At 45.5% G+C, this 103,926-nt stretch overlaps 1 protein-coding gene across 1 annotated transcript; it reads left to right on the forward strand.

The window, feature by feature from the left end:
* The first annotated feature begins 14,673 nt into the window (after positions 1-14,673).
* Positions 14,674-67,618, forward strand: RPIA (ribose 5-phosphate isomerase A). Its single transcript, XM_066372231.1, has 9 exons — positions 14,674-14,994; positions 41,143-41,203; positions 43,567-43,622; positions 50,084-50,143; positions 51,508-51,572; positions 56,053-56,121; positions 56,740-56,881; positions 58,406-58,505; positions 67,295-67,618. The coding sequence occupies exons 1-9, from the start codon at positions 14,710-14,712 to the stop codon at positions 67,420-67,422; spliced, it is 966 nt and encodes a 321-aa protein (XP_066228328.1). The 5' UTR covers positions 14,674-14,709; the 3' UTR covers positions 67,423-67,618.
* Positions 67,619-103,926: the final 36,308 nt, after the last annotated feature.

The raw sequence follows: 103,926 nt of genomic DNA on the forward strand, positions 1-103,926 counted from the left end.
CTAGGGTATTTCTTCCAAGTAGCAGGTAAACTGATCTCATTTCTTATGGACACAAGGGCTACTTACTATGTCTTGTCTGAATATTTGGGTTTTTATTCATCCCTCGAAGATCTCTCTTGTGGGTGTTGATAGTCCTATTTTCTGCTGCTTTATATCCTTTATTCCTCTTGCCTCAATGCCCCATGCCTATTTTAGGCTGGGACCTGCTCCTAATTTAGACAAATTTACCTCTGCCACTCCACTTAGTATATCCCAAGGTTCTCTTCACCATGCTACGGTTGCAGAGCTCCAGGGAAAAGCACCCTGATCTTATCTCTCCAGGCTGAGGAGACTAGAAACTCCATCTCCACACATGCATGTAGATGGCTTTTCCAGTCTACCTGAATCGTTACCAGCTAGAAGCAGTGGCTATTGGGACTTGGACACGAGCTGCAAGTATAGAAATGTGACAATTCTAGTGCCATGTGAACTTTTCCTGGACTCCTGCTCCTTGTGACAGCTCTTAATGGACTGAACTGGGGTTGGGTTGCATTTGCAGGGAATGCAGAATGATGATGTGTCAGCGTGGACTTGGTGAACATGTTAAGGACATTCAAAACAGCAAAGACTTTTATATATCCTGTTATATTGGCTAACAATTTACTTAAAGGTTTTAATTCCTGTAATGTATTAGAATAGTTGTTTGGGTATCTGTTAGCATTGGCTATACTAATTTTGTGTTTATTCTGTATTTTTTGAGTCTGCCTCCAAATTAGAATCTGGGAAACTAGGAAATCAGATGAGTGCAAATCTCAGCACACAAATTAAAAATAAAAAAGAAATGGGGGATATGTTTTAGACTGCAAGTGGCAAAAAGCCATTGTAGATTCGAGGCTTACCAAAAGGCTAAGTTCTCCCCCCTCCACCTCCATATTGGCTATGATGTTGAATATTTGCACCCACTTCACTTGCTTGCTTAAGTTGCTGGAAACAATTTACATGCCCTTCCTCTCACTCTTTGTTTGTTCAGATGTTGGTTGATTTTGCTTATGCATGGTGGGGGGGATTCCTGTTTTTTCCTTGGGAGAGTTCCTGTTTTAGCCTCAGATGTGTAACTTTGTATCAAGGACTTCCTTGATTTGCATATGGCTATATAATAAAGCAAACTGGGGCTATGAGGCACTCAGATATTGCCATATGGCATTGAGGAGGCCTCCTGATCCCATCCTTTTTTCTTAAGTCTGTTTTCTTAATTCCGCACCATTCTCACTCAAGACCCAGAATTATGAACTGCACTGGTCTGTGGCAGATGAGAGACTCCCGGGGCTGGGCTGGGGTTAGGCAGCAGCCATTGTCACAAAACTGGTGTTGGCAGCATCACAAAGGCAGCCTTTTCCATTTGGGATCTGGCTGCAGCTGTTCAGGTTTTACAGGCGCCTGTCTTTCCACCAGCAGTAGGTGTCTGTCTTCAGCTGGGAGCTAAGTATTGTGATGTGAATGGTGTCACCCAGACTCCATGACTCTGGAAACCCTGGAACTCAAGTGTGCCTCTACTCGAGTTTTAGTCTTTTTTTTTTTTAATTTTTATACACGGACAGAGAGAGAGAGAGAGAGTCAGAGAGAGGGATAGATAGGGACCAGACAGGAACAGAGAGAGATGAGAAGCATCAATCATCAGTTTTTTGTTGTGACACCTTAGTTGTTCATTGATTGCTTTCTCATATGTGCCTTGACCACGGGCCTTCAGCAGACCGAGTAACCCCTTGCTTGAGTCAGCGACCTTGGGTCCAAGCTGGTGAGCTTTTTGCTCAAACCAGATGAGCCTGTACTCAAGCTGGTGACCTCAGGGTCTCAAACCTGGGTCCTCTGCATCCCAGTCTGATGCTCTATATCCACTGTGCCACCACCTGGTTAGGCATTGCGTTTTAGTCTTTAAGCAAGGAGTTGAGGTGAAGTGAATGCAGGGGTTTGGGTCTTAATCCAGAATGACCAGTGGTTTTAGAAGAGGAGGGGAGGACACGGGGAAGCACAGAGAGGAGTCCACCGGACAAAAGATAGAAGCCAACCATCCACGAGCCAAGAAGAGACCCATCAGAAGGAACCAGCCCCACTGACACCCTCCTCTTTGACTCATAGCCTCTGGAATTGTGAGGAAATCCACGTCTGCAGTTGATACCGTCCAGCCTGCTTCTATGTGATAGTGACCCAGGCACACACGTGCGTTCCATCGTGCACACTTAAAGAGCCCTGGCAGTATGGCTGACATGGCACCTGAACTGACTTAGGCCAACGTCCAGCAGTGCCTAGTGGCTGCGTTGGTATGGCAAACGACCTCTGTCCTTGGACGTCTGCAAGGACAGTGGACCTGACTGCTCCTCAGGACACCTGGGCCAGGTAGTTAAAACTAAAAAGGCAGGAAAGCATGAGTGTCCTCGTGGTCTACTGGAAGGTGAGAGAGCCTATTTCTGTTTGTCTTTAACATTCCTACAAATAATGTGAGGAGTGTCTTTCTATCGCCCCACGTAGCAAGAGGGAGGGGTCAGGTCTGCATCTGTTTGTGTGTGCTTGGGACTCTGTGACCTCTAAGGGGAAAGCCCCGGAACGGCCCCCGGGGGAGAACCCAGATTTGAATTTAGGTTCTTGGCCCTTCCTGGCGCGCTTGGTGTCTTGCGTGTGGAGACCCCCCCCCCCCCCCCCGGGCCAGCTCTCACCTCGGCCTGGCCCTGGATGGTGCTGTTGGCCTGGTGCACCTGCACCCTGACCCAGTAAACAATGTGGTCCAGCACGTGGAACAGCTCTCCAATGTGTCCTCATGGGAGCTCTGCAAAGATGGAACCGGGGACTGAGCGAGTAGCATCAGGGACTCCCCCCGCCCCACCTGCACTCCTGTGTTGTGACAGACCTAGCACACTCATGCAGGCTGATAGCACACAGTGGGGACGCTCCTGTCACCCTGCTGAAAGGGCAGCAGAACTGAATCATGTCAGGTTGCAAGAGCAGCGAAGGGGCGCATCACTGAAGGAAATGACCTCCTCACGGGACTCTGTGGAGAGGAATACGGCCAGAGCGCTAGACCTGGACGGCCTGCAGTGGTTTCCCGAGCTCTGTGAGGGGACAGGTTACACAGACATTTGTCCAATACCTTCATCTCCCCCCACTCCTTCTTGTGTTGCTGTTTGTTTCAAACCAGCCTCTCTAGTGTGGTGAGAAGGTCGGCACGGACAGTAGAGCTGGGAGCTCCACAAGGTAACTGGGCAGGTGGATACACAATAGAAAGTAGCCAAATGCACGGACAGCAAGAATTTTTTTCCTTTCTGTACAGTTCCAACAAACATGTGAAGACTGTATTTCTACCAGAGCGGGAACCTGGGCAGGTGGATTGGAGGTTCAGATTTCTTTGGGAGGATGACCCACCCACAATGACCCACCCCAGTCATTGTGGTCCTGGGTCTGGCCAGCCTTACCTCAGACTGGCCCTGGACGATGCTCCTGGTCTGATGCACTGGTCCCTTGTTCCGGCTGAGGGTATAAGTGAACCTGTCAGCCAGCTCCTCTACGCTGTCCTTAAAGAACCTCTGTAGAGACAGAGCCCAGTACCAGGTCAGGAAGCATCAGTGACCTGCCTGGGCATCGCCGCTGGGGGTGATGCCCACAACACCTTCTGCTCCCCAGATCATGCACAGACAGGCACCTGCAATGACCTCCAGCCAGGGGGAGAACGGGAAGACGCCTTCCAGCTCCTGATGTATAAATGGGTAGGGAAGCTCGGTCCCCAGCACTCACCTTTTCTTCCTGCGAGCCATGACCAGGGCTATGAACATGACAGACCTGCTTACTTCCAACCCTTCACAACCCACTCCTGCCCAGGACGAGCCCCCTAGTATGTGTGGTGCTGCCCAGATCAGGTGCCTGGTAGGGCCTGGACCAGATGGACCTGCACACGGCTGCCTTCAGTCACCTGAGGCTGCCTTGTGCCAGAGGGGGCGAGGGGTCGGCAGTGGTGCTTGTGCCAAGGTTGTCAGCAACAGAAATTTCTCTTGCTCTGGGCTTCCTTCAGTCCAGAGACTCAAAAAGACAGGAAGCAAACGAGAAACATCCTACTCTCCTGACTGTCTGCAGTCAAGTGAGCCTGACTGGACACTGTCTCTGGAATGTAGGTGCTTGGTTACCAGACTTCTAGTTTCTGTTGGGGGACTGTCACCAAGGAATTGAGGTCACCCCTTCAAGGTTCTGTGACCTGGGTTCTTTCCTCCAATCAGGGCCACCCAGAACCTTCTCTGGGCTGATGACTGTTCACCCTCCTTCCCCATGTCATCTCAATGATTACTTTTTATTATTTAGTTTTCTGTTGTCTACATGTCTATGACCTCTGTTAGCCCACATCAGTGACTCTGTAATATAACATTAGAACTTATGAAACTACCCATTTGTTCTTGAGAGCTAAGAAAACTATTTTTTTGTGTGTGTGTGTGTGTGACAGGGACAGAGAGAAAGAGAGACGGACAGATAGGAAGGGAGAGAGATGAGAAGCATCAGTTCTTTGTTGTGGCACCTTAGTTGTTCAATGATTGCTTTCTTATATGTGCCTTGTCCATGGAGCTACAGCAGACCGAGTAACCCCTTGCTCAAGCCAGCGACTTGGGCTTCAAGCTGGTTGAGCCTGAGCTCAAGCTAGTGATCTCAGGGTTTTGAACCTGGGTCCTTCACGTCCCAGTCCAATGTTCTATCCACTGTGCCACCACCTGGTCAGGCTTAAATTTATGACATATTACTCTCTTTCTTAATAGTATGTTCTAAAAATGTGTTTAGATTTTTAAAATGAGATAAATTAATTCCACTTAAATTCCTTCAAAGTAGTCACTTCAAAATGGTACTGGCGAAGTAACAGTATTGGTGCATTTTCATCTTAGATGACAAATTGAAAATAGCTATACTTTACTGTTTTCAAGTTACTAAAGCTCCATAAAAGTTTAACTGGCACACTTAAAAAATGTAAACTTTAAAAGAAAAATGACTACATCCAGAGGACTGTAAAAATCTAACACGTAAGTAAGAGTTAAAGTATTAATTTTCAAGAAACAAGAGTGGTCATTTGTGACATACTTCTGAGCTCAAAGGCAGTGAGTTCTCTATCTGTGCACCTTATCATTTCTTACAACTTCTGAAAGACCTAGATTCTGAAACTTACCTTCACTTAAACTAAAACAAATTTTTTTACCCGTTATAGTTATTTGCTAATTTAAAGATAATATCTTATGTAACTCTAAAGCTCGAAACTGTTATCACACTGCTTACATGAAAAAGTGATTATCTAGCGTGCGGAGGACCCGGGTTCGATTCCCGGCCAGGGCACATGGGAGAAGCGCCCATTTGCTTCTCCACCCCTCTGCCGCGCTTTCCTCTCTGTCTCTCTCTTCCCCTCCCGCAGCCAAGGCTCCATTGGAGCAGAGATGGCCCGGGCGCTGGGCATGGCTCTGTGGCCTCTGCCTCAGGCGCTAGAGTGGCTCTGGTCGCAATATGGCGACGCCCAGGATGGGCAGAGCATCACCCCCTGGGGGGCAGAGCACCGCCCCTGGTGGGCGTGCCGGGTGGATCCCGGTCGGGTGCATGCGGGAGTCTGTCTGACTGTCTCTCCCTGTTTCCAACTTCAGAAAAATGAAAAAAAAAAAAAAAAAAAAAGTGATTATCATCAGAACTATCTGTTCAGGTCCTCTGCCCATTCTTAATTAATTAATTTTTTTGGTACTGAGCTGCATGAATTCTTTATATATTTTGAACATTAACCCCTTGTCAGAGGTGTTGTTTAGAAATATCTTCTCCCATTCAGTTAGTTGTCTTTTTGTTGGCAGTTTCTTCTGCTGTGCAGAACCTTGTTAGTTTGATATAGTCCTGTTCATTTATTTTTGCCTTTACTTCCCTTGCTTTTGGGATTAAATTCATAAAATCTTTTCTAAGATCAAGGACTAAATGTTTTAATAACTATGTTTTCTTCTATGTGATTTACTGTTTCAGATATTATAGACATACAAATGGCCAACAGATATGTAAAAAGAAGTTCAGCCCTGGCTGGTTGGCTCAGTGGTAGAGCATCGGCCCAGTGTGTGTATGTCCTGGGTTCAATTCCCAGTCAGGGCACACAAGAGAAGCACCCATCTGCTTCTCCACTCTTCTCCCTCTCGCTTCTCTCTGTCTTTCTGTCGCTTCCGTCTGTCTCTCTCCTCTTCCCCTCCTGCAGCCAAGGCTCGACTGGAGCGAGTTGGCCCCTGGGCACTAAGGATGGTTCCATGGCTTCCACATTAGGTGCTATAAAATGGCTCTGGTTGCAACAAAGCAAGAGCTTCAGATGGGCAGAGCATTGAGCCCTAGTGGGTTTGCTGAGTGGATCCCGGTCGGGGTGCATACACATGTGGGAGTCTGTCTCTCTGCCTCCCCTCCTCTTACTGAATAAAAAAAGAAAAAATAAAGCTCAATTTCACTAGCTACTAAGGGAAATGCAAATAGAAACTACAATGAGATACCACCTCACACCTGTTAGAAGGGCTATTTTCAATAAGGTAGGGAATTACACGTGTTGGGGAGGACGTGGAGAAAAATGAACCCTTATTCAGTGCCGGTAGGTATGTAAACTTGAACAGTCATTATGGAAAACAGTAGGGAGGTTCCTCAAAAAATTAAGAATAGGCCCTGGCCGATTAGCTCAGTGGTAGAGCATCTGCCTGGCGTGCGGGAGTCCCGGGTTCGATTCCCGGCCAGGGCACACAGGAGAAGCGTCCATCTGCTTCTCTACCCCTCCCCCTCTCCTTCCTCTCTGTCTCTCTCTTCCCCTCCCGCAGCCAAGGCTCCATTGGAGCAAAGTTTGCCCGGGCGCTGAGGATGGCTCTGTGGCTTCTGCCTCAGGCGCTAGAATGGCTCTGATTGCGGCAGAGCGACGCCCCAGATGGGCAGAGCATCGCCCCCTGGTGGGCGTGCCGGATGGATCCCGGTCGGGCGCATGCGGGAGTCTGTCTGACTGCCTCCCCATTTCCAACTTCAGAAAAATACAAAAACAAAACAAAACAAAAAAATTAAGAATAGAACTACCATATGAACCATCAAACCCTCTTCCAGGTATCTACCTGAAAAATTTGAAAACATGTACTCTTAAAGATATATGCACCTCTATGTTCATTACAGCATTGTTCACAGTGGCCAAGACAAGGAAACAACTGAAGTGCCCCTTAATAGAGGATTGGATAGAAGAGATGTGGTACATATATACAATGGAATACTTCTCAGCCATAAGGAAGATGAAATACTGCCATTTGCAATGACATGGATGCATCTTGAGAACATTATGCTAAGAAAAATTAATCAGAAAATGTAAAGAACCATATGATTTCACTCACATGTGGGACCGAAAATGGAAAGCAACAAATGAACAAACAAACACAAGCTCACAGACACAGATAGAAGGCAGGGTAATAGATAAAGGGGTCAAATAGAATAGAATAAGTTACAGCTTTCAAGGGTCCATGGTTGCTCAGAAAGAAGCTGGAGAGCTCTGATTAACCTGAAACTTCATTAGTCTATTCATCACTGAAAGCTCCAAAAGAATGCCAAAAGAATGCTAACCTCCAAGCCCATGGAGAAAAAGAGAAAAAACTGAGAACAAAGGAAGTCAATCATCTGAGTGGAAGAGAGAAGATAAAAGAAGCAAAGAAAAAGAATGGAAAATAGAATACATAAAAGAAGATAGTAAGCATAAACTCAACTACATTGAATTCAAGTGGTATCACTGCAATAAGGTTTTTAAAACATATGAAAATACTCTGCATAATTTATGAACAGAGACACAGGTGGCATAAATAGAAAAACATGAACAGGATGCAGACCACATGTCGTAGAGGGTTACCCACTGTAGAAGTAGAAAGGAGAATAGTTTGTGAGGGGCATTTTAAGTATATCTACAATTTATTTTCTTCTTTAAAAACCTCTTAAATACAGCAAAATGCTAACGTTTCTCAGGAAGACACAGTAGCTGTTATAGTCCTCTGTGTTTTCTGGTTTCAGAATTTAAAGAAATTAACAGACCAGTAATATTCAAATACATGACAATCTCATTACTACAAAAATACAAAGTTCTGACCTGCCTTCTAATTATACAGATTTCAGAAAACTCACCTCCATTTTAGAATAAATTATTTTACAAATGGATGACTCTCACCTAAGTTCTCAAAATAGTAAAAAGTGTTAAAAGTCTTATAATCGATTCAAAGTCAAGATCAGTTCAAATCCAAATGCCTGATATATTTTTAGAATTGTCCTTAGACTAAGAAACTAGTTATATGTTGTAAAGCCAGTAGCCAGGGCTGCCATTACAGCAGCCTGGCCCATGCAGGTTCGCATTGGATTCGGACAGTCGGTAAAGAAACAACAGAGCCAAAAACTGGTGGGCCATCATCTTTAATCCTAGTTTGCACCAGGTGGGCAAGTAAAAACACACACTGGGCTCCAAAACCCACTCACATTCAGTGCTCACAAAGCTACTGACTTTTCCAAGTATCTTAGAATCAAAGGTTTCTAGCTCACCAGACTTATTCACCTCTGTTCCCCATCTCCTTCCTTCTCCCTGCACAAACTCTGCACAAACTGGCCTCTCACGCAACACTCCGCCATCTTGGCTGCTTCTCCTGGCCTCCTCCATGTGGCCTCTCTCCCCTCTCCTCTCTGCTCTCTCCTCTAATGATAATCTCAGGAACCGAGAGCAAGCTCCTGTTCTGCCCCCATTTTATAGTGTAGAAATCAAAACCTTTAATCCAATATACAAAATAGGGAAGTCTCTAATACAAAGTCACTTATCTGGGACATGATGGGGTTGTACCACCCCACATCAAAAAGGGTGGGAAAGGCTTAATCCCAAAACCAAGCCCCAGGCTACAAGGATCCTGCCTGCCCACAGCTCGCCCCCAACACACATTAATATCACCTGGGTGACGGCCTCCACGTGGGCAGTGCCATCTTTAACAAAGTGAGCATAATATATTTTATCTGCCCAACATATGTCTGCTAACAGCAACATTTTTAAAGTGCTTCTAGCCTACTGAGACAATAGGAGGTAAAAATCTAGCTTCAGAGTAATTTCCATGATGGTGAGATGAAACAAGACTTCACTAATACAATAACAAAAAAGGCTTTGTTCCCTTCACCCCTTCCCTTGAGTATAAAACCTAGTGTTTTCAACAGAGTATTTAGAAATAATTGCTGTTATGGGTATACAGTACTTGTTAAGTCCTTTGCCGAGTCGGAATGGTTTCTGAGACAGTGTCTACAAATTTGATACATTCTAGGCATATGGGTGCATAGATGTCATTAAATCTGATAAAATATAAAGGCTCAGTGATCTTTAAAATCTGTTGGGGACTGAACAGCCAACTGGGTACTTTGCAGTTTGGATTTTGTGGGGAGCTGGCTGCTGCCCAAACCCCCACCTCACTAAGTTGCAAAGGGCTGTGCTTCAGTACTCCTCCCGCCCTGTGATCCTCTATGATCCTTGGAGGGACTAGAAGGAAGTTACTTCTTTGTGTAAACTTAAGATGGCAGGGGTTTTCTTGTGTTGCCTTGGAAACGTAACTGATTTGCTAATGGCCCACCTTGCCCTATAAATAAAGGAACATGCAGTTTCTGGGGCGGCCATCTTTTCCTGCTAGAGCGATTAATCTCTGCTAGTAGGAACTGTAAAGCCCTCTCGAAACCCATCTTTTATATGTCTTTAATTCTTTGTCTATTTTTGATTAATTCCATACTGTTCCCTCTTGAGACCTGAATAAATTTGTCGTGGATGACCCGCGGCAAAAATTAGATGAACAGATATGTGTATGATCTGCACTTAATTTATATCTATTTCTCTACTTAAAAGAAAAAATAAGTTATGTAGAATTATTCAAAGTGGAGCCAAATTAGTTTAACAAAATTTTTGATATACTGTATATGTATGAGGAGGGGTGGGATTCAGCCAGTTCACACCGGTTCAGCAGAACTGATACCTAATTTTTTGTTGAGTTCAGCGAACCAGTTGTTAAAATGGCACTTGTAATCAGGGCTCTCTCTAAGGTGGGCGCTTGGGCAATTGCCCAATGTAGAAACCACAAATTCACATTCCTTATAAGGAGCCACTGAGCCACTTCACCTGCAGGTGTTGTAAAGTACTAAAACTACAGAATTAATATTAATATTTTAAGAGGCTTGGAGAACATTTTATTAATTTGGGTTAAGGTGTGCAGAGAAATTGTGAGAATAGTCTCTGTACTGTGTGATTGGCATTGTATTGTAAATGCAAAGGGGAGGAAAACATGGATCCCCAGACATTCCACCACGCCTGTGGGGAAAAGGGTGAATGGCTAGCCAGGTACAGGGAGAGAAAAGCCAAAATAAACCTTTTCTTATAGCAATGAGCCATTTGTGGACATTTGTCCCCACAGAAACTACCTCTCCTATGTAAATGCATGTGGTTAACACGTGTGACTCTAGACAGAGAAATAGCAGATAAACACTAGATAATATAGGAAAGCCTTTTAATATGTAAAGAGACATCTTTCTACCAATGTGTTGATTTGTAAATTTTGTTTTCTCCAAAAGGATGTATGGCTTGCAAATTGAACATGGTCCTATCATGTTAAAGGACATATGACTATAACCAATAGTGGTAAGGGGCTCCTAATTACAATTTTTGTTGTGTACTTCCCACTTACAAAACTATAAAAACTAAGTAGAACAAAGGGCGGGTGCGCTATCCCTCAGATTCCTGTTGGAGTCCCCGCCGCTTAGCCAAGCTAGACAATAAAGCTTTGGTGTGTAATCGACGGACCTTGTTCATGTCTTCAATGTTTCGTGTCCCTCCGGATTAGGATTAACACTCTTTTTTAACATTCATCTGCGCAAGTGTATTCTAAGTGCCCATAGTAATGTTCATTCCATCCATAGGTGAAAAAATTTGATGGAACTATGCTTATTCACTTCAGAAAAGTAATTATACCTTTGATGAAACACTACACTTTAATTCCTTCATGTTTGTTACTTCAGTAAACAAAGGTATGGCGTAAAGAGAAAAAGTGCCAAGCAACCAGGGGGTGAGAAACTGTCATTGAAAATATCTTAAATAACAGTTTTGTTTTTTGTCAGGTGTTATTTCATTAATATTATAAAGCTGTTTCTTATAATCTAGTTTTGTGTACCTCTTTTATTGTTCTTATTTAAGTATTAAATGCATGAAATAATAAACTACCTTTTGGTATATATATTTTTATACTTAAAATGGTCATTAGGGCAGAGAACTGGTTGTTAAATTATTTGAAACCCAGCCTGACCTGTGGTGGCGCAGTGGATGAAGCATCGACCTGGAACACTGAGGTCGCCGGTTAGAAACCTTGTCTGGTCAAGGCACATATGGGAGTTGATGCTTCCTGCTCCTCCCCCCTTTCTCTCTCTCTCACTCTCTCTCCTCTCTAAAATGAATAAATTGGAAAAATAAATAAATAAATAAATTATTTGAAACCCATCACTGTGTAGAAGTGCTTTGGAACGTCTATATTAAACTAAGACAATATCCTGTGAAAACTATGTACTTTTAAACATTTTTTATTTTTCAATTACAGTTTACACTTAATATTATTTAGTATTAGTTTCTGATGTATATGCATAGTGGTTAGAGTCTACTTGAGCCCTGGCTGGTCAGCTCAGTGGTAGAGCATCAACCCAGCATGTGGATGTCCCCGGTTTGATCCCCAGGCAGGGCACACAGGAAAAGCGACCATCTGCTTCTTCACCCCACTCCCTAGTCTTCTATCTCTCTTTCTCTCTCTCTAACTCTCTCGCTCTCATGCAGCCATGACTTGACTAGTTCCAGCTTATCACCCCGGGTACTGAGGAGGGTTCCATGGAGCATCCAACTCAGGCACTAAAAATAGCTTGGTTGGGAGCATGGCCTCAGATGGGCAGAACATTGGTTCCAGATGGGGGCTGCTAGGTGGATCCTGGTCAGAGCACATGCAGGAGTCTCTCTCTCTCTCTCCCACCTCCTCTCACTTGGAAAAGAAGAAAAAATACCCACATAAAAGACTCCTGCACATCTGTGGTCTGTCTGACTCAGTTCCTCCCATGGGTGATGTGAGGCCAGGGCAGGAGAGGACCTTTCCAAGGCCTTCCACAGTATCATTCATTCATCCACTTTTAAGGATGAGAGGAGTTGGTCACTATTGTGAATGAAACTTGTGAGTACACAAGATAGCAGAAAACACACAATCAGGGCAGAAAAACAAAAGAATTTTTAAAAATGAGGATAGTTTAAGAGTCCTATGGAACAACATTAAGTGTAACAACATCCACATCATAGAGGTACCAGAAAAAGAGAGTGAGCAATGGATCGAGAAGCTACTTTTAAAAATTGACTGAAAACTTCCCTAACTTGGTGAAGGAAAACAAAATACAAGTCCAGCAAGCCAAGACGGTCCCAAACAAGATAAACGCAAAGAAGCCCACACTAAAAGACACATCATAATTAAAATGGCAAAAGTTAAGGACAAAGAGAGAATCTTAAAAGCAACAAGAGAAAAGCAGTTACAAGGGAGTTCCCATAAGACTGTTAGTTGAGTTCTCAGCAGAAGAAACTGGCAAGAAATATTCAAAGTGATGAAAAGCAAGGACCACCTGGGCAGTGGTGGCGCAGTGGATAGTGCGTTGACCTAGGATGCTGAGGACCCAGGTTTGAAACCTTGAGGTTTCCAGCTTGAATATGGGCTCACCTGGCTTGAGCACAGGCTCATCAGTGTGGGGTTGCCAGGTTGAGCCCAAGGTTGCTGGCTTGAGGAAAGGGTCACTGGCTCTGCTGGAGCCCTCCTGTCAAGGCACATATGAGAAGCAATCCATGAACTAAAGTGCTGCAACTATAAGTTGATGCTTCTCATCTCTTTCCTTTCCTGTCTGCCTGTCTCTTGCTAAAAAAGAGAAAACCAAGGACCAACAATCAAGATTAGTCTACTTTGCAAGGCTATCACTTAAAACTAAAGGAGCAATAAAGAGCTTCCAAGCTAAGGAAGTTCATCACTGCTAAACCATTCATTACAAGAAATGTTGGCCCTGGGCAGTTTGCTTAGTGAATAGAGTCTCAACCTGGTATATGGATGTCCTGGTGAATGGGTTTGATTCCTGGTCAGGGCATACATGAGAAGTGACCATCTGCTTCTCTCCCTCTTCCCTTCCTGCAGCCAGTGGCTGGATTGGTTCCAGTGTGGCCCAGGGCACTGAGGATAGCTGTCAAAGTCCTGGCAGCCTCAGGCGGTAAAAAAGGCTGGGTACTCTTGAGCATCAGCCCAAGACAGGGTTGCCAGGTGGATCCTGGTTGGGGAATAGGTGGGAGTCTGCCTCACTATTTCTCCTCCTTTCACTATAAGAGAGAGAGAGAGAGAGAGAGAGAGAAAGGAAGGAGGAAAGGAAGAAAGAAACAATGGGTAAAGTGGTAAGAAGATGGGTGGATCGAAACCCAATTCGGATAAAGTGATTAGGAAGACTGAGGAGGTAGCATTTCAGCTGAGTGAAGGATAAGGTTAAGCTGGCAGTGCAGAGATGGGCAGAACATTCACTATGGTCAGAAGCACAGTGAAGGGTAAAGCAGAGATTGGCTACTAACAGTTGCTCCAACTTCTAGGTAGTGAGTACTGAGGAGCCTGAATGGGGGAAACTGTCCCCCAGGAAATGCAGACAACGTCACAAGTTTGACTTAGCCAGCCTTCAAAGGTGCACAGAAGAACAATAGTGGTGGTGGTCCCAAATGTTGTCCTGCATCTTGGCCAGAAATTGGTGCTAATTTCCAAATTCTGCCTAAAACCTAGGATTCAAAAATCACCTCAAATAACTTATCTTCTTTAAACTAATGTGGAGACGTCGAGGGGCTACCAGCCTCAGTGGGCACAGCAGAGAGAATCAGATACGAGGGTTAAAACAGCGGCCCATACTGGTGCTTTGCATACCGGAGAGGAAGAGGGCCGGGAGTTTAAAGACAACTGCGTAAGCAGACAGGGAATTCCACCAACACGCGAGAGAAGCACAAAGGCTGCGTGCTTTGTAAGGTCCTCCAAGTAGCTTTCTCGCCTGGAAAACAGGAGCGATAAAAAAGTTTCCACTCCTTACTACTCTCTACAAGACACCTTGCAGACAGAGAAGAAAAGAGAACGCCTTTAAGTTCAGTGAAAGTCCTTGTTAGTCAACCAGAACAGCAGGGTCTCTGCAGGGCACACCTGTAGGTGCAGAACCAGGCTCTATCCCAGGGCCTTCGGAGGTCGAGAAGACTTCAGCGGGTCCCACGTGAGTTTCTCTTGGGAGGAGTCATCATCAGAAGAGCGACTACCCTGCCCTAAAATCTCGTCCACAGTCCCATTCTTACTGCTGGGAAAAACAACCGGGGCAGATCTAACCAGCACCGCAAAACTGAGGAGACAGAAAAACCTCTAGGATTCAACCAACCTCGGTTACTCCCGTCTCAGGGGCAAGGCACCAAAGCCGGTCGGGGACAATTTGCGTAGCCGGATCGCGGGGCATTCTGGGCTGGTAGTCCAGGCTGGGGCGCGGCTTCGGGCTACGGAAGCCATAGAACTACATGTCCCAGGAAGCCCCGCGCAGGCGCCGGCCGTGTGCGTAACGACAAGCCTTCCGGAAGAAGCCGGGGCGGGACTGTGGCTGAGGCTGGAGTCAGGCTTCGGGATGCAGCGACCTGGGCCCTTCAGCACCCTCTACGGGCGGGTTCTGGCCCCGCTGCCCGGGCGGGCCGGGGGCGCGGCCTCTGGAGGAGGCGGGAACAGTTGGGGCGTCCCGGGTTCCCACGTGCAGCCACCGGGGTGTGTGCAGCCCGGGATTCACGGCGGCGCGGTCCGAAGAAGCACCAACGGCGGGGAAGCCAAGAGCGTCTCCCTGGTCCCGTCCACGATGTCCAAGGCCGAGGAGGCCAAGAAGCTTGCGGGCCGCGTGGCAGTGGAGAATCACGTGAGGGTGAGCAGCTTCAGGCTGGGGCGATGGGCTCGTGCTGCGCGATCTGGGTTCTGCTGGGGATCTAGTTCCTGAAATGGCGTGGGCTGCGCGCGTGGGGAGAGGGTGCATATTCCACCCAGGTTGGTTCGTTCTCTGTCCCTTAAAGGCCGTTTTTATGTGAGTTCTACGAGGGGCAAGCACTGTAAGTTGGGTTTCTAAAGACTCCCGTATGGCCGGGCAGCGGTTTTGCAGTGGAGCCGGGTGGTGCCTGATGTTTGGGTGGGGCTCGAAGGGACTTGCCTGTGGGTTTCCTTATCAAGAGACGAGAACCGGTGAGTGCTGGGGCTGCCTCGAGCTCTTCTCTTCACTTTCCCGGGAAGCCGGCGGTGAGCTGGCTTGAAAATTGCCGGGAAATTTTACTCCAAGTAGGTTTTATCTTGGCGCGCGCGGGCTCTAGAGTGTTCTCGCCAGAGGGAAGGGGAGACAGAGTCAGAGGGGGAGGACAGAGTTTTAAACGTCTCTCGGACAAAGCCAAGTGGATACTTGAAGCCTGGAGAATGCTGTTCGGAAGGTGTTTAACTGCTATGTGGTGAGGTCGAAGTCGAGGCCCCCCATTTGTTTGTCAAGCAGCGGGTGTGATGCTGTAAGTGGAGTCTTTTGAGCTGAATTGGTTTTGCCAGTCAAGTCAACTATCTTTATAGAATTTTGGGAAGTGGTTATCTCTGCCCTTAGGTACAATTTCTTTGACTTTATTGGCTTTTTGGCTTTTCTGCTTAGAAAATGGTAATCTTCTAATGATAGTTCTTTATACTTGAGAATACATTAGCTGACAAAGTTACTTTGCATAGATAGATGATGTTTGATCCCCAGTCTGTTTAAGTGGGAGGGGCTAATGTGGTGGTGAACTGTATGTAGCTCAGCATATTCTGTAGAAGGAATGGCTGAGGATCCTCCAGAACCAAAAGCCGATGACTCCTGTTCCCAACCCCTCCTGCCAGTTCCAGGGCTGCCCTGTCCTGTTGTAATTTGCCACAAGTCTGGTTAGCATTATGATTTTCTGTGAGAATTCACAGGGTTAATGTAAAATGTACCTCTGACTCTATTTGGGGGATTTAGGAATTCAGTTGCAAAATTGGGGCAATAGGCTGAGATTTCAAATGCCTGGAAAAAGTGAATAGCTAATGGGCAGGTAAATGAAAGCGATACAATTAAAAAAGCTCATTTATCAGTGTTCCTGTTAACCTATTTACACTAATATTTGCTTCCACCATGTGTCCCTGACCCTTGTTTTATAATTATGTATTTGCTTAAATAAAAATCTGCAAGCTCCCACCTCGTACTAGAGCTGCAAAACACTGGATTGGCCCAGTCTCAGTGTCACCCACTTTTCCTACCAATATTCTTTCCTGAGATGCCAGCACCACTTGAATTTTGTATTTTTGCTCTTTACTGTGGATTTCATTTGTTTGACAGGTGTTTGTTGAGTGCCTAGCAGTCAGATAGTTGATGTGGTCCCAGGAATGTGGGACCCATTCCCTACCCCAGGAATTTTGCTAGAGGGTGGAGGAGGAGTGTCTAGTCCTGGATACTTTGCAAGTGGGATAACTAATTCAAATCTACACATTTATTGAGCATATTTATGTACTTAATTGTCATGTATTCAGTTGCTCTCTCCAGGGGGAATCCTTTCCTTCACCTAAAGCCATGTTTTCCTCTAGCACTTTGTGACTTGTGTAAGATTGTCAGGGTAGGTTATATGCTAAATCCTGTTGGTTCCTTCTTGGGAATGTTCTCAATAGCTGACCCTTCCCTTTGATCTACCAGCTTGCCCAGTTTAGGCATGCCCCAGGGCCAGAGGGTAGCACTTGCCCTTATCTTGTTCCCTCTATTGACCTCTCAGGTGGTGGTACATTATCATCTTCTGAAGCTCTAGTCTGCTCTTGTCTCAGTGACCCTCACATGGCTTCATCCTGACCTCCATGTGACACATCTGGAGCATCTGTTATAAGCTAGATATTCAACCAGGTGGGGAGGATCCAAAGACAAGAGATTCTGGTCCTTGTCCTCAAGTCCACCATCTTGTTTTCTGCTATGCTCCCTTTTCCTCATGTACCAGAACATTGGAAAAGTCAGACTACTGGCATATACAGTAGCGTGTGTTTTAACATCATTACCCTCAACCTAGAAAAGGGGTCCCCAAACTTTTTACACAGGGGGCCAGTTCACTGTCCCTCAGACCGTTGGAGGGCCGGACTATAAAAAAAACTATGAACAAATCCCTATGCACACTGCACAGATCTTATTTTAAAGTAAAAAAACAAAACGGGAACAAATACAATATTTAAAATAAAGAACAAGTAATTTTAAATCAACAAACTGACCAGTATTTCAATGGGAACTATGCTCCTCTCACTGACCACCAATGAAAGAGGTGCCCCTTCCAGAAGTACGGTGGGGGCCGGATAAATGACCTCAGGGGGCTGCATGCGGCCCGCGGGCCGTAGTTTGGGGACCCCTGACCTAGAATGCTCTTTTTTATCCTTTGCCTTTATGTTAAAATCATATGTCCTTCAGGATTTGGTTCAAAGGCAACTTCTTCCTTAGCCTCATGAGGGGATTGTGACCTCTCTTCTCTTAGATTTTGTGGTCCTTCATAACTCTTAGGCACCTTATGCAGGTGTCTTATGTTCTAGTTATCTCTGTGTTTGTCTCTCAGTCTGGTAAAGGCTAAGCTCCTGGAGAGTAGTTAACCGTATCTTCATTCAGTATTGGTCCCAGTGGGCCCTGCCTGGTGAATGTTCAAAGAATCGTGTGAAGTGTGGACATAAATACGGAGTTTGTTGGAGTATTGGTGGAATCTCTGGGTTGTAGGTCCACTTCCCTAGCCCATTGGTTTTCCAGTGTGAAAACCACCTCCACATATGGGTGGATGGAGAACTTGGAGAGTTGTCAACCGAAACCTTTGGGTAGCCACTGAACTCAGATGTGCCTGTTTCTGGGAGTATAGGCACCTGGGATGGCTTACCCTCCAGGACCCTGCTCTTTTGAAGGTCCACAGCCCTCTTTGTTCTCTCTTAGTATAAAGAAATTGTTGGGCAGTGGCTCCAGTTGGTTAACAGGAACATTTCCAGGGTTACCCTACTGAACAAGGCGAGTGAAGTTCTGATTTTGCACATATGACCTGTGGTTTAATATTGCCCATTAGCAGGGGCCTACTCCTCCACAGAACCTGTTTGGCAGCTTTCTGCTGTTGGGCCACTCCCTAGTCAGCCTTTGGCCAACTCTGTTTGGCTTTGGCTTGGACACTAATCCTGGGCCAGTCATTTAATTCCAGGACCTCATCACATGGTTGAAGAGCTTTGGGCCTGGCAACCTTCTGAAATTCCTGGCTCTCTCCAAAAGCTAAGGAGGAAGGAGCTTCGCACAGAGCTTGTCACCTTAGTTCATCAGCGTGCCACCTGCCTGCTTGGTGACATGCATGTATGGCTGAGTGTGGTAACAAGGAATCTGGTAGTTGAATTTCTGTATAGCTAGAGGTCTCAGCTACAGGTGATTTTGAGTCTTCCAAGGCATTAATAAGTCAAGGTATTTATTTTCTCATTAGTTGAAGATCTTTACATGTTCTACTGTTCAACTCCTTTGCATGTTTTTGTGTTGGTACGCTTCATTTACTTGTCTTGAAGACTTTGCTGTTGCAGTTAGCTGAGGTAGCTAAATGATTATTGGGTGCATTGCCTTCTTGAGGGCATCATCGCAGGTGGAATCCTGACCGGGCAGGAGCTCTGTTTAAAGGCCCCTTGGTATTTTTGGTGACTTGGGAATGATGAGCTAGTAATTTTCATCAGGTCAGGAGTACAAAGTTGATGGATAAAGCCATCTATTGGAAGGAGAGGCTTAGCTGTAAGCTGAGACATTATCATTTGATTTCTTTTTTGTAACTTCAGTCTTTTCTAGTTTGAGGTATCATCTCTCATTGTAGGGGGAGGGACACAGGGGCTGGATTTGAGTGTTCCTCTGGCCATGGTCCTGTGGGGAGTGAGGGGTGTTGGCTACAGTGCTCATTTTGTTCTGAGGGACCTTCAGAACTTGTTTTCTTTCTACAAATCAAGTTTCACTATGGGCTTCCCTTGCCAAATGAGTTAATTGTTAATCAGTTGCTGAACTCTTAAGACATTTGAAATGAAATGATACTTCAGCAAATTGAACTTCCTGAAGTTGCTTATTCAAAGTGAGGTTGTGAAGGGGGGTTATTGATATTGTTAAGAGATGACTTTTTTAAAAGGTAAAATCATAAAAAAGGGTAAAATCATCTTTATTATATGCGGCTTAAGTGACTGTCGCCGATAGCTTATTGGTTGCTTGCGTAACTGTACTAGCCAATGGGGTGAAGTTGCCATGGCATTCAAATAGTCCCGCCGTCTGGCGTGCCGCCTCACAAATTGAGGTTAAAGATTGGAGCAATTATTATGCTGTTAAGAAATCTTAACACCAGAAGGGGTCTTTGCAATGGTACAAGACTAGAGGTTCTCCAATTGAAAAATAATGTCATAATAGCTAAGTCTTTGGCTCCTCTAAAGGTGAAATACATGTCATTCCAAGAATTGATTTGGCTCCATCTTAAACAGGGTTGCCGTTTCAATTGAGACATAAACAATTTCCTGTAAAACTTGCCTTTGCTATGACCATTAATAAGTCTCAGGGCCAAACGCTTAAGCGTGTTGGCATTTTTTTACCTGAGCCTGCATTTGGACATGGTCAACTTTATGTTGCCTGTTCAAGAGTTCGTGAAAGAACGGACATAAAATTAAAAATAATTGATGGTCCTCTGCAAGACGAGCTTAAAAATGATGGAAAGATCTGCACAAGAAATGTTGTGTACAAAGAGATCTTTGACATGTGAGTTAACATTTTATTATTTAAATCACCTTTATTTATTGAGCTAGCGGTGTGGCTCTTAAGAAATGTACCGCCAGTGGTTTCCTTTATTGCACTCTACTTTAAGCAATTAAGCAAGTAGAAGGGGGAAACCCCGTGGGGCAGTAAGCAAAGGGGCGTCCTCGCCGCCTGCCCTGGGTAATTCAGTTTGAATTAGCAGACATCTTTGCACAAATCATTTTAATTACAATTTATAATATCTAGAACAGCGGTCAATTCTTATGACTGCCGGGCTTTCTAGTGATTCTTATACATATATAAACATATACAAAAGATTTTAACTTATTCATTAAATTAAAGAGGGAACTGGAAAAGATGTTAAAATCTGTTGGCAGAAAAGACTAAAGCCTGACCAGGCGGTGGCTCAGTGGATAGAGCGTCGGACTGGGACGCAGAGGACCCATGTTTGAGACCCCAAGGTCGCCAGCTTGAGCGTGGGCTCACCTGGTTTCAGCAAAAGCTCACCAGCTTGGACTCAAGGTTGCTGGCTCGAGCAAGGGGTTACTCGGTCTGCTGAAGGCCCGCGGTCAAGGCACATATGAGAAAGCAATCAATGAACAACTAAGGTGTTGCAATGCACAACGAAAAACTAATGATTGATGCTTCTCATCTCTCCGTTCCTGTCTGTCTGTCCCTGTCTATCCCTCTCTCTGACTCTCTCTGTTTCTGAAAAAATAAAAAATAAAAAAAGAAAAGACTAAAGAACCATAAATATTTTTCTTTTTAAATTATAGTTGACATATAATATATTAGTTTCAGGTTTACAATCCTGCGATTAGACACTTTTATAACTTATGAAGTGATCACCCTTGTAAATCTAGTACACATCTCACATTATATAGAGTTACTACAAAATTCTTTAGTGTATTCCCTATGCTCTACTTTACATCCCTGTAACTGTTCTTTAACTACCAGTTTGTACTTCTGAATTCTTTCCCTTTATTCACTTATCCCCTAACTACCCTGCCATTAGGCAGCCATCACAATGTTCTCTGTATCTGTGGTTCTGTTTCTGTTCTGCTTGTCCAGTTAGTTTCTTCTTTTTTTTTTTAGAATGCACATTGAAGTGAAGTCATCCAGCATTTGTCTTTGTCTGACTTATTTCATTTAGCACAGTGGTTTTTAACTACCAGTCAACGGACGGGTGCCTGTCTGCCAGAAATTTTGTGCCAGTCCACAAAAGAGATAATAACTACCATGATGTTCTATGAAGATATCAGGGTGGTTAACTCTTTCCCAGACTGGCACAGGTGGCAGTTGAAAGCCACGGACTTAGCATAATGCCCTTTAAGTCTACCCATGCTGTTGCAAGTAGCAAGATTTCATTCTTCTTTGTGGTTGAATCATATTTCATTGTACGTATGCTCTATGTCTTCTTTATTTATTCACCTATTGATGGACACCTAGGTTGCTTAAATATCTTGGCTATTGTAAATGTTGCAATATGGAGATATAACGTAAAGTGGATGTGTGTGTGTAGATCTAGATATAAATATAGATATGTATTATCATTCTGAGTTTCTTCGGATACATACTCTGAAGTGGAGTTACTGAGTCCTTCTTAGTCTCCTGTTACAGCCTTTTGCTTTAAAGTCTATTTTATCAGAAATTAGAATTGCTTCCCCAGCTTTTTGTTTTCTTTTCATTTTCATGAGCTATTCTTTTCATCCCTTTTCTTTCAGTCTGTGTGTTTTGGTCTGAAGTGAGTCTCTTGTAGACAGCATATATATATATGGGTCTTGTTTTGTGATCAGTTCTGTCACTTTGTGTTTTATGATTGGAGCATTTAGTCCATTTGCATTAAAAGTACAATAGTTGTTGAGCTTGACCGGGCGGTGGCGCTAGGATGCGGAGGACCCAGGTTGGAGACCCCGAGGTTGCCAGTTTGAGCGCAGGCTCATCTGGTTTGAGCAAAGCTCACCAGCTTGGACCCAAGGTTGCTGGCTCGAGCAAGGGGTTACTTGGTTGGCTCAAGGCCCATGGTCAAGGCACATATGAGAAAGCAGTCAATGAACAACTAAGGTGTTGCGACGAAAAACTGATGATTGATGCTTCTCATCTCTCTTTGTTCCTGCCTGTCTGTCCCTATCTGTCCCTCCCTCTGACTCTCTCTCTCTGTAAAAAAAAAAAAAAAAAAAAAAGTAGTTGTTGAAGGAGATCAAAGATGACCACGGAGTAGGCAGATGTTTCATTCTTCTCCTTCCAGGACCAAACTGGAGTTATCACTGTTGGAATCCATGAGAGTCCAAAAGACCAGAGTAACAGGCTTTATTGAAAGGAAGAAAGGAACCCTGCCGGGCACTCCTCCGGGGGAGATGGGGAGAAGAGCACCGGTTACAGATTAGGGCGAATTATATAGCATTTGGGAGAGCCTGAGGGGATACTGAGGCAAAAGTTCTGGTATGTTCCCTTTTACGGTTTTAGGATTTCAGCTTTCTGAAATGCTCCTTCTTGGGGCAGGTTGACCAGCTTCTTGGAATTCCTCTGTCCCAGGGGCCATAGTCCAGTAAGGGTGAAGTCTGACAGATAAGCGGAACATCAAGAGGGCAGTTTGGAATTCACGTATCTATCAATAACAAAATTTAAGAACAATCATCCTGAAAAACCCACTCAAGACTAAATGAAGAGGAGTCTTATAACCAAAGATTCATAGAAGCCACATCGAGACTGGTGGGGAGGGTGGAGATGTGGAAAGGGCTGACCTTGCTCCCGCAACTGGTGGCTGAAGTTCCACCTTGAGAGGTGAGCATCCCATTCCCCAGGCTGGGTTCCACAGCCTAGAGTGCCAGAGCTTAGAAGAGGCACCCACACAGCATTTGGCAGTGAAAAGAGGTGAGGTTTCTGTCTGCCAGAAAGAGATGGGAGCTCTCAGAGACACGGGTGCCTTCTTAAATAGGGCCTATGTAGAAAATAATCTCATTCACAGCCGTTTACCCTGGGCTCCGGCAGAGGGAGGGCTGAGCAGACTAGAGTCTTGTGAAGTGAGTCTGAGATGTGCAGCCCTAGGGAGAGACAAGGTGGGGGTACAGCTACCAGGACTCCTGTACAGTCATTCTACAATACCACAGTCACCATTATTCTTGGGTTGAGCACTCCCCATTTTGAGGCATCAGCCTGAGGGAAAGCAACTGCCTCTTTCTCAGGAATCTCTCTTCCTCATATGGAGATTAGTCCCTGCTGAGAGTAAGCAGACTTGGCAAGGGAGCATAGGGCAGAACAGAATTGTAGTTAACTAAATGCTTTTCTCTTGCTACTTTAAAAGTTCTCTCTTGGCCCTGGCCAGTTGGCTCAGCAGTAGAGTATTGACTCAGCATGTAGAAATCCTGGGTTTGATTCCCTGTCAAAGCACAGAGGAGAGGTGACCATCTGTTTCTTTACTCCCTCCCTTCCGCCTTTCTCTCTCTCTTTCCTTCCCTTCCTCTCCCCCTCTCTCCCTCTCTCCCACAGCCATGGCTCAAATGGTTCAAGCAAAGTTGGCCCCTGGTGCTGAGGATGGCTTCATTGCCTCACCTCAGGAGCTAAAATAGCTTGGTTGCTGAGCAATGAGGCAGCGACCCTGCGGGGTTGCTGGGTGGATCCCAGTTGGAGCACTTGTGGGAGTCTGTCTCTGCTCCCCTTGTCTCTTGCCCAAAGTTGTCTTGTTATTGTTGTAAAATACCGTACCCCAGATTCTTAAAGTACCGTACCTCACTTCTGTAAGAATGAGATGGCACTCGAACTCCAGGTGTGCAGGCTTTATTAGAGGAGAAAGACCTGCCTTGCGCTTCTCCGAAAGAAGAGCCCCCAAAACAGACTGAGGCAAAATTTTATAGGGTTGGGGATAGCCCCGAGCAAGGGTGTGATGGTATGTTCGACTTTCTGGAATACTCTTCCTTGGGGTGATTGACCAGCTTCCTGGAACCCCTCTGTCCCAGGGGCGATTGTCTGGTAATTAAGGGTGGGGTCAGGCAGCCAAGCAGAATGGCAAAAGGGCAGTTGTAATTCCTGGAAAATTCATGTATCTATCATTTCTCAACTCTGTGGTTACATATAAAAGAAAGGCAGTTATTAATTTCATAATATACAGGTGAGGGGTGACGAGGAGAAAGAGGGGGGGAAAATGGGAAATTATTGTTTCTTCTGAAGAGAACTCAAGAAGAAAACCTTGCCAAACCAATTTCCTCGTCCAGTTAAGGAGGTCGTCAATTTCAATGCTGTAAGGTCTGAACCATGCGATGTCTTAAAAAACCTGAGTGAGGAAGTAAAAAAATCTTGCGAGGTAATAATTGTTAGTTGCTTGCTGTGAGTGCCAATTGAACAGTGATACATGGTCTCCTGGATGAGCCTCATGAAACGTGCTGGTCTGGTTCCTCTCGAATGGGAGGACATGTGGAGATTTTTAGAGACAGGGAACCTGTTGGTGTAAGTTTTAGAAAGACTGAATATGTGTGGTTTAAAAGGAAGAGGGTTTGGAGAACATTCAGATGGGAACTTCTCGGGCTGAGGGGCGGCTTCTTCCTGCTGTCATCCCTACCTATTTGATATTTCCCTCGTGAAGTTCTCCTTGGGGTATTGGGGAATAGGAGTGTAGGAGCATTTGATTGTACGTAATTCCAGAGATTTCTCTCATCTGGGCCTGTAGGAACTTGATAAAGAAGGGGGCAAGCATTAAAATTAGGCACAGAATTAGGACTGGCCCTATAATTGGTGCTAGCATGGAGAACAAGGGGTTTTTCCACTGTTCAGAGTAGGGGTAGTACAGGCCTGGCCAGACTCGTTGATGTAGTAGCAACACTGTTGCTGTAAAAAGAGACAAGTATCGCCCTTCTCTGCTGTTAGTAGATCTAAAGCCCTCCGGTTTTGTAGGGCGACCTGAGCTAGAGAGGTCAGTTGTCTCTGGAGGGAGGCTAGAGAGGTGGCTGAATTATCAAGGGCCTGTTCCAGGTCTGCCTTTAGTTGGTTAGTAGCTGTAAAGCCAGTGGCCAGGGCCACCATCACAGCAGCCTCCTGGCCCATGCAGGTTCGCATTGGATTCGGACAGTCGGTAAAGAAACAACGGAGCCACAAACTGGTGGACCATAGTCTTTAATCCTAGCTTGCACCCGGCGGGCAAGTAAAAACATACACTGGGCTCCAAAACCCACTCACATTCAGTGCTCACAAAGCCACTGACTTATCCGAGTTTCCTAGAATCAAAGGTTTCTAGCTCACCAGACTTATTCTCCTCAGTTCCCCATCTCCTTCCTTATCCCAGATACAAACTCTGTACAAACTGGCATCTCACTCAGCACTCCGCCATCTTGGCCGCTTCTCCTGGCCACATGGCCTCTTTCTGCTCTCTGCTCTGCTCTCTCTGCTCTCTCCTCTAATCATCCCAGGAACCAAGAGCGCAAGCTCCCGCTCCGTCCCCATTTTATAGTGTAGAAATCCAAACCCTTAATCCAATATACAAAATAGGGAAGTCTCTACTACAAAGTCACTTCTCTGAGGCATGATTGGATTGTACCGCCCCACATCAAAAATGGGTGGGAAAGGCTTAATCCCAAAACCAAGCCCCAGGCTACAAGGATTCTCAACACACATTAATATCACCTGGGCAACGGCCTCTTTAACAAAGTGAGCATAATACATTTTATCTGCCCAACAGTAGCCCATATACTATGGCCTAAGCCAGCCCTGCCTATCCCTATAGCCGTTATAGAGGTGGCAAGGGTAAGGCCAAGGAGGACTGGGAGGAAGGCAGCCCATTTATTCCTGCTTGTTCCTAGCTGGTTTGAAAATTCTTCCTCTCCATAATATGTTAGTTGTGGTGCAACTATTATCAGGACTCAAGGGAGGGGGGAAGAGGTGTTTAAGGTTTTTAAAATGATTCCATTGCACCAGAAATGAGTTCCGTTAGGGCTAGTTAGAGAAGTTTTGATTGGGATAGTCTTATTACATAACGAGGTAGGCCGATTGGTGTAGTAAATTGAGAGGGTCTTTTTGGAAGAGAGGAACTCCAGAGAGAGAAAAAGGATCTGGATTTTTGGTGGTGTTGAGTGGGTATGGTAAAGGAACTGCAGTGATGGGAGGCTTGTTTAAAAAGGCACAGAGAAAGCAGTGAGAAGTGTTGTATACAGAATTGAGGTTGAGAACTTGGATGCCCTGCTTGATGAGTCCTAACCATGAGAAAGGTCGGGAGTAGGGGTGTATTTATAGGGTTCCAGATTTTTCTGTTTCGCAAAGGGCAAGTTTCAGGGTTGGTGTGTAGAGTTAGGAAGATTTTTCAATTTTATGATTGGCGAAGGTCTGCATGTGGTTCTGTAAGAAACTAGTGAACAAACGTAAGAGGCAGTCCATGTAAGTTGCTGGGCTGCATTAGTGTCTGGGCTAGTCCAGGTCAATGCAAACAGAAAGTAAGAGTCAGGGTGTAGAGGAATGGTAAAGAGGGCATCCTTGAGGTCTAGGACTGTGAAGTGAGTGGTGTTTGAGGGAATGTGTGACAGTAACCTGTAGAGATTAGGGACTACTGGATGGAGGGGAACTACCGCCTCACTGATTAGGTGTAAGTCTTGTACAAGGCGATAACCCCCTGAAGGTTTTCGAACAGGGAGGGTGGTGATATTGCAGGGAGAGTCATGAGGATGAGTAAGCCTGGTTTAAGAGGTGGGTAATTATTGGTTTAAGGCCTTGGAAACAGACACACATTAAACAAAGATTTTACATATAAATTATGAATTAAGGAATTTAAATGAACACGCTTTACTGGTTTCAATTAAAATTATACTAGAGATATTTTCTGACAAAGAGACAAGATGGACTACTCACATAGATTAATAAACAATTCTGCTTTTTTAAGTTTTTTGAGATGGCAGGGAGTTGCCAGTATAGAGGGAAGAGACAGTGTGAGCAGATGGATGGAAAAGAAGGAGGGTCAGAATCTGCAGGAGGAGGGAAAGGAGGTTAAAGTGTGGGTGGTGGTGCCACATGGTCAGAGGAGTCAAAAAGATTTAAGCTCTGCCTGACCAGGCGGTGGCGCAGTGGATTGAACATCGGACTGGGATGCGGAGGACCCAGGTTCGAGACTCCAAGGTTGCCAGCTTGGGCGTGGGCTCATCTGGCTTGAGCAAAAAGCTCACCAGCTTGGACCCAAGGTCACTGGCTTGAGCAAGGGGTTACTCAGTCTGCTGAAGGCCCACGGTCAAGGCACATATGAGAAAGCAATCAATGAACAACTAAGGTGTTGCAACGAAAAACTGATTATTGATGCTTCTCATCTTTCTCCCTTCCTGTCTGTCCCTATCTATCTCTCTATCTGACTCTCTGTCCCTGTAAAAATTAGTTAATTTTAAAAAAAGGTTTAAAAGATTTAGAGCTCTGAGTAGAGGGGAGGGGGCGAGGAGGAAAAAGGCACACAGTTTGTAAGGAGGGAGGAGGGGTAGGAGAGGAGAGAGGCAGGTCCTGTGAAGAGGGGGGAGGGGACCAAGGAGACAGACTGAGCGGCAGCCTGTGGGGGAGGGGGGGAGGGAGGTTTAAGAACACAGTGGAGAAGGGAGAGGCCCCTGGCCAGCAAGGGAGGAGAAAGAGAGACTGGTATTTGCAAGTGAATGAGAAACAGGGTTTTGCGAAGGGAGGGGGCTTTCTGGAGGGAAGAAACTCAAGTGGAAGAGATTTGCAGAGGTACCAGAGAGGGGTCCCGAGAGAGGAGTGCCCCCGGGGGTCAGGCAGTGGGGAGAGTTGGGAGTCCGCGGAGAAGGAAAGATTAGGAGCGATGCTTTAAGTGAGGTTTCTTTGGCCAAAAACGACCTGCATGTAGAACAAGCGGCACAGAAATTAAGGACAGGAGAAAAGGGAGAAGAAAGGTCTGCATGTAAGGAATTTCTGATGCCCTCCCCGTCAGGTGGCAGAGATTGTCAAGATCTCTTACAATATTGTAATGGTAGTAGAAAGCAACCTGGCTAGGTGCTTAGACTTTGAAGGAAGTCCGTAGAAGCAGGCCACTCAGAGTAGAAACCTCCAAACTGTTAACCCCAGAGAGTAGAGTGAGCATCTCGCAGGAGTAGAGGAGTCCCGAAGGGGTAGAGGAGTCCTGAAGGAGTAGAGGAGCCCCGAAGGGGTAGAGGAGCCCCGAGGAGTAGAGGAGTAGTCTCTGAGGCCTGAGATTGGGAGGAACCCATGTTCCAAGGGGAGCCTGGCTGGACGGTGTGGACTGGGAGGAGCCCACAGTAGAGGAGACTGGTGAGAAAAGGGGGTGTCCCCACCTTCAGTCACAGTTCCGAGAGGAGAAAATCTGTGTAGAAAGAGAGTCTCAGACAAGAGGTCGTCACCCCAAGGCTGAGATCCCGGGACGTAGGAGAGGGGCCTGGCTATGTGCGCCTAGACTTTCATAGAAGTCCATAAAGGAGTAGAGGCAGACCACTCGTAGATATGGGGTCCAAAGTCAAAACTGTCCGACCAGGAAGGGATGTTTTTGGAGAGAAATTTGGAGGCCAGCCGGGGAAGTGAGGAGGGAGAATCTCCTTACCTTCCTGGTCTGTTAGGGTTCAGGACAGGGTTGGACTGCCGGTCGCTCAACTGTGCTCACACAGCTGAACAGAATCAGGGAGTTAGCCTGGACGAGCTGCCGCTGTCCACAGCTTCCCTGGTTGTAAGTTCGGCCAGCAAGGGGATCGTCCAGGCAGCTGGTGCCCCATCCCGGGTGTAAGGCCAGGAGGCGCCATCGTGGCCATTCACATGCAGGTTCCCATTGGATTCGGGCAGACGATAAAGAAATGGCGGAGTCAGAGGATGGGGGGCCATCCTATTTATTGGTGTCTCACCAAGACAGGCAAACCACAAAAGAAGACAAGGGAAAAGCAGAAAACCAGCTCTTCCCATGAAGGGCAAGGGATCAGGGAAGCCCCTGCAATTGCGATAGCAGGAACTGTGTGTCCAAGCTCCTGGTCTGTCCCACTTTATAGTGTAGAAAACCAAAATCCCTTAATCCAATATACAAACAAGGAAGTCTCCGATACAAAGTCACCCATCCAAGGCATAATTGGATTCCTCATGAGAGTGCACCACCCAGATAATACAATCATTCAAGGGTGTGGGGAAAAGCTTAGTCCCAAAACCAAGCCCCAGGCTACAACGACCTGGCCTGCTTATAGCCTGTCCCCCACACCCAATATAAGTCACAAGCGAGCAAACATATATATCACATTTACAAACTTATTTGACCAACATTCCACCCCTTTTGCTCGCTTTACAATCTAAACCACAGGCATCTTCCATGATGGTCACTGTGCAAGGAGTAGGTAGGATACATTGCATAAACAGAAATAGTACCAACTACAGCAATAGGATTAACAGATCAAAAACTATGGGCGAAATGAGAGAGCTGTCAGTGGCACCAAGAGAGGCAAATCTTTTCCCTCTGGCAGAATACAGGCCAGAGTTTTGTCTGCAGACAGCACCGTAGCTGGCACCAGAGGCCGCCCTGAGCGGGCATACCAAACCTTATTGGCCAATACACCAGCATCTGCTGGTTCTATGTGTAGTAAAATAGGGGAACTCATTATTGGCCATAAAGAAATTACAAAGGTGCCCTTCAAAATGCTGTCCCCTTGAGCACTCAAGGGATAATACACTTCTACCTTAGGTGGCCAGGTGCTGGTTGCCCAAGGAGTTAACTGGAGGTCCACCTCTAACCCCTTTCCCCATGGTGCCAACAAGGCCACCCATCTCAGATGGGGGGCCTGTACAGTCCAGGGCCAAGTCCATTGAAGCCGTTGTCCTTTAAGAAGGGCTGTTGGAGCAGGCAAGAGCACGTTGCCCTGCTGTCCGAAACCTGGCTTGAGTAAAATGTCCTTGGTGCGTATCTGCAACTGAATAGGGGCAGCTGTCCGATGCAGGAGGGCCTCTACTGGAGCTGGGCTTCCCCGTCGATGTCGCTCATTCAAAATCCGAAGTACTGTCCATAAGCGGCGTGTCCATCCAGTAAGAGAGCCGGTGCCCCCCCTCCTGTCGCAGTCCCTGCTTTAAGAGTCCATTATAACGCTCAATGATACCAGCAGCTTGGGGGTGGTAGGGAACATGGTACTTCCAGTCCACCCCCAGCTTTTGAGCCCATTGCCTCACCGTTGAACCAGTGAAGTGGGTACCATTGTCACTTTCAAGGACCAGCGGTCGCCCGTATGCAGCACTCAGGCGGTCCAGAGCCTGTATGACTGCCCTCTGGTCAGGGTTACGAGCGGGGTAAGCAGCAAGCAGCCCGGTGGCAGTATCTACACAAGTGACTGCATACTGGTACCCTTCTGACTTTGGTAAGGGTCCAATGATGTCTATCTGCCATCGTGTCAGTGGGACATGACCCCTCTGGATCTGTCCAGGTGACACCAGTGGTCTCCGAGGGTGTTCCTTGGAACATACTGCACATTGCTCACAGGCTGCAAGTACCTCTGCATAGGACACAGGCAAGTTCCATGCCTTAACCGTAGCCCACATAGTTTTCTGTCCTGCATGGAGCAGGCGCCGGTGGAGCCACTGTGCCACATCACCTGCAGGTGCAGTCTCCGACCATCGCACCCTTGCCAACGTATCTGCCTCATCATTCCCAGGATGGGCTAGAGGGGCATGCCCTGTGACATGATATACTGTCACCTGCTTCTGGTGTCCTATTTCCCATAAGTCCTGCCACATGGCCTGACCCCATAATGGACGGTGCATTACCATCCACTGGTTAATGTGCCAAGTAGCAATCCAAAGGGTCAGTCCACGATAGACAGCCCAACTGTCAGTACAGATCACCAGAGGTGAAGGTTCATTATGGGCAACTAGCCAAACAGCTCTTAATTCTGCCCATTGGCTGCTTTGGCCTGTACCCGTGTCCATCCAAATAGTCTCAGTGGCCGGATGGAAGGCGATAGCCGTCCATTTGGCAGGTTGGCCCCTGCTGGAACCATCAGTATACCAGGCATCTTCGGGGATGGGCACCCGCCCCTCCTGGTAGGGACTGACCTCAGGTTCTGCCTCCTGAGCCCCAGTTGCACCTGACTCTAAAGTCGCATAGGTGTCTGGACCCAAGACTTCCTGCAGTTCTGCCCTCAATGGGCTGGTGCTAAGAGCACAGCGTTGTTGCAGATAGGCACCCCACTTGGCCAGGGTAGACATTTGGGCCATACCACTACGTGGTTTAGTTGCCCAATCTCTCACCCATCCAGCTATAGGGTATGTTGTTTTGACTGTAACTGGTGTTGTGGTTGTAATACTCTCAGTTGCCAGGAGGGCAGCATACACAGCTGCCAGCTGCTTCTCTACTAATGAGTAACGAACTTCAGCACCTTTCCACAATTGGGACCAAAATCCAATAGGTTGCCGTAGGCGCTCTGTCTGCTGCCACAAGCCCCATCCAAACCCCTCCGAGGTTACATGAACATCCAGCTCACAGGGCCTGGCAGGATCAAACACATTCAAGGCCTGTGCCACCTTGACAGCTCTCTTAGCAGCTGCAAATGAACCTTGCGCCTGCTCAGTCCAATCCCAGCGAACCCCCTTTCGAATAAGGTTGTACAAGGGGCGTAGTAACTGAGCCAAATGCGGTATAAATGCTCGCCAATACCCCAACAAACCTAAGAATTCCTGTAACTGTTTTACCGTAGTGGGCACGGGGTAGGCTTGAATCTTATCTATAACTGCGTCAGGGATAACTTTTGTCTTACCCGACCAGACAACTCCCAAGAATTTAACAGATAACCCAGGTCCTTGTAATTTGTTCTCGTTAACTGCCCAGCCACATGCTTTCAAATGGGATAGCAGGGTAGGGACTGCTTGCTCCAATTCTGAAAGAGAATCACTAGTTAGCATAATATCATCAATATAATGGTACATGCGGACTACCTCTGGCTGTTTCCATTTAGCCAGGTCAGCAGCCACCAGCCCATGGCACAAGGTGGGGCTATGCAAATAGCCCTGGGGTAACACTGTAAAGGTCCATTGTCTCCCTTCCCAATTGAAGGCAAATTGGTCTTGACTCTCTGTGGCTATATCAATAGAGAAAAAAGCATTGGCCAAGTCTGCCACAAAGTGGTATGTCCCCAACTCATGGCTTAGCCGATCCATCATGTTAGCTATCGAAGGAACAGCAGCGTGCAAAGGGGGAACAACTTTATTAAGTTCCCTGTAATCTACTGTCATTCTCCAGGTTCCATCTGCTTTGCGCACAGGCCATACTGGGGAGTTGTAAGGACTGTGTGCTGGCCGGATGATCCCCACCTTTTCTAGTTCAAGGATTGTCCCTGTGACTTCTTCATAACCACCTGGCAGGCGGTACTGCTTGGTGTTAGTCACAGGCCGAGGGACGGGTAATTGCAAAGGGGAATGTGATGCATGTCCCCGCAATACTGCCTTCACAACCCTGATCCGCAGCCGGAACTCCCCAGCTGTAGTTTCCAACCACAGTCCTTGCAAGACATCTACCCCCAAAATATATTCAGGAATAGGAGATACATACACCTTATATGGCTTAGGAGGCAGTCTCCCTATCCCCAATGGAATAGTTATTGGCTTCACTTGAACAGTTTGGCCCCCATGACCGTCAATGGCCACTGGGGTCCCAGCAAACCGCTCTGGGTTTCCATAGAGAAGGGAACATTCTGCACCTGTATCCACCAAGGCCAACACCTGTTGTACATTGGAAGGGGACCAGTGGATAGCCAGTTCCACATGTGGCCTCCGGTCCCCGCCCATCCCCGTTAGACGGGTCCCTCGGCCCTTTTCCTATTCAAACTGGTACAGTGGGTCTTGGGAGTTCCCCTCTCCCTCGGCCGTCTCTATCATATAATCTTGTAACCGAGCTGTGCGCGCACCAAACGTTTTATTGGTAGCTGCTGGGGCCTTTCGTCTCAGTGGCTGGAACTTCTGTTCTGGTTTAAGCTGCCGCCAAAGCTCCAAAAGAATTTTATTAGACTGGCCATCCAATTTCCCCTTATCTGCTCCAGCCGCAATCAAGTCTACCCACATCTGTGTTCGGGTAACCTTTACAGGCCCGTTTCCCTTGTTAGTTGGGGGGGAAACATAGGCAGCAGCCCTCACTGCTTTATGATCCCGAGCGGCCTCCAGCTCTCCCAAATCTGCTACCATCTGTGTAACTGCATTGATGGGCTGCCCCACATAGGGGCCCAAGATAGCCACAAGTGACCCAAAAAGGGCTGACGGGGCGCTAGCAAGGACAAATTCCCTCATTTTGGCCGTTAACACTTCCTCGTCTGGCCCACGAGACCCAGGGTTGAAAACAGCATTCTTCATACCTAGTTCTCGAAGGACCTTTACTAACTCACTGTAGCACTGCCACCGACTCATTGCCCCCGGCAGTTCTCCAGCATTCTGCCAGACCATACGAATGGCAGCCATCACCCATTCTAATAGGGTATGGTCTCCTGGGTTGCCATGGCAGTTCTGAAGACGCTGCCTCAAGGAAGAGTGTGTGGTAATGGCGGCCAATTTCTCCATCTCTGTTCCGGAGAGCATGATGCCATCCACCCCTATATCCCATAATCGTAGTAACCAGGCTACCAGGGATTCAGTAGGTTTCTGCCTAAATTGTGCCCCCAACTCCATCAGCTCTGCTTGGGTATAGGGCCGGACCACAGAGTGTTCCATTACCTGGGCTGGAGGCTGTGGCTGCCCCTGAGGGACTCTTTGTTGCTGGGTTTTTACCTTCTTGGCGACAACTGGTCGGGCTCTCAGTGTGCGTATGGCAGCTTCAGCCTGAGCCTTCTCATCCTCAGAAGAGGAGTCGCAAGCGCCTGCTCCCGCTGACTCAAAGCCAATCCACCGGCACGGATGCTGCTGCTCCTTTGGTGACCGTTTAGGCTCCTGTGGCTGCTGGCTTTTGGCCAGAAGCTGAGACTCGAGCTCTTGAATCCGCAGTTGTTTCTCCAACAACTGCCGGTGAACACGTTCAACTTCCAGGGTAAACTGCAACTCGCGAACCCGTAATTCCTTCTCCAGTGCTCGCTCCAATTCCAGCCTTTTCTGCCGTTCTATTTTCAATTCATACTGAAGCTTTTGACCTCGGGCAGTTTCCTCTTGAGTAAAAAACATGTAACCCATGACCCCTAAAAGGACAGCCATGGGGAGCCAGAGCAGCAACCAGTACTCTATCCCACCCATCAAGGGTGGTGGCTCCATACCAATCTCTGAATCCTGCCGGAAACTACGCCAGTTGTAAGGCCAGGAGCCGCCATCGTGGCCATTCACATGCAGGTTCCCATTGGATTCGGGTAGACGATAAAGAAATGGCGGAGTCAGAGGATGGGGGGCCATCCTATTTATTGGTGTCTCACCAAGACAGGCAAACCACAAAAGAAGACAAGGGAAAAGCAGAAAACCAGCTCTTCCCATGAAGGGCAAGGGATCAGGGAAGCCCCTGCAATTGCGATAGCAGGAACTGTGTGTCCAAGCTCCTGGTCTGTCCCACTTTATAGTGTAGAAAACCAAAATCCCTTAATCCAATATACAAACAAGGAAGTCTCCGATACAAAGTCACCCATCCAAGGCATAATTGGATTCCTCATGAGAGTGCACCACCCAGATAATACAATCATTCAAGGGTGTGGGGAAAAGCTTAGTCCCAAAACCAAGCCCCAGGCTACAACGACCTGGCCTGCTTATAGCCTGTCCCCCACACCCAATATAAGTCACAAGCGAGCAAACATATATATCACATTTACAAACTTATTTGACCAACACCGGGTTTCAGCACCAGATGTAAGAATGAGACAGCACTCGAACTTTAGGTTATGCAGGCTTTATTAGAGGAGAAGAACCTGCTGGGGCACTTCTCCAAAAGAAGAGCCCCAAAACAGACTGAGGCAAAATTTTATAGGGTTGGGGATAGCCTCGAGCAAGGATGTTGATGGTATGTTCGACTTTATGGAATTCTCTTCTTGGGGCGATTGACCAGCTTCCTGGAACCCCTCTGTCCCAGGGGCGATTGTCCAGTAATTAAGAATGGGGTCAGGCAGCCAAGTGGAACAGCAAAAGGAGAGTTGTAATTCCTGGTAAATTCCTGTATCTATCAACTTCTGCGAGTTTACGTAGAGACACCAAATCCAGATGAATTTTGACAGGTTTTATTAAAGGAGGAGATTTAAGCCTGACCTGTGGTGGCGCAGTGGATAAAGCGTCGACCTGGAAATGCTGAGGTCACCGGTTCGAAAACCCTGGGCTTGCCTGGTCAAGGCACATATGGGAGTTGATGCTTCTAGCTCCTCCTCCTTCTCTCTCTCTCTCTCTCTCTCTCTCTCTCTCTCTCCCTCTCCTCTCTAAAAATGAATAAAGGAGGAGATTTATTAAATATGCTGGCCACAAATAGCTGACACGGGGCGTTTGCAGACCCAAATCGTGCACGCCAAATACATTTCAGAGGCTGGTTATATACCCTTTGACCACATACAGGTTGTGAGGGGGGCATGACAGCATGACACAATCATTAACAAGATTATAACATTTGTCTACGGGATTTTAAATCTTTCAAGGTAATACAAAGACATTCATAAACCTTTTAGTGTCTATCTCTCCTCCTTTGCCTAGAGGTGCACGTTAATCTCAGGATTCCAGGAAGGGAGGGAGAGCTAAGATCAGTGTAGGGTGGTATGTAAATTTACTTCTTATTGAAAGGGAAAGGAAATTCCTCAAATAACCTTAATCCTTTCAGAGAACTTAAAACCAAATGACTTTAGTCAACCTTGTAAGTCAGGAGACTCCTATATTCTTTTTTCCTCCATTTTCTAAAGAAAAGACAGGACAGAAGCCTGACTTTTCCTCTTTAAAGTGGTGTTGCCAATACTAAGTTTTACAGTTCTCTGGCACCTTACCACATTATGAGCCTCTTTGTATTCATCTTGTTTGGGACTCTGTGTGTCCTGGACTTGTATGTCTATTTCCTTCAACAAGTTAGGGAAGTTTTTCATCATTATTTCTTCAAATAGTTTTTTAATTTCCTTGTACTTTCTCTTCTCCTCTGACAACACCCCATGATGTGAATGATAGCAAGTGAACTTGACTCAAAGGAACCACTGAGCTAAAGCCAGCCCTGATATGAATGATACTACACTTGAAGTTGTAAAGGCTTTTTAACAGTATCCTCATTTTTTTTAATTCCTTTTGCTGTTCCAATTGGGGTTTTCTGCTTTCTTTTATTCCAAATTGTTGATTTGATTCTCTGCTTCATCTACTCTACTGTTGATCCCTGTAGTAGTCTTCATTTCAGTTTGTGCATTCTTTATTTCTGACTTTTTTTTATGGTTTTCATATGCTCTTTTATGCTGTTGAAATTCTCAACATTTTGAGCATCTTTATAATGGTTGGGCAGATAAAATATATTATGCTCACTGTAAAGCCAGAGGCCATGGCCACCATCACAAGCAGCCTGGCCCATGCAGGATTCTGCCCACAGCCCGGCCCCAACACACATTAATATCACCTGGGCAACGGCTTCCACGTGGGCAGCGCCATCTTTAACAAAGTGAGCATAATATATATATTTTATCTGCCCAACACTCACTTTGTTAAAGGTGGTGCTGCCCACGTGGAAGCCCCTCGCCCAGGTGATATTAGTTGCAGTTCTTGCTTGGAATGGGCATGATTATATTAATGTGTGTTGGGGCGGTCTATGGGCAGGCAAGATGCATGTAGCCTGGGGCTTGGTTTTAGGACTAAGCCTTTTCCACCCTTTATTGATGTAGGGTGGTGCAATTCCATCATGCCTCAGATAAGTGATTTTGTATTAGAGACTTCCCTATTTTGTATATTGGATTAAAGGTTTTGATTTCTGCACTATAAAGTGGGGCAGACCGGGAGCTTGCTCTCTCTCGGTTCCTGAGATTAGCATTAGAGGAGAGCAGAGAGGAGAGCAGAGAGAGGCCATGTGGAGGAGGCCAGGAGAAGCAGCCAAGATGGTGGAGTGCTGAGTGAGAAGCCAGTTTGTGCAGAGTTTGTGCAGGGAGAGGAAAGGAGATGCGGAACAGAGGTGAATAAGTCTGGTGAACTAGAAACCTTTGATTCTAGGAAACTTGGAAAAGTCAGTAGCTTTGTGAGCACTGAATGAGTGGGTTTTGGAGCCCAGTATGTGTTTTTACTTGCCCACTGGCTGCAAGCTAGGATTAAAGATGATGGCCCATCAGTTCTTGGCTCCATTGTTTCATTACTGTCTGTCCGAATTCAATGCGAACCTGCATGGGCCAGGCGGCTGCAATGGTGGCCCTGGCCACCGGCCACACAATAACCATTGTCTTGAACTCTATATCTGGTAATTTGCTTGCCTCCATTTCATTTATTCTTTCTATGAAGACTTTCTTTTCTTTCATTTGGAATATGTTTCTTTGTCTATTCATTTTGGCTGCTTCCCTGTGGTTTTATGTATTAGGTAGAGCTGCTGTATCTCTTGGACTTGGTATAGTGGCCTTGTGTAGTAGGTATTCTGTAGGGTCCAGTGGCTCAGCCTTCCCCGTCACGTGAGATGTGTGCTCTATGTAATCCCCTTGTGTGGGCTGGGTGCACTCTCCTGTGGTAGTTGAGCCTTGGTGGTGGTTGTCAAAAGTCACTGGATTAGATTGACCCTTAGTCCAATTGGTCACAGGACTACAGCAGAGAAGCTGCTGTGCAGAGACAGACTCCATGGAGCAGGACTTGCTTTCTGTGGGGCTTTGTTGCCCACTGATCCTCCCCTTGAGTGTGTTGCTCATGGAAGTGGCGGAGTTGTAATCTGGCATGACCTGACAATGTCCACTGGGTGCAACTGTTCCTGAGGCCTTGTGGGAAGTGCAGGGTCTGCCACCGCCTATGCCCTGCCTGGGGTAACCTGGCAAGACCTACAAAGTGATTGGCAGATGGCTGCTACTTGTGCTGGGCTTGGAGGACCTGACCAGAAGAGACCAAGCTGGGAACCAAGGTTGGCTGCTGCTAGTGCCACTTAGCAAAAGGTATGGGGTACGCAGAGGCCAGATACTGCTTGTTTGAGAGATTTTTAGGAAAGGCTGAAGCATGAGCCAAGAGAGGCTGTTTGTACGGAAAGGCCACTGAAAACGGCTTGGGTGGGTCCACAGCTGGGGAGGGTTGGGGGGGTCTCAGGGAATCACCAGGGTAGGGCAGACGGTGTTAGGCTGGTTGATGGAGACTCAGGTATGGTGTCTACCCGTCAGGGCTGTGGGGAAGGGCTCAGCAAACCAACAGTGGCCTCTGTGGGCACTTTCTCTAGTAGAAAGCTTCTCCAGCCCTTGAGTTGAAACCAGACAGTTCATTTCCTCTCTTATGTTCCTGGCACTTCTTTAGCTCCTGCCCCTGCTCTGGAGCTCAGAGTGAATCTGTGTAAGTCTGCGCTTGGGCCCTTTAAGAGGGAAGCATGGAACTGCAGAACCCTTGGTCTCACTAAGCCACAGTCTCTTCTGGTTTTCACAGCCAGAAGCTATGGGAACTTCTCAGCACTGAAATCCTGGGCTGAGGGGCCTTATGTTGGGTGGGGACCCCTTGCTCCATAGGGGGGACCTCTGAAGCTGAGATCTCTCTACTGGTTTTAACCTGCACATGTGGGTGTGGGACCAGCCCAGTCCCTGTTTCAGCCCCTCCTACCAGTCTCATGTGTCGGCTTCTTTATATCTTCAATTATGACTTCTCTTTGGCTGGATTTCAGGTGTTCTGCATGGTGATTCTATGATAGAGTTGTAGTTGTGATGTGTGGTTATAGGAAGTTCTGAGTACCGTGTTTACCTAGGCTGCCATCTTGGCCAGAAGAAAGAACCATACATTTATATGCAGTCAAAAATGTTAAAATTTACCAGTTCTGTCTCTAGGGTAGCAATCACATGGATCTAACAAAACACAATTTGCATTTCTATGAACAAGAATTATTTGTATTGTTAACAATTTTCTAGAAGTTAAAGTCTATCTCTACACAGTTGTAAAATGGCCTAGTCAGTGTTACTGGCATTGGAGATCTTGGGTTCCCCAAGATAGAAATCAAGAGGAAACCACATAGAAAATTTCAGGCTGATTTTATTAAGCTTATGCTAGAGCACAGGGAGGAAAGGAAGGGCCCCTGAGTTGCTCGGGGCTGGTTCTGCATGGTTACCTTTATAAGCTGGGGACAAATTGGGCTTGCCTGAAAAGGAGCTTTTTGAAAAAGACAGCTTGTGCAGTTTTCCATTTCAGGGTTGAGTGACTTCCCTTTCCAACCTCCTTGCCTGGTAACTATGTTCACACCTCTGCTGTGGGGGCAAGATGGCAAGCAGCTCTAGGTTGGTGAAGATTACTACCACCCTAGGAAGGTGGACTAGAGGTCAACCCTTGATCTACTGTACTTGTGGGTAGTTTAAGCAGGCAGTTAGAAGGGAGGTAAAATCATCTACCTCCCCGTTTTTGTGTAGGGATGCACAGATGGGGACATTTTGGGGTCCAGTGTTCCTTTTGGCCATCTGGTACTTTGGAGTCCTGGGCTCAGATCCTAATGCTGTCTCAAAGGCAAAGGCACATGCCCCTGTAGGATCAGGTAACAGTATCTGCAGGCTCCAGCATGCCATTGAATGGACATTTAGTTGTCACCTTTGCTCATTTCTAAGTCTTCAGATTTTCCTTAGTGTTGAATTCATCTCTAAAGTGGGAATAACAGGTCTTGAGATCACAAGGGGTTGTTATGAGATATGACTTTTATTAACATTTATAAATATTCTTGGAAGAAGATTAAGAAATGGTCGCTGCTGCTTTGGTTTTAGTTTTTTGCCTTAGATTGGCAGGAGATGGCTCCCAGGAAGTTGCTAAGGGACTGAGCTTCACAGTAGTTCCTGAGTAATCATACCCTGACCATGTTGTGCTGTTTGTGGTCTAACTTACCTTGGCTGGGCCCCTGCTCTGCCCCCATCTATATGTAGGTCCCTTCCCCCTTTGTTAAGAATGCCGGCGCAGTAGTGTGATGCCTGTTTCTTGTCCGTTGCACTCAGGAATATGGCACATCTTTACAAATTCTTCCTATTGCAGATGAAGACATTTTCTCATGTTCTTTTTTTTTTTTTTGCCCTCTTTCCATATTTTCTGAGGCAGGCATCCACTGGACAGATGCTGATATAATTTGCTATTTTGAGGTTACTTCAGGCTTCCCCCCTTCTCTTATCTTTGGGGGAGCTCTAGATGCTAGGCTTGATAATCCCGTAGGTTCCTTGTAATGCCACCAGCATGAGTGTGTCTGTGGGCACTCCCCTGCCTTCTAGATGGTAAGCTTTGGTGAAAAGTGCTGCAGCAAGAAACCTCTACTTACTGCTCTTTGTGTGCACTAGGCCCTGTTTATTCCCAGGGCTGGTCAGGGATCTCCCAGTGCTCACCTACAGGTGGTTTTGGGAGGCCAAGCTAAGTTGCTGAGGTAGGTTGCTGTACACTAAGCAAGCATGCCTTTTGTCTGGTAGGGTACAGGAAGTGTCTAATGTTAGACAGCAGGCCTGAGATAAGAGCCCCTGTGCTAAGCCTCAGGTTGCCAGTTGAGACTTAAGTACAGTTTTGGCTCTCCCAAAAATGAATCTTTTTTTTTTCTTTTTTTTCCCAGAGACAGAGTCAGAGAGGACAGACAGACAGGAATGGAGAGAGATGAGAAGCATCAATCATCAGTTTTTCGTTGGGACACCTTAGTTCATTGATTGCTTTCTCGTACGTGCCTTGACCCAGGGGCTTCAGCAGATCGAGTAACCCCTTGTGCAAGCTGGCGACCTCGGGGTCTTGGACCTGGGTCATCCGCACCCCAGTCTGACTCTCTTATCCACTGCGCCACTGCCTGGTCGGGCCCAAAAATGAGTCTTAAACCATTCAGTCAGGAATCACTTGATCAGTACTAGTTAAGTCATCTGCCTGACAGACCCTGTTGTCTTGTCAAGGAAAGTACATACAGTCCTCCATTTTGGACAGTCCTTGAGGTCCTTTCTGTCTGCTAGACTGAATGCAGCCCAGTTTGACTCAGTTCTGCTCAGATGAACTCAACATTTTTAATATTGATTAGTTCCTCCTGTTAAAATGGTGATGTCAGTGTCAGAGATGGAGGGAGAGGGCTCTGCTGATTAATTGCCACTGGGCATTGTGATAAAGGCAGCTTTGAGGTTCAGTGGTTATATAATAGTATTTCTGTAAAATGGGCACAGTACTTGCCTTGCACCCAGGTGTGTATTAATGTTAATGTTTATAAAATTATATAGCTATAAGAAGTGGGCTGAAGAGGGAATAAAAGATGGTAGTAATGTTTCTTTTTCTCTTTTTGGGCAGAATAACCAAGTGCTGGGAATTGGAAGTGGTTCTACGATTGTCCATGCTGTGCAACGAATAGGTATGTTCTTGGGCTGTTCCCTGAATGTTTGGTATGGCATGGTGTGTGGTGGGGAGGGGCAGGGAGAAGAGTACAGGATTGCTTCTGCCAGGTATGGCTCCAGTGCTGTGCAGCTGGGTGTCCATGCTCTTTCCCGAGAGAGGGATACGTGGGCCTCTTCAGCTACCTTTGGGGGTTACCCTGGCTTTGTTTACTCTGCTCAGCTGTAGGGGAGGAGAAGATTTAGGGTGAGGCCTCAACAGAATTTTAATCCTCGTGTGTGTGGGGGTGGGGGGTCAGGCACAGGGACCTGAGGTATGCTCTTTTGAAGCCTGTGGGTTTCTCAGGGCAGTTTCTGGCCAATGAATCAGGGTCATTGCAGGCTTGACCCTAGAGAGGATGAGAGGCGCCTGTAGTTGGTGGCTGGTTCCACAGGGGCTAACTTTTATTCTGACTAGGGTGTGTCTGTATTTAGGAAAGGCTGGGAGTTGTCAGCCGCTGTGGCTGCTCAACAGGTTTTTCTGCCCTACTCTTGTAAGAACAAAGCCTGGCCTGACCAGGCGGTGGCACAGTGGATAGAGCTTTGGACTGGGATGCCGAGGACCAGGTTTGAGACCCCGAGGTCACCAGCTTGGACCCAAGATCACTGACTCGAGCAAGGGGTTACTCGGTCTGCTGAAGGCTCGCGGTCAAGGCACATATGAGAAAGCAGTCAGTGAACAACTAAGGTGTTGCAACGCTGTTGGGCAGATAAAATATGTATTATGCTCACTTTGTTAAAGTGGCGTTGCCCAGGTGATATTAATGTGTGTTGGGGCAGGCAGGATCATTGTAGCCTGAGGCTTGGTTTTGGGATTAAGCCTTTCCCACCCTTTTTGATGTGGGGTGGTGCAATCCAATCATGCCTCAGAGAAGTGACTTTGTATTAGAGACTTCCCTATTTTGTATATTGGATTAAGAGTTTGGATTTCTACACTATAAAATGGGGACGGAGCGGGAGCTTGCGCTCTTAGTTCCTGAGATTAGCATTAGAGGAGACAGCAGAGAGCAGAAAGAGGCTGTGTGGCCAGGGGAAGCAGCCAAGATGGCGGAGTGCTGAGATGCCAGTTAGTGCAGTTTGTATCTGGGATAAGGAAGGAGATGAGGAACTGAGGAGAACAAGGCTGGTGAGCTAGAAACCTTTGATTCTAGGAAACTCGGATAAGTCAGTGGCTTTGTGAGCACTGAATGTGATTGGGTTTTGGAGCCCAGTGTGTATTTTTACTTGCCCGCCAGGTGCAAGCTAGGATTAGAGACTATGGCCCACCAGTTTTGGGCTCCATTGTTTCTTTACCGACTGTCCGAATCCAATGCGAACCTGCCCGGGCTGGGCTGCTCTGATGGTGGCCCTGGCCGTGGATACTGGCTTTACAAACGCACAACAAAAAGCTAATGATTGATGCTTCTCATCTCTCCGTTTCTGTCTGTCCCTGTCTATCCCTCTCTGACTCTCTCTCTGTCTCTGTGAAAAAAAAGAACAAAGCCTAGAGGAGAGGCTCACTTGAATGCTGAATGACCTCTTCTAGATCCCTGGGGACAGTGCTCAGGGGACAAAGTCCAGCAACAGCTTTGTCTTTAGGGAGTGGTTTGTGTGATGGTTCCTAGGAGGCTTATTATTGGCCTAACGGGGTTTTAATGTTGTACACCCTCTGCCTTAGCAGTGAGTGTGTGGACAAGTTTAAGCACAGGAATTAGCTGTGGATTTCATAATAGCGACATCTGAGCGTCACAGAATGCCACCCAGTGATTGAAAAGACATTTTAACAAGACAGTGTTTCTTTTAGATGTCTTTTAAAATCAAGTTTTCCTGAAAAGTACACATCCAAAGTAAATAAACTCACTCTAATAACTCTCTGGGGTCTACAGATAATTTTGTATTTTTCTAAGTGTACAAGTTGAATTCTAGCCTTTTGATATAAAGGCTGTGAAGCTAGAGTGTCTTGGACTCATATTTCCAGTTCTTCAACTTGTTAGCTGTGCAGTACCTAGGTACTTCATCTCTCTGCGCCTTAAGTTTCCTCTGATAATAACTGTAACTTATCTTTAGGATTAAAAGAGTTCATATGTACAAAGATCTTTGAATATTGCCAGGCACATGATAATAGCAAATACGGACATTCGTTCTGTTGTTGGTACTTACTTCCTTAGACTTTCTAGTGTCCCTGTGTTGTAATGTGTGATGTGTGCGTGCCAACTCTTTCACCAAGGGTGGGGATACAGAATAAAAGGCAGCTGTCAGTCAGGGGGAACCTTTCCTTTTCTGTTGTATTTGAGCAAATGTGTACATGACAGGAAAATAAAGTGAGGAGAGTGAAAACCAATCACCACGGCTTTTGTCTCCACAGCTGAAAGAGTAAAGCAGGAGAACCTGAACCTCGTCTGTGTCCCCACTTCCTTCCAGGTAGGTCTTGCTTTCCCCCTGTATCTTGGCAGGCGCTGTGGAATCTTCTGGGTCCCCGAGGACATCGTGGTAGCATTGGGTTGTGCACCAGTGTTCTTGATGAGAGGCCCAGGAGCAGAAGCATCTATTTACTGAAGATTGCTCCTCAGACGTGTGGCTTTAGGTGCATTTATTTATTTATGCTGAATATTTCAGTGTATCTTGAGTTGGGCACAATGGAATCTAGAGATGACCATATGGTCTCTATCCTCAAGGGACATTCTTCCTACTTACAGGTGAAAAACTGAAGTAAAGGGCGCTGAATATGTGTCAGTGACACAGCACAGAGTGTGTGTTCAACGTCTAACGCTTTTTTACCATAAAGTAGTGGGGCTGGCGGAGGAGAGCCGTGGAGCCAGCTAAGTAAGTACAGGGAAAGGTCAGGGGAGAGTAGACTTGCAGAAGGGAAGGAAGAGAGGTGCCCAGGCAGTCATTCTGTTCCTCATCTGGCTGTTGTGAGGAAAGGTGTGTGTGTGTGATCTCATTAGATTCATCACAGTGACACTGAACTGAGGTAAAGACTGGAATTATGGGGGATGACTTTGGGGACTTAGTGTTGGACAGCTAGGACTTAAGAAAGACTCTTCAACCCTGGAGGCTCGGAGCTGGCAGCCTGTGGATTGCTCTGGTGAAGGGAGAGAGCATTTAAAGTGCCCAAGACGTGTTCTCAGAGCCAGGCAGGAGCCTCGGCCTCTCGGAGTAGGGAGTGGAAGAGCGGTTCCAGGTAGACACGCTATCCTAAGATAGCGTGTGCTTCCAGAGCTTCCTTGGAGTATTAACTCTTGGGACCCTCAACAAGGTGGGTGGGCACTCAGGGGACTCTAGACAGGATCATAATTCCTGCCATAGGCTAGAAAGTGAGTGGTTTCACGTTGCAGCTTGCCTTGGAAATCCTGCTGTTCTAAGGAGATGCTTTTAAAATCAGTGGTTATGTGGATTTTCTTGGCTTTTTAAAAAAATCTAGGTGTCTAATTTTCCCAAGTAACTTCATCATCTAGTATTTGTCTTACTTAGTAAAATTTATATTGGATTTTATTTTTTAACATAGTGGGTCTCGATAAGCTCGTGTATTCCTAGTGGAAGACTGCATTTGGGCAAGGTGCAGTGTACAGGCTAAAGAGAGATCAGAGACACGACCTAGTTCTTTACTCAGCTTCCCTGGCTGAGTATGGTGCCTGTTGTAAGTGCAGAGGAGACAGAAGAAAGCTCAGGAGAAAGTAAAAGCCAGGGCAGACTTGTAAAGTATCTGACTTCTAACTCTGTTCCCCAACCCACACAAAGGTAGTAGATTCCTTAGGAAAGGGTGAACACCTTCGTGGCATAACGTGTTTAAGCGTAACTTCTGATAAACCATGCTGACACTGGGTGACTGTCAGGAATCAAGACTTAAAAATAAAAACAATTTAAGAAAAACCCAACTGAACAAAAATATTCAGGCCATGCACTGAATGGGAAGATGAGACCCCATAGAGTTAGTGCAGACAAGTTACTAAAAAACAACAAAAATGCCAGTAGGGGATCAGAATCCAGAGTTGTTGCAGCATATATTATCTAAAGCAGGGGTCCCCAAACTACGGCCCGCGGGCCACATGCGGCCCCCTGAGGCCATTTATCTGGCCCCCGCCGCACTTCCGGAAGGGGCACCTGTTTCATTGGTGGTCAGTGAGAGGAGCATAGTTCCCATTGAAATACTGGTCAGTTTGTTGATTTAAATTTACTTGTTCTTTATTTTAAATATTGTATTTGTTTCCCCCTTTTTTTTTTTTTTACTTAAAAATAAGATATGTGCAGTGTGCATAGGGATTTGTTCATAGTTTTTTTTATACTCCGGCCCTCCAACGGTCTGAGGGACAGTGAACTGGCCCCCTGTGTAAAAAATGTGGGGACCCCTGATCTAAAGTGTTGAGATTTAAAAATTTTTTTATTTTTCAATTATAGTTGACATAGAGCATGTGGGAGGCTCTGTGTTTATTTTGTTGCTTCTTAGCTTTGTCTAATACTGGCTTAGGGTTTCTTTATTACTTCTCTGATTTACCATTGTGCATCAGTAGTCCAGCTTCTAAAAGTTTGTTGCTGTTTTCTTCTTTTTGGTTTATGCCTTTAAGAAGAATTCCATCATTACACTTTTAGAAAGGTTCTGGGAAAGAGCTAAGCTAAATACAGGTGTTTATATAGCTATCTTTAGTTGGAAATTTGATCCTGCATTTTTAAGATAGCGTCACCCTCTTAACCCATCTATTTTATGGTAATAATTAGTAGCAACAGTCCTAGACAGAAAAATGCTGGCCGGTTCTAGGAAGTGAGGAGGACTGGTTGTTCACAGTTACCTAGGCTTTTAAAAATTCACTTGGTTAGTTACTGCCCTTTTTTTCTTTTTCTCTCCCAATCCCAAACTTATTTTATGTTAGGTTTAGCCAGATTCAAGCTCCTGAAATGAAATGATTGAAAGGAAATCAAATGTTAGTCCTGCCTTTTAAACAAGTAAACCTATAGTGATTTAAAGCAGTGGTCCCCAACCTTTTTTGGGCCATGGACCGGTTTAATGTCAGAAAATATTTTCACGGACTGGCCTTTAGGGTGGGATGGATAAATGCACAAAATAAAATTATGCAACCGGCGTAAAAACTGTGGTATTTTTAAATATAATTGTCAAACTTATGAGACAAGTGTCAAGAGTGAGTCTTAGACGGATGTAACAGAGGGAATCTGGTCATTTTCTAAAAATAAAACATCGTTCAGACTTAAATATAAATAAAACAGAAATAATGTAAGTTATTTATTCTTTCTCTGTGGACCGGTACCAAATGGCCCACGGACCAGTACCGGTCTGTGGCCTAGGGGTTGGGGGTTACTGATTTAAAGGACTTGTATAGATTTTCCCTTTAAAGTTAGGCTTTTAGAAGAAGAAAATAAAAAAGTATTTGATAATCAGATCTGGTCTAAGCCAAAAACTAGTTTATGCTGGCCTTCAGTCTACCTCAGTTAGATAATAGGAGGGAAAATGTTTTCAGATTTTGTAAAACTTATGAAAAACTGAAGTACCGCTCACATGCCACAGTCATTAGTCAAATGAGGCATTTGGGGGCATCAGCTGTAGGATTGCAGTGAGAGGCATTGCTTCCTGTCTCTCTTCACCAGTACAGGCTAATCATTCATTAGCTCTCTGGCTCCCTGCGCTTTCGAGAGCTGGAAGAGGCAAGCGGGGGGTTGTTATACACCCTCAGGAGACTTAGCTTACGGGCTTGAAGTGTCTAGTGTCCAGTAAGTAGATGCTGATCTCAGTTGGGCAACTGAGGGTACATTTGTGCTGACTGAGCCAGTGTTGGGTTGAAATTTCTATGGTTAAGACTGTTGTGTTGAGCTCGTTGTGTTAGTATCCTAGGGCTGCTGTAACAAGGCACCGCAAACTGAGTGGCTTAAAAAACAAATCGGTTTTCTCAGAATTCTGGAGGCCAGCAGTCCGACATCAAGGTGTTGGCAGGGTTGATTCCTTTGGAGGCCGTGAGGAAGAACCTGTTTTATGCCTATCAGCTAGCTTCTGTGGTTTGCTGGCCATCTTTGGTGTTGCTTGGCTTGTAAGCGCATTGCCTGATTTCTGCCTTCATGCTCACTGTTATCAGAACAGGCTGGGATTTGTGTTGTCTGTTGCCCCCCCCCCTTTTTTTTTTGCCAATTTCATAAGAGACAGTGACAAATAGGTATAAGAGCATCTTTAAATTCAAATTGCAGCAACTTGAGAAGGCACGGGATTCCTGTCCAAAAGAACTCTGTTAACAGTCTTGGCTGACTAGCCAGTTTATATATCTTTTGGGAGGTTAGTAACCTGTTATAGACATGCAGTTAGTCACATAGCAGTGTGCAGGAGGTGGGAGTCTGGTTTGCAGGGAATCCTCCGTGGAATATTCTTCTGACAGTGGCACAGGTCTGTCTGGTGTCCTTGATCTTGCTCCAGAATGGTCGTGGTTGTGGTGCCTCTGGGAACTTTCTACAAGAGAACTCCCTGTATTTCTTAGGCAACACAGTAAAGATTAAGGTTTGTGAACTAAGCTTCTAGTTATCTACAATGTCTTAGCCCCTTACAGGAAATTCTGTAACTGGGACCTTACAGGAAATGATTGTAATTTAACCTCTTACATATCTCCTATTCATTACAACTAGAAAGCTACTACAGTGGTATCTTGAGATACGAATTTAATTCGTTTTGTAACTGAGCTCGTAAGTCAGTCAACTCCTATAGCAAACTGCTGATACTGGATCTGTGCGCCAATGCGCCAACTAGCGGCAGTTTCCCGAATCACGACTCATATCTTGGAATTTCGCTTGGATCTCGAACAAAAATACAGACAGAGTTGCGGCTCATATCTTAAAAAATTTGTATGTCGGTCTGTTCGTATCTCAAGGTACCACTGTATTACTGAAGACACATTTCTAACTTTTAGGTTCCCCTGTCAATGTGGCTCCTCTTTCTTCATCTGTCACTGAGTCCATTCCCTTTATAAGGACACCAGTTGTGTGAAGTTAGGGCTTACCCTAATTACTTTATTGTCGTTTGATTACCTCAGTAAGGACCCTGTCTCCAGATGAGGTCACACTCTGAGTGAGGCACTAGTGGTTAGAACTTCAGTCTATCTTTTTAGGGGAACATAGTTCAACCTCTAACACTCAGGCTATTTGTGAATATGACTTCTCTGTATGTGCCCCATAGACAGGGGCATCCAGTCAGAGGTGGGGAGAAGGGAGAGTTGGAGGATTTGCTGGTGGGAGCAAGCTGAAAGGATCCCTATCCAGAGGGATCTTGAGGTCATTGTACAGGGTCCTCCATGTTGTGAATTGGGATAACATACTGTTTAAAGGAAGTGTAGATCTTTTGCTCATGTTATTGCTTATTGTGTGAGGAGATGGAGTAGGGCAGGGGGTTACCAGCAGGCCTCTCAGCTGCACAGCATAGACAGTACTTAGCCACTGGCTCCTCTTGTATGCCAGACTCTGGACTAGTGCTGGTGGTGGACATGAGGAAGCAGAGTTAGTTGGACCCAGTGATTACTGAGGGTGTATATGTATATATATTTTTTAGGGATATGAGGCTCTCTGTGCATATGGGAGGTGTTACTCACTGTCTCCAGTGTCCTGGTGTGTACCTGGCTCTTAGGCACTCTATAAATGTCTGTTGGATGAATTAATGCTACATTTATGTGTGTCATTTATCACAAATATTGTAGAGAAGTAGAGATAATGTGCCTAGAGGAAGCAGAGAGCCCACTCTTTACCAGGGGGCTGGGGAAGACTTCCTGGAAAGGATGACCTTTAAGTTGGATAAGAGGGGCTGGAATTTGGGAGAAGGTGAATTATTTCATGTAGAGGAAGAATGCAAAGACCTCAAAGAAATACTTTTAAAATTGTTACTGTTAATGAAACTGAACTCAGGTCCAGCTGCCTGCCATTACAAAAGCCAGGCTTATGAAACAAGTGCTTGTAAGCAGGAAAAGGGTTTATTCAAGTGCCAGTAACTTGGGGTGATGGGGGACTCCTATCCTCAAAACCCATGTGAACATCTTGGTACAGGTGGGGGTTTTTGTTTTTTATAGTAAGAGGCAGAGAGAGGGACAGATAGGGACAGACAGACAGGAAGGGAGAGAGATGAGAAACATCAGTTCATTGTGGCACGTTAGTTGTTCATTGATTGCTTTCTCATATGCTCATATGTGCCTTGACCAGGGAGCTCCAGCCGAGCCAGTGACCCCTTGTTCAAGCCAGCGACCATGGGGTCATGTCTATGATCCTGCGCACAAGCAGAAGAAGCCCACATTCAAGCTGTCGTCCTCGGGGTTTTGAATGTAGGTCCTCTGCATCCAGGCTGATGCTCTAGCCATTGTGCCACTGCCTGGTCAGGCAAGTGGAGGGTTTGTTTTTTTTAAGAGAGCAACACTTTCTATTTAGATAACTGGTTGAAGGTCAGTAAATCTCCCAGAGTTGAAATATCTGAAAGTCAGAATCTATTTCTTGTGTTCACATGGGAACTGAAACTGATGATTCTTGCAAAGTGTACTTGAAACAACTTTTAACATACAAGCTCTAGTTTTGAGAAAAAGATCAGGTTACAGTAACAAACGATTAATGTTCATATGGGTAGCTTTATATAAGTTCTTTTATAAGCTTACTTTGTTAAGTACGTTCTTATTTTAGTTCTATGGCTAGTCAGACTAATATAAGTAATATTACATATTCATTGCCCGTGATATTAATAGCATTATGAATGACTTATTGTTGTGTAAGATGTCTTTAGTTCCATTTAAAAGCGGGGTTGTCCTTTTTTTCTTCTATCATTCCCTCAATGTTTGACACTGAAATACAACAGAATTCCTGAAATCCTATCCACGTGCTCAAGGTAAATGATCATGGATGCTTTTTTCTGTCCTCTGTAGGCCCGTCAACTCATCCTGCAGTACGGCTTAACTCTCAGTGACCTTGACCGACATCCAGAGGTAAGAGAAGGTTGGGCTGTTCTTTCTGTCTCCTTTTTTATGGTTGTCACTTCTTCATAGGCTCTGATATTTTGTCGCATCCGGGAGAAAGGTCAGTTAATCATACTAGCTTTTCTCCTGAGACTTTGTGTATTAATCCTGGCCGAGGTCACAAGGTGGTTAGTTTCAAATACATTGCCTTTGGTTTAACCTTGATGGCTCAATTTTAGCGTAGTGACGGGATTGGACGAATCCATGGCTGCACATAGGACTTCCCAATGTCCTTGGACAGAAGAAGTATGACAGTGAGCTCGCCCAGGGAGCTTACCACTAAGTGGAAAAATGTGACCATCTGATACACCGTGATCATTTGGAAACAGAGACGGCAAGCCACTTGCCTAAGGCCATGCTTTTTCTAAATGGCAGAGCCTCAGCATGAATTCAGGTGTTTCTAGCTCTAGAGTGATGCTGCTTAGAAGGGTTTTGTGGAAAGAGGTGAAGTTTGAGTGGAGCTGTGGAGGCTAGGTGGCAAGAGCAGAGAGAACATTCTAGAAAAGATAGATGAGAGCCACAGGAGCAGTTCTGGGCAGGCATGTGGATATATGTGGATAATGCCCAGACTGGCCAAGGTGATTAGGATGAAATGGTGGAATGCATTGATGCAGTGGGGTAAGGGGGAGAGGGCACATTGTCCCTGTAGAGAAATGCATAGCTTCCTTGGTTTTGAATTTTGATAAAGTGAATGAACCAATTTGCCCTTTGACTATTTTGAGGCTGGTGATAGAGCTTCCTTATAGAAAGAGTGGGCAAGCCCAGAAGTGGGTGCTTTGGCAGGATCATATTCGGGGTACCTCAGATAATTTCCAGTTCTGGATTACATCCAATGTGTGTCAGTTTAGTAACTCTTCATTGGGTCCATGTCCACTTGAAATTGCCTATTTTTGCCACACTAGTAGGGAGATTTCTGAATCAGTTTCTCTCAGCCTTTTTTCTGTGCTCTCCCTTCCCTACCCCCATGAAATTTTAATATCACAGATATATGAATTTATCTGTTTCTGTACTTTGGGGTGATATCACCCACACTGAGATTGCTTGATCTTCATAATTCCAGCTTGTCCATAGAGAAGCCGATCAATAAGAAAGGGAGAGTAAGAGCTGGACCCGGGTGTGGTTCCCAGGCCCTGTGATTGTTTCCTGTGTTTGTTTCCTGGTGACTAGAGAACAGGTTAACCTCTCACCCTCAGGGTCTTGACTGGTTAAAAGCAAATAACTGTCTAGCTAATCGAGCTATTGAAGGTCTGAGAAGCTAGTGCATACTCAAGCTTTGCACAGAGGCTTACTTCAAACTGTTCTCTGGTTTTGTATCCTCCCTTCTCTAAACACAGATTGACCTCGCCATCGATGGTGCTGATGAAGTAGATGCTGACCTCAATCTTATCAAAGGTGGTGGGTGAGTGTTGTGATTTTCTTGTGAAAGGGTATCTGCCAGTTAATCCTTAGCAAAGGAGAATGGATTACAGAATAAACATTGCCACTCTGATGTACCTGAGTTTGTCTTTCTAGCAGGATGTTGATCACTATGACTGTAGAACCAAATTAGCATTTCTGGTTATTAGTTGCAAAATCTGGTGACTAAGAACCTGGGCTTCTTCAGTACAATTATTCATCTTAATGAGTTCTCTGTGTTTGTGTTCTTTTGCTGATTCAAGCTTTAAACCGTATAGGCTAAACCAAGCCTATTATTGGAGCTAGATTATTAGGTCTGTGGGCACCAGTGTGTGTCTTTGCTTTAAACCTGCTCTCACCTCTGCTGTAGTTATTGATTCATTTAGAAAACATTTATTGGATGTTTCTAAGGTGTTGATTTGAGGGGGAGGAAAGGGTGAGCTGAAGAAGGTAAATTTCCTGTTCTGCTGGTTGTTATAATCAAGCAGACTATGAAATGACACAAAATTTATACTGCTCACAAAAATTAGGGGATCAGGGAATGTGCAGATATAGTGCATTTTCACCAATGAAATAAAGGTTGGTTTTGCATCATTTGCATAATTGAACAACTTTCTTTGACTTGTCATTTGCTTTTCTGATGTTCTTGTTTAATAAAAAAAGCAAATGTGTCTTTTTCTTATTGCTTCATACTCATTTTGAAGTATCTCCTAGCCCTGGCTGGTTGGCTCAGCAGTAGAATATCGGCCTGGTGTGTGGAAGTCCAGGGTTCATTCCTGGCCAGGGCACACAGGAGAAGCGCCCATCTGCTTCTCCCCCCTCCCCCCTCTCCTTTCTCTCTATCTCTCTCTTCTTCTCCTGCAACCAAGGCTCCTTGGAGCAGAGTTGGCCCAGGTGCTGAGGATGGCTCTATGGCCTCCGCCTCAGGTGCTAGAATGGCTCCGGTTACAACAGAGCAACGCCCCAGATGGACAGAGCATTGCCCCCTGGTGGGCATGCTGGGTGGATCCTAGTCGGGTGCATGCGGGAGTCTGTCTGCCTCCCCGCTTCTAATGTCATAAAAATACCCCCCAAAAAAGATTCCCTAATTCTTGTGAGCAGTATATTTAGAAGCTCATTGTGCTCTCTCTATATCATCACTCTGACTATCACATATCTTACAGGCCAGGTTGATCAAAGCTTGTCTTCTCAAGTTATAGACCCCTCTCCCCATTCACTCCATGCTCAGATGACCTCTTCCTAATCATGGGGCTTCCTCACAGATGCATCCTGGATGGCATTAGGCCCAGTATAAATGAGAGCCATTGTGCCGTTGTAGGTTTATCTCAGACACATGATAAGATTCCCATAGTTCATTTAGTAGAAACAGTACGTCTTAGCCTAGGCTGCCATAACAGAATACCATATCCTGGGTGGCTGCAACAACAAAAATTTCGCACTGTTCTGGAGGCTCTTTTACTAAAGATGGCTGCCTTGTTACTGTTTCTTCACATGGTGGGAGAAGGAGTACAGGGCTCTCTGATGTCTCTAGTCGTAAAGACTTTAATCTTACCAGTCTAGGGCCTTACCCTTATGACCTCAGTTAACTATAATCACTTCCTTAGAGGCCCCCATTGCCAAATACGGTCACATTGGGGATTAGAACTTCAACCTTAAATTTGGGTGGGCCACGGTTCAGTTCTCTGCACGGCGTGATGGGCTTGGGCCATGACCCTTAAGAATTAAAAAGTAAGGGCCCTGGCCGGTTGGCTCAGTGGTAGAGCGTCGGCCTGGCGTGCAGAAGTCCCGGGTTTGATTCCCGGCCAGGGCACATAGGAGAAGCGCCCATCTGCTTCTCCACCCCTCCCCGTCTCCCTCCTCTCTGTCTCTCTCTTCCCCTCCTGCAGCGAGGCTCCATTGGAGCAAAGATGGCCCGGGCGCTGGGGATGGCTCCTTGGCCTCTGCCCCAGGCGCTAGAATGGCTCTGGTTGCAACAGAGCGACGCCCCGGAGGGGCAGAGCATCGCCCGTGCCGGGTGGATCCTGGTCGGGCGCATGCGGGAGTCTGTCTGTCTATCCCCGTTTCTGGCTTCAGAAAAATACAAAAAAGAAAAAAAAAGTAAGGTTCTTTTTAAGTGCCAGAATTGAATGGATTTGGGTTTTCTGTATCTGACTATTTCCCAAATTGAGTTTTTGTCTTACCCATATTGTTATTGTTGTTCTTCCTTCTTCTTTTTCTTCCTCCTCTTGTTCCTCTTCCCCATCTTCTACTTCTTCCTCCTCTTCTTCTTCCTTCTTCCTCTTCTACTTTTTCTCCTCCTCATCCTCTTTCCTATTCTTTTTTTTGGCCTCCTTTATTAGCCCCCCATCCCCTTCCCTCTGGTAACCACCATATTGTTATCTGTGTCTATCAGTTCAGTTCTATATCCCACATATGAGTGAAATCATGGTTCTTGGCTTTTTCTGACTGACTTATTTCACTTAGTATAATCTTCTCAAGATTCATCCATGTTGTCACAAATGACTGTATTTTATCTTTTCTTATATGGCTAAGTAGTATTCCATTATATATGTGCCACATCTTCTTTATTTAATCCTCTATCGAAGGACACTTTGGTTGTTTCTGTCTTGGCCACTGTGAATAGTGCTGCAATGAATACAGGGATGCATATATCTTTGCGAATAAGTGTTTTCAGGTTTTGTGGGTAGATACCCAGAAGAGGGATTGCTGGGTCATATGGTAACTCCATGTTGGGCAGATAAGAGACATTTTGCTCACTCTGTTAAAGATGGCCACTGCCCACGTGGGGCAGCTGAATGCCCTTCTTGCTTGGGAATGGGAGTAGTTGTGCTAATGTGTGTTGGGGGAGGGCTTTCTTGCCAAAAGGTTTTAAAAGGAGGAGCTAGGAGGCCATTTTGGGGAGAGTGATCACGTTCCTGTAAAAGGAAGAGCTCATGGTGGAGCAGGGCAGGGAAGCCACATGGAAGAGGCAGCCAAAATGGTGGAATGGAGGAAGGAGAAGCCAGTTTCTGCAGAGAGAAAGAGATGGGGAACAGAGATGAATAAGGCTGGTGAGGCAGAAACCTTTGATTCTAGGAAACTTGGATAAGTCAGTGGCTTTGGGAGCCCTGAATGGAAAGGGAAGTGTTTCCCACTGTGTGTATTTTCTCACCCACCAGGTGCGAGCTAGTATTAAAGGAAAATGGAACACCAGTTTTTGGTTCTGTTGAATCCTTACCATCTGTCCGAATCAAACCTGAACTTGCATTGGCTAGGTGACTGTGATGGTGGTTGCAAATACTGGCTATACACTCCATTATTAATTTTTCGAGGAATCTCCAGACTGTTTTCCATAGTGGCTGTACCAGTTTTCATTCCCACCAGCAGTGAAAAGGGGTTTCCTTTATCTTTACAACCCCTCCAATACTTATTATTACTTGTCTTGTTGATAAGAGCCATTCTAATAGGTGTGAGGTGATATCTCATTGTAGTTTTGATTTTCATTTCCCAAATAGCTTGTGAAGTTGAACATCTTTATGTATCTGTTGGCCGTTTGTATGTCTTCTTGGGAGAAGTGTCTGTGCAGGTCCTCTCCCTATTTTTTAATTGGGTTATTTATTTGGTGTTCAGTTGTGTGAGTTCTTTGTATATTTTGGATGTTGGAGTTGTTTGCAAATACCATTTCCCATTTGGTTGGCTGCTTTTTTATTTTATTGGTGGTTTCTTTTGCTGTGCAGAAGCTTTTTAGTTTTAGTTTGATACAGTCGCATTCATTTATTGTTTTGCCTTTACTTCCCTTGCCTTTGGGTTCAAATTCATAAAATGGTCTCTATGACCAAAGTCCATAAGTTTAGTACCTTTGTTTTTGCTGTGTAATTTATTGTTTCAGATTTTATATTTAGGTCTTTGATCCATTTTGAATTAATTTTTGTACATGGGACAAACTAATCTATTTTCATTCTTTTGCGTGTGACTTTCCAATTTTCCCAGCACCATGTATTAAAAAGGTTTTCTTTTCTCCATTGTGTGTTTTTGGCTCCTGTCAAAAATTATTTGCCCATATACATGTGATTTTATTTTCTGGGCTCTCAATTCTGTGCTATTGGTCTATTTTTCTGCCAATACCATGCTGTTTTGATTATCATGGCTCTGTAGTATAATTTGAGGTTAGGTAGTGTGATATCTCCGGCCTTGTTCTTTTTTTTCTCAGGATTGCTTTGGCTCTTCATGCTATTTTTGGTTCTGTACAAATCTGATGATTTTTTTTTGTTCTATTTGTTTAAAAAATGACATTGGGATATGATTGTACTAAATGTGTATATTGTTTTGGGTAATATGGCCATTTTAACTATGCTGATTCTTCTAATCTATAAATATGGAATATCTTTTCATTTCATTGTGTCTTTTTCAATTTCTTTCAGTAATTTCGATTTCTTTCTTTATAGTTTTCAGTATATAGGCCCTTCACATCTTGCTTGTGTTCATTTTCTTCTTCTCTTTTCCAGAGGTTGCCTGACCCAGGAGAAGATTGTGGCGGGCTATGCCAGTCGCTTCATTGTGATTGCTGATTTCAGGTACAATGTTTAGTGTTCTGAACTGTCCACCAAGGAGATACCTTGGACCCCAGACCTCATTCCCATTCTGTAGAGGAGGAAATAGAGAAATTGACAGATATCCTGACTTTGAGACTTAGGGCAGTGTGTAGGGCTTACCGTTTGTTCTGTTTTCATGCTGATGGTAGCTATTGCTATTGATGTGTGACCTTTGGAATGAGTAGGAAACGGCTTGTTAACAGCACACCCTCATGTTTCACTCATTTAATCCTCCGAGGTTCACGTATGACTTGTGCTGTGCATAGTCTTTGACCTAGCTCTCAGATGCTCCTTTAAGGAGTCTGGTAGAAGGCACTTAGGCTGAGCGTGTTAACTGAAGGAAAAAAAAGGATTTACTTGTGAAATATAGCTGTTGGAAGAACATGAATAATAAACATCTGTATACCACACAAAACTAGTCATACCAAATTTTAATATTTCTCTCATAGTCACTTCAAATGCATTTAAACCTTCTGTTTACTTACCCCTGCTTGCCTCCTGTGCCCTTTCACCATATAATTACTCCCACTCTTGAATTTGGTGTTGGTCTGTACTACAGAGCTTATTTATATTTATTATAGTTTTTTATTCTATTTCCAGGAAAGATTCAAAGAACCTTGGAGATCAGTGGCACAAGGGAATCCCCATTGAGGTTATCCCAATGGCTTATGTCCCAGTGAGCCGAGCTGTGACTCAGAAGTTTGGGGGAGTGGTTGAACTTCGAATGGCCATCAACAAGGCAGTAAGTGGCTATGGGGGTTTCTGATTCTCAGAATTGTATCTTTGTGCTGTAAAAGCTCTTTAGTGCCTGTAGGTTCTCAGTGTGTTTCTGCTCCAGTTAGGTCCTCTGTACCTAGACCAGGCAGTTGGGTTTTATTTACTTACTTTAAATTGGTTTCTTTGTCTATTTTTAGAACACTGGCCTATTAGTTTCTATATTCAAAGTTTATAGATAAGACGATGCGGTGGGTGTCCTCTGTACAAACGGGAAATGATTCTCTCTCTCTGTGGACGGATGCTCCGTGGACAGGTTATATTAGCTCTTTGTACCTGAAGCCTGGACCGCCCTGGTTAATATCTGCTAAACTTGTGCTTTGAGAAGCCCCCTGGAGTGTAAAGTTTTTCAGTTTCATGATACAACTTTTTTTCTCCCTTTTTTTCATTCTGTGGTTAAATTTGTCAAGTAGAATTTCTTGGATGATGTGAACCGCTCCTCAGGAATACACTCCAGATACTTAATCCACATTTCTCTTTAGTTTCTAAAGTGGGTTATACTAAACTTGTTTTTCATACCCGTAAATAAACAAAAAAGCAAAAGTAATAATCTAAAAACTATAGTTGTAAATATAAGAAAAGCTTGGCGGATATAGGAAAGAAGGATTATCTGTAACTTTCTTGATACATTTGTTATTTTGATGTAGTTTCTTCCTGGTGTTTTTGTGACTTTTTGAAATCATCATGGTAATCATACTGGTTGTACAGAGCTCTTTTGTAGCTGAAAGGCCAGGAGGAGAGTGCTGTAGGATCTCTCACATCTGGGGTCGCTCCAGACAGGGCCTCGGCCTCTTGTCTTCATGGAGCTCTTACACCTTTTCTCCTACAGGCTAAGGGAAGCCCTAGTTTCTTTACCTTTGACTGCGATGTTCTGTCCCCATTTGTTGGCCTAAATATTTCCTAGTGCCCTAAACTGTTGAGGAATTCTGGATTAATTAAACCACTCCCTGCCTGTTTGACCTTAGAACCCATCTCTGCTTCCTGTCTTTCTGATGTGACTGCCTGATTGAAGGGTGAAATAACATTGTTTCATTTTATGTTATTGATGGCACTTAAGTGAAGCTCTGAGAACATCAAGCTGTGTTGGTAGCCTGTTCTGTTGCTGTGGTTTCTCAGTCTAACAGCTGAGAATTTTGGAGCTATCACTGTGAGCACTCATTGTGGTAACCGCTTACCGATGTGGTTTATGAGTATGCTACTTATGAAGAATGAATTATTACCCCCATCCCATAGTTGAAGGATCTGTGGCTCAAAGACATTAACAGCTCCTCAGAGCTGTACCAGTGTGGCATCAGGACTCAGATCCCAACTCCAGACCTTTTGCTTATCTCTGCCTCACAGCACTGCCTTCTCTAAAGGCGTGAGGTGGGGGGACTGGTGGGAGCAGGTTCATCAGGATAGGATACTTGTCTTTGGTTTTGCCTCCACTTTCCTGCCCCTCTTTACCTACCTGTATCTTCATCCTCGGTGAATATAGACAATTTTCTCCTAGGGTCCTGTGGTGACTGATAATGGGAATTTTATCCTGGACTGGAAATTTGACCGGGTGCACAAGTGGAGTGAAGTGAACACAGCTATCAAAATGATCCCAGGTAATGTGAGTGGGGTTCCCATTCTGCCAGAGGGGAAGATAACTCCATTCACCCACGTTCATCAGAAATAGACCATAGTCGCCTGATCTGTGGTGACGCAGTGGATAAGGCGTCAACCTGGAAACGCTGAGGTGGCCGGTTCAAAACCCTGGGTTTGCCTGGTCAAGGCACATATGGGAGTTGATGCTTCCTGCTCCTCCCCCCCCCCCCTCTCTATAATGAATAAATAAAATCTAAAAAAAAAAAGAAATAGACCATAGTCAAGATACCATGCCACATGTTACAGAAAGTGCTCCCAGCTGGAGAACATGATACGAACCTGAGGAAAGCATTGTGACTGTGTGGAAATCATGCCTCCAAATAAGATGCTGTGTGCTAAGTTCTGCTAGAGGAATGCCAAGAGTCTAGAGTGAACAAAAGGTGTTTTTATTGGGGAGCATGGAAAGATGGCTTTGAGCTATGCCTTAGTATACTGTAGTCTAGAAACTGCAGTAAGTGGTTAAAAATGCCTCACCTGACTCCCCAGCTTGATCGCGTAGTAATGGAGAGGACACAGATTGAGGAAGGTTAAACGATTTGCCCAGGGCTGCAACACCAAGATGGGAGCCCTAGGTTGCCTCTAGACCCTTTAGTCCTACTTCTTCAGGAGCCAGGTCAAAGAGGGGTTGTGTGACATGAGCATTTGGAGAAGTGGGGAGCCTCTAAAGTAGCTTGTACTGGGGGCCTGGGTCAAGGCTGGGTGGGCAGTGTAGAGGTGAGTTATGAGTGTGAACTAGAGGAAACATTAAGGGCTCATACAAAGGAATTAAAAAGAGGAAGGACAGGTGAAAAATATTAGTCACATGGTATTGAGAAACAGATTCTAACTGGGACTACTCCATGACATGGAATATTCTTGGGTTGTATCTGACTAATGGCGGATGACGTCAGTTTAGAAGATTATAGTGGCTGAGAGTACTCCTGGGGCAGACTGCCTGAGGAAGTGTCCTGAACCAGCTTTGCTCTATCACTGTGGCCTTTATGCAGTCATTAATATCGCTTACTCTTTAAATGTGGTTCATTCTGATACCTACCTCATAGGATTGTTGGGGTATTTCATGAGTTAAAATGGTGCTCAGCACACAAGGGAGTGTTTGCTTAATGAAAACATCCCTAGGAAGACAGGATACTGTCTTCAACATTAATTAAATGTGCTAGCTTCTAAGTTACCCATGCTGTTTGGGATTGAAAATGGTGTGAGTAAATGCTATGTAGTAAAGACCTAATTAGGCCCTAGCCAGTTGGATCAGTGTAGAGCGTCGACCTGGCGTGTGGATATCCCGGGTTTGGTTCCCAGTCAGAGCACGCAGGGGAAGCAAGCATCTGCTTCTCCACACCGCCCCTGCCCTTGCTCCCTCCCTCCCCTGCAGCCATGGCTCAATTTGAGCCACAGCCATGGCTCAGATGATTTGAGCAAGTTGTACCTGGGTGCTGAGGATGGCTTTGTAGAGCCCGTAGCCACGACCATCGCCACCATGCACATGCACGTTTACATTAGATTCAGACAGACGGTACAGAAACAGCAGAGCCAAAAACTGGAGGGCTATTCCTTTATTCTAGCCTTGCAACCGGCCAGCAAGTAAAAACAAACACACGGGAAAAACACTTCCCTTTCCATTCAAGGCTCCCAAAACCACTGACTTACCGGGTTTCCTAGAATCAAAGGCCCCACCAGCCTCAGTCACCTCTTGTTCCCCATATGCACACCTTCTCCCTTCTCCTCTGTACAAACCCGCTTCTCCTTCAGCACCCTGCCATCTTGGCTGCCTCTCTTCTGCCATGCTAATTTCAGGAACTGAGAGAGAAAGCCCCTGGTCTGCCCCATTTTATAAGTGTAAAAATCAAAACCTTTAAGCCAATGTACAAATAAGGAAGTCTCTGATACAAAGTCACTTATCTGAGGCATAATGGGATTCCTCATGAGAGTGTACCACCCACATCATGCAATCAGTGAAGGGTGTGGGGAAAAGCTTAGTCTTAAAACTAAGCCTTAGGCTATAACGACCCTGTCTGCTTACAGCCTGTCCCCCACACCCAATACAAACTATGAGCTAGCAAACATATATATTATCATATTTGCAAACATTTGACCCACAGTCATGAGTGGCCACTTTGCTTATCTGAGGGAGGCTCCGGTCATGTTTGGTACCCAGGACCTCCCTGTTTCAGCAGGTTTGTTTTGTACCTTTTGGCTTTTCATCGAAGATAGATTATTTTATTTGTTTATGTGTTAGTGGGTATCTTTGGAAGTTGTAATTTTATTTATTCTTTTGAATTTACATATTGTTTAATATTACAAGGGTAAATAATGAAGAGTCTCTTCCCCCCTCCAGCTTTCCCTTTCTGGAGGCAGCTGGTGTTGCAAAATGTCCTTTCTTGACTTGTTCTTTGGTAACCAAATTAACGCTCCCCCTGCCCCAACCCTTTCTGCACGGGTAGGAGCACACCAGAGACAGGTATTGCCTCTAGTTTTTTTCTCTTGTAGAATACTACATAATAGTCCACAAAAGAGCTTCCTCATTTTTTTAAAAAAAATAACTGCATGAGTAGCCCCACCCTGCTGACTGCAGCCAGCCTGGACCCATTGCAGTCTTTCTTGAGGGACTCTTGAGGAGGTCTGGGAATATACTAAGGGGGTATCAGAGACACATAGGGAGAGACTGAGTTGTGTGGCTTTCTCAGGTGAAGACTATTTTTTCCCACGCACCAGGACTGGTGCCACCATTCCTGTACAGAACTCTCCCTCCATAGGAACAAATCTTAATCTTTTAGCATGATGAATTGTACTGGCCTCACACTGATGACTTCCTGAGACTCTGCCTCTCCACAGAGATGCCCAGGCTCCAGGCAGGTGTCAGCTAGCCTTGGTGTACTGTTGGGCAAATAAATTTGTAAAATGTGTTTTTTAGCCCTGGCCAGTTGGCTCAGCAGTAGAGCATCGGCCTAGCGTGCGGAGGACCCGGGTTCGATTCCCGGCCAGGGCACACAGGAGAAGCGCCCATTTGCTTCTCCACCCCTCCGCCGCACTTTACTCTCTGTCTCTCTCTTCCCCTCCCGCAGCCAAGGCTCCATTGGAGCAAAGATGGCCCGGGCGCTGGGGATGGCTCTGTGGCCTCTGCCCCAGGCGCTAGAGTGGCTCTGGTCGCAATATGGCGACGCCCAGGATGGGCAGAGCATCGCCCCCTGGTGGGCAGAGCGTCGCCCCATGGTGGGCGTGCCGGGTGGATCCCGGTCGGGCGCATGCGGGAGTCTGTCTGACTGTCTCTCCCCCGTTTCCAGCTTCAGAAAAATGAAAAAAAAAAAAAAAAAAAGTGTTTTTTAGGTTTGCTCGCTTATATTTTGCATTGGCCTGGGGAGCATCATGTGTATGTAGTCTGTGAAAGGCTGAGGTGCCTGCCCTCGGGCAGCAGTTTTCAAATTGCAGATCATTTCTGCTTGGGAGGGGCCATTGTACTGCTAATGTTTGCTAGAGAAGGGATTTTTTTTCCCAGCCTGGGTTTTGCAGGAACAGAAGGAGTACAGATGTGGAACTGGAGCTAAGGGGCTTTGGGCTCTGCTGAGGCTGGTGGGGTCCTTGGATTCCTGGAGGAACCGGAGAATGCCTCAGGGCTTTGGGAGCTCTGAATGCGAGGGAAGTGATCTTCCCTACCAGTTTGCTCATCCACTGGTACGAGACTTTAATAAATGGAATGGCCTACCATTTCTTGGCTCCATTGTTTCTTTACTCTTCGCCCGAATCTAGTGAGAACCTGCATGGCCATGATGGCGGCGGCCACTGGCCATACATGTAGCCTGAGACTTTTGCTAAGTGAGTCCTGACCCAGCCCTGGCACCATGTGTGTCTGTGTGTACCTGGTGACTCACTGAGAATCTGCCTCATGCAGCTCACATATCACAGGAGGCTCTTTCAGCAACTGAGAGTCTAACAGGCAGGCAGCCAGCAGGCAGAACCAGGCCTTGGGGGGGCTTTTGGTCCTTTCCTGACCTGCCCCAGGCTTTTTACTGGTGGTAGTCAGCCTCAGAGAGTAGCTTGGCCATTACCATGCACATACAGGCCCAGCAGAGGCAGCCACCAACTATGGATCACTTTGGAGCTCCAAATAAGCATCCCCAGACCCGTGATAGGCAGTGCCTGACATTGACCTGCACTGTAGTCTCCAGCAGGCCCCAGAACCAATACATCCAGTGCAGGAGTCAGGAACCTTTTTGGCTGAGAGAGCCATGAACACCACATATTTTAAAATGTAATTCCGTGAGAGCCATACAACGACCTGTGTACATTATGCATTATCCAATAAAAATTTGATGTTGTCCCAGAGGACAGCTGTGATTGGCTCCAGCCACCTACAACCATGAACATGAGCAGTAGGAAATGAATGGATTGTAATACATGAGAATGTTTTATATTTTTAACATTATTATTTTTTTTATTAAAGATTTGTCTGCGAGCCAGATGCAGCCGTTGAAAGAGCCACATCTGGCTCCCGAACCATAGGTTCCTGACCCCTGATCTAGTGGCAGGTTTCAGTCCACATCAGAGCACAAGTCAGTCAGCTCTCCACAAATGGCGCACCCAAAGGGAGATCTCGGCAGGCACCAGACCCTGCTGGGGAGAACTGTGCTTCATGGGGACAGCCCCTGTACAGCAAGCAACTCATACACTATAGTCGGAGTCAATCCTCACAGTCACTCAGCGCAAGGATCACCCCCACACAGGCATGGGCAAACAACAATCAAGACTCAACTAGAGTCTGACCGGGCAGTGGCGCAGTGGATGGAGCATTGGACTGAGATGCAGAGGACCCAGGTTCGAGACCCCGAGGTCACCAACTTGAGCGTGGGCTCATCTGGTTTGAGCAAAGCTCACCACCTTGGACCCAAGGTCGCTGGCTTGAGCAAGGGGTTACTCGGTCTGCTGTAGCCCCACGGTCAAGGCACATATGAGAAAGCAATCAATTATCAACTAAGGTGTCACAATGCGCAACGAAAAACTAATGATTGATGCTTCTCATCTCTCCGTTCCTGTCTGTCTGTCCCTGTCTATCCCTCTCTCTGTCTCTGGGAAAAAAAATTAAAAATAAATAAAAAAAGACTCAACTACAATAAGAGGGATCACATAACCTACATAAAGGACATAACTCAGGTGATCAGGAAGACTGCTACTGAGCCCCACAGGACCCCTACTACATAAGGCCACCCTGCCAAGACTAGATGACAGCAAATCTACCTAATATGCAGAAACAAATGCAGAGAGGCAACCAAATTAGGGAGGAAAGGAAGCATGCCCCAGATGAAAGAACAGGAGGTATACCCAGGAAAGGAATAAGATGAAATGGAGGGAAGCAATCTACCAGATAGAGTTCAAAACTGGTTATAAGACGTTCAAGGAACTTAGGAGAAGAAAACTTAAAGAGATAGTAAGTATTAAAAAAGGACATAGAAATCATTAAAAAGAACCAGTGAAAAAGAAAGATTACACTAGCTGAAATGAACACACTAGAAGGAATCAGCAGCAGATTAGATGAAGTAGAGGATCGAATCAGCAATTTGGAAGACAAAGTAGCATAAAACATTTAATCAGAGCAGCAAAAAAAACCCAAAGGACAATGAGGACCGTTTAAGTGACTTCTAGGACAACATGAAGCATAACAACACTTGCATCATAGGGTTACCAGAAAAAGAGAGAACATGGGATTGAGAACCTATTTGAAGAAATGATGACAGAAAACTTCTCTAACTTGGTAAAAGAAGTTGAATACATAAGTATAGGAAGTGCAAGAACACCAAGCAAGATGAACCGAAGGAGGCTCATACCAGGATACATCATAATTAAAGTGGCAGAGGTTAAAAACAAAGAGAATCGGCTGATTTCTCAACAGAAACATTTCATGCTAGAAAAGATTGGGACAAAAAAAGTGATGGTAAGCAAGGACCTACAACCAAAACTTCTCTACCCAGCAAGGCTGCCATTTAAAATGGAAGGAGAGCCTGACCTGTGGTGGCTCAGTAGATAGAGTGTCGGCCTGGGATGCTGGGTTTGAGTACAAGCTCGCTGACATGATCCCAGGGTTGTTGGCTTGAGCAAGGGGTTCCTGACTTAGCCCCAGTCGAGGCATGTGTAGAAGGCAGTCAGTGAACAACAGGTGAGGCAGCTGCGAGTTATTGTGTCTCATCTCTCTCCCTTTCTTGCTCCTTTTCTCTCTCTCTCAAAAAAAAAAAATGGAGCTTGACCAGATAGTGGCGCAGTGGATAGAGCGTCGGACTGGGATGTTGAGGACCCAGGTTCGAGACCCCGAGGTCACCAGTTTGACTGCAGGCTCTTCTGCCTTGAGCAAAAAGCTCACCGGCTTGGACCCAAGGTCTCTGGCTCCAGCAAGAAGTTACTCAGTCTGCTGAAGGCCCGCGGTCAAGGCACATATGAGAAAGCAATGAACAACTAAGGTGTTGCAATGAAAAACTGATGATTGATGCCTCTCATCTCTCTCCGTTCCTGTCTATCCCTCTCTGACTCTCTCTCTGTTCCTGTAAAAAAACAAAACAAAACAAACCTGCCTTTCCTATGTCCTGCAATGACCCTCCTTCCCTCTTGAAGCCCCAGGGAACCTTCCAGCATCCCGAGCTCAGAATGCCATATCTACTTTCTCTTCCCTTTTAAAAAAAAAAGAAAAAAAAAAAAACTAGAGACATAGCTTTTCAAACAAGAAAAAGCTAAAAGAGTTTATCACCACCAAACCAGTAATATAAAATAACTGCGTGGCATTTTATTTCATAACCATTAAGTAATTTATTTAAACAGATCTCCACTAGGGGATATTTGTTTCCCATTTTTGTGAGAAGAGAATTATTATATGAAAGGATAAGTGTATCTTGTTGAATGGTGTTAAATTACCCTCCATGAATTGTACCAGCTCACTTGCCTACCAGCAACATGTGCAGGTGCCACATTCCCCATCAAACTCTTTTCTCATAGTTGAATGATGTTATCTCATTGTAGTATGCATGTGCACGGTCGACCCTTGAACAACACAGCATTTGAACTGCACTAATCCACTTATTTACAGATTTTTCAGTTGACCTGTGTGGTTCAAACCCATGTAACAGCGCAAGGGTCAACTCCACGGTTGGGAATCAGCATATATGGCAGACAATTGTAGTTAACCTTCCAATTTTGGCTGTGAGATAGGTTGGTGTCCATAACTACCAAGTTGTTTAAGGATTAACTGGATAATGCAAATATTTTCAGTAAAGATTGCTCATGGTTATAGTTGATTCTCATTGCTAAATAGTATTCCATCCTATTTATGTGCGTGAAAAAAAATGTTTGTGTATACATTCAGTAGAATGATAGGCGTTTGGGTGTTTCCAGGTTTTAGCTATTCGAAAAAATCTGCTGTGAATATTCTTGTACATGTCTCTTGATGACTATCTATATGCTGAACAGTTTACATACCTAGAGTAGAATTGCCAAATCCTTCGGTATGGATATACTTGGCTTTAGATTATACACACACACACACACACACACACACACACATATGCATATATATACATACATAGATATATATACATATATATGTATGTATGTGTATGTAATCATTTTTAAAAAGAGTTTGTTGATTTTACAGAGAGACAGGGGAGAGCAAGAAGTATCAACTCATAGTTGCTTTACTTTAGTTCAGCGGTTCTCAACCTGTGGGTCACGACCCCAGCAGGGTCGCCTAAAGCCATCGGAAAATACATAATGCATATCAGGTATTTACATTCCGAATCATAACTAGCAAAATTACAGTTATGAAGTAGCCACCAAAATTATTTTTTGTTTTGGGGTCACCGCAACATGAGGAACTGTTTTGCGGGGTCACGGCATTAGAAAGGTTGAGAACCACTGCTTTACTTGTTCATTTATTGCTTGTTGTATGTGCCTTGACCAGGCAAGTCCTGGACTTTGAATTGGTGACCTTAGCATTCGAGGTCAATGCTCTATCTACTGTGTCACCACAAGCCAGGCTAGAAAAATACAGTATATTAACAAACATTTTCCAAAGTGGTTTGCCAGTTTACTTCCACAGTCAATGTGGAGGAATGTCTTTTCATCCTCATCAAATTTCATTGCACTCTTTCTGGTGAGCATATAGTGGTGTCTCGTAGTTTTAATCTGCATTCTCTTTTGTCTAGTTTGACTCCTGTTTTTTATGTTTATTGGCTGTTTTGGATAGCCATTTTTGTGAAGTTCCTGATGAACCTTTTGCCCATTTTTCTACTATGTTATCTGTCTTTTTAATGATTTGGAGAATTATTTATATATTTTGATGTGGGTCTTTTGTAGGGTATATCCATTGCAAATAGCTTCTTTGGGGAAAAACTGTAAGGCTGACAGTGTGATATGAATAACTGGGCCTGGGGGTTAAGTGTAGCCACGTAAGATGTTTAAACCGAAAAGAAGACTTGTCATGATATCTGAGGAACAGAGAAGAACCAGCTCTATAGCTCTCAAAGATGTCCAGTCCAGACAGAGGCAATAGCAAGAACAAAGGCTCTGAGGCAGGAAAAAGTTTGGCGCATATGGGCGTACAGGAAGTCAAGATAGCAGGGGAGAAAGTAATTGTAAGAAGAAATAAAAGAATTAGAATCTCTTTTGATTTGTCCAGTGTTGCTAATGGTTGTTGCTCCTACTGACCCTATTATCCTTGATTCTCTTCTTGCCACGAGAAACTGGAACTTAATGCTTCCTTCTGCCCTTTGTCCTGCAGGTGTGGTGGACACAGGCCTATTCATCAACATGGCTGAGAGAGTCTATTTCGGGATGCAGGATGGCTCAGTGAACATGAGGGAAAACCTTTCTGTTGACCCTGCTCGAAGTGGCGTGCATTCACCTTGAGTCCCCAGCCTACAGCCGAGGTGGACAGTCCTCAGAAGCCTTTGCCTTAATGTATCCGTGCCAAGACGACAGCTGGCAGGGTGTGGTTTGGGGAGTTAAATCCAGTCTTCTGAAAAATTGTTATTAAATGTCTTTTTTAAAAAGAAATATAAACATATATTTTTACTATTAAAAAGACTCAATTTTTTTAAAAAAAGTAGAACTTGATTTCATGTTTTATATGAAACATTTACCAAAAAAAACCCAAAACCCCTAAATAAAAAAACTGAGGGGATTGTGTGTATGGCCAGTAGCCGCCACCATCCTGGCCATGCACTTGCAGGTTCTCATTGAATTTGGACAAACGGTAAAGAAATGGGAGCCAAAGAATGGTGGGCCATTCCATTTGTCTTGCACTGGCTAATGAGCAACACACACAGAAAAAACACTTCCCTTTCACTTAGGGCTCCCAAAGTCACTGATACATTCTTCGGTTCCACAACCGGGAGAATCTTCTCCAGTTCCTCCTTGTAAAGCCAGTAGCCAGGGCCACCATCACAGCTGCCTGGCCCATGCAGGTTCCCATTGGATTTGGACAGTCAGTAAAGAAACAACGGAGCCAAAAGCTGGTGGGCCATCATATTTAATCGTAGCTTGCACCCAGCGGGCAAGTAAAAACACACACTGGGCTCTAAAACCCACTCACATTCAGTGCTCACAAAGCTACTGATTTATCCAAGTTTCCTAGAATCAAAGGTTTCTAGCTCACCAGACTATTCACCTCTGTTCCCCTCTCCTTCCTTCTTCCTGCATAAACTGCACAAACTGGCTTCTCACTCAACACTCCGCCATCTTGGCTGCTTCCCCTGGCTTCCTCCACGTGGCCTTTCTCTGCTCTCTCCTCTAATGATAATCTCAGGAACCAAGAGCGCAAGCTCCCATTCTGCCCCTATTTTATAGTGTAGAAATCCAAACCTTTAATCCAATATACAAAATAGAGAAGTCTCTAATACAAAGTCACTTATCTGAGGCATGATGGGATTGTACCGCCCCACATCAAAAAGGGTGGGAAAGGCTTAATCCCAAAACCAAGCCCCAGGCTACAAGGATTCTGCCTGCCCACAGCCTGCCCCCAACACACATTAATATCACCTGGGCAACGGCCTCCACATGGGCAGCGTCATCTTTAACAAAGTGAGCATAATACATTTTATCTGCCCAACACTCCTAGAATCAAAGGCCCTACCAGCCTCGGCAGAGTTTGCAAAAGCCCCTCTGCTCTGGTTCCCCATCTGCACACCTTCTCGATCTGCAAAAACTTGCTTCTTCTTCAGCACTCTACATTCTTTCTGCGCTCACTCTGCAAACAGGGCTTCTCCCTCTTTTCAAAACTTTCTGGAGAGAAAACCTCTCCTCCAGCAAACATTAGCAAAACAATGGCCCTTCCCAAGCAGGAATGTAATCCACATTTGGCAATCAACTGCCCTGCCCTGAGAGCAAGCACACACATGGCTGCCCAGCACCATTTTCTAACAATAAAAGTGAGCAAACAAAAATTTTACAAACTCATTTGCCCAACACTATTTTGTTATAAAGTACTGTACCTCACTTCGAGTCCACGTCGAGACACCCAGTCCAGATAAATTTTGAAGAGTTTTATTAAAGGAGGAGATTTATTAATATGCCGGCCTCATATGGCTGACACAGGGCAACAGGCCCAAATCGTGCAGTCCCAAAAATAGTTCAGGGGCTGCTTATATACCCTTGATCACACGCAAGCGGGGGAGAGCATGACATGGCACAATTATTAACAAGATTAAAACATTTGACTAGGGGATACACAGAAACATTAAGACTCTCAAGGTAACACAATCAAAGACATTTACAAATCTTTCAGGGTTCCTCTTCCCTCAGTATCCTAGAGGTATTTTACTCTCAAGATTCCAGGAAAGGGAGGAACTACAATCAATGTAAGGTGATATGTAAATTCTGCCTCCTATTGAAAGAAGTTTCTCAGTTAACCTTAATCCTTTCAGAGAACTTAAAACCAAATGACCCTAAGTTGTCCTTGTAAATCGGGAGACTTCTACATTCCTTTTCCTCCATTTTCCAAGGAAAGGATAGGAAAACCTTTTCCTCCTAGATTATCAATATTTGCAGCTTTTTGGTACCTTAATGTTGGAATCCACGGGAGTCCAAAAGACCAGAGTAACAGGCTTTATTGAAAGGAAGAAAGGAACCCTGCCGGGCACTCCTCCTGGGGGAAAAGAGCACCGGTTACAGACTAGGGGCGAGTTATGTAGTGTTTGGGAGAGCCTGAGGGGATACTGAGGCAAAAGTCCTGGTGTAAGGCCAGGAGCCGCCATCGTGGCCATTCACATGCAGGTTCCCATTGGATTCGGGCAGACGATAAAGAAATGGCGGAGTCAGAGGATGGGGGGCCATCCTATTTATTGGTGTCTCACCAAGACAGGCAAACCACAAAAGAAGACAAGGGAAAAGCAGAAAACCAGCTCTTCCCATGAAGGGCCAGGGATCAGGGAAGCCCCTGCAATTGTGATAGCAGGAACTGTGTGTCCAAGCTCCTGGTCTGTCCCACTTTATAGTGTAGAAAACCAAAATCCCTTAATCCAATATACAAACAAGGAAGTCTCTGATACAAAGCCACTTATCCAAGGCATAATTGGATTCCTCATGAGAGTGCACCACCCAGATCATACAATCAGTCAAGGGTGTGGGGAAAAGCTTAGTCCCAAAACCAAACCTTAGGCTACAACGACCTGGCCTGCTTACAGCCTGTCCCCCACACCCAATATAAGTCATAAGCGAGCAAACATATATATCATATTTACAAACTTATTTGACCAACACCTGGTATGTCCGGAATGCTCCTCCTTGGGGGGCTTCGAGCATGTGGGTGTTGAATCAAAAGTCCTGGTATGTCCGGAGCCCCTCCTTGGGGCGGGTTGTCAACTTTTTGGAATTCCTCTGTCTCAGGGTCAATAGTCCAGTAAAGGTGAGGTCTGACAGATAAGCGGAACATCAAGAGGGCAGTTTGGAATTCACATATCTATCACTTACAACATTCCCCACTGGCTTTATGTCCCAAGTCAAATCTTTGACTTAATTTACTAAAATGCATGAGGCTGTTGTGTAGGGATATTAATTTACAACAGGGGTCCCCAAACTATGGCCCGCGGGCCACATGTGACCCCCTAAGGTCATTTATCCGGCCCCCGCCGCACTTCCAGAAGGGGCACCTCTTTTATTGGTGGTCAGTGAGAGGAGCATAGTTCCCATTGAAATACTGGTCAGTTTGTTGATTTAAATTTACTTGTTCTTTATTTTAAATATTGTATTTGTTCCTGTTTTGTTTGTTTTTTTTGTTTGTTTGTTTGTTTTTTACTTTAAGATATATGCAGTGTGCATAGGGATTTGTTCATAGTTTTTTTTATAGTCTGGCCCTCCAACGGTCTGAGGAACAGCAGTGAACTGGCCCCCTGTTTAAAAAGTTTGAGGACCCCTGGTGTAGATTCATAACCTTTAATCCAATATATAAAATAGGGAAGTCTCTAATACAAAGTCACTTTCTGAGGCATGATGGGATTGTACCACCCTACATCAAAAAGGGTGGGAAAAGCTTAATCCCAAAACCAAGCCCCAGGCTACAAGGATCCTGCCTGCCCACAGCCCACCCCCAACCCACATTAACATCACCTGGGCGACAGCTTCCACGTGGGCAGTGCCATCTTTAACAAAGTGAGCATAATATATTTTATCTGCCCAACATGCAGTGTGCATAGGAATTTGTTCACAGTTTTTCTTATAGTCTGGCCCTCCAACGGTCTGAAGGACAGTGAACTGGCCCCCTCTATAAAAAGTTTGGGGACCCCTGACTTACAACATGTAACAAATATTTAACAGCATTAATAGCAACATAGTTTACTAGAGAAACAAATTTACTAATTGATTCCCTATAAATTGTACAAACCTTTTGCAACTTACATAAAACTAATTGGCCTTTTTATTGCCTGACCAGGCAATGGTGCAGTGGATAGAACATCGGACTGGGATGCGGAGAACCCAGGCTCAAGACCCCGAGGTCGCCAGCTTGAGCACGGGCTCATCTGGTTTGAGCAAGGCTCACCAGCTTGGGCCCAAGGTTGCTGGCTCGAGCAAGGGGTCACTCTGCTGAAGGTCAAGGTACATATTTCTGAGAAAGCAATCAATGAACAACTAAGGTGTCCCAACGAAAAACTGATGATTGATCCTTCTCATCTCTCTTCATTCCTGTCTGTCTGTCCCTGTCTATCCCTCTCTCTGACTCTCTCTCTCTCTCTGAAAAAAAAAAAAAAAATTAAAAAGAATAAATAAACACAATAAAACAAGCATTTATAATTGGCTTTATAACAATTTACTTTTAGTCAGAACTTTTTTTTTTAATTTTTTAATTAAAAAAAATTTTTTTTTACAGAGACAGAGAGGGGTAGATAGGGACAGACAGACAGGAACAGAGAGAGATGAGAAGCATCAATCATTAGTTTTTCATTGGGACATCTTAGTTGTTCATTGATTGCTTTCTCATACGTGCCTTGACCATGGGGCTACAGCAGACTGAGTAACCCTTTGCTCAAGCCAGCGACCTTGGGTCCAAGCTGGTGAGCTTTGCTCAAATCAGGTGAGTCTGCACTTAAGCTGGGGACCTCGGGGTCTTGAACCTGGGTCCTCTGCATCCCAGTCCGATGCTCTATCCACTGCACCACCACCTGGTCAGGCTAGTCAGAACTTTTAATTTTAAAACTTTTAACCTTTAGTGACAATTAAATTGACTTTCTTTTTACCATAGTTTTCCTTTCTCCAAAGTCAGATTAAAAGGGAATCCTTAGTAAGTTTCTTCATGCATTCGCCATACATAAACCAACCAGCTTCCAGTTTGTGGTTGGAATAAGACATGCCTTCTATCTTGGTATCAGTGGGAGTTGTCAGGATCAGCGTGTGTGGACCCGTCCACGTGAGAGTCAGTCTTTGGGTGATGTACTTGATCTCCTGGTAATGTTGGAAGCACCTCTTGGACAGTTTTGAACAGTTTGCTGAGTAACCTGTAAATCCTGCAAGTACTTAGGAGAGGGGTGGTTACCTTTCTTTTTACTATTTGATTCATGCATTTTACTTGCCTGGACCTTTTGGGTTCCTGTAGGTACAATGTAACTTCAAATTAGCTTCTCATTAATATTGGGTTCCTTTCCTACTAGCTTTGAGACTGTGGCACAAATGCAAGTTCAATACTTAGAATGGGCAAGCTAAACCTGGAAAGAATTCCATACAGCAATTTCCTTACTTTGCCTAGTATTTATTTGGACACAAACTGAACACTCAGATATTATGCCTTCTGCAATAGATTCTAAGTTTGACTTTTCTAATTATCTCTTTCCCGTTAGCAAAATCTTTCTCTAATTGGCTTTGAACAAACCTTTGGCAATAAGGGTCCCAAAACCCCACTGGCTTTGGGTGGCATCTATTTGTTGAATTACTATGTTCTGATTTTGAGGTGGACTGGAGAAATATAAAATAAACAATAAAATTCAGACAACTAATGTTAACAAATACTATAACAAGTGTCCTAATACAATAAAATGACTAAAGCCTATTAGATTATTAAATGGAACAAAGTTCTAACTAAAATAACAGGATCCAAAATAAAATTCCTACAGTCACAAATGTCCTTAACATATTAACAATTTCACTAAGTCTATGTTGACACTATTGCTGCTTTATATTATTTACAAAATGTAACCTGATTTCTATTTCAGTCTGAGAAATGTCCTAAAGAGCAGGAGTTACACACATTCAGGGAAAGTCCACAAGGCATTGGGGCATTGGAGTTGTGGTCACATTCTACACTTTACAGCTAGAATCCAAGTCCTAATATCCAATGTTTCTAGCTGGAATTAGGAGCAGGTCCCAGCCTAAAATAGGCATGGGGTATTGAGACAAGAGGAATAAAGGAGATACTATACATTAAATAAAGCAACAGAAAATCAGACTGTCATTACCCCCAGTAGAGATCTTTGAGGATAAATAAAACTTAAATATTCAGGCAAGGCATAGTAAATGGCCCTCGTGTTTACAAGACATGAGATCCGTTTACCTGCTCCTTGGAAGTAATACCTTAGGCTCCTAAATGGTGTCATGAGATGAAGCCAATGGCGTTAGGCACGTTTTAGCCTTCAGTGGCAAGTTCCAGCCGGCTGGGCAAGGTCAGGTCATAGGTAGCTGGATTAGGGCTGGAAGAGACTGAACCCTCACTCTGTGGAGCAAGGGGGCAGCTTACCTTCTTGTGTCCCCTTTTCCATAGCAAAGGCATATCTCCCATGGTGCCGAGAATCCTGGCAGGCCTCAGCTCAGTGACCTTTCTTTCTACTCTTGACTTAAGGCCCTGATGGAATCCTATGAAGCACTTTGGGGCGCTGGAGCCTTTTAAGGGTATATGCCAAAAACTGGTTATTTTCCTGATCTTTTTTGGGCCTTATTTGCCTTTTCTGTCTCCTTTCTTGGTTATTATAGACCTTAAAAGCCATGCTCAGATCTCACTGAGAGGCTTAAGAGCCCTTTTCTGTCTATATAAACTCTTGGAAAAAGACAAAAGCAATGTTATTAGCTGGATTAAATTAAGAAAAACAGGTTTTTGGTGCCTCCTTTAGAATTCCCAAGTCTCTTCGTATTCAAAAGAAATTTTAACAATACTATTTCAAAATGATAATAAACTAAACATTACATAAAAAGACATTATTAACAATTATTACATATTTCCTAATATTTAAACCAAGATTTTCAATATTATAGGGCTATAAAACAGCAAATAAAGAATTAACAAAAAGGCCTTTAAATTAACACATACATTTTAAATGGAAAATACTTTTTTTTACACAAAAATGGGGGAAACAATAAGTCACTACTCCTAACCCAGTGGTCGGAAAACCTATTAGTTAATAGAGCCAATTACTATTAGTACGATAACTGAATTTTCTTTTAAGGGCCAAATTTTAAATTTGAACTATATATGTAGGCACTTTCCCTACTGAGGCAGCGCCCGCACTTGGCACTCCGCTGGAGAGCTATACCTACGAGGCCTTATGTGGCCCATGAGCTGCTTGCAAATGGCAGTTTGCCGAACAGAGTTCTTAGGAGAGGGGAAAAGGAAGAGACGTTCAATGTATCTGTCCCTCTTTGCACAACTCGAGGACTGACTTGAACCCTAGCCTGGCCAAGCAGTGAGGCTCTGGGCTCAGTCCCAAAGCGGCACTCTCTCAGGACTTCCGTTCCCTTCTCCTTGCCACCAGATTAGGGACATGGTTGCCATGGGAGAGGTGGCACTGACGGCTAGTCATCTGGACCTAGTATTTCCAAAAGCCTTGCTGATTTTTATTCCCTCCCCCGGCAGCTGTTTAGCTTTATTTCTTACAATAAAAGCATCAAGTAAAATACAATTTTTTATAAATTTATCTTGCTAATAATGGGCTGCTTTTAGCCTATATGAGGTTTCCAATCTTTCCCGCAATTCCCTGAAAATTCTTTTTACAGTTTTTACCATTATGGTTAATGATGTGGGTCTTCCCCATGAATCCCATGCCTCCCACATCAGATAGCAACCATGCCACATGAAGAAACTGGGGAAGGGTAGGGGAAACTTAGAGGGGATCCTATATCCGCTTTGGCCCCGTAAGAGAGAGAGTCAGAGCCCTTCTCCCAGTGCTAGTTTTGTACATTTTACACTTATTTTTCCTTCTATAATTTTCTATATACCAGTGGAGGGCAATAAGCCATTAATCCCAACCCATGGAGGGCCCACAGGACTCCTATATTCTAGGGAGGGAAAGGGAGAGGCAGCTGGAGGGCCTGTCTCTGATAATCCTATTCCCTATAATCCTGTTACTCATGATCCCATCACTTATTCTGGAGTTGCAATTTATTTCAAAGAACTAATAACTAGTAAGGTCCACACCCTGTGCTTTGTTAATTTCTAAATCCTTTTACCTAATCTTGTTCTTTTTCCTTTTCTACGATTTTTCTAAAGCAAGGTTCTAATCTTTAATGCTATTACTTCTTTTGGTCTGAGACTAGTTTCTATTCTATCCTTTCTCTAGTCACTTCACCCTTAGTTGTCCCTGCCAATTTACTCTAGCGCCCTTCCCCCACTGTTCCACCCACAGCACATCCAGGCCCTGCTTTTCTTTCACCCAAACCGCTTACTTGCCAGCCCTCCACCCAGAGGCTGGAGAAACACTTCAAACTTCCCAGAGAGAAGGCAGGAATTAGTACATGAAAAGAAAGAAAGATAAGACAGACAATTAACTAGCACACGGAATAAAGAGTGTTTGACTATAGAGGACACAAGACAAGAAGTAGGAACCAACAGAAGAGAATAATTTCTTCAGGGGAGAAATCAGACAGAGCCCTGAAGCTAGGGGTTTTGGATCCAAGAAAAGAGATTTTATATTTTTGGGGCTTGTTTTATGAATGTCCTTTTACTTTTGCCCAGAAATTTCTAATTTTGCATGCAAAAATTCAATTCAGGCCTTAGAAACAGACACAGTTACACATTAAACAAAAGACTTCACATATATAAATTAAGAAATTTAAATGAGCGTGCTTTACTTATTCCAATTAAAATTATACTAGAGATATTTTCTGACAAACAGAGACAAAACAGATTATTCACTCACACAGCTCAATAGACAAAGGAAGGGTTCCACTTTCAGAGGCTTCTCAGGTGTTCTAGCCATGTCCCCGGAACTTCGGCGTAGGCACCAGAGATCCTCATTCATACACCAATCATTCAGGGGTTTTAGACAAACTATAAAAACAAAGAAAGAGATCTCAACAAACACAGAGACATCTCTGGAAGTCTTGGGTTGAGATTAATCAGTCTCCACTGATTCAGTGCGATGTGAGACTGACTAATCCTGGATGGACTTAACCTCCACTAGCCTTCCTAGAGATAGACACATTGTCCCCACTTCTATTTCTCTAGAGAACCCGACGTCTCTGAAGGCCCAAGCCAGAACTGGTAGACATGGTCTACTCAGTTCTCACTAATGTCCCTCCAGAATATGAGCAGATATCACCCAGAGTCCGAGGCAGGACCTAGAACTCTCCACTGATGTCTCGGTCTTGCAGAGCGTACTGCAAACATGCCAACCACGTCTGATCTATTTTGCCGTACCGCAAAACATAAAGACTATAGACTAGTTACAAACAGCAAAGCAGTTTTGAAAGACCTACCTACACCACAGGGGTTCCACATTCCTGGAGTCACAACTGAGCAAAAGCTCTCAAATCCACACTACCTACTTCTAGTCCCAAACAGAAAAGCGAAAGCAAGAGTTCAGAGGAAAGCCAGAAAATTCATTCAGTAAAGCAAAAAGAAGTTGTAAGTCCAGAAGCTGCCATCGTGGCCATTCACATATGTTGGAATCCATGGGAGTCCGAAAGACCAGAGTAACAGGCTTTATTGAAAGGAAGAAAGGAACCCTGCTGGGCACTCCTCCTGGGGGAGAAGAGCATGGTTACAGACTAGGGGCGAGTTATATAGTGTTTGGGAGAGCCTGAGGGGATACTGAGGCAAAAGTCCTGGTATGTCCGGAATGGTCCTCCTTGGGGGGCTTCGAGCATGTGGGTGTTGAATCAAAAGTCCTGATGTGTCCAGAGCCCCTCCTTGAGGTGGCTTGTCAGCTTTTTGGAATTCCTCTGTCTCAGGGGCAATAAATAGTCCAGTAAGGGTGAGGTCTGACAGATAAGCGGAACATCAAGAGGGCAGTTTGGAATTCACGTATCTATCATTTCTCGACTCTGTGGTTACATATAAAAGAAAGGCAGTTATTAATTTTATAATATATGCTGAGGGGTGATGAGGAGAAAGAGGAGAAAAAATTGGAAAATTATTGCTTCTTCTGGAGAGAACTCGAGAAGGGAATCTTGCCAAGCCAAGTCCCTCATCCAGTTAAGGAGGTCGTCAATTTCCATGCTGTAGGTCTGAACCAGGAATGTCTCCGAAAACCTGAGTGAGGAAGTAAAAAAAAATTTGCGAGGTAATAATTGTTAGTTGCTTGCTGCAAGTGCCAAGTGGACAGAGTGACATGGTGATACATGGTCTCCTGTATGAGCCTCATGAGACGTGCTGGACTGGTTCCCTTCAAATGGGAGGACATGTGGAGATTTTAGGAGACAGGGAACCTGTTGGTGTAAATTTTTAGAAGAACTGAATATGTGTGATTAAAAAGGAAGAGGGTTTAGAGAACATTCAGGAGGGAACTTCTCAGGCTGAGGGGCGGCTTCTTCCTGCTGTCATCCCTACCTATTTGATATTTCCCTCATGAAGTTCTCCTTGGGGTACTGGGGAATAGGAGTGTAGGAGCATTTGATTGTAGGTAATCCTAGAGATTTCTCTCATCCCGGCCTGTAGGAACTTAATAAAGAAAGAGGCAGGTATTTGGAGATTAGCAATGCAGAGATAAGGAGGGTTGTATAGGGGTGTGTGTGTGAAAGTTCTTCCATGGTAAAGTTAGAGATATTTTTTCCTGGCAGATCTGGAGAGAGCAGTTAGCTTGAGCTAAAAGAAATGTTTCATGCCTGTTTGTAGGCTCCAAGAAGACCCAGTGATCTTGTCCTTTTACTATGTGAAGGGAAAAAGACTGAGAAGCGTTAAGAGGTGTTGCTATTTATTCTCCTAGTTCTTCAGGAATATGGGAGAGCTTTAGGGTTAGGGGACCTGTAGAAGCTGAAATATATTTTTCTGTTTCACAAGGGCAGGTTTCAGGGTTGCTGTGTAGGATTAGGTAGATTTTTCCAGTTGTCTGATTGGCGAAGGTCTGCATGCGGTTCTGTAAGAAACTAGTAAACAAACGTAAGAGGCAGGGTTTAAAAGTTAGAAAAGTAAATAGGAGAGTGTGTGGACCAATGAAAGGCAATAGTCAAGACTCCCAGTTTGTGTGAAACCACTGATTCCATGTTTACGACTTCGCTGGGCTTCAGAGAGAGAGAGAGAGAGAGAATAGGAATAAGACAGGGTTAGTGTGGCTAGTCCCCCTGTCCGTAGATCTACTTTTGTAGAGATTTCTAAAGCAATAAGAAGAGAAAGTACCTGTATAGCTTGTTTGGTCCTTACATTAATGGATAGTGTATTAGGAACTGGAAGAGGCTCATGGGGTGGGATTAGGTTGATATTTAGGGTGAGATAGATTAGGGTACAGGTTTTTGTCTAATTAGTATGGAGACGCAGATAGGTGTTGTTCCCACACAAGTAGAGAGTTCCTGATTTGGTGAGGCAGGCTGAGAGGTGAATAGAGAATAGAAGGACAAGGGGTCAGTTTTGTTTCTCTGTTTCTGAGCTCCAGATGGTCAGGTGGAGGAAAGAGTCGTCCTAATAAGTGGGGAGGGTAGAGGATTGTTAGCTAGGGTGACTGATTAAACATTCTTTGAAAACCAGTTTTCTGACTGTACAAATTCTTTTTTCTCGGTACAAATCTCCTACAACCTGCACAAACCTTCTACAACTTACATAAACCTTCAACTTTCATGCACTTTCTTATCCAGAAATAACTGGCCTTCATAACAACTTGCTTTTCCTTTTTCTTTCAAAAGTATTTCCATACCTTATACCTTCTATTATCAAAACCATAAAGCAATAAAATCAGACTGTCAATACCCACAGTAGAGATCTTTGAGGGATAAATAAAACTTAAATATTCAGGCAAGGCTTAGTAGATGGCCCTTGTGTTTACAAGAAATTAGATCAGTTTATCTGCTACTTGGAAGAAATACCTTAGGCTCGTGAACGATGTCCTTGGGCCTTCAGTGGCAATTCCCAGCACGCTGGGCAAGGTCAGGTCACAGGTAGCTGGAGCAGGGCTAGAAGAGACTGAACCCTCCCTCCATGGAGCAAGGGGGCAGCTTACCTTCTCATGTCCCTCTTTCCACAGCACAGGTGTGTCAACCGGTGGGGCCAGGAAGCCTGGCAGGCTTCAGTTCAATGACCTTTCTTTCCACTCTGGAGCAGGGCCTTGATAGAATGCTATGAAACCCCTTAGGGCGCTGGAGCCAAAAGTTGGTATTTCCTGACTTCTTTTGGGCCTTATTTGCCTTTTCTGTTACTTCCTTGGTCATTATAGACCTTAAAAGCCATGCTCAGAAGATCTCACTGAGGGGCTTGACTAAGAGAGCAAAATTGGGAATTCAGTGTTTAAAGAAGCCTAATTAGACTGAGGAAAGATTTGATCTGTGGTGGTAGGTGGTTGGAGACTGTGGAGGGTCTGAGTTTGATCTAGGGTGAGACTTCAGGTGGTGGGGATTAAAGTAATGCCTAGATAGACTAGGGACTGAGAATAAAGTTGAGCCTTAGCAGAGAAAATAGGATAACACTTCATAGCGAGGAAGTTAAGAAGGATGGTGGTGAGTCTCCTTGAGGCAGGCAGGGAGGGGCTGCAGAGGAGTAGGTTATCTATATATTGTAAGAGAGTACTAGTTTTGAGATTGCATGCTGCTAAATCCTGAGCTAGTGCCTGCCGAAACAGGTGTGGGCTGTTTCTGATCCCCTGGGGTAAGACAATCTAGGTAAATTGCTGGGCTGCATTAGTGTCTGGGTAAAGGCAAACAGAAAGTAAGAGTCAGGGTGTAGAGGAATGGTAAAGAAGGCATTTTTGAGGGCTAGGATTGTGAATGAGTGGTGTTTGAGAAAATGTGTGACAGTAATTTGCAGAGATTAGGGACTACTGGATGGAGGGGAATTACTGCCTCATTGATTAGGTATAAGGCTTGTACGAGGTGATAAGCTCCTGAAGGTTTTTGAACAGGAAAGATGGGGGTATTGCAGGGAGATTCCATGGGGATGAGTAAACCTGGTTTATGAGGTGGGTAATTACTGGTTTAAGGCCTTAGAAACAGACACAGTTACACATTAAATAAAGACTTTACATAAAAGTTATGAATTAAGGAATTTAAATGAGCACGCTTTAGTTGTTTCAATTCAAATTATACTAGAGATATTTTCTAACAAACAAAGAGACAAGACGGATTACTTACATAGCTTAATATACAATTCTGTTTTTTAAGTTTTTCGAGATGGCAGGGAGTTGCCAGCATAGAGGGGAGGAAGAGAGAAGGCAGGTGGATGGACAGTGTGAGCAGCTGGATGGAAAGAAGGAGAGTCAGAATCTGCAGGAGAGGAGGAGGGGGTTCAAGTATTGGTGGTGGCACCACGTGGTCAGAGGAGTCAAAAGGATTTAGAGCTCTGAGGAGAGAGGAGAGGGTGAGGAGGAAAGAGGCACGTCACAGTTTGTAAGGAAGGAGGAGGGGTCAGAGAGGAGACAGAACTGCAGTTTGTAAGGAGGGAAGAGAGGTCAGAGATAAGACAGGCACAGCTTCTAAGGAGGGGGGAGGGGACGAAGAACACAGTGGAGAAGGGAGAGGCCCCTGGCCAGCAGGGGAGGAGAAAGAGACTGGTGAAATGATGTAAAGCCAGTAATCAGGGCCAAGGCCACTATCACAGCAGCCGCCCGGCCCATGCAGGTTCGCATTGGATTCGGACAGTTGGTAAAGAAACAGCGGAGCCAAAAACTGATGGGCCATAGCCTTTAATCCTACCTTGCACCCGGCGGGCAAGTAAAAATACACACTGGGCTCCAAAACCCAGTCACACTCAGTGCTCACAAAGCCACTGACTTATCCGAGTTTCCTAGAATCAAAGGTTTCTAGCTCACCAGCCTTCTCCTCAGTTCCCCATCTTCTTCCTTATCCCAGATACAAACTCTACACAAACTGGCATCTCACTCAACACTCCACCATCTTGGCTGCTTTTCCTGACCTCCTCCACGTGGCCTCCTTCCGCTGCTGGCTCTACTCTCTCCGCTCTCTCATGCTAACCTCAGGAACCAAGAACCGAGTCCCGTTCTGCCTCCCTTTTATAGTGTAGAAATCCAAACCCTTAATCCAATATACATAATAGGGAAGTCTCTAATACAAAGTCACTTCTCTGAGGCATGATAGGATTGTACCGCCCTACAGCAAAAAGGGTGGGAAAGGCTTAATCCCAAAACCAAGCCCCAGGTTACAACAATCTCCAACACACATTAATATCACCTGGGCGACTGCCTCCTCGTGTTATCTTTAACAAAGTGAGCATAATACATTTTATCCGCCCAACAAATGAGAAAACAGGATTCAGTGAAGGGAAGAGCTTTCTGGAGGGAAGAGACTCCAGCAAAAAGATTTGCTGAGAGACTAGAGAGGGGTCCCGAGAGAGGGGTGCCCCGGGGTCAGGCAGGAGAAGGAGAGAGTTTGGGAGTCCGTGCAGAAGGAAAGATTAGGAGCAGAGGTTTTAGGTGAGGTTTCTTTAGCCAAAAACGGCCTGCGTGTAGAACAGAAAGTACAGAAATTAAGGACAGGAGAGAAAGGAGAAGAAAGCCTGCACGTAAGGAATTTCTGATGCCCTCCCCGTCCGGTGGCAGAAATTGTCAAGATCTCTTAGGATATTATAATCGAATGTCCTGTTTTCAGGCCAATGGGAGTCATTGTCTAGTCTGTACTGAGGTCATGCCGTGTTAGAGAAGAAGATTAATTTCTTCAGTTTGAGGTCTGAGAGACCGAGTTTGGTGAGTATTTTTATGAGACAATGTAAAGCCAGGAGGCACGGCCAGGGCTATCAGGGCTGCCATCACAGCCGCCCAGCCCGTGCAGGTTCGCATTGGATTCGGACAGTCGGTAAAGAAACAGCGGAGCCAAAAACTGATGGGCCATAGCCTTTAATCCTACCTTGCACCCGGCGGGCAAGTAAAAATACACACTGGGCTCCAAAACCCAGTCACACTCAGTGCTCACAAAGCCACTGACTTATCCGAGTTTCCTAGAATCAAAGGTTTCTAGCTCACCAGCCTTCTTCTCCTCAGTTCCCCATCTGCATCCTTATCCCAGATACAGACTCTACACAAACTGGCATCTCACTCAGCACTCCGCCATCTTGGCTGCTTCTCCTGGCCTCCTCCACGTGGCCTCCTTTAGCTGCTGGCTCTACTCTCTCTGCTCTCTCATGCTAACCTCAGGAACCAAGAGCCCAAGCTCCCACTCCATCCCCATTTTATAGTGTAGAAAACCAAAATCCCTTAATCCAATATACATAATAGGGAAGTCTCTTAATACAAAGTCACTTCTCTGAGGCATGATAGGATTGTACCACCTTACACCAAAAAGGGTAGGAAAGGCTTAATCCCAAAACCAAGCCCCAGGCTACAAGGATTCTGCCTGCCTTTAGCCCACCCCAACACACATTAATATCACCTGGGCAACGGCCTCTTTAACAAAGTGAGCATAATACATTTTATCTGCCCAACAATCCACCCCTATGCTCACTTTACTACCCACAATTTATACCACCGGCATCCCTGTGCAAGGAAATTAGAACATTACACAAATTACAACAGCAAAAATCATACAGTTTCAACAATTACAAAGGTACACTTCACCAGTCTCTGAGCACTTTGCCCAAAGCGCAAAATGTCCTCGGCCTATGGGAAAAGCTTCCCGGGGCAGGGGAGTGCTTCCAGCAAAGCCACCCCCCTCCTGTTGGGCAGATAAAATGTATTATGCTCACTTTGTTAAAGAGGCCGTTGCCCAGGTGATATTAATGTGTGTTGGGGTGGGCTAAAGGCAGGCAGAATCCTTGTAGCCTGGGGCTTGGTTTTGGGATTAAGCCTTTCCTACCCTTTTTGGTGTAAGGTGGTACAATCCTATCATGCCTCAGAGAAGTGACTTTGTATTAAGAGACTTCCCTATTATGTATATTGGATTAAGGGTTTGGATTTCTACAATATAAAATGGGGACGAAGTGGGAGCTTGGGCTCTTGGTTCCTGAGGTTAGCATGAGAGAGCAGAGAGAATAGAGCCAGCAGCGGGAGGAGGCCACGTGGAGAAGGCCGGGAAAAGCAGCCAAGATGGAGGAGTGCTGAGTGAGATGCTAGTTTGTACAGAGTTTGTATCTGGGATAAGGAAGGAGATGGGGAACAGAGGTGAATAAGTTTGGTGAGCTAGAAACCTTTGATTCTAGGAAACTCGGATAAGTCAGTAGCTTTGTGAGCACTGAATGTGACTGGGTTTTGGAGCCCAGTGTGTATTTTTACTTGCCCGCCGGGTGCAAGCTAGATTAAAGACTATGGCCCACCAGTTTTTGGCTCCGTTGTTTCTTTGCCGACTGTCCGAATCCAATGCGAACCTGCATGTGAATGGCCACGATGGCGGCTCCTGGACTTACAGACATCCTAGAGGTGTCTGGTCAGAAGGCTTAGACTCTGAAGAGCCCATAGTGGAGACAGGTGAGCAAGAGGGGGCGTCCCCGCCTTTTGTCACTGTCTCAAGAGGAGAGAATCTCCGTGTGGGGGAGTCATCCCTGATAGAGGTCGTCACCACCTATCAGGGAGTTCCGAGTACGAGAAGTCCGAGAGAGTGGAGAGGTTTGGCTAGGCGCCTAGTCTTCCGTGCAGTCCACTGAGACTGAAAGTCAAACCTCTCAAAACGTGAGGCATGTCAGAGAAAACCATCCAACCAGGAAGGGGTGTTTTTAGAGAGAAACTTAGAGGCCAACCGGGGAAGGGGAAGGGAGAAACTCCTTACCTTCTGGTCCAGCAGGGGTTCAGGACAGGGTTAGACTGCCGGCCAATCAACCCACAATTACATGTCCAAACAGAATCAGGGAGTAAGCCCGGGACGAGCTGCCGCTGCCCATTGCTTCCCTGGTTGTAAGTTTGGACGGCAAAGAGGGATCGTCCAGGCAGTTAGTACCCTGTCCCAGGTTTCGGCACCAAATGTTGGAATCCATGGGAGTCCGAAAGACCAGAGTAACAGGCTTTATTGAAAGGAAGAAAGGAACCCTGCCGGGCACTTCTCCTGGCGGAGAAGAGCATGGTTACAGACTAGGGGCAAGTTATATAGTGTTTGGGAGAGCCTGAGGGGATACTGAGGCAAAAGTCCTGGTATGTCCGGAATGGTCCTCCTTGGGGGGCTTCGAGCATGTGGGTGTTGAATCAAAAGTCCTGATGTGTCCAGAGCCCCTCCTTGAGGTGGCTTGTCAGCTTTTTGGAATTACTCTGTCTCAGGGTCAATAGTCCAGTAAGGGTGAGGTCTGACAGATAAGCGGAACATCAAGAGGGCAGTTTGGAATTCACGTATCTATCAACATACAGGTTCCCATTAGATTCGGGCAGACGTTAAAGAAATGGCAGTCGGAGGATGGTGGGACATTCTGTTTATTGGTGTCTCACCAAGATAGGCAAGCCACAAGAGGAGACAAGGGAAAAGCAGAAAACCTGGCAAGGGATCAGGGAGGCCCCTGCAATGATGATAGCAGAAACCGAGAGAGCGAGCTCCTGGTCTGCCCCATATTATAGAGTAGAAATCAAACCCTTTAATCCAATATACAAACAAAGAAGTCTCTGATACAAAGTCACTTATCTGAGGCATAATGGGATTCCTCATGAGAGTGCACCTCCCCACATCATGCAACAGTCAATGGTGTGGGGAAAAGCTTAGTCTAAAAACTAAGCCTCAGGCTATAATGACCCTGCCTGCTTACAGTCTGTCCCCCACACATAATGCAAACTATAAGCAAGCAAACATATATATCATATTTACTGATAGATACGTGAATTCCAAACTGTCCTCTTGATGTTCCGCTTATCTGTCAGACCTCACCCTTACTGGACTATTGACCCTGAGACAGAGGAATTCCAAAAAGCTGAGAAGCTTCCCCAAGGAGGGGCTCCGGACACACCAGGACTTTTGATTCAACACCCACATGCTCGAAGCCCCCCAAGGAGGACCATTCTGGACATACCAGAACTTTTTGCCTTAGTATCCCCTCAGGCTCTCCCAAACACTATATAACTCGCCCCTAGTCTGTAACCGGTGCTCTTCTCCCCCAGGAGGAGTGCCCGGCAGGGTTCCTTTCTTCCTTTCAATAAAGCCTGTTACTCTGGTCTTTCGGACTCCCATGGATTCCAACATTTGGTGCCGAAACCCGGGACAGGGTACTAACTGCCTGGACGATCCCTCTTTGCCGTCAAACATACAACCAGGGAAGCAATGGGCAGCGGCAGCTCATCCCGGGCTTACTCCCTGATTCTGTTTGGACGTGTAATTGTGGGTTGATTGGCCGGCAGTCTAACCCTGTCCTGAACCCCTGCTGGACCAGAAAGGTAAGGAGTTTCTCCCTTCCCATTCCCTGGTTGGCCTCTAAATTTCTCTCTAAAAATACCCCTTTCTGGTCGGACGGTTTTCTCTGATACGCCTCACGTTTTGAGGGGTTTGACTCAGTCTCAGTGGACTGCACGGAAGACTAGGCGCCTAGCCAAACCTCTCCACTCTCTCGGACTTCTCGTCCTCGGAACTCCCTGACAGGTGGTGACGACCTCTATCAGGGACGACTCCCCCACACGGAGATTCTCTCCTCTTGAGACAGTGACAAAAGGCGGGGACGCCCCCTCTTGCTCACCTGTCTCCACTATGGGCTCTTCAGAGTCTAAGCCTTCCGACCAGACCCCTCTAGGATGTCTCATAAAAATCCTCACCAAACTCGGTCTCTCAGACCTCAAACCAAAGAAATTAACCTTCTTCTATAACATGGCATGGCCTCAGTACAGACTAGACAATGACTCCCGTTGGCCTGAAAACAGGACATTCGATTATAATATCCTAAGAGATCTTGACAATTTCTGCCACCGGACGGGGAGGGCATCAGAAATTCCTTACGTGCAGGCTTTCTTCTCCTTTCTCTCCTGTCCTTAATTTCTGTACTTTCTGTTCTACACGCAGGCCAGTTTTGGCTAAAGAAACCTCACCTAAAACCTCTGCTCCTAATCTTTCCTTCTCCGCGGACTCCCAAACTCTCTCCTTCTCTTGCCTGACCCCGGGCACCCCTCTCTCGGGACCCCTCTCTAGTCTCTCAGCAAATCTTTTTGCTGGAGTCTCTTCCCTCCAGAAAGCTCTTCCCTTCACTGAATCCTGTTTTCTCATTTCACCAGTCTCTTTCTCCTCCCCTGCTGGCCAGGGGCCTCTCCCTTCTCCACTGTGTTCTTCGTCCCCTCCCTCCTCCTTAGAAGCTGTGCCTGTCTCATCTCTGACCTCTCTTCCCTCCTTACAAACTGCAGTTCTGTCTCCTCTCCAACCCCTCCTCCTTCCTTACAAACTGTGACGTGCCTCTTTCCTCCTCGCCCTCTCCTCTCTCCTCGGAGCTCTAAATCCTTTTGACTCCTCTGACCACGTGGCGCCACCACCAATACCTGAACCCTCTCCTCCTCTCCTGCAGATTCTGACCCTCCTTCTTTCTATCCAGCTGCTCACACTGTCTATTCGTCTGCCTTCTCTCTTCCTCCCCTCTATGCTGGCAACTCCCTGCCATCTCGAAAAACTTAAAAAACAGAATTGTATATTGTTGGGCAGATAAAATGTATTATGCTCACTTTGTTAAAGATGACACAAGGAGGCCGTCGCCCAGGTGATATTAATGTGTGTTGGGGGCAGGCAGGATTGTTGTAGCCTGGGGCTTGGTTTTGGGATTAAGCCTTTCCCACCCTTTTTGATGTGGGGCAGTACAATCCAATCATGCCTCAGAAGTGTCTTTGTATTAGAGACCTCCCTATTATGTATATTGGATTAAGGGTTTGGATTTCTACACTATAAAATGGGGGCAAAACGAGAGCTTGCCCTCTTGGTTCCTGAGATTTTCAGCAGAGGAGAGAGTAGAGCCAGCAGCGGGAGGAGGCCACGTGGAGGAGGTCAGGAGAAGCAGCCAAGATGGTGGAGTGCTGAGTGAGATGCCAGCTTGTGTAGAGTTTGTATTTGGGATAAGGAAGGATATGGGGAACAGAGGTGAATAAGTCTGGTGAGCTAGAAACCTTTGATTCTAGGAAACTCGGATAAGTCAGTGGCTTTGTGAGCACTGAGTGTGACTGGGTTTTGGAGCCCAGTGTGTATTTTTACTTGCCCGCCGGGTGCAAGGTAGGATTAAAGACTATGGCCCACCAGCTTTTGGCTCCGCTGTTTCTTTGCCGACTGTCCAAATCCAATGCGAACCTGCATGGGCCAGGTGGTTGCTCTGATGCTGGCCCTGGCCTTGACTGCTGGCTTTACATATATTAAGCTATGTAAGTAATCCGTCTTGTCTCTTTGTCAGAAAATATTTCTAGTGAATAGAAACAAGTAAAGCGTGCTCATTTAAATTTCTTAATTCATAATATGTGAAGTCTTTGTTTAATGTGTAACTGTGTCTGTTTCTAAGGCCTTAAACCAGTAATTACCCACCTCATAAACCCAGGTTTACTCATCCCCATGGAATCTCCCTGCAATACCCCCATCTTTCCTGTTCGAAAACCTTCAGGAGCTTATCACCTCGTACAAGCCTTATACCTAATCAATGAGGCAGTAATTCCCCTCCATCCAGTAGTCCCTAATCTCTACAAGTTACTGTCACACATTTTCTCAAACACCACTCATTCACAATCCTAGCCCTCAAGAATGCCTTCTTTACCATTCCTCTACACCCTGACTCTTACTTTCTGTTTGCCTTTACCCAGACACTAATGCAGCCCAGCAATTTACATGGACTATTTTACCCCAGGGGATCAAAAACGGCAGGCACTAGCTCAGGATTTAGCAGCATGCAATCTCAAAACTAGTACTCTCTTACAATATGTAGATAACCTACTCCTCTGCAGCCCCTCCCTGCCTGCCTCAAGGAGACTCACCACCTCCCTTCTTAATTCCTCGCTATGAAGTGTTATCCTATTTTCTCTGCTAAGGCTCAACTTTATTCTCAGTCCCTAGTCTATCTAGGCATTACTTTAACCCCCACCACCTGAAGTCTCACCCTAGATCAAACTCAGACCCTCCACAGTCTCCAACCACCTACTACCACAGATCAAATCTTTACTCAGTCTAATAGGCTTCTTTAAACACTGAATTCCCAGTTTTGCTCTCTTAGTCAAGCCCCTCAGTGAGATCTTCTGAGCATGGCTTTTAAGGTCTATAATGACCAAGGAAGTAACAGAAAAGGCAAATAAGGCCCAAAAGAAGTCAGGAAATACCAACTTTTGGCTCCAGCGCCCTAAGGGGTTTCATAGCATTCCATCAGTGCCCTACTCCAGAGTGGAAAGAAAGGTCATTGAACTGAAGCCTGCCAGGCTTCCCTGCCCCACCGGTGACACACCTGTGCTGTGGAAAGAGGGACATGAGAAGGTAAGCTGCCCCCTTGCTCCATGGAGGGAGGGTTCAGTCTCTTCTAGCCCTGCTCCAGCTACCTGTGACCTGACCTTGCCCAGCATGCTGGGAATTGCCACTGAAGGCCCAAGGATATCATTCTCAAGCCTAAGGTATTTCTTCAAGTAGCAGATAAACTGATCTAATTTCTTGTAAACACAAGGGCCATCTACTAAGCCTTGCCTGAATATTTAAGTTTTATTTATCCCTCAAAGATCTCTACTGTGGGTATTGACAGTCTGATTTTATTGCTTTATTTAATGTTTAGTATCTCCTTTGTTCCTCCTATCTCAATGCCCCATGCCTATTATAGGCTGGGACCTGCTGGTAATTCCAGCTAGAAGCAGTGGTCACTAGGACTTGAACTCTAACTGCAAAGTGTGGAAATGTAACACCCTTTCCCTAAGTACTTGCAGGTTTTATGGGTTACTCAGAAAATTGTTCAAACACTGTCCAAGAGGCACTTCCAGCATTACATCACCCAAGGACTGACTTTCACATGGACAGGTCCACACACTGTGATCCTGACAACTCCCACTGCTGCTAAAATAGAAAAACGGCATGCCTTACTCCAACCACAAACCTGAAGCTGGTTGGTCTACGTATGGCAAATATATGAAAAAACTAAGGACTCTTTTAATCAGGCTTTGGGAAAAGGGAAACTAGGATAAAAAGAAAGTCAACTTGATTGTCACTAGAGGTTAAAATTTTTTAAATCAAGAGTTCTGACTAGAAAGGAATTGTATGGTTTTGATAATAGAAGGTATAAGGTATGGAAATACTTTTGAAAGAAAAAGGAAAAGCAAGTTGTTATGAAGGCCAGTTATTTCTGGATAAGAAAGTACATGAAAGTTGAAGGTTTATGTAAGTTGTAGAAGGTTTGTGCAGGTTGTAGGAGATTTGTACCGAGAAAAAAGAATTTGTACAGTCAGAAAACTGGTTTTCAAAGAATGTTTAATCAGTCACCCTAGCTAACAATCCTCTACCCTCCCCACTTATTAGGATGACTCTTTCCTCCACCCTGACCATCTGGAGCTCAGAAACAGAGAAACAAAACTGACCCCTTGTCCTTCTATTCTCTATTTACCTTTCAACCTACCTTACCAAATCAGGAACTTTCTACTCATGTGGGACCAACTCCTATCGGTGTCTCCATACTAATTAGACAAAAACCTATACCCTAATCTATCTCACCCTAAATATCAACCTAATCCCACCCCATGAGCCTCTTCCAGTTCCTAATACACTATCCATCAATGTAAGGACCAAACAAGCTATACAGGTAATTTCTCTTCTTATTGCTTTAGAAATCTCTACAAAAGTAGATCTAGGGACAAGGGGACTAGCCACACTGCCCTGTCTTATTCCTATTTACTCTCTCTCTCTCTCTCTCTGAAGCCCAGCGAATTCGTAAACATGGAATCAGTGGTTTCACACAAACTGGGCGTCTTACTATTGCCTTTCGTTAGTTCACTCACTCTCCTGTTTACTTTTCTAACTTTTAAACCCTGCCTCTTACATTTGTTCACTAGTTTCTTACAGAACCGCATGCAGACCTTCGCCAATCAGACAACTGGAAAAATCTACCTAACCCTACACATCAACCCTGAAACCTGCCCTCATGAAACAGAAAAATCTGAAACCCTGTATCAGCAAACCTCCTAAATTCTATCTTTCAACCCCTACAGGTCCCCTAACCCTAAAGCTCTCCCATATTCCTGAAGAACTAGGAGAATAAATAGCAACACCTCTTAATGCTTCTCAGTCTTTTTCCCTTCACACAGTAAAAGGACAAGATCACTGGGTCTTCTTGGAGCCTACAAATGGACATGAAACATTTCTTTCAACTCAAGCTAACTGCTCTCTCCAGGTCTGCCAGGAAAAAATATCTCTAACTTTACCATGGAAGAACTTTCACACACACACCCCTATACAACCCTCCTTATCTCTGCATTGCTAATCTCCAAATACCTGCCTCTTTCTTTATTAAGTTCCTACAGGCCGGGATGAGAGAAATCTCTAGGATTACCTACAATCAAATGCTCCTACACTCCTATTCCCCAGTACCCCAAGGAGAACTTCACGAGGGAAATATCAAATAGGTAGGGATGACAGCAGGAAGAAGCCGCCCCTCAGCCTGAGAAGTTCCCTCCTGAATGTTCTCCAAACCCTCTTCCTTTTTAACCACACATATTCAATCCTTCTAAAAAACTTACACCAACAAGTTTCCTGTCTCTTAAAATCTCCACATATCCTCTCATTCGAGAGGAACCAGACCAGCATGTCTCATGAGGCTCATCCAGGAGACCATGCATCACCATGTCAGTCTGTCCACTCGGCACTCGCAGCAAGCAACTGACAATTATTACCCCCAAAATTTTTTACTTCCTCACTCAGGTTTTCAGAGACATCACCTGGTTCAGACCTTACAGCATGGAAATTGATGACCTCCTTAACTGGATGAGGGACTTGGCTTGACAAGGTTCCCTTCTCAAGTTCTCTCCAGAAGAAGCAATAATTTTCCAATTTTTTCTCCTCTTTCTCCTCATCACCCTCAGCATATATTATAAAATTAATAACTGCCTTTCTTTTATATGTAACCACAGAGTCGAGAAATGATAGATACGTGAATTCCAAACTGCCCTCTTGATGTTCCGCTTATCTGTCAGACCTCACCCTTACTGGACTATTGACCCTGAGACAGAGGAATTCCAAAAAGCTGAGAAGCTTCCCCAAGGAGGGGCTCCGGACATACCAGGATTTTTGATTCAACACCCACATGCTCGAAGCCCCCCAAGGAGGAGCATTCCGGACATACCAGGACTTTTGCCTTAGTATCCCCTCAGGCTCTCCCAAACACTATATAACTCGCCCCTAGTCTGTAACTGGTGCTCTTCTCCCCCAGGAGGAGTGCCCGGCAGGGTTCCTTTCTTCCTTTCAATAAAGCCTGATACTCTGGTCTTTCGGACTCCCATGGATTCCAACATTTACAAACTTATTTGACCAACATTCCACTCCTTTTGTTCACTTCACAATCTAAACCACAGGTATTTTCCATGATGATCACTGTGCAAGGAGTGGGGTACATTGCATAAGCAGAAACAGTACCAACTACAGCAATAGGATTAACAAATCAAAAGCTATGGGTGAAACGAGAGAGCTGTCAGCGGTACCAAGGAGGCAAATCTTTTCCCTCTGGCAGAATACAGGCCAGAGTTCTGTCTGCAGACAGCATGGTAGCTGGTACCAGAGGCCACCCTGAGTGGGTATACCAAACCTTATTGGCCAATACACCAGCATGTACTGGTTCTATGTGTAGTAAAATAGGAGAACTCATTATTGGCCATAAAGAAATTACAAAGGTGCCCTTCATAATGCTGTCCCCCTGAGAACTCAAGGGATAATACACTTCTACCTTAGGTGGCCAGGTGCTGGTTGCCCAGGGAGTTAACTGGAGGTCCACCTCTAGCCCCTTTCCCCATGGTGCCAACAAGGCCACCCATCTCAGTTGGGGGGGGGGCTGTACAGTCCAGGGCCAAGTCCATCGAAGCCATTGGCCTTTAAGGAGGGTTGTTGGGGCAGGCAAGAGCACGTTGCCCTGCTGTCCAAAACCTGGCTTGAGTAAAATGTCCTTGGTGCGTATCTGCAGCTGAATGGGGGCAGCTGCCTGATGTAGGAGGGCCTCTACTGGAGCAGGGCTCCCCTGTCGAGGTCTCTCATTCAAAATCTGGAGTACTGTCCATAAGTGGCGTGTCCATCTGGTAAGGGAGCCGGTGCCCCCCTCCTATTGCAGTCCCTGCTTTAAGAGTCCATTATACAGCTCAATGATACCAGCAGCCTGGGAGTGGTAGGAAACATGGTACTTCCAGGCCACCCCCAGCTCTGAGCCCATTGCCTCACCATTGACCAAGTGAAGTGGGTACCATTGTCACTTTCAAGGACCAGCGGTCGCCCATATGCAGCACTCAGGCGGTCCAGAGCCTGTATGACTGCCCTCTGGTCAGGGTTACGGGTGCGGTAAGCAGCAAGCAGACCAGTGGCAGTATCTACACAAGTGACTGCATACTGGTACCCTTCTGACTTTGGTAAGGGTCCAACGATGTCTATCTGCCATTGTGTCAGTGGAACATGACCCCTCTGGATCTGTCCAGGTGACACCAGTGATCTCCAAGGGTGCTCCTTGGAACATACTGCACATTGCTCACAGGCTGCAAGTACCTCTGCATAGGACACAGGCAAGTTCCAAGTCTTAACCATAGCCCACATAGTTTTCTGTCCTGAATGGAGCAGACGCTTGTGGAACCACTGTGCCACATCACCTGCAGGTATAGTCTCCAACCATCACACCCTTGCCAACGTATCTGCCTCATCATTCCCAGGATGGGCTAGAGGGGCATGCCCCGTAACATGATATACTGTCACCTACTTATGGTGTCCTATTTCCCATAAGTCCTGCCACATGACTTGACCCCATAGTGGTCGGTGCATTACCATCCACTGGTTAATGTGCCAAATAGCAATCCAAAGGGTCAGTCCATGATAGACGGCCCAGCTGTCAGTACAGATTACCAGAGGTGAAGGTTCATTATGGGCAACTAGCCAAACAGCTCTTAATTCTGCCCATTGGCTGCTTTGGCCTGTACTCGTGTCCATCCAAATACTCTCAGTGGCCGGATGGAAGGCTATATCTGTCCATTTGGCAGGTTGACCCCTGTTGGAACCATCAGTATACCAGGCATCCTCGGGGATGAACACCCGCCCCTCCTGGTAGGGACTGACTTCAGGTTCTGCCTCCTGAACCTTAGTTGCACCTGAAGTCGTATAGGTGACTGGACCCAAGACTTCCTGCAGTTCTGCCCTTAATAGGCTGGTGCTAAGAGCACAGCATTGTTGCAGGTAGGCATCCCACTTGGCCAGGGTGGATATTTGGGCCATACCACTACGTGGTTTGGTTGCCCAATTTCTCACCCATCCTGCAATAGTATGTTGTCTTGACTGTAACTGGTGTTGTGGTTGTAATACTCTCAGTGGCCAGGAGGGCAGCATACATAGCTGCCAGCTGCTTCTCCACTAATGAGTAACGAACTTCAGCACCTTTCCACAATTGGGACCAAAACCCAATAGGTTGCCGTAAGCACTCTGCCAATTGCCACAAGCCCCATCCAAACCCCTCAGGGGTTACATGAACATCCAGCTCACAGGGCCTGGCAGGATCAAACACATTCAAGACCTGTGCCACCTTGACAGCTCTCTTAGCTGCTGCAAATGAACCTTGCGCCTGCTCAGTCCAATCCCAACGAACCCCCTTCTGAATAAGGTTGTACAAGGGGCATAGTAACAGAGCCAAATAGGGTATAAATGCTCGCCAATACTGCAACAAACCTAAAAATTCCTGTAACTGTGTTACCAGAGTGGGCATGGGGTATGCTTGGATCTTATCTATAACTGTGTCAGGGATAACTTTTGTCTTACCCGACCAGACAACTCCCAAGAATTTAACAGGTAATCCAGGTCCTTGTAATTTGTTCTCATTGACTGCTCAGCCACATGCTTTCAAATGGGATAGCAGGATAGGGACTGCTTGCTCCAATTCTGGAAGAGAATTACTAGTTAGCATAATATCATCAATATAATGGTATATGCGAACTGCCTCTGGCTGTTTCCATTTAGCCAGGTCAGCAGCCACCAGCCCATGGCACAAGGTGGGGCTATGCAAATAGCCCTGGGGTAACACTGTAAAGGTCCACTGTCTCCCTTCCCAACTGAAGGCAAATTGGTCTTGACTCTCTGCAGCTATATCAATAGAGAAAAAAGCATTGGCCAAGTCTGCCACAAAGTGGTATGTCCCCAACTCATGGCTTAGCCCAGTGGTAGTCAACCTGGTCCCTACCGCCCACTAGTGTGCATTCCAGCTTTCATGGTGGGCGGTAGTGGAGCAACCAAAGTATAAATAAAAAGATAGATTTAACTATAGTAAGTTGTTTTATAAATATTTATTCTGCCAAACTTAGTGAAAATCCAACATAAAGTACTTGGTAATAATTATTATTATATGCTTTAACTTGCTGTAACCTCGGCTTTATAAATTTTATAAAGTAAAGTTACTTTCCTACTTTATAAATCACCATTATTGTGGAACTGGTGGGCGGTTAAAATTTTTTACTACTAACAGAGACACAAAAGTGGGTGGTAGGTATGAAAAGGTTGACTACCCCTAGCTTAGCTGATCCATCATGTTAGCTATCGAGGGAACAGCAGCGTGCAAAGGGGGAATGGCTTTATTAAGTTCTCTGTAATCTACTGTCATTCTCCAGGTTCCGTCTGGTTTATGCACAGTCCATACTGGGGAGTTGTAAGGACTGTGTGCTGGCTGGATGATCCCTACCTTTTCTAGTTTGAGGATTGTCCCTGTGACTTCTTCATAACTACCTGGCAGGCGATACTGCTTGGTGTTAGTCACACGCTGAAGGATGGGTAATTGCAAAGGGGAATGTGATATGTGTCCCTGCAACACTGCTTTCACAACCCTGATCCGCAGCTGACTGGAAACACTAGCTACTGCTGTGAAGTGTGATTTTTATATGACTTTCTTTCAGTTGTTAATGTTTCATTTCTTCCTTTCTTATTGCTTGCATGGTTTAGCACCGGGAGTGCTTGCTGTTGGGCAGATAAAATATATTATGCTCACTTTGTTAAGGATGGTGCTGCCCACGTGGAGGCCCGTCACCCAGGTGATATTAGTTGCCCTTTTTGCTTGGAATGTGCATGATTATAATAATATGTGTTGGGGTGGGCTGTGGGCAGGCAGGATCCTTGTAGCCTGGGGCTTGGTTTTAGGACTAAGCCTTTCCCCACCCTTTTTGATGTAGGGTGGTGCACTCTCATGAGAAATCCCATTATGCCTCAGATAAGTGACTTTGTATCAGAGAGTTCTTTGCTTGTATCTTGGATTAAAGGTTTTGAATCTACACTATAAAGTGGGGCTGACTGGGAACTTGCTCTCTCTTGGTTCCTGAGATTAGCATTAGAGAGGAAAGCAGAGAGAGGCCACATGGAGGACGCCAGGAGAAGCAGCCAAAATGGTGGAGTGCTGAGGGAGAAGCCAGTTTGTGCAGAGTGTGTGCAGGGAGAAGGAAAGAGATGGGGAACAGAGGTAAATGAGACTGGTGAGGTAGAAACCTTTGATTCTAGGAAACTTGGATAAGTCAGTAGCTTTTTGAGTGCCGAATGAGTGGGTTTTGGAGCCCAGTGTGTGTTTTTACTTGCCTGCCGGGTACAAGCTAGGATTAAAGATGATGGCCCATCAGTTCTTGGCTCCGTTGTTTCTTTTTTCTTTCTTTCTTTTTTTTTTTTTTTTTACAGAGACAGAGTCAGAAAGAGGGATAGATAGGGACAGACAGACAGGAATGGAGAGAGATGAGAAGCATTGTCATTGGACCCTTACCAAAGTCAGAAGGGTACCAGTATGCAGTCACTTGTGTAGATACTGCCACCGGGCTGCTTGCTGCTTACCCCACTCGTAACCCTGACCAGAGGGCAGTCATACAGGCTCTGGACCACCTGAGTGCTGCATATGGGCGAACGCTGGTCCTTGAAAGTGACAATGGTACCCACTTCACTGGTTCAATGGTGAGGCAATGGGCTCAAAAGCTGGGGGTGGACTGGAAGTACCATGTTCCCTACCACCCCCAGGCTGCTGGTATCATTGAGCGGTATAATGGACTCTTAAAGCAGGGACTGCGACAGGAGGGGGGCACCGGCTCTCTTACTGGATGGACACGCCGCTTATGGACAGTACTTCGGATTTTGAATGAGCGACCTCGACGGGGAAGCCCAGCTCCAGTAGAGGCCCTCCTGCATCGGACAGCTGCCCCTATTCAGTTGCAGATACGCACCAAGGACATTTTACTCAAGCCAGGTTTCGGACAGCAGGGCAATGTGCTCTTGCCTGCTCCAACAGCCCTTCTTAAAGGACAACGGCTTCAATGGACTTGGCCCTGGACTGTACAGGCCCCCCATCTGAGATGGGTGGCCTTGTTGGCACCATGGGGAAAGGGGTTAGAGGTGGATCTCCAGTTAACCCCTTGGGCAACCAGCACCTGGCCACCTAAGGTAGAAGTATATTATCCCTTGAGTGCTCAAGGGGACAGCATTTTGAAGGGCACCTTTGTAATTTCTTTATGGCCAATAATGAGTTCCCCTATTTTACTACACATAGAACCAGCAGATGCTGGTGTATTGGCCAATAAGGTTTGGTATGCCCTCTCAGGGCGGCCTCTGGTGCCAGCTACGGTGCTGTCTGCAGACAAAACTCTGGCCTGTATTCTGCCAGAGGGAAAAGATTTGCTTGGTGCCACTGACAGCTCTCTCATTTCGCCCATAGTTTTTGATCTGTTAATCCTATTGCTGTAGTTGGTACTATTTCTGTTTATGCAATGTATCCTACTCCTTGCACAGTGACCATCATGGAAGATACCTGTGGTTTAGATTGTAAAGCGAGCAAAAGGGGTGGAATGTTGGTCAAATAAGTTTGTAAATATGATATATATGTTTGCTCGCTTGTGACTTATATTGGGTGTGGGGGACAGGCTGTAAGCAGGCCAGGTCGTTGTAGCCTAAGGTTTGGTTTTGGGACTAAGCTTTTCCCCACACCCTTGACTGATTGTATGATCTGGGTGGTGCACTCTCATGAGGAATCCAATTATGCCTTGGATAAGTGACTTTGTATCAGAGACTTCCTTGTTTGTATATTGGATTAAGGGATTTTGGTTTTCTACAATATAAAGTGGGGGCAGAACAGAGTTTAGGCTCTTGGTTCCTGAGGTTAGCATGAGAGAACAGAGAGAGTAGAGCCAGCAGCTAAAGGAGGCCACGTGGAGGAGGCCAGGAGAAGCAGCCAAGATGGTGGAGTGCTGAGTGAGATGCCAGTTTGTGTAGAGTTTGTATCTGGGATAAGGAAGGAGATGGGGAACTGAGGAAAATAAGGCTGGTGAGCTAGAAACCTTTGATTCTAGGAAACTCGGATAAATCAGTAGCTTTGTGAGCACTGAATGTGACTGGGTTTTGGAGCCCAATGTGTATTTTTACTTGCACGCCGGGTGCAAGCTAGATTAAAGGCTATGACCCACCAGTTTTTGGCTCCATGGTTTCTTTACCGACTGTCCGAATCCAATGCGAACCTGCATGTGAATGGCCACAATGGTGGCTCCTGGCTTTACAAGCATCAATGATCAGTTTTTTGTTGCAATACCTTAGTTGTTTATTGATTGCTTTCTCATATGTGCCTTGACTGCGGGCTTTCAGCAGACCGAGTAACCCCTTGCTCGAGCCAGTGACCTTGGGTCCAAGCTGGTGAGCTTTGCTCAAACAAGATGAGCCCGCGCTCAAGCTGGCGACCTCAGGGTCTCGAATCTGGGTCCTCCGCATCCCAGTCCGACGCTTTATCCAGTGCGCCACCGCCTGGTCAGGCTCCGTTGTTTCTTTACCGACTGCCCGAATCCAATGCGTACCTGCATGGGCCGGGCAGCTGTGATGGTGGCCCTGGCTACTGGCTTTACACTTGCCTCTTTATTTTATTTGAGGGTTGAAATAAAACAGTATGGTGCCATTCTTGCTTATTGTCTTTACTACAGAATTTGCAGCAGTTTTGCAGTGAAATAGAAATCAGTTCTGCTTACCCAGTACACATTGAATTTATTATCAGGGGTAGAATTTATTCAAGAAAACTTGAGCGAAAGAGTAGATAAATATTTCCCTTAAATCTGAGAAAATTTGACCCTGGCCAGTTGGCTCGGAGGTAGAGAATCAGCCCGGTGTGTGGATGTTCTGGTTCAATTCCATGTCAGGGCACACAGGAGAAGCAACCATCTGCTTCTCCATCTCTCCCCCTCTCACTTCTCTCTCTCTTTTTCTGTCTCTCTCTTCCCCTCCTGCAGCCATGGCTCAACTGGCCCCAGGCACTGCAAATGGCTTTATGGCCTCTGCCTCAGGTGCTAAGAGGAGCTCGGTTGCTGAGAAATGGAGCAATGCCCTAGGTGTGGGCATTGCTCCCTCGTGGGCTTCCTAGGTGGATCCCCGTTGGGGTGCATGCAGGAGTCTGTCTCTGCCTCCCCTCCTCTCACTGAATAGTAATAAAAAAATCTGAGAAGTCCTGGCCGGTTGGCTCAGTGGTAGAGCGTTGGCCTGGCGTGCAGAAGTCCCGGCCAGGGCACACAGGAGAAGCGCCATCTGCTTCTCCACCCTTCCCCCTCTCCTTCCTCTCTGTCTCTCTCTTCCCCTCCCGCAGCTGAGGCTCTATTGGAGCAAAGATTGCCCAGGCACTGGGGATGGCTCCTTGGCCTCTGCCCCAGGTGCTAGAGTGGCTCTGGTCGCAACAGAGTGATGCCCCGGAGGGGCAGAGCATCGCCCCCTGGTGGGCAGAGCGTCGCCCCCTGGTGGGCATGCCGGGTGGATCCCGGTTGGGCGCATGCGGGAGTCTGCCTGACTGTCTTTCCCCGTTTCCGGCTTCAGAAAAATACAAAAAAAACAAAAAACAAAAAAAAACCTGAGAAAGTTTAGTGTCTGTATTATTCCACAGACCTTTATCAGACAAGACATTAATTTTCTTTGTTAGTGGAGGATAGCGCAGCTAAGTCACAAATCAGTCCTGTTCTGTATTAGACAAACCTGTAGTTGTGAAAGCTGACCTGAATTTCATCTTTATTTCCTCCATTCTGTAACCTTGACTGTATGTCTAATTAACAGTGAATTGTTCAAAAAACCTCACAGGGAAAGGAGAATCTGACCAGCTGAGTGATAGTTCTAGGTGGGAGTAAGGAATCTATCATGCTAAGGTGTTTTTTATGCCGAGAACCCTTGCTGACTTTGCACAATACTTGGAACAGTAGGCTTGTGGTTTTTTTTTTTGTTTTTTGTTTTTTGTTTGTTTTTTTTAGGCTTGTGTTTTGAAGCTTGTATATAGCTACAAAGCTTGACAACTAAGTTTTTGTTAAATTAAGTTGCAGAATAAGTTAACAAGGATGAGCATTAAAAAGGCTTTCTTCTCCTTGCCGAATTCCTTCTCTTTGTCTCCTCTCTCCTGCTGCTCTTTAAATACCATTGCCTCACACATTGTAGGGGTGCTTTATTTCAAGACTGTTTGCACAGAATGGGCACTAGATCTTAGCTGAGGAAACTTCATAGGACTGATTTTTGAAATGATCCTTCTTGATATAGTCTCTGGACTTCTTTGTCTTATTCAATACTAACCTTCACTCATGTAAGTAAAATATTCAGTAAGGCTTGTATATCTGCCCAGTTTGGCTGGTGGGTAGCAAAAATTGACATGTTTAAATCAGCCATTTTAATAGAGTCATCCCTGTAGGAAGGACTTGTGCTTTTCTAGTCGGACAGATTTGATAATAGAAAATGGAGTATGTGCCCAACAGGACCCAGCAGTTTGGCCCTCTAGCCACACTCCCACTGGAAGTGCTCACACTTCCTACCCCAACTCCTCCAGTGAATATGGTTCCTTGACGGGAGGGATGGAGAGACTGGCTCAGGCTTCCATCCTTCAGATCCCATAGCTGGTTAAGATGGAAGACCCCTTGGGGTGAAGGAACCCTGGCCCTATTTGCAGCATCTATAACATCCTGTTCTTCGTGGACCCTCTCTTCTGGATGTCTGCTATCTGCTACAGGCATGTTTTCTTTTCTCTGGACCATCAATCTATCTCCTTTTGATTATGCCTCCTTCCTATGTAAAATTATAAAAAGCTTGTACATAGTGTTTTACCCCATTTCCCTGATCTTTGACAAAACTCCAATTTCATGGTAGTGTCACCGGAGAAGGCTCAAGTTCAAGGCGGCTTCTTCCTTGATTCTTGTCATGCTCACAAGAAAGAATTCAGGTGAGAAACGGGCAGTGTTCAAGCAGAGCGAGCAGTTTGTTCAGAAAACCTGTACACTTGGCACAAGAGGCAACTCAGCCTGAGCGCCCAGCCTGCTGGGGTCTTAGGATTTACATACTCATCAGGTCTAATATACAGGATTTCAAGGCTCTCCTTCCTTGATATTGAGACTAACATACGGTATTTCAAAGCTGTTTGGACATCTGGTGATTTTGTTTTGGCAGACCTTAAGACCACTGACTCCTTTCATAAGTTGGTGAGATGACTCCCTTTTCCTCCTTTTCCAAAATGTCTTATATTGCCCAGTGTTGCTTCACTGTCTAGAAATTTACAAGGATTTATCATGTCTCTGAGTTTCCCATGCACTTGAATTAAACTTTATTCATCAGCTGTTAATCTCTCTCATTTAATTTGGTATTAGCCTAGCCAGTAGAACATAGAAAGTGGGTAGATAATTATTAATGTTTTTAACCCCTATAAGAGAAAGTAGAAAAATGCCTATATCTTTTTATATCTATATCTAGAGAAAGAGTGAGAGAAAAGCACACCTTAGCCTGCAAGACCAAGCAGAATAGAACTGGCAAACAAGCACAGCTAGAATAAGGAGTGTGACAAAAAAATTTCTTAAGACTATGCTGAAGTAACAGCTATCATATTCTGTGCAGTAGTGCTCAGGTCAATAAGTGACAGGGAGATGAGATCCTGGGCTTGGCGATAATCTGAAACCCCAGGACAGGCAGTCAAAGTCTCAGGATTCTAGCTCTGCTCAAGTTTCTGTTCCTGGTCTATCCCAGTATTTGAAAGTATGTATTCCTTTCTGCATTATCGGGTATCCTATACTGCTTGAAAATATATGACTAGACTGAGTCCTGGCCAGTTGGCTCAGAGGTAGAGCAATAGCCTGCTTCTCCACCCCTATCCCTCTTCTTTCTCTGTTTTCCCCTTACACAGCTATGGCTCCATTGGTTCGAGTGCATCAGCCCTGGGTGCTGAGGATGGCTCCATGGAGCCTCCACCTCAGGTGCTAAAAATAGCCCAATTACAAACATGGCCCCAGATGGGCAGAGCATCGGTCCCAGACACGTTGCTGGGTAGATTCCAATCTGGGTGCATGTAGGAATCCCCTCTTCTCACTTGAAAAAGAAGAAAAAAAAAAACCTAGGTAGATTTAGAACATGTGCAGACTAAAGGTCTCTAATTCCTAGACTGTTTGGTAATTTTCCCCATGGGCTGAACTATCACCATAAAGTGAGGGGCAGGAGGTATTCAACCTCAACATTTTTGAGGCTTATTGAAATAGAGAGGAAGAGAAAACTTTAAACACCTGGTAGTCTCCAAAATTTCCCATGCAAGTACTTACCTAACCCAATCATAATTAGCATTTTTCAGCAGATTGTGTACCCAAAGAACCCACGGCAGGCCTTCAGGCTGAGCATCAGTGAATGGCTTGAGGTCTGCTTGCACTCCCCTCTGGCTTCTGAAGGCTGTCCTATGCCTTCAACTTGAGCCCAATTCCTGTGTTTCAACAAGATTGGTGTGGGGAATACACCTGGCTTCTGATTTCTTTTTAGAGAAGGGAAAATAGGGGCCTGTGAGATCGGCTGGCAATGGGGGAAGGTCATGTGAGGAACCAGACCTGGGAACTCTGGCTGGAACCGCCCACATTCATGTGCCAAAAGAAACTTCCCAGGAATCCTTTGAAAAAGAGCAACGATCTGTCAGCCAATGACAGTTCGCCACATCATATTAACCCGACCACCCTACAGATACTATAAATTACCCCCATACAGATCCCTCTGCGTGAATTCTCTGGCCCCCGTATCACAGAACATAGAACATTGTCTGGGAAGCACTGTATTAAATAATGCTTTTGCTATTCCACACTTTGTGGTTATGCCCTTCCTCCTTCCTTGTGGGGAAAAATACCTTACATTTGGTGCCGAAACCCAGGAGGAGTTTGAAGCCTGCTGGGGCCGTTCTTCTCCCCTTCCCTTCCAAGGAAGAACCAGGACCTCTGACTTTCCACCCACTTCAGGCAGGTAAGTCCCCTGCCTCCAGCCTCCCCTCAGTTCTTTCTGCTGACACTCCCTGTCTGAAACCACAGCTGCGTCAGGGACCTCTTATCTGTTCTGAGTGCGTGTGTGCCCGTGGAGACATCCTGGGCACATCCACTCTACCTAACCATCCGGTGGCCAGAGCTTGAGTTGCAGGACACCAATTCTCATCTCTGACCACTCCGAGGACTGAGGGTGGCCATAGAGGCACAGGAATCTAAACCTGACACAAAACCACTCCTGGAGTGCCTTATCTGGAGTGTCTCCCTCCCTAAAGAAGAAGAAACTGTTCTTCTTCTCCACTGTGGCCAGGCCACAGAACCCACTGGATAATTGAACCAGGCGACCTCCTGAAGGGACTTTTGATTTTAACATCCTCACCAATTTAACTATCGCCAAAAAAACTGGGAACTGATTGGAGATCCCTTACATTCAGGGCTTCTAGTATTTGCACTCCCATCCTAATCTCTGTGCCGCCTGTTCTTTAACGCAGGTCCTTTCCGGCCAGAGAAACCTCACCTAAATTCTCCACTCTTGGTCTTTCCTCCTTCGCCAACCCCAGCTCTCTTCCCCTCCTGCATGACTCCCTCTGTCCAATCAGGCTCATCCCCTCCCTTCGCCAAATCCTGTTTCTCATTCACCTTCAAATACTAGTCCCTCTTTCTCTTCCTCTGCTGGCCAGGGGTCCCTCCCTTCTCCACTGTGCTTTTAAGCCCCTCCCCCATTAGGCCACCCTCCACTGGCCATTGGCACTCATGCCAGTTTGCAGGGCTCCTGACTTCACGGCCCAACCCCTATAATCTTCTTGCAGGAAAGCCTGGCCCTGTCTTGCCTCTGGCTCCAACATTTCCAGCTGGATCTGGATGCCAGGCTCCCCAGGAGCCCCCCTCCTCTTATTCTCAACCCCCAAACCCCTATCCAAGACCTGGTGAACATGGCATTTAAAGTTTTTAATGATTGTGGCTAGTAAAAAAGGCTGAGGCTGTTCGCCAGGCCCGCATGCAGCAGAAGGTAACACTCCAAACCCAGGCTCTTTCTGTGGCAGCCCTAAGGCCGGCAAAGCAACGGGGGCAAGGCACAGGAGGTGCCCAACCCAAGTCTGGGCCAAAATGTGGCAAGGAGTGTCACTGGTCCCAGCAGTGCCCTTGCCCACGGCTGCCCACTAAGCCCTGCCCTACTGCAAGCAGCCTGGTCACTCATGGAGCGATTGCCCCTTTTGGGCAACAGGCTCTTCCTCAGCGCCTCTACACGGAGGACAAGCCACCCAAATGGGAGGCTAAGCCAGCCAGG

This window comes from Saccopteryx leptura, chromosome 3, assembly GCF_036850995.1.
Source record: "Saccopteryx leptura isolate mSacLep1 chromosome 3, mSacLep1_pri_phased_curated, whole genome shotgun sequence".
In the NCBI taxonomy this organism is placed as follows: domain Eukaryota; kingdom Metazoa; phylum Chordata; class Mammalia; order Chiroptera; family Emballonuridae; genus Saccopteryx; species Saccopteryx leptura.

What these genes read in the sequence shown, in the direction of transcription:
- RPIA (XM_066372231.1), top strand. Translation starts at nt 14,710, where the DNA reads ATGCAGCGACCTGGGCCCTTCAGCACCCTCTACGGGCGGGTTCTGGCC. An exon ending in CCATGCTGTGCAACGAATAG is followed by an intron (nt 41,204 to 43,566) that starts GTATGTTCTTGG and finishes TTGTCTCCACAG; the next exon opens with CTGAAAGAGTAAAGCAGGAG. An exon ending in GAATGGCCATCAACAAGGCA is followed by an intron (nt 56,882 to 58,405) that starts GTAAGTGGCTAT and finishes ATTTTCTCCTAG; the next exon opens with GGTCCTGTGGTGACTGATAA.